The sequence below is a fragment of the Tachyglossus aculeatus genome, chromosome 2 (assembly GCF_015852505.1).
Source record: "Tachyglossus aculeatus isolate mTacAcu1 chromosome 2, mTacAcu1.pri, whole genome shotgun sequence".
NCBI classification, from domain to species: domain Eukaryota; kingdom Metazoa; phylum Chordata; class Mammalia; order Monotremata; family Tachyglossidae; genus Tachyglossus; species Tachyglossus aculeatus.
In genome coordinates this window covers 12,441,846-12,586,024 of record NC_052067.1, presented here as the reverse complement: position 1 = coordinate 12,586,024, position 144,179 = coordinate 12,441,846, and the positions used below count along the sequence as shown (strand labels likewise).

The following is a 144,179-nucleotide window of genomic DNA, read 5'->3' as shown; positions in this document are numbered from 1 at the left end:
ATTAATTTTTTTGTACATATTTATTCTATTTATTGTATTTTGTTAACATGTTTTGTTTTGTTCTCTGTCTCCTCCTTCTAGACTGTGAACCCACTGTTGGGTAGGGACCATCTCTATATGTTGCCAACTTGTACTTCCCAAGCGCTTAGTACAGTGCTCTGCACACAGTAAGTGCTCAATAAATACGATTGAATGAATGAATGATCCACACTCATTCTTTCTCACACTCCCTTAGTACAGTGCTAAAGGGCTTAGTGCCATTCTCTGTTCACAGTAAACACTCAATAAATACCACTGAACGTTTGATTAAATATACTCAGACCAAACTCAGTACATGCTCACTTTCCCCACTCACGTTCTAGTCCATATGCTCCTTCTTTCAATCTCAGCATCAGCCACAGCTGAATCCCTGGGGGTTTTGCCTGTAGATTCCACTAAGGCAGGGGATTTTGAAGACAAACTATGTTTTGGAGTCTCAACAGCAAGAAATGAAAGGCTTGGGGAGGGAAAGTTTGTGGTTGGGCTCATTTAATCAAATTTCAATTTTGAGACCCTTTTACAGGAGGGAGGGAAGTAAGGGGAGGATAGAGCAGATGAAAATAATCAAATCTTGTCTTGGCTTATTCCAACTTTTTGCAGAGAAGGAGCAGGGAAAGGGGAAAATGGATTTCGGTTCCCATGGTAGAGAAGGAGATTTGTGTTCTTCTATTCTTTATTTTTACCAGTGAATTTTAATGGGTGGATGAGTCCACTAATTTCTGTAGAGCACTTTGACAACAAAGTAACATTAATTTTTCTCTTCCAATTACATTTTTGGTCTGCAATGGGAGTCTGGTGGATTTTGGTAATTCTTAAGGAAAGTTAAAGTAACCCCTCTAGTAGGAAATCAAAGTCTTTTGCACCCACATTTCTTTTTTAAAAATTGTATTTTGTATGTTGCACCCAGAGATCTATTTTTTTAAAAATTGTATTTAAGTACTTACTATGTGCCAGACACTATACTAAGCACTGGACAATCAGGTTGGATACAGTCCATGTAATAATAATAATCATCATCATAATAATCATAATAATAATAACAATAGTAAGTGTGGTATTTGTTAAGCACTTACAATGAGGCAGGCACTGGGGTAGAAACAAGATAATCTGGTTGGACACAGTCCCTCCCCAACATAGGACTCAAGCACCTAGAACAGTGCTTTGCACATAGTAAGTGCTTAATAAATGCCATCATCATCATCATCATCATCATCAGATGAGGTAACAGAGAAGTTAAGTGACTTGCCTGAGGTCACCCAACAGACAAGTAGCAGAGTCAGGATTAAAGCCTAGGTCCTTCTGATTCCCAGGTCCATGATCTATCTACTAGGCCATGCTGTTTCTCAATATCCCACATGGGATACACAGTCTTAATCCCCATTTTGCAGATGAGGTAACTGAGGGACAGAGAAGCAAAGTGACTTGCCCAAGGTCACTCAGCAGGTAAGTGGTGGGCTGAAAATAGAATCTAGGTCATCTCACTCCCAGGCCCATGCTCTTTAAACTAGGCCACATGGCTTCTCAGTTCATTAATTCACCCAAAAGGATGCTTTGGGGGAATGGGCAGCGAGAGGCATGGATCTGAGAGATAATAATAATAATGATGGCATTTATTAAGCGCTTACTATGTACAAAGCACTGTTCTAAGCGCTGGGGAGGTTACAAGGTTATCAGGTTGTCCCACATGAGGCTCACAGTCTTAATCCCCATTTTACAAATGAGGTAACTGAGGCACAGAGAAGTGAAGTGACTTGCCCAAAGTCACACAGCTGACAATTGGCAGAGCTGGGATTTGAATCCATGACCTCTGACTCCAAAGCCATTGCTCTTTCCACTGAGCCACGCTGCTTCTCATTGGTGGTTGAGTGGAGATGATCACATCTGCCACCACTGACGATGATTGTATCTATTCAACCAATGGCATTTATTGAGCACTGACTGTGTTGTAGACCACTGTACTAAGTGCTTGGGGCATTATACCACAATATAGTTAGGAGACACGAGGACCTTGCAATTTATTAAGCATTTTCTACATGGCAAGACTTGTGCTAAACACTAGGATAGGTACAAGGCAATCTGATGGGGCATGTATCCACCTGAGTGCTTAGTACAGTGTCTTGAACATAAGCTCTGGCCACTACTTCTCAGCCTTTTTTGAAGGTTCTTCATTCTACTGTAAGTATCCCTCAAGGTTCAATTCTGGGTCCTCTTCTATTCTCCATCTATACCCATTCCCTTGGAGAACTCCCATGGCTTCAACTACTACCTTTATGCAGATAATTCTCAAATCTGCCTTTACGGGCTTGCCTTTTTTCCTTCTCTTCAGTCTCACATTACTACTACTACTAATAATAACAATAATGGCATTTGTTAAGCACTTACTATGTATCAGGCATTGTACTAAGCTTTGGATGCCAGCCTACTCTCTGTATCTTGATCTCATTCATTCATTCAATCTTATTTATTTAGCACTTACTGTTTGCAGAGCATTGTACTAAGCGCTTGGGAGACTGCAGTACAACAATAAACAGACACATTCCCTGTCCACAACAAACTTAGAGTCTAGAGGTGGGGAGATAGATATCAATACAAATAAATAAAATTACAGATATATACATACACGCTGTGGGGCTGGGAGCAGAGAAGAGCAAAGGGAGCAAGTCTGGGCAACACAGAAGGGAGTGGGAGTTGAGGAAAGGTGGGGTTTAGTTTGGGAAGGCCTCTTGGAGGAGATGTGTCTTCAATAAGGCTTTGAAGGGGGAGAGAATTATTGTCAGATTTGAGGAGGGAGGGCATTCCAGGCCAGAGACAGGACATGGGTTAGGATTCAGTGGTGAGATAGGAGAGACCAAAGCACAATGAGAAGGCTAGGACTAGAGGAGCAAAGTGTGCAGGCTGGGTTGCAGAAGGAGAGAAGTGAGGTGAGGTAGGAGGGGGCAAGGTGGTGGAGTGCTTTAAAGCCAATGGAGAGGAGTTTTTGTTTGATGCAGAGGTGGATGGGAAGCCACTGGAGTTTTTTGAGGAGCAAGGTGACATGCCCTAAATGTTTTTGTAGAAAATGATCTGAGCAGTGGAGTGAAGTATCGACTGGAATGGGGAGAGATAGCAGGGTGGGAGAACAGCAGGCTGATGCAGTAATCTAAGCAGGGTAGGATGAGTGGTTGTATAAACATGGTAGCAGTTTGGATGGGGAGAAAATGGTGAATTTTAGCTATGTTGTGATGGTGGGACCAACAGGATTTAGTGGTGGATTGAATATGTGCAGTCAAGGATAATGTCAAGGTTACAGGCTTGTGAGACAGGAGGGATAGTGGGGCCGTCTACAGTGATAGGAAAGATAGGAGAGGACAGCATTTGGGTGGGAAGATAAGGAGTTCTGTTACGGACATGTTAAGTTTGAGGTGACGGGAGGACATCCAAGTAGAGATGTCTTGAAGGCAGGAGAAGATGCAAAACTGGAGAGAGGGAAGGCGAACAAGGCTGGAAATGTAGATTTGGGTATCATCCACATAGAGGTGGTAGTTGAAGCCATGGGTGTGAATGAGTTCTCAAGGGAGTGGGTATAGATAGAGAATAGAAGGGGACCCAGAACTGAACCTTCAAGGATCCCCACAGTGAGGGGGTGAGAAGCAAAGGAGGAGCCCACGATGGAGCCTGAGAATGAAGGGCCAGAGAGATAAGAGGAGAACCAACTCCAACACCTTGGACATGTCCTCCCTTTGGCCTGGAACTCCATCCCCCTTCATATACAACAGACCTCTACTCTCCCTCTTCACCTTCAAAGCCTAATCAAAATTACATTTCTTCCAAAAGGCCTTCCCAATTAAGCCCCCATTTCCCCTACTCCTTCTCCCTTCTGCGTCACTTATGCACTTGGATTTGTACCCTTTAAGTATTTGATGGTCACCTCACCCTTTCTCACAGCAATTATGTACATAGCTATAATTTACTTGTGTCTGTCTCTCCCTCTAGACTGAAAGTTCCTTGTTGGCAGGAAACATGTCTACCAACTCTCTTGTACTGTACTCTTCCAAGTGTTTAGTACAGAGCTCTGCACATAGTAAGTGCTCAGTGAATACGATTGATTGAGCAATCCACCGTTAACTAGAAAAGAAGGAAAGAAATTCCACCTCTTCTTCACCCTAAGGATGCTGCTCATCCATGATAGTTACTGTGGAAATATTGGGACAGAGGTTTCTTTATTGCAAATGGTCACTACAATTGGTGAGCATAGAGATAGTTGGGAAATTTAAAATGCACATCTGGAAATACCCACAATTCTGTGGAAGTCTAAGTTTGCATCACAACTCTCTTCAGTTGCATAATGGTGTGGGAAACATCGGGCAGAATTTCTTCACTTCATCACAGGGGAAGTTCTACAACAGTTAGTCAAATGAGCATCCCAACTGCAATGAAAATATCAAGACCCAGTGGTTTAGTAATTTACCATCCTGGGAAATAGAAATGTGTATGGGTGAGTGTTTTAATAAAGAATAGGAATTTTTCCCAATTCTGTCATAACAATTATTTAAACTAAATTAACTACTCAAACACTCTACCCTGTGGAGAATTAACTTTAACAACAGCAATCACTTCAATCTTTCCCTTAAGAAAAAGAGATTTTCCTGTTTTGTTTTTATTCTCTCAGTAGGATGACAAGGAGGGGTGACTTCTGGGATGAGAGTTTTGGAATCTAAATAATGATACGTACAACTGAAAGTCAGAAGCACTAATTCACTCTACATTCTCTCTTTCTCTCACTCTCTCTCTTTCTTTCTCTTTCACCCTCTCCTACTACATATCCCTGTTGGTCACATTGTATACTTTGTTCCTCACTGTACCTACCTACTTCCTGCCACCTACCTAATAATAATGTTATTTAACAAGCATTCACTCTGTGGCCAGCACCATACTCAGTACTGAGGTAGGAACAAGATAATCAGTTGGACACAATCTCTACCCCACATGAGGCTCACAGTTTCAGTAGTAATAATAATAATAATGGCATTTATTAAGTGCTTACTATGTACAAAGCACTGTTCAGATTACAAAATGATCAGGTTGTCCCATGGGGGGCTCACAGTCTTAATCCCCATTTTAAAGATGAGGTAACTGAGGCCCAGAGAAGTTAAGTGACTCACCCAAAGTTACACAGCTGACAGTTGGCAGAGCTGGGATTTGAACCCATGACCTCTGACTCCAAAGCCCATGCTCTGTCCACTGAGCTACACTGCTTCTCTTTAGTAGGAAGAACGGGCAATCTATTCCACTTAGATGAGGAAACCAAAGCACAGAGAAGTGAAGGGACTTAACCATGGTCACACAGCAGGCAATTGGCAGAGCTGGGATCAGAACCCAGGTCCTCTGACTCCTAAGCTGTGCCCCTTCCAGTAGGCATCTCTGCTCTTGCTCAGTCCCTTCCCCCTGTCTGGAATTTCCTCCCCCTTCACATCTGACAGATCACTATTCTCTCTATTGACAAAGCCCTACTAAAATCACATCTCCTCTAGGAATTCTTCCCCAATTAATTCCTATATCTGCTAACTGACACTTCAGGACTGCCACATCCTAAACACTTTGGTACTCAACTTCCATCAGCAACCTCCCATCCCAAAGGATTCTGAATGAATCTTTCCACGATCGCTTCCTCCTACACAAAATTTAGTTTAATGTCTGTGTTCCCTGCTTGACTGTGAGCTTCTTGAAGGCAGGAATCAGATCTACTAATTCTATTGCACTCTCTCAAGCAGTTAGTTCAGTCCTCGGTACACACCAGGTACTTGATGATGATGGCATTTATTAAGCGCTTACTATATGCAAAGCACTGTTCTAAGCGCTGGGGAGGTTACAAGGTGATCAGGTTGTCCCACGGGGGGCTCACAATCTTAATCCCCATTTTACAGATGAGGAAACAGAGGCCCAGAGAAGTGAAGTGACTTGCCCAAAGTCACCCAGCTGACAAGTGGCGAAGCTGGGATTTGAACCCATGAACTCTGACTCCAAAGCCCGTGCTCTTTCCACTGAGCCACACTGCTTCTCTGGTACTTGAGAAAAAACTACTGATTAATTGAATGAGCTATACTGCTTCGAGGCTTCAGAGTTTGAATGAGGAAGGGACTTCAAGAATCAACCCTCAGGTGAGGAGACGGTGGTCACTGTGTCTTTAGGCCAGTCAGTCAGCTGTATTTATTGAGTGCTTACCATGTGCACAGCACTGTAATAAGAGCTTGGTAGAGTAAAATATAACAATAAACGGGCACATTCCCTGCCCACAACAAACTTTTAGTAGAGGGGGAGATAGACATTAGCATAAATAAATGAATTACAGCAGCATGGCATAGAGGAAAGAGCATGGGCCTGGGAATCAGAAGGTCAATCAATCAATCATATTTATTGAGCACTTACTGTGTGCAGAGCACTGTATTAAGCGCTTGGGAAGCACAAGTTGGCAACACATAGAGACGGTCCCTACCCAACAGTGGGCTCACAGTCTAGAAGGGGGAGACAGAGAACAAAACCAAACATATTAACAAAATAAAATAAATAGAATAGATATGTACAAATAAAATAAATAGAGTAATAAATATGTACAAACATATATACATATATACAGGTGCTGTGGGGAAGGGAAGGAGGTAAGGCAGACGGGATGGAGAGGGAGAGGAGGGGGAGAGGAAGGACGGGGCTCAGTCTGGGAAGGCCTCCTGTAGGAGGTGAGCTCTCAGTAGGGCCCTGAAGGGAGGAAGAGAGCTAGCTTGGCAGATGTGGGGAGGGAGGGCATTCCAGGCCAGGGGGATGACGTGGGCCAAGGGTTGACGGCGGGACAGGCGAGAACGAGGCACGGTGGGGAGATTAGCGGCAGAAGAGCGGAGGGTGTGGGCTGGGCTGGAGATGGAGAGAAGAGAGGTGAGGTAGGAGGGGGCGAGGTGATGGACAGTCTTGAAGCTGAGGGTGAGGAGTTTCTGCCTGATGCGTAGGTGGATTGGTAGCCACTGGAGATTTTTGAGGAGGGGAGTAACATGCCCAGAGTGTTTCTGGACAAAGACAATCCAGGCAGCGGCGTAAAGTATGGATTGAAATGGGGAGAGACAAGAGGATGGGAGATTGGAGAGGAGGCTGATACAGTAGTCCAGATGGGATAGGATGAGAGCTTGACCGAGCAGGGTAGCGGTTTGGATGGAGAGGAAAGGGCGGATCTTGGCAATGTTGCGGAGATGAGACCGGCAGGGTTTGCTGACAGCTTGGATGTGAGGGGTGAACGAGAGAGCGGAGTCGAGGATGACACCAAGGTTGCGGGCTGCAGCCTCGGCCATCCGCCCATAGAGTCCCAGGGCCAGGGCCACCAAGCCGGCAGCCAGGTGGCCAAGCGGGCTCCTGGAGTTCAGTTGCATGCTCCCCTGCCTCCTCCTCCTCTTTTTTCCTTTTTCTTCCTCCTTTTCTTCCTTCTCCTCCGGCTTAACACGGTCCCACAGCAGCCGGGCTCTTCTGCCTCCCAGCTGCCATGGTGTCGGGGATGAAAGAAGGTCATGGGTTCTAATTCCGGCTCTGCCACTGGTCTGGTATGTGACCATGGGCAAGTCACTTCACTTCTCTTTGCCTCAGTTACCTCATCTGTAAAATGGGGATTGAGATCCTGAGCCCACATGGGATAGGGACTGTGTCCAACTCGATTTGCTTGTATCTACCCCAGTGCTTAGTACAGTGTCTGGCACAAAGTAAGTGCTTAAATACCATCATTATGAGAAGCAGCATGACGTAGCTGATAGAGCATGGACCTCGGAGTCAGATGTTCATGGGTTCTATTCCTAGTTCTGCCACTTGTCTACTGTGTGACCTAAGGCAAGTCACTTCATTTCTCTGTGCCTCAGTTACCTCATCCGTAAAATGGGGCTTGAGACTGTGAGTCCCATGTGGAACAGGGACTGTGCCCAACCCAATTTGCTTGTATTCACCCCAGCACTTAGTACAGCGGAGAAGCAGCGTGGTTCAGTGGAAAGAGCCCGGGCTTTGTAGTCAGAGGTCATGGGTTCAAATTCCGGCTCTGCCACTTGTCAGCTGGGTGACTTTGGGCAAATCACTTCACTTCTCTGGGCCTCAGTTCCCTCATCTGTAAAATGGGGATTGCCTGTGAGCCCCATGTGGGACAACCTGATCACCTTGTATCCTCCCCAGCCCTTAGAACAGTGCTTTGCACATAGTAAATCCTTAATAAATGCCATTATTATTATTATTATTATTATTATTATTATTATTATTATTATTATTACAGTGCCTGGCACCAGTAAGAGCTTAACAAATACCACAATTATTATTATTGTTATTATCAGTGCTGTGGGGCTGGGAGGCAGGGATGAGTAAAGGGAGCAAGTCAGGGTGATGCAGAAGGGATTGGGGAAAGAAGAAAGGAGGGCTTAGGGAAGACCCCTTTAGGCCTGCTCAGCCGTGTTGGCCTTAGGGTCCTCTCACTGTAAGGCTAGTAGCTGGGTCTCAGTGGGAGTGGCCGTTAGGTCAAAGGGGAGGAACGGGGACCCTATTAATGGTAGGTAGAGTCTGTTTTTTTTAAGGTATTTGTTAAGAGCTTACTATGTGTCAGACATTGTGCTAAACACTGGGGTAGATATGAATTAATCTGGTGGACACAGTCCTGTCCCACATGGGGCTCACAGTCTAAATAGGAGAGAGAACAGGCATTGAATCCTCATTTTACAGAGGAGGAAACTGAGGAACGGAGAAGTGAAGTGACTTTTCCAAGGTCAACCAGAAGGCAACTAGCAGGGCTGGATTAGAACCCAGGTCCCCTGGCTCTCCAGGCCCATGTTTTTTCCACTAGGTCATGCTGCTCTTGGTCTCTGCTGACTGGTGGGTGAATTCCCAACTTTAGGGAAAGGCAGGGAAATTTCCTGGGGGACAAGATATTTCCTCACTTCCCCTGCTGTTTGTCATCATGAGCAGCATTTGTCCAGTGTCTACTTGGGAAGCCAAGCACTGTTCTAAGCACTGGGGCGGATACAAGCAAATCAGGTTGGACGCAGTCCCTGTCCCACACAGGGCTCACAGTCTCAAGTCCCATTTTGCGGATGAGGTAACTGAGGCCCAGAGAAGTCAAGTGACTTGCTCAAGGTCACACAGCAGACAAGTGGTGGAGCTGGGATTAGAACCCATGACCTTATGACTCCCAGTCTTATACTGTATCCGCTATGCTGTGGTCCCTGTCCTCACGGAGCTTGCTTTCTAGCTGGGGCATCAGATGCTACAATAAATTATAGGACAAAGAAAGGAAGACAGTATAAGGATATGTACACAAGTGTTGTGGGGTTGATGCATTTGGGTGAGCGCCCAAGTGTTGAGTGCTCTTTCTCAACACTGTACAGCCCTGGGCTCCATAGATACCAATGAATGATTGATTTGTGACTACACTGTAAGCTCGTTGTGGGCAGGGAACATGTCTACCAACTCTGTTATACTGTACTCTCCCAAGTGCTTAGTACAGTGTTCTGCAAACAGTAAGTGCTCAATAAATATGATTGACTGACTCTGCACACAATAAGCACTCAATAAATCCTATTGATTGATTAACTTGGAAGTGCCGAAGTAGGAGGTTAAGCAAGGAATCATTATTGTGATTATGAGGAGTGGGAAGACGTGTGCAAAGTACAATTTTTTAGTAAAATGATCTGGGTGGTGGAGTGGGTTTTGGGGGGATATAGGGAGGGATAATTTTCCTTGGTCTTTTCACATGTGGCCCACTCTGAGCCATTAGTGTGTCCAGTGCCCTGTACTGAGTATTTGGGAGAGTACAATACTTGGTATTGTACTTAGAGTACTCGGAAGAGAAGCAGCGTGGCTCAGTGGAAAGAGCGCAGGCTTGGGAGTCAGAAGTCATGGGTTCTAATCCTGGTTCCATCATATGTCTGCTGTGGGACCTTGGCAAGTCACTTAACTTCTCTGAGCCTCAGTTCCCTCATCTGTAAAATGGGGATTAAGACTGTGAGCCCCACGTGGGACAACCTGATCATCTTGTATCCCCCCAGTGCTTAGAACAGTGCTTTGCACATAGTAAGCGCTTAACAAATGCCATTATTATTATTATTATTATTATTATTATTATTATTATTATTACAATAGGGTTGGAAAACAAGTTATGTGTCCTCAAGGAGCTTAAAATCCAGTGGGAGAGACAGACATTAAAATACATTATAGTGTAAAAGGATATATATAGAGGTACTGTGGATATGGGATGAGCATCACAGTGCTTAAGGGTACAGACACAAGTGATAGGCAATAAGGAATGGAGAGAGAAAATGTGGGGGGGAGATGAGCGATTAGTCAGGGCAGGTTTCCTGGTGGAGTTGTGATTTTAGTAGGCAGGAAGGATGATGAGAATAAGGGATTGATGGTGAGAAAGAGGAACTAAAGGAATATTAAGGAGGTTGGTGTTAGAAGAGCCAAGTGATTGGGTTGGGTTGTAGAAGGAAATCAGCAAGGTTAGGTAGGAGGGAGAGAGCAGAATGAGTGCTTTAAAGTCAATGGTAATGAGTTTCTGTTTGATGCAGACGTAGATGGGTAATCACTGAAGGATTATGAGGAGTGGGAAGACGTGTGAAAAGTACAATTTTTTAGTAAAATGATCTGGACAGTGGAGTGGGTTTTGGAGGGATATAGGGAGGGACAATTTTCCTTGGTCTTTTCACATGTGGTCCCCTCTGAGATTGAGGGAAAATGCAAAAATTGCAATGCAGGTGGGAGAAAATTGGACCTGGTACTCTCCCAAATGCTTAATACAGGGTTTAGTAAGTGCACAATAAATACCACTGATTAAGTGGATCCAAGAGGCAGTAAGTAGAATGTGAGGCTGTTCCTGGAAGATTCTCATCTGCTGTATGTACTGGGGACCCTGTGGTGACTCAGGCTGCAGAGTGAGTCAGGGAGGAGCTGGAGTGTAAACGTATCATCACTATTTCTATGCCTATTTCCCCTTTTTTTAAAAAAGAAAAGTGGTATTAAGCACTTACTGTGTGCCTGGCACTGAACTAAGCTCTGGGATATATACAAACTAATCAGGTTGGACCCAATCCATGTCCCACATAGAACTCAGTCTTAATTCCCATTTTACAGATGAAGCAACTGAGGCCCAGAGAAGTTCTGACTTACCCAAAGTCACAGAGCAGACACGTGGTGGAGCCAGGATTAGAATGCAGGTCCTTCTGATTCCTAGGCCTGTTCAGCACAAACCATTACCACTAGCAACTCAGGGGCATGTGTTGCTGGTAGTAGGACATAACTTGCTCTTTTAAAAACTGGTACCTAAGGATAGCTTACGTGAATGGCTAGGGACCAGAAAAGGCACACCAATAGATTTCCATGAACAAAACATGCCATTTTGTAGGAAAGCCTCTCGTGATTGTAAATACATTCTCCTTATTAGCAGCATAGTGTCTGACTGAAAGGACAACTCTAACAAATGCCAATGAAAATAGAGGAATGAGGACAGAAAGTATCAGGAGACAAAAACAAATTAAACAAAATCCCAGTGCTGTTTATCTCCTCCGTGGGCTCCTCAGGTCCTGTTTAACTCTGGTGTGGAGAGTGGAAAAAATCTAAGGCAAGCGAGAGCATCTTCTGCTGAGTGACCTTGGTATAGTGCCTCAGTCTCCTTATCTGTAAAAAGAAAATGTTTTTATGGTATATTTTAAGTGATTACCATGTGCCAGGCACTGTATTAAGTCATGGGGTAGATAGAAGTTGATCATCTTGGACTCAGTCCCTGTCCCACACAGGACTCACAGTCTTAATTCCTGTTTTACAGATGAGGTAGCTGAGGCCCAGAGAAGTGAAGTGATTTGTCCAAGGTGCCACAGCAGACAGGCGGCACAGCCGGCACTAGAACCTAAGTCCTTTGGCCTCCCAGGCCCAAGCTCTATCCATTAGGCTGTGCTGCTTCTCTAACATGAGCTATCTGTTCTCCTTCCCAATTACTGAGTCTTACCTGATCCTCTTGCATCCAGCCCAGCACTTAGTACAGTGCTTGGTGCCTAGTAAACGCTGAACAAATGCCACCGTTGTCATTATTAGCAACGAATCTCTCTTGTTCCCTGCTTACTGTGCTCACAGACATTGATTCTCATTAGGAAAAATGACATGAGCCATTGGGGCCAAGGAGTTGAGTGGCAAAGCAGATGGTTGCTAATGATGACAATAGCTTCAGGCCATCTGCCACTCTTTGCGCTCCACGTGGCATTTTTAAATAGAACAGCTGATGTTTTACTTACATAAGGGTTGGGGCTCTATTTTTCTGATGCTTAAAGTGCTTGATACTAAATCAATACACCCCACCTGCTTAGGTGATCGTTTCTGTTCATGACCAGGTTAATTGCCTTAACTAATCTTCCGCAATGGATACTGTTTGGTTAAACCATTCGTAACTGACATTTACGGTTGGAAGAGGATTACTGCGATTGCAAACTAATTCCTAGAAAAATATGATTGTGATTAGGAGACCTTGTGCAAGAAGAGGGACTAAACAGCTGCATGGGAATTAATGGATCCATTTAGGTTTCACTTTAATTTTAACAATCCTGTTTATTTGAAAGGCCTGGCAGTAACTAAGGGTGTATTATTCAGTCATGTGGTGAAATACCACCCCATTTCTTTCCCCTTTCAGGAACTGGTGTTAATGTTTAGAAAACTGCAATTTAATCCCTGAATGGCTATCTCAACCTATAGAAGTAAGCCATTCCTTTGGTGGAGGGCCAGGAGGCCAGCTTCTGAGTTCAAGTCACTCCCTTGAGTGTGATAATGAGGCTAAGTCAGGCTGAAGGGAAGTGAAGAAAGAAATAAAAATAATAATAATTGTAGAATTTGTTGGAAACTTACTCTGTGCCAAGTTCTGTGCCAATCACTGGGGTTCAATATATTGAGCCCACTGTTGGGTAGGGACCATCTCTATATGTTGCCAACTTGTACTTCCCAAGCGCTTAGTATAGTACTCTGCACACGGTAAGTGCTCAATAAATACGATTGAATGAATACAATCAAATCAGACACCTGTCCCACATGGGACTCCCTGTCTAAGGTGCCAGAGGATAGCATGGCCTGGTGGAAAGAGCACAGATCTGGAGGACGCGGGTTCTAATCCCAGTTCTGCCACGTGTCTGCTGTGTGACCTCGGGCAAGTCACTTCACTTCCCTGGGCCTCAGTTACCTCATTTGTAAAATGGGGATTAAGAGTGTGAACCCTTTGTTGGACAGGGACTGTTTCTGACCTGATTACCTTGTATCTACCCCAGCACTTAGTGCTTGGCACATAGTAGTGCTTAACAAATACCACAATTATTATTATTATTAATAATAATTCCTACTTTACAGATGAGAAATTAAGTCACAGAGAAGTTAAATGACTTGTCCAAGATCATAAAACAGGGAGATAGTGGAACCAGGATTAGAATCCAGGTAAGGGCAGTGTTGGTACTTAGGGTCAACAGGAGTTAGCAATTTGGGCAGGGGTTCTTAGCAAGAGCAGTGCCTCAGTAGCCAAGCAGTAATGGGTACACAACCTAGGTGTGCATTGGGCAGGGAATGTGTGCTCTGCACACAGTAAATGCTCAATACATACAATTAAATGAATGAATAAATCACCTAAGGTATGCTTGATTGGATTACAGCCTTCCCTGAGCATACATGTTCATTCATTCAATCGTACTTTTTGAGCATTTACTGTGTGCAGAGCACTGTACTAAGCGCTTGGGAAGTACAAGTTGGCAACACATAGAGACGGTCCCTACCGAACAACAGGCTCACAGTCTAGAAGGGGGAGACAGATAACAAAACAAAACTTGTGGACAGGTGTCAAGTCGTCAGAACAAATAGAATTAAAGGTAGATGCACATCATTAACAAACTGAATAGAATAGTAAACATGTACAAATAAAATAAATAGCTGATCGTCCTCCACCCACTTGAAGTGGCTGATTTCAGGCATGCTCAAGTGTTGCACCCTCTGATTGGTTCCTGCAGGCAGGATCTGATTAATTGGAGGATCTTCCAATCTTTCGAAAGAGTGAAATCACAGTGGGACGCAGGGATTAAAAGACAGAATGTTTCCAAAAAATCTAAATCAGTATCAGTATCCTTCCCCGATCCTGATCCCATTGCCTCACGGTAGTCATCTTCTTTGGGTGTGGAGAGACACTACTACCACCACCACTGCACCCATGTGAGTGTCACAATCCCCCACGTTGTATCTCTAGCTGAAGCTCTAATGGATACTGGGAGTCAGAAGGACCTGGGTTCAAATTCTGGTTCTGCCACTCATCTGCTGTGCGACCTTGGGCAAGTTACTTCACTTTCCTGAGTCTCAGTTACCTCATCCATTAAACGGAGATTAAGACTAAGCCCAGTGTGGGACAGGGACTGGGTTCAACCCAATTACCTTGTATCTACCCCAGTGCTTAGTATAGTCCCTGTACAAAGTAAATGTTGAACAAATACCACAGTTATTATTATTAAGTAGGGGAAAGCTGACAGGGATGACCTTTGGGTGTCACTTATACTCTTTGCCTTGCCCTTGATTATGCCCCTGCTGCCCTTTCCATCCCTCTTTTTCCTTCATTGTCCTCTTCTTCCCCTCTTTTCCCCTTTCTTTCTCTCCTGTCTCCTCTCCATTTTTCTTCCTTCCCTTCCCAACCTCTTCCTCGTGAATCAGGTCTCCCCCTCTTCTTTCCTCCTTCTTCCTTCCTTTCATTCAATCATATTTATTGAGACTTACTGTGTGCAGAGCACTGTACTAACCGCTCGAGAGAGTATAACACAACAATAAACAGACACATTTCCTGACCACAGCAAACTTAGAGTCTAGATGGGGGGAGACAGACATCAGTACAAATTAATAAATTACAGATAGGTACATAAATGCTGTGGGGTTGGAAGAGTGGGGGGAGAACTGAGAAAGCAAGTCAGGTTGACACAGAAGGGAGTAGGACAAGAGGAAAGGAGGGACTCAGTCTGGGAAGGCCTCTTGGAGGAGATGTGCCTGGGAGTCAGAAGGTCATGGGTTCTAATCCCGTCTCTGCTACTTGCCTGTTGTGTTACCTTGGGCAAGTCACTTAACTTCTCTGTGCCTCAGTTTCCCCACAGCAAAATGGGCATTCAGTACCTGTTCTCCCTCCTACTTGACTGAGAGCCCCATGTAGGACAGGGACTGTAACAGGCCAGATTAATTTATATCTCCCCCACACTTAAAACAGTGCTTGACACATAGGAAGTGCTTAACAAATATGAAAAAAGGGCATTTCATCTCTTAAAGTATCTATTGTCTGAGAGCTGTTGATGACTATTCCAAGATGACTTTGTCCTCTGGGAAGAAGGAGAAGGGAAAGAGAAACTGTATGAGATGAGTGAAGAGAGACTTTCTCTTTCTGAGATTAGCCCCTAGTATCTATGCATCAGAAACTTGGAGGATGGGGAAATTTCTGTTAATCACTGCCCTTACATACTTTGTTTTCATAGCCTACTCTCATATCTAGAAAGGGTACCTTACTGTGCTTATGTTATAAAATTAGTCTGTGCAGAAACACTCAAATTCCTCAAAACAGACACAGAGTTCCTTCGAAGATCAAAATCCTTGCTCTCTGTAATCTTTATATCAGGGGAAACAATTTTTCCAAAATTTGAGCATATTTTGTTGGCTAGAATTATGAATTTTTTCAGTTTGTAGTGTATACGAGATTCCCAGTTCACTTTAAAAATCAAAACAAAAGGAGAAACATTCACCTGAGGCAGCCTCCGGGATGATTATGGACAAGAACACAAGAAATGAGCAATGCATTATTTGGTCAGAGCCAAGACCTTTCTAGCCCAGAATTCTGCCCCTGAAAATGACAACAGGACGGAACCAGTGTGGTCTAGTGGAAAGAGCATGGGCCTTAGAGTCACAGGACCTAGGCTGTTGTCTCGGCTTCTCCACTTGCCAGTTGTGTGACCTTGGGCAAGTACCTCAGTTTCCTCATCTATAAAGTGGGAATAAAATATCTGTTCTCCCTCCTCCTCAGACTGTCAACCTTACTTGGGGCAGGGACTGAGCCCGATCTGCTTATCAGCTTTAGTACATTGCTTGTCACATAATTAGCACAAAAATACCATGATTATTATTATTATTATTGCTCGAAGAAAATGTAAAACCATCAGTAGTATTGAGCACTTATTTTGTGCAAGACACTGCACTAAGTGCTCGTGAAATGGTAGTCTGCCTTTGCATCCATCCTAATAGTTAGTTTTATACAGCTGAACACTCCTAACTCTCCCTCTAAAATCTCATTGTAGACCTCCAATCCTATTATTACCACTTTCCTTTGTTTTGGAAAGAAAAAAAAAAAACTGGCAGTGAGAGCCTCTCTATGTGTGTGGAGATGTGGCTGGAAAGATCAACAATCCCTTCTACAGGAGTAGATCCTTGCCCCTCTAATGTGTTTACTTGTCAATCAATCAATCATTGATATTCATTAAGTGCTTACTGTGAGCAGAGCAATCTAGTAAGTGCTTTTTTTCCTATGGTATTTAAGTGCTTACTTTGTGCCAGGCACTGTACTAAGTGCTGCGGTGGATACAAGATAGGTTGGACCCAGTCCCTGTCCCACATGGGGTTCCCAGTCTTAATCCCTGTTTTATAGATGAGGCCCAGTGAAGTGAAGTGATTTGCCCAAGGTCGCACAGCAGTTAAGTGGCAGAATCGGGTTTAGAACCCAGATTCTTTTGACTCCCAGTCCTGTGCTTTCTATTCCAGGCCACGTGCTTGGGTGAGTACAGTACAAGAGAGTTGGTAGTCAATCCTTGCCCTGAAGAGATTATACTAGCCTTGTCTCTATTTTTGCACCTGCTTCTTGGTCTCTTCATAAAGAGCAATCCCCCTTCCTATGGCCCCCTGGCAGGCCAAGGTGGCTTTCACAATGCCCTTGCTCTGCTGCATCTGAAGGGTCCTCATCCTCCTTTGCCCCAGGAGCAGTTAGTACAGCAGCGCTTAGTACAGTGCCTGGCACATAGTAAGTGCTTAACAAATACCATCATCATCAGTTGGATAGGTAGGTGCAGCATGGCCTAGAGGCAAGAGCATGGACCTAGAAACTAGAGGGCCTGGGCTCTGTGACCTTAGGCAAGTCACTTAACTTGTCTGTGCCTCAGTTTCTGCATCTGAAAAATGGGAATTCATTATCTGTTCTCCCTCCTACTGAGACTGTGAATCCTATGTGGACAGGAATTGTGTCTGTCCTGATTAACTTGTACCTACTGAGTCCTTACAGCAGTGCTTTGTCACTTAACAAACACTACTACTACTACTAATTTTGGTATTTGCTAAGTGCTTACTATGTGCCGAGCACTGTTCTAAGCACTGGGGGAGATACAAGGTAATCAGGTTGTCTCACAGTTTTAATCCCCATTTTCCAGATGAGGTAACTGAGGCACAGAGAAGTGAAGTGACTTTCCCAAAGTCACACAGCTAAGTGGTGGAGCCAGAATTAGAACCCATTACCTCTGACTCCCAAGCCCGCGCTCTTTCCACCGAGTCATGCTGCTTCTCTGCTTCTACTACCCCCACCAACCAAAAAAAAAAAAAAGGATATAAGGAGCTGGCAGAAGCGGGTTTGGAGCAAGGTTGGAAAGGTAGGAGTGGAAAGCATATCTCTGCTGGTAATGATGTAGGGGTGGTATTTTTTAAGTGCTTACTGTGTCCCAGGCACTGTACCAAGCACTGGGGTGGATACAAGCAAATTGGGTTGGACACAGCCCCTGTTCCATATGGGGCTTACAGTCTCAATCCCCATTTTACAGATAAGGTAACTGAGGCCCAGAGAAGTGAAGTGACTTGCCCAAGATCACACAGCAGACATGTGCCAGGCCTGTGCTCTACCCACTATAGCATGCTGCTGATTCATTCATTCAATCGTATTTATTGAGTGCTTACTGTGTGCAGAGCACTGTGCTAAGCGCTTGGGAAGTACAAGTTGGTAACATATAGAGACGGTCCCTACCCAACAGTGTGCTCACAGTCTAGAAGGGGGAGACAGAGAACAAAACAAAACATATTAACAAAATAAAATAAATAGAATAAATATGTGCAAATAAAATAGAGTAACAAATATGTACAAACATATATATATTTACACAGGTGCTGTGGGGAGGGGAAGGAGGTAAGGCGAGGAGGGGATGGGGAGGGGGAGGAGGGGGAGAGGAAGGAGGGGGATCTTCCTGATCTTGCTGATTTTCCTGCATCTTTACAACTTACCCTTCTCTCAGCTGCCTTTCTTTATCTTCTCATCCTTTTTTTCCTTGCTTGAGGATTTCAGCAAAGGAAAGAAAGTAAAACTCCAGGCCTCCTTTAAGAACCTCTCCCTGACATCTCTGAAGTGTTCAATTTTTCTTCCTAAGTAGGGGCTGTCCCATCTCTTCAGTTCCTCATTTGTCAGCAGCAATCTTTCCTGACCCTCTCAATCCTAGGCTTCATCAACCTCATGGACGGGGCAGATTTCAGGGGCAAAGTGCCAAATGTCGCGCGTGTCTCTGCCTCAAGGCCACGGAGCCTCGGAGCCCAGTGGCAACGGTGAAGTCTGACAATGGGCACAACCGAAGGGGAAACTGGCTGTAGGTCTTCTGGTTCAGGACTTCTTTCGCACAAGATGACACCGAACGGCCATTAAGGGGGTTGAGGCGGGGACAGGGGGCTGAGAAATGCCCATTTCTTTGGGGAAGGCACACCACACCAGTCATCTTCTTGCTGTTAGACTGCTGATTGGGAAGACAAGTCTCTGGATTCGAGAGGGCTTTGGAGGAGCAGCTGAAATAAGAATAATAATCATGTTTATGGTATTCGTTAAGGGCTTACTATATGCCAAGCATTTTATTAAGTGTTGGGGTATATATAAGTTATTAAGATTGGACACAGTCCCTGTCCCATGTGGGGCTCACAGTCTCAGTAGAAGGAGTAGGATTTAATACCCATTTTACAGAAGAGGAAACTGAGACACAGAGAAATGAAGTGAATTGTCCAAAGTTACATGGCGGAGTAGGGATTAACCCAAGTCCTCCGACTTCCGGGTCCGTGCTCTTCCCACTACACCATACTGCTTCCCACTGAACACTACTACTAGTAGTAATGCTACTTATTGGGATAATGCACCATACTAAGGATGTGAGATAGCACAGGGGGTTTACACTCTAATGGAGCGGATGAGCAATAAATCCTAGGTGGAAATGTTGAAAGATTGGGGTTGTTTAACTCTGAGAAAGTGGAACTTCAGTTATGCTTCCAGGTATGAAAATTTTTCTCTGGGTACCAGAGAACCAGATAAAAGGAAATGAAAAGCAGCCTGGCCTAGTGGAAAGAGTAGGGTTTGAGAGTCAGAGGACCAGGGTTCTAATCCAAAGTCTGCCACTTGTTTGCTGTATGACTGTGGACAAGTCACTCAACTCTGCTGTGCCTCAGTCACCTCAACTGATAAATGGGAATTAAGTCTGTGAGTCCCATGTGGGAAATGGACTGTGTCCAGCTAGATTATCTTGTACCTATCCCAGCACTTAGAACAGTACATGGCACTTATTAAGTGCTTAACAAATACCATCTAAAATGAGGAGCAACATGGTCTAGTGGAAAGAGTCCAGGCCTGGGAATCAGAGGACCTGGGTACTAATCCCAGCATTATCACTTGCTTGCTGTGTGACCTTGAACAAGTGACTTAACTTCTCTGTCCCTCTGTTTCCTCATCTGCCAGATGGGAATTCAGTATCTGGTCTCCCTGTGACTTAGACTGTGAGGTCCATGTGGGACAGGGACTGTGTCCAACCTGGTTATTTTGCATCTACCCAAGTACTTAGAACAGTACATAGTAAGTGCTTAACAAATACAATGCTGATAATGATGATAATAATAATAATAGCCAAGAGATTTGGGTTCGGCATAAGGGAGACCTTAAAAACTTCCAGGGTGATGGAACTGGAACAGGATGTGAAGGTAGGCTGTGAAATATCCATCCCCGGAGATCTTTAAGACAGAGAAGCAGTATAGCCTAATGGAAAGACCTAGGAGTGAGAGGACCTGGGTTCTAATCCTGACTTTAGCACTTGTCAGCTGTGTGACCTTGGGCAAGCCTCTTTTCTTCTCTGTGCCTGAGTTACCTCATCTGTAAAATGAAGATTAAGATTCTCTATGTGAGACAGGGACTGTGTCCGAACTGATTATCTTGTGTCTACCCCAATGGTTAGTACAGTGTCTGGCACATATTCATTCATTCATTCAATCATATTTTTTGAGCACTTACTGTGTGCAGAGCACTGTACTAAGTGCTTGGGAGAGTACAATACAACAACATAGAAATTCTCTGCCTACAACGAGCTTACAGTCTAGAGTGGGGGAGACAGACCTTAATATAAAACATAAATGACAGATATGTACATAAGGGCTGTGGGGTTGGGTGAGGGGAAGAATAGAGGGAAAAAGTCAGGGGGATGCAGAACATTTTTATAATTTTATTTATTTGTATTGATGTCTGTCTTTCCCCACTTCCGACTGTAAACCTGTGGGCAGGGAATGTCACTGTTTATTGTCGTATTCTTCCAAATTCTTAGTACAGTGATCTGCATACAGGAAGCACTCAATAAATATGATTGAATGAATGAATGAATGACCGGGGTTGTAATCCCAGTTCAGCCACTTGTCTGCTGTGTGACCTAGGGCAAGTCATTTCACTTCTCTGTCTTTAGACTGTGAGCCCACTGTTGGGTAGGGACTGTCTCTATATGTTGCCAACTTGTACTTCCCAAGCGCTTAGTACAGTGCTCTGCACACAGTAAGCGCTCAATAAATATGATTGATTGATTGATTGATTGATTCTCTGTGCCCCAGTTTCCTCAACTGTAAAATCGGGATTAAAACTGTGAGCCCCATGTGGGACAGGGACTGTGTCCAAGCTGATTTGCGAGTATCCACCCCGGAACTCAGTATAGTGTTTGGCACATAGTAAGTGCTTAACAAATGTCATTATTATTATTATAAATTATCGGGGGACTCTGAGCCAGAGGATCTGGAATCTGTGATGAAACCACAACAAGCTGCCTTTTTAATAACAGTTTGTGACCCCGTGAACAACGACAAGGAAGAGATTTTGCAAACCACTGATGGGCTCTACCTGAGGCAGGTGGTTGTGAGCCTGTGTTGGACAGAGTATGGAGGGAGGAGGGGCTTTCTCTCCCTGTTCTACCCAGTAACAGGCCTGGACCAATCAATGATGGCCAAGTAGAGCCACAGCTGCCAAGCCTAAGGCAGATAAAAGGTGGTTGCTTTGACTGGTAAGGGGGCATGTAGAGAGAGGGGGTTATGTGGAGGCAACTTGGAGGCACACAGAGGGAGAAGAAGGAAGCTTGCTGAAAGCAGCAGAAGGTAGCAGCACTTGGAAGTGTAAAGAGGCAGCACTGGCAAAATGGGCTCCTTTGACCACAGACTGGTAATGGACCCTTGATTGAGTGGAGTACAGGTATGTGTTACTCCTTTGCACGTTGGTAAAACTAAGCAAAAATCTTTCCACATTAACCTTGGTGACCACAGATGTGGTTTGACTTCTACTAGGTGTCACCGAGGCTCTCCTTGTCCAGAAAAATCCTGGTTGGTATGAACCGGGGGCTCGCGACAGACCCTAATCCAGGTTCTGCCACTTAACTGCTGTGTGACCTTGGGCAAGTTACTTAACTTCTCTTTACCTCAGTTGCCTCCACTGTAAAATGGGGATTAAATCCTACTCCCCTCTACTTAGAAAGTGAGTGCCACATGCGCTAGATATTGCATTTGATCTGGTTAGCTTGCATTTACTCCAGTGCTTAGAACAGTGCTTGACACAAAGTGCTTAACAAATACCCTAAAAAACCCCCAAACAATCCTAACTACAGTTGTTTCTGAAATCATGTCAAGCTTTTGCTATAAACCTTGAAATTGGCCTCCTGAAATTCACTGGCTGTGGGCCTTATTGATTTGACCCAGAAATTACGCGGCTGATGTCCTTTATGCTTGAACTCGGTAAACTTTACGTGCAGAGAAATATTAGAAAGAAGAAACCACTCCCACTTTTCCGTCAGACAACATGCAAGACAAAAATGAAATATTTCAGCTAATGATGCCTGCATTTTGGCTTTCAAATAACTTATTAATATGATCTCCATTAAATTCAAAATTTTGGGACAAGAATTGCTATTCAAATGGATGGATATTGTTTGTGCTTAATGAGACAAACTAAGATGACAAGGCAATGGGTGATGGGAATTCATTACACGGGCTGTTAGCAATGCCCATTTCTGAGAGCAATTTAGTTTTGGATGGCTTACAAATGTCAGATTTCATTCTGCAGTTAGCGGGTTGAATTGAAGGGGACAACACAATTCACCAAAGGTTCTAGGATGATTTTTGTATGGCATCATATCCTGACAATCTGATAATATCACAAGCCATATCTTTGTGACACACACTCTCTAATTCTTCTTTCTCAATCTAAATTAATAATTCATACTGCATTATGACATCTCTAATGATAGGATAGTAATTCTCATGAATTGTTTTTCAATAGTGGAGCATATTTGGAGGACATTTTATTAACCAAAGTTTATGCTCGGTTCAACAACTATGTATTGGCAACTATTTTAATAGATTGGAAGCTGACATCCAAACTTGTGATGCAAGCCTTTCATTTAGTTTGATAATGGTGCATGGTTTTAGAAACATTTGTCTCCCCACCTTATTTTTTTTTCTTAGAAGTAATAGAAATTCTAGGAATCTAAAGCTATGCCAGAATGAGAAAAGCACTTTTTTTTTTTTTTTTTTTTGGTCTGGTTAGGGGAAGGGAGAGGTAAAATGCCATTCATTCTGTTTTATTCTTGCTTTAACGAGGATTTTCTGAAAGGAATTAGAATTTCTGGTGTTAATGATTAACAGGTATCCGATAAGGTGTCTCAGAAGGTTTATGACTAGTAGAGATGAAAGTGTGAGTAACACTGTTCACGCTACTAGTACTAGAATCAATTCCTCTCACAGGTTCTTGGACCAGAACAGAGTGCCAGCTCTCTGTTAACTATATCACTTCATTATTCTGTTATTCTCAGGTGCCTAGTAGAATCAGAAGGTCGTGGGTTCTAATCCCAGCTCTGTCACTAGTCTGCTCTGTGACCTTGGGCAAGTCACTTTGTTCTCTATACCTCAATTTCCTCATATGTAAAATGGAGATTAAGAATGTGAGCCCCAGGTGGGGCTATGTCTAACCCAATTTGCTTGTATCCACCCCAGTGCTTAATACAGTGCCTGGCACACAGTAAGCACTTAACAAATACCATAGTTATTATTATTGTTAGTAGTACACTATGCCATGCCAATCAATATTTGAGTGCTTACTATATGCTGAGCACTGTATTAAATTCTTGGGAGAGTACAATTAGAGAAGCAGCGTGGCGTAGTGAAAAGAGCCCAGGCTTGGGAGCCAGGGGTCGTGGGTTCTAATCCTGGCTCTGCCACTTATCAGCTGTGGGACTTTGGGCAAGTCATTTCACTTCTCTGTGCCTTTTGCCTCAACTGTAAAATGGGGATTAAGATTGTGAACCCCATGAGAGACATCCTGATAAACCTGTCTCCCCCAGCGCTTAGAACAGTGCTTGGCACATAGTAAGCGCTTAACAAATACCATCATTATTACAATACAACAGAGTTAGCAGACGTGTTCCCTGCCCACAATGTCCTTAAACTCTAGAGGAAGTGGGTTCTCAATAAATACTACTACTGCTGTTATATTACTAAAACTATTACTATAAATAATACTTCTACACAGCTGCTCCTACTTAGACTCTACTGCAACTACTTGGACTGGGATCCTGATGAGTGACAGGGACTCTGTCTCCAAACCTGATTATCTTGTATCTACCCAGAGCTTAGTACAGTGCTGGACACTTAGAGCTTAACAAGAACCATAACTATTGTTACTACAACAACAACAACTCCTTACTATACTTACTATGTGCCAAGCACTGTTCTAAGCGCTGGAGTAGATACAGAGTATTCATGTTGTCCCCATTTTACAATATGGCCTAGAGGAAAGAGCATGGGCCTGGGAATCAGAAGACTTGGGATCTAATTTCAACTCTGTCAGGTCCCTGTTGTATGACCTTGAACAAGTCACTTTACTTCTCTGTGCCTCAGTTACCTCATCTGCAAAAATAGGGATTCAATACATGCTTTTCCTTTTAGACGGTGAACCTTGTTTGAGACAAGGATTGTGTCTGATCTGATTATCTTGTGTCTTCCTCAGTGCTTGAAACATAGTAAGTGCTCAACAAATACCACAGTTACTACTATTACTACTTGGACCAAGGCTCATCTGTTGTTTCTGACAGGAATCTGATGGGAGACTCCATCATCATCACTTCTGCCAGAATGAATAATATCACCAGTTGTTCTTGGATTCGTTTTTAAAAATGCCCTACAACTGAAAAACAAGTCTCCAACCTTGAGTCACTCAATCCTCATATATACGCCAAGACTTAATTTCTCAAGGGCTTATATGTCAGATGCTTTGTTTCCAACTGAACACCTTGCCAAAGATTTTTTCCTAAAGATATGCAGAGAGGCAGCTTTTTGAATAAAAACAAGCAGGTTCAAGCGGTCAGACTGGAAACCAAGAATTTCTCCTCGGTGAACCTAATCCCACGTTCAGAGGAAAAAAGGATGTTTTTCCGTTTGACGAGTGCTTTCATCCTTGGTGTCACTAGGTTCTGTGAGGTGCTCTGTAGGTTTGTGGCATTTGAAAGCACTCCTACCTACCTCTGCAGCACTACTTTTTCCCCATTTTGAAGGGAGTGAAGAGTCACCACTGGAGGAGAGATACAGAAAAGGAGACATAAAACACTTATGAACTAACTTGCATTTGCTGGTGCACAACGCTGATCAAACATGTCCTTTAGAAGGATGGTAACAGAAGCAGCAATTTATTCCTTTTTTTTTGTCAAACCACAGACTCCTAACCCCTGCCCATCTGTTCCCTTTGTTGCTTCCTCCCATGCTCAAGTCCCCCAAAGCCCCAAACACAACTCTCCCCATCTTTTTTAAAGAAAGTAGTTCCTCCCGCCTGCCATTTCCAGTCTCGGATCTAGTTGGATCCATCCCAGCCCATGCAAAATGGATTCTTTAAGCCATGGGGGTGGGGGGTGGGATTGTGAGCAGGGATGTTGGCGGGGTGGTGGGAGAGAGAAGAGCAGGACAGTGTGATCTGGAAGAGAACCAGAAGAGATGAGATCTGGATGGGGCAAGGTATATGGAATGAGCTACAAAAAGGTGGGCAGGGCAGGTTTGAGCGTCTCAAGTTGGGGTGGGCATGTGGGGGGGCTGGTATGGGGAAAGGTTTGGAGCTTCAGGCAAAAGAAACATTGGGATAAAGGGGAGTCATGACTGGAAACCATTTAATGGGGGACAAGGCAAATGGGGTGGAAGAAAGGACAGGAGAGACCAGTGGAGAGGGTACTTGAAAAAAATAATTATGGAATTCACATATCTAGGCTCCATCACCTATGTAATCTCCTGGTTGCTTAGTTCAGTACTCCGCACATAAACGACACTCAATAAATACTATTGATTGTGACATGGTGGAAAGAGCAAGGGGCTGGGAGGCATGGGACCTTGCCCTAAGCCTCAGCTTCCTTATCTGTAAAATGGGGATAATATACATGTTCTGTCTCTCAGGCTGTGAGCCTTGTTGGACAGGGGATGTGTCCAATATAATTAACTTCCATCAACCTCAGTGATTAACAGTCTTTGGAACATAAAAAGGGCTCAATGAATACCTCTTCTATTATTATTTACCAATCTTACAGTGGGTGATCAGAAAGTCCTTGTTTAGTTGAACATATTAGTAACTTTCAAAGTGCATATGATAAACAGAAATGTTTTAAATGGCTTTTTAAAAGCATATCTCCTACAGAGGTCTCTTCTCACTGTTGCTACTGTCCTCAGTCCAGCTTATCCATAACACAAAACCTTCTTTTAAATCATTGCCATGCCCATAAATGTTTTTGACATAATTCTAATAATACTGTAAAAAGCATTCTTTTATGAACCATTTAGTTTTTTTGCATCAAATGTATGTAATAGTAATTACAATATTTATTAATCAATCAATGAATTGTATTTATTGAGCACTTACTGTGTGCAGAGCACTGTACTAAGTGCTTGGGAAGGACAAGTTGGCAACATACAGAGACAGTCCCTACCCAACAACGGGCTCACAGTCTAGAAGGGGGAGACAGAGAACAAAACATGTGGACAGGTGTCATCAGAATAAATAGAAGTAAAGCTACTTTATTGATATTGACAACTCTGGGTAGAAGAAACCACAACTTCAACTCCAGCCTTGACTAATTCAAGAGAGATTTGACTTTCAAATTTAATTCTAACTCATACTACAAATATACTTTGCTGGTTTAAGATATATAGAGGGAATATTTAGGGTTTATTTTCAATCACCTCAGTTTGGGTTCTAAAACATCATGTTTTTGAGCTCCACTGCAGAAGAAAAAATCATGACTTAGAGGATTTGTCTTGATTTTGCCATTTTACATCTTAAAAGATGGAAAGCACCATAATTTTGACTATTTTTACCTTGCACTTTGCTCTAAAACAATGTCCCAGTGCAAGAGTTTCCTAAATCAGCTCTCCAAGACAATGAAGCGCCATACATTTCTGTTCCCTTGTATATCAGGACATATGAAAAGCACCTAGTGCAATTTTTTTTTGGGGGGGTGGGGTTTCTCTCCTAGTCGATGAATAGAATAGCACTTAGAGTGCTTTGCACACAGAAAGTACTCAATAAATATGATTGACCTTTTTTTTTTTTTGATGCTCTGTCTTTCGGGGGCTGCTTCTACTCTCTCTCCACCCTACGCGTCATAAGCTGCAAAGTAAAAATCAAGCATTACTCTATAAGGTACAGCAAGCACCAAATAGAGCCGGATAAAACAGCTAAACAAGCAAGATAACTAGACAAAAGTCCAAACAATCCGGCAAAGATGAAATAAGGCGAGGAGTGTAAAAAGAAATATCTGCTAGGGAGATGGAGAGCCAGCTGAAAACTGCCCGACAGCAAGGAGAAAAAGAAGAGAATACTGAACACCAAAAGGACAAGCAAACATAAGAAAGAAGAAGAGAACGTGGGAAAAGAGACACAGCTCTAAAATGCAGGAGATGAAAAAGTCTTTCATTTGAACATACTTAGGGGGAAAGAAAATGGAACTGAAAGAAGGAAACCGAAATTAAGCAGACTGAAATTTAAAACGGGCAAATTACACGTGCTTCCGTATTAACTCCACTTCAATTACTACATTTAACTTCCAAAGTTTCGCTTTGTTCCTTCGGAAAGCGTCTCACCATTCAATTAAAAATTACGACCCTTGCAGGTGAAGCTGGATTTCTGCAAGTTCCTGCTGATGGGACACATTACATTAGTTGAGGTCGAGTCCTTATTTTTGTTAACACGCAGCTAACGTGGACTCATCTCCTTCCCTTCCCCACAGCACCTGTATATATGTATATATGTTTGTACATATTTATTACTCTATTTATTTATTTATTTTACTTCTACCTATCTATTCTATTTTATTTTGTTAGTATGTTTGGTTTTGTTCTCTGTCTCCCCCTTTTAGACTGTGAGCCCACTGTTGGGTAGGGACCGTCTCTATATGTTGCCAACTTGTACTTCCCAAGCGCTTAGTACAGTGCTCTGCACACAGTAAGCGCTCAATAAATACGATTGATTGATTGATTGATTGATTGACTGAATGAATGGTCATTTGGAGACTTTAATTAGAATCACAGGCAGAAAATGTCCCTAGTGTCTCAAAGTACTCAATCCACACCCATTCTGTTAGCCACCAACTTTTTGAAAATGGTGTTTGTGAAGCAGTTACCATGTGTAGAACACTTTTTCTGAATGCTGGAATAGTTATAAGAATAAAGTTTGATACAGTCCCTATCCCACATGGAACTCACAGTTTAAGTCAGAGGGAGGGGGATATAATCCCCATTTTACAGATGAAGAAAGTGAAACACAGAGAAGTGAAGTGACATGGCTCAGGTCACACAGCACACAAGTGGCGCAGCTGGGACTGGAGCCCAAATCCTCAGACTACCTACCCCAAGCTCTTTCCACTGTTCATTCATTCATTCAATAGTATTTATTGAGTGCTTACTGGGTGTAGAGCACTGTACTAAGCACTTGGGAAGTACACTAGGCCATGCGGCTTCTCAACCTTGTCGGTGAACACCACTGGAGGTGCCCAAGGCTCAAGCCAAGATGGGGTCCGAGGCATATATTCTTTCCATTCCGAGAACTGAATTAACAGGGAAAGCTATATTGCAATTTTGGTGGGGTTTTGTTTTTTTTTAAAGACAGTTTGATCCAACCTAAGAATTGGATCCTTGAGTCTGTATTCATGGATAAGAAACAAAACAAATAACATTACAAGACTATTTAAATCACATACACAGTGAAATGGTAGGGGATCCAAATGACCCAACTTGGGCAGCAATGATCAAATTGGGGTGGTCATAAATTATAGATAATAATAACAATAATAATTTTGGTATTTGTTAAGCACTTACTATGTGCAAAGCACTGTTTTAAGCGCTGGGGAGGATACAAAGTGATCAGGTTGTCCCACGTGGGGCTCACAATCTTAATCCCCATTTTACAGATGAGGTAACTGAGGCACAGAGAAGTTAAGTGATTTGACAAAGTCACACAGCTGGCAAAAGGCGGAGCTGGGATTCAAAGGACCAATTTAAAGGATATAGATTCGAAGGACCAAACTGGATCATTGCCTATCAACTGTCAGCACTGGCAAAAAGGGCCACAGGAAAGGTTAATTCTTACCATTCAATGGATGGCAACTATGAGATTAACTGGAGGTAAATGTGTTTGAAAATTTTTACAGTAAACTGACTACTGTTCTGCAGTGCTCTGACATTTAGTGATAGACCCTAACCGACATATGATGAAATCCAACTGAGGTTCAAGGGGGAAGAACTGCTGAAGGTCTATGGGCAGAATTCCCAGACAATCTGGGCTCTACCTTGGTGGGAGGCTTTTTGAGTGGGGGAGGAAGAAGAGCTTGGGATGGAACTTGTAGAGTGGTGATAATGAGGGGCCAAAGGAATAACTGAGGGTTGCATATGGAGCTCACAGCTGGGCAGCAGCTAAGAAGTAGGCTTAGGGCCGAGAGCTGCCTTTGGAGTACAGCCATGTACATATCTATGTACATGTACATACATCTGTGTACATTTCTATGTACATATTCTATTTATTCTGATGGTTTTGACACCTGTCTACATGTTTTATTGTATGTCTCCCCCTTCTAGATTGTGAGCCCATTGTTGGATAGGGACCGTCTCTATATGTTGCCAACTTGTACTTCCCAAGTGCTTAGTACAGTGCTCTGCACACAGTAAGCGCTCAATAAATATGACTGAATGAATGAATATCTTTAAACTCTATTGCTTTCCCTTACCTAAGAGTCTGTCTCTCCCCTACTAAATGGTAAGGTTTTGGAGGGCAATTATAGAACAGTGCTTGGCACATAGTAAGTACTTAATAAATACCATCAATATTATCAAGTCTGCTAACTCTACTGTACTCTCCCTATATCCTGGTATGGTGCCTGGCACAGAATAATTGCTTGATAAACGCTGTAGATTAACTGATTAAGTAGGTGTCAGATCCGGTGTCCACAACCCTGAGTTAAAGTGAGAGGGAAAGTCTGGCTCCCAGCAAGGGGGATGGATGTAAAGTTGATTGCATGTCTTAATCATTGCATTTAAGCATTTGCTATGTGCCAAGCACTGTACTAAGCACTGCATGGCTTAGTGGAGAAAGCACAGGCCTGAAAGTTGGAAGATCTGGGTTCCAATCCCTGCTCTGCCCCTTGCCTGCTGGGTGACCTGGGCAAGTCATTTAACTTCTCTGTGCTTCAGAATCCTCACCTGCAAAATGGGAATAAGATGCCTTAAGCGCTTAGTACAGTGCTCTGCACACAGTAAGTGCTCAATAAATACAATTGAATGAATACCTGTTTTCCCTCCCTCTTAAACTGTGAGCCCAGGACTGTGCCCAATCTACTTGTATTATTGTATTGTACTCTCCCAAATGCTTAATGCAGTGATTGGCACATAGTAAGCACTCAATAAATACCACTGATTGATCGATTAGTTATTTCAACCACTTTTCTGATTGTGAGTCCAGTCCGGGGCCAAGAATGTACAAGTTAGGCTGAATCAAATCTCTGAAGAAAATTCTTGAAAGGAGAGGATTTATGTCACAGATATACTTATCTGAGGGTGTGTGTGGTGGGAAGCGGGAGAAGTTAGGGAAGAAAGAAATGTGGAGAAGGGGCGGGGGGGGTCAATCAATTAATCAATAGCATTTCTTGAGCATTATGGGGTAGGGCAGATCACGGGAAAGAGGAGGAGGTGGGTCCTGAGGGTTGCCCCTTACTGCAGAGGTTTTCCAATCAATGGTATTTACTGAGTGCTTACTTTTATGATGAGCACTTGAACTAAGCTCTTGGGAGGGCAAGAAAGAATTAGCAGACAAGATCCCTGCCCTAAAGTTCTTTTCAGTCTGCGAGAACAAAGTGCTGTGGAAGTGTTCAGTGGAAAGAGGACTAAGATTTGGAAAATACCCTTTCTTCCTTGCATCCTATTTTTCCTCTTCTCTTTTTCTGAACACCCATCACCCATGCCCTCCATGTTCTCCCCAAGCCTCCACACTCTGTTTCACCCTTCCATATTTGGAATTCAGACTTTGAGTCATTTCTTTGGAACTGTGGAGGCTTTTGCCGGCTAATTTTCAAAATATTTCAGACAAGGAAGATGATTGAACCTTCTTCCTGGCCTCCAATTTATAGGGAAAAGAAGGTCGCTCTCAGTAGTGTGCCCTGCCACACACACTTGTTCAGTTACTATTCAGGGGTCAATGAACCAGCTTTGTTTTTCTCCTAGAGGCTTTGTCATTCCAGGGGAATATTCAGTGGAACTCAAAAGCTGAACTAATAGATTTTCACAAATGAGTTGAGGGCCAAAAATAAGTGAATGGTTTCAGTGAAACAAAACACATGTCATTACTATAACTACCGCTATAACTGATCAAACAGTGGTAGAAGATCTGCTGGTTGCCTGTTGGGTTACCTTGGGCAAGTCACTGCATTTTTCTGTGCCTCAGTCTCCTCAACTGTAAAATGGCAGATTCAATACTTGTTCCACTCCCTTCAGTGTGGGTTAAGAACTGTCCTGTCTGATCTACCTCAGAGCTCAGTATAATGCTTGGCGCATAGTAAGTGCTTAACAAATACCACAGTTATTATTATGAGAAAGAGACATTCCAGTCTAGAAAGTAATGCTTAGTGGAAAACTCCAAGTATCTCAAAAGAGGGACTGTTTAGGTCTGAGTGAATACTGCTATGAACATATGATAATAATAATGGTATTTATTAAGTGCTTACTATGTGCCAGGCACTGTATGACTCACAGCAGATCTGTTTGATAGGTGTCATAAGTGCTGGTTTTCGGCTGCTGGAGGCTTCTTGAACTGCCGAAAGAGCCTTACATTTGGTAGGTGCATTGGCTTTTAACAGGTCTTTTATTATTATTATATTATTATTACATTTAAGTGCTTATTATGAATCAAGTATATTCTGGGGTAGATACAAGTTCATCATCTTGGACACAGTCCCTGTCCTACATGGGGCTCACAATTTTGGTGTTTTAACCAAGACTTTGGATTTATTTGAACCGTCACAGCTACCAAAGGAAGCATTCCCAAACGGCAGCAATGTGGGTGGAATTTAAGAGAAACAAAATGTCATTCTAAGCCTGATTCACGCTCCATCCAGCCCAATATTGGGAAGAAAATATATCCATAGAGTTGCTATGAATCAGAAACGACTCGATGACATTTGATGACAGTGCCAGCAAGTGTCAACAAACATCTCTAAAGTTTGTCCTAATGGTCCCCTCTGAACTTCCATCCACCCAGTTTCCTGTAATAACAAATTCCACATGATTGACACCCACTGGATGGAAAAAAAACCTTCCTTTTGCTTGTTTTGAACGTTTGAAAGCCAAGCTTCAAAGTGTGCTTCCTGCTATTATGGAGTTTGAGATATGGAATTTGGTGAACAGTGATTCCGTGTTCACCCCCTCCACACTCTCTGTAGATTTCTGTAAACTTTCAGCCTGTGTCCTCCAAGCTTTGGTCCTTTCTGAACAAATAGTCTTAATCTTTTTGGCCTATATGTAGCTGGGACTGCCAGCTTCTGATCACTTTGGCTGATGCCTGTTTACTTGTATTGATGTCTGTCTCCTCCCCTCTAGACTGTGAGACTGTTGTGGGCAGGAATCATCTCTCTTTATTGCTGTATTGTACTTTCCAAGTGATTAGTACAGTGCTTTGCACATAGTAAGCAATAAATACATGATTGAACGGATGGCTGCCTCCATCATGATGGAAATCCTTCTCTAAATAGGGCCAACAACATTGTGCCTTCAATTAGTGGCCCAGCTGTAATTATGTTGGGTTGTGGTTTGTAGTCCCTTTACTGGGCCCATCATGTCCTGGATATATGATGGTGTGGGACTGAATATCCCAAGCAAGAATGTAATGGTGAGCCACTATTTTGCTTCTAGTTCTTGACTCCCAGTCAATTTTCTCCTGAAAAGGGTGGAGGAGGGGATGGAGGGCACTACTTTTTTTTTTTTTTTTTTTTACCCTGGCTTAAATAAGGGGAAAAAGCACCAATCTTGTTCTCATACCCTATTCTATAGGACTACTCAGATTTGGGCTAAATATCATCCATTGGCAATTTTTAGGCCTCCTGGATGATTGCATAGCATGACTCAAAACTGGACATGTCAGGAACAATTTAAACCCTGTAGTCATAACAAAGTAATAACAGTACCTCACCTGCCAAAATTTGTTGAAAAAAAAATGAAAAACCCAAAACCAGTTCCATGAATCCTGCATGATGATTCTTGTAGACTTTAACCTAACACACTGGCAAAGCCTACACTGCTTTGGGGAAGACTTGGGAAGTATTCACGCACCAGCTAAAATGAGGGCTAAACCATCAGCAACCTAAAAGCAATCATAGTATTTGTATCTGGTGTGAAGGAAGTCACTGCCACTAATTCAGATCAACATATTTATGTACGGATGTTTATATTTAGGAAGAAATCTAAATATAGGTCTCCACACTAAAAAAATAAACCAAAACATTTGCTCCGGTGAAATTTGGAGCACGGCTCTTGGCAGGGGTTAGGTTTCCAAACTTCACAGATCCATTTTCCAGTTTTTATCAAGCCAGATCTCTTGTTGGAGTTCAAGGAATTTGGTCTGAAAGCTACAGGTTGGTGAGAATATTGTGGCCTTTTTGATAATACCATTATTGGAAATACATCCTGATTGGGATGACTATTTGGGCTGATTTTGTAGAAAAGGCTTTATCTTCTTGAACAGAGAATGCTAACTTCATGAAACTGGCAAATGAATAAAACCTTTGGCTCACTACCAGCATCACAAGGGCATACTCCCTGGATAAAGCATAAATGCTACTAAGCCTAGAGAAATAGCCTGAAGGATCTAAAGGATTAGAAATTTGGGCAGAAACAAAGAGAAATTGATTTTGGAATAATACAAATTAATGGATTATGAGTTCCAGTTCTCCAAAAGAAAGCTACATGAATTTTTCTAGGCCATTTTATAATACAAAAAGAATTCACAGACAGGACTAGAAAATGACTTTCCCCACTACAGTGTAGTTTATAAATTCTGGATCCAAATACAGAATAAGGAAACTAGTTTTAATCTGTTTCAACCAGTGCTATGCATCCTGATGACAGTGAATAAATATTTTATAACTGACCAGCACAGCTCTTTTGATGCAGTACCCAGATTATTGAAGTCATTTGTGAGCTTCCAGTTCTAGAAAGATAGACAGTTGGAAAGCTTTCAGAGAATAATATCTTCAGTGACTCTGAAGGAGGAACTGTTATCAGAAAGAATACTGAATAGACAGAGCTTGGCAAAGGGATGACTAAGAGAGAAGAGAAAGATAGGAAAATATTGGATTCAGTAATTATCTGAAATCTGTCAACACCCTGGAGTGAGATGGATGATTTAGAATGACTAATTTAGAATGAGATTTAACTTTAGAATGACAACTATAAGCTCTTTTTGGGTAGATAATGTGTTTGTTATATTGTTGTGTTGTACTCCTCTAAGTGCTTAGTACAGTGCTCTGCTCACAGTAAACACTTAACAAATATGATTGATTAAAGATAGATTGTATCCTACTCTAGACTGTAAACTCGCTGTGAGTGGGGATTGTGTCTGTTTGCTGTCATACTGGACTCTCCCAAGCGCTTAGTATAATGCTCTGCACACAGTAAGAGCCCAATAAATATGATTGAATGAATGAAGTAATTAGGAGTAGATGAAGGGAAGAAAAAGGTCTAAGCTCAGATAAATAACTTCTATCCCACCCTATCTTCCATCCTCCAACTCTAAATTTCTTACTGCCTACACGTCGCCTGTTTGCTGTCTACCTGTCACTTATAATAATAATAATAATAATTGTGGTATTTAAGCGCTTACTATGTGCCAGGCACTGTACTTAGTGCTGGGGTGGATACAAGCAAATCGGGTTGGACACAGTCCCTGTCCCACGTGGGGCTCACAATCTCAATCTCCATTTTACAGATGAGGTATCTGAGGCCTAGAGAAGTTAAGTGATTTGTCCAAGGTTGCACAGCAGACAAGCGGCAGAACAGGATTAGAACCCATGATCATCGGTCACAAAAGGCCAACCGGCTTTGTCATCGTGCCAGGCTCTTCCCATTTACCTAATAAGGTGCATTCATGCATTCATTCTATCGTAAGCACTTGAGAGAGTATACAATAGCAATAAACAAACACATTCCTTGCCCACAACGAGCTTATAGTCTACTATTTGACAGTGCTGAGCTCAGAACCTTGAAGTGATATTTTCCATTTCCCCCAAATGAGAAATATGACTTCAAGGTATCTCCTCAACTTGAACAGGAGACTCCTAGTGTCAGTCCCAAAGAGGTGTCTCTATCCTCAAATAATAAACATCATCAATCGTATTTATTGGGCGCTTACTATGTGCAGAGCACTGTACTAAGCGCTTGGGAAGTACAAATTGGCAACATATAGAGACAGTCCCTACCCAACAGTGGGCTCACAGTCTAAAAGAAAGTCTAAAAATAAAGGCTGTTGTGGTCATTTGCTGTGGGCCAGCAGGGGCTGGGAGCTTTCCTAGGAGTTGCTTTCAGCTGGGGGCGGTGGATGTCTTCCTTAGCTCACTGTTACCCATGGATCTATGGTAGCTGGCAATGAGGTGCCCTAGCCTCCCCTGCAACTGGATAGGCAGGGTGTTTTTTGTTTTTTGTTCTAAGATGGTATTTGTTAAGCACTTACTATTTGTCAAACACTGCTCTAAGCACTGGAGTATTGTTAATCAGGTCAGACGTAGCTCCTGTCCCTCACAGGGCTCACAGTCAAAATAGGTGGGAGAACGGGTATTTCATCCCCGTGTCTACAGCTATAATTCTATTTATCTATTTTGAGCTTCAGTTACCTCATCTGTAAAATGGGGATTAAGACTGTGAGCCCCAACTGTAAGCCCCATGTAGGACAACTTGATCACCTTGTATCCCCCTCAGCGCTTAGAACAGTGCTTTGCACATAATAATAATTCATTTATTAATTCAATCATATTTATTGAGCGCTTACTGTGTGCAGAGCACTGTACTAAGAGCTTGGGAAGTACAAGTTGGCAACATATAGAGACGGTCCCTACCCAACATGGACTCACAGTCCAGAACTAGAAAAGCACTGTTCTAGCATAGTAAGTGCTTAACAAATGCCATCATTATTATTACTTTTGTGGTCTGTCTCCCCCCTCTAGACTGTGAGCCCGTTGTTGGGTAGGGACCGTCTCTATCTGTTGCCGAATTGTACTTTCCAAGTGCTTAGTACAGTGCTCCGCACACAGTAAGTGCTCAAGAAATACAAATCAATGACTCCAAGGCACAGAGAAGTTAAGTGACTTGCCCCCGGTCAAACAGTGGCAGGGCTGGGATTAGAATTCAGGTCCTCTGGCACCCAGGCCTGTGCTTTATCCACTAGGCCATACTGCTTCTTGAATTTCTATGTTTCCGGACAGTTTCAGGAGGCTGATGCCTCTGCTGTCCTTGTCCCACTGAGGGATGGCAAACCCTCAGAACACATTGGAGTAGTGCCTCCAAACAAAGCTGCAAAATTCTGCTTTTTGCTGTCTTCCTCGATGAAGAGTAATATACAGAGAAGCAGCGTGGTTTAGTGGAAAGAGCACGGGCTTGGGAGTCAGAGGTTAGGGGTTCTAATCTCAGCTCCACCCCTTATGATGATGATGATAATAATGATGGCATTTATTAAGCACTTACTATGTGCAAAGCACTGTTCTAAGCTCTGGGGAGGTTACAAGGTGATCAGGTTGTCCCACGGGGGGCTCACCGTCTTAATCCATTTTACAGATAAGGTACTGAGGCCCAGAGAAGTGAAGTGACTTGCCCAAAGTCACACAGCTGACAATTGGCAGAGCCGGGGTTTGAACTCATGACCTCTGACTCCAAAGCCCGTGCACTTTCCACAGAACCACGCTTGGGCAAGTCACTTAATTTCTCTGTGCCTCAGTTACCTCATCTGTAAAATGGGGATTAAAACTGTGAGCTCCACATGGGACAACCTGATTACCCTGGATCTACCCCAGCGCTTAGAACAGAGCTTGGAACATAGTAAGCACTTAAGAAATACCATTATTGTTATTATTATTATCATCAACATTCTGGAAGTATCCATATTTTCCAACAGGTGGCACTGGGGATCTTTCTGGGGCCCAAATCTGGCATGGCTTCCCAGTCTCAGTGAGAAGGATACAGGCTAGTTCTGATGGAGCTTGCAATCAATCAATCAATCAATCAATCGTATTAATTGAATGCACTGTGTGCAGAACACTGTACTAAGCGCTTGGGAAGTACAAGCTTGCATTTGGCACATTAGGTGTTCCTGCCTTGGCAGTAAATAGAGCACACTTTTTTGGGCATCTGCTTTCTCCATTTGTTCTGTTCCTTAGGTTAAAAGAAGCTCTTGATTAAAAAAAAAAAAAAAATTAAACATTTTTCCCATTAGCAAAAGTCTGGGCCAACTCATCCCCTGGATATTGAGAAGCAGCTTGGCTCAGTGGAAAGAGCCCGGTCTTGGGAGTCAGAGGTCATGGGTTCCAATCCCGCTATGCCTCATGGAGTGTGGCTCAATGGAAAGAGCCCAGGCTTGGGAGTCAGAGGTTGTGGGTTCAAACCCCAGCTCTGCCAATTGTCAGCTGTGTGACTTTGGGTAAGTCACTTCACTTCTCTGGGCCTCAGTTACCTCATCTGTAAAATGGGGATTAAGATGTACGCCCCACGTGGGACAGCCTGATAATCTTGTATCTACCCCAGCTCTTAGAACAGTGCTTTGCACATAGTAAGCACTTAACAAATAATAATAATAATGATGGCATTTATTAAGTGCTTACTATGTGCAAAGCATTGTTCTAAGCGCTGACAATTATTATGTCTGCTCTGTGACCTTGGGCAAGTCACTTAACTTCTCTGAGCCTGTTACCTCATCTGTAAAATGGGGATTAAAACCGTGAGCCCCACGTGGGACAACCTGATCACAATGTATCCCCCCCAGTGCTTAGAACAGTGCACATAGTAAGCACTTAACAAATGACATTATTATTATTATCTGGAGGGTGGAGGGGGTGGGGGGTGCTTTTCAGTGGGTCCATCGGACCCCATGGGATGGATAGAAACTGCAGAGTCCTTGTTAGCACTGGCAGGCAGCTCTCCTTGGGGTTACAAAGGACGATGATGCATTCGTATCTAGTGTTTGGGGGATTTTATTTCAGAACAATTAAAAAAAAAACTTGCATTAATTAAACGCTACGTCGTAGTCATTACAAGCTCTGTTAGAAAAATAAACATTTCACAGTAAACTACAGTGTCAACTCATTAATAAATACATCAAAATAGAAGTTAGTAGTCAACTGGAATTAATAAACAGGTATATGAAGCGAGTTATAGAAAACAAAATGTATTATTTACAGTTCCCTATGAATTAAGGTAACAATCTAATTTTACATATTATTTGAAACTAGAAGTGAACATATCAAGAAATGACATGCTTAATGAAAACCTGTTTCTTTTTCTACTACATCTTTTGGAGGCCAACTATTTGAATCCAAAAATAATACATTTGATATCTATAGAAAATTTCTGTTTATTCAAAGGCAGTACATGTTAAAAAGTGAAAATCACCAAAATGGAGGTTATGCTGTAGATAATTTTAAAACATTTCTTAAAAGATTCTTTACAAAGGCTTATTTCAAAAACGTATTTAAAGCAGTAGCAAGTAAATGTAAGAATGTTTTAAAGGCACATTTAATGTGCTTAAGAAAATTATGTATTTGTCTGTAGAAAATACCTGTGCAAACCTATTATTTTCTGATTAAATTTCCAACATTCAGTTTCCTTGAGGTATGTACCATCCATAGGGCTTTCGTAGAACTTCCACGGAAATTGCTCCAAGAGGAGTTTTGCTTCTACCGAGATGAAAAATTTCAGTCCTTGAAGGATGCAGAGTAGAATCCAGTGAAGGCCTGTCCAACTCAGCCTTCTTGTCTCCAGGCCCATGGCCATGGCTGCATTTGGGGTCAGGCCTATACGTAGCCTTGAAAATGGACACTTGGTGGTCTTATCTGTCCATCTAATGTGGTCTGGACTTCGGCAGCAATGAAAACAGCAACGAAGACTCTGTGGGGTGGGCAAATACCGATCTACGGGGTTGGGGAAGGGTCTCTGTTTTGAATTTAACACTCTCTGAGTTTACCTCAGACCAACCATGCCCGAAGGACTGTACCTTGTGGGGTTTTGGGCTGAGGCCAAACAAGAGAACAACGTGTCCAAGTCAGAGAACAACATATTAAAGTAGGGGTTTGTTTGGGAGGATGAGAAATGATGGGAACGGAAATTCGGTCTGTGGAGGTAAAACAGCAATGTTCGTTACTCTCAGCTAACCTTCCATTACAATATATGTGATATTTGTGGAATTCAAATTCTCTGAATTGAATGTTAGAACAAGATCATTACCTGGAATCCAGTTGAGGCAAAGATGGAGGAGGAGAAAGAGAGAAAGCCTAGGCACAAGGGCAGGATGCAAAAACAGGAACTTTGGAGACAAAGCTGAGTTTGTGGCACCACATCCATTTCCCAGTTAATACAATCAAGAGGATCACAGTTCAGAAATCCCCAGCTATGAAGTTGGAGTGCTGCATTTTTCCAGTTGTCTATTTCTCTTTAATAAAATGAGATGTCAAAGTGAAGTTGTCATAAAAAGGCTCATTAAAGTAGGAATTGCACCAGTGAAAATGTGCAATGAAACCTAGGGAATTCCCATTTTTGCCTATGACCTTTAGCCCAAAGGAACACCCTAAACATCTGCATAGATACAGTTAAGACATAATGACCTTGATCCTCCCACATTTTAGTAAATTCAGTTCCCTAAGTAGTGTAAAGTTGTCACATGTAGCAGGTGATACATGTGTTTGTGAAATCCCCCAGAAATTTTATGTGTTCTTCAAAGTATCGAAGAACCACCCTGATTACTTTGTGAGTGTATGTTATACTGCATGTATCATACAGATTTCTTTTAAAAAGCCAAAGTTTAAAAAGTTCTGCAGATTAAAAAAGTCATGGTTTTTGAAGAGCGTTACACCGTGTAAAACTCATGAAGTCATTCAAGGAAACAATTCATAAGTAGCAAATATGAGCAAGTAAAATATTAGGTAGAGACAAGTGACTATATATGCAAGAATGGTTGGCAATGTTGACTGGCTAGATTTCCCTCAAAATAATTTCATTGAAACTTCCATTGGGATCATTAAGCTGGTGGGGGATTTTTAACAGTTATGAAAGTGCATCACCCTGGCTGTTATTTGAACACATCTTTCTTTCAAGAGATGTGAGAAACTGCAAAAAGAAGACTCATGAAATCAGCAAGCGACACCTATTATTTCCACTTGCAAATGTCAGAATGTGCTGCAATCTGTCAAAGATGATTTATCAGTTTGACCCCCTTTAATAGTGTAGGGTGGGGGGCAGTCAGAGCAGAAGAGGGAAGGAAGATTGAATATGATGAAGGCAGAAATCTCCAGGATGAGATTTATCACTTTTCACTCCTCTAACAGATTTCACAGGTGGTTTGGTGCTTCCATGGTGCTGCTAAAAAGTACTCATCTTTTAGGTTTGTGAGTGCAGGTCATTTCTTGGTGTGTTATGCATAGGATGTCAAAAGTTGGATAGGTTCCAAACTGAGCCTGGTATGAAATACTGGGATCAGCTTTAAGCATGAGGCATCCTCCCAGATTTGCTTTGGAAAACATCTCCCCATGGACCTCCCGTCCTGCAAATCTAAGGCCCAGTATCCTAGTTTATCATTCCAGAAGACGAGCACATCTCCAATTAGGTAGTTGGGATGCAATTCAATTTTCCATAAAAACGTTGCAGCGTGGCCTAGTGGAAAGAGCCTGGTCTGGGAGTTGGAGGATCTGGGTTCCAATCTTGGCTCCCTCACTTGCCTGCTGGGTGAATTTGGGCAAGTCACCTGACTTCTTGTTGCTTCAGTTTAAATGGGGATTAAAATACCTGTTCTCCCTCCTACTGAGGCTATGAACCCCATGTGAGACAGGTACTGGGTTGGATCAGATAATTTTGTTTATCTCAGTGCGCAGTACAGTGCTTGGCACATACTAAGTGCTTAATAAATTCCACAGTTATTACTTATTATCTTCTGGATGACATTAATGTAAATCCAGGCATGCCTATGGAATATGCACCATGCCCCTGGAACTGTAGTGTAACTTGTTTAAAGGCAATAATTCTAATTGAAATGAAACACATAAAACCTGTTTGTAGTGTGTGTACCTGTGACACATTTGGAAAGTGTGGCAGGAAGTTTAAACACTTCCCCGATCCATAAACATTATATAATTCCTTTGACTATTATGTCCTTAATTTTCTATACAAAATGAAAGATTCACCATATTTTTTAGCAAAGTTATTTCTGATAGTATTAGTTGCAAATGGCCTTATGTTTTTTACCTAAATGCACTAATCCAATACTACCATTTTTCCCTATCTTGAAAAATGTCTAACTAGAAAAATAGATGGTCTTTTCTCATAAATCAGAACTATGACGAGAACAGTTCAAGTAAAGACTTAAAAATTAAAATGGTTACTCTAAGAATGATAGCTCTAAGTAAAAAAAAAAAAAGCATGCAACCACACAACATAAAACACAATTAATAAAATGGTCTTTTATAATCTAGTCAGAAGGCTGTTCTATGATTTTTTCAAAAAAAAGTTTAAGATTTGCTCAAAATCTGTAAGAAGCAAGCTTTGTGCTTACTTATTGAGCTAGGCATATTAAACTAGTATTAATGGAGTCATCCATCCTTGGCAAGTCTAATTTTTCCAATCTCCCTTTTCATCAGAGTGGTTTCCCACCTCTGTCCAGACTGTGTGGGCTCAGGTTGGTCACCAGAGTCCAGGTAGCTTGGTGGGGGTGGGAGACTATAGAAGGATATGGGAGATGAGGGTCCCAGGTCTCCCAGAAATAAAAAGCACAGTCCCCTTTCTCTCCACAAGCACAATTTTTTTTATGTATTTGTTAAGCGCTAACTTTGTGACATGCACTCTTCTAAGCGAGGCGCAGTCCCTGTTCCACATGGGGCTCACAATCTTAATCCCCATTTTTCAGCTGAGGTAACTGATGACCAGAGAAGTGAAGTGACTTGCCCAAGACAAGTGGTGGAGCTGGGATTAAGACCCAGTTCTTGTGACTCCCAGGAAACAATCCCCTCTGCAACAAGCCTCTAAAACAACCAACAACCAGTCGCCAGCATGGTGGATCTTAGGCAAGTAGGTTGACAACCCTGTTTTTTCAACACAGTTGTTGCCAACTGAAGAGCTCATCACTTGGCAATGTGGGGGCGTAAAACAGGCCAGCTTCTCACCCTTTCCCCATGAGTCCTGGGAAGTGGGAGAAGATGAAGATCCCTAGGGACAAAATGACTGAGAAAACTGTGTCTCTAGAAAGAACCAGTTTTCAGTGATGGAACCAGCAAGGAGCATGGCCTAGTGGTTAAAGCATGGTCCTGGAAGCCAGAAGGACATGAGCTCTAATCTTGACTCTGCCACTTGTCTGCTGTGTGACCTTGGGCAAGTCACTTCATTTCTCTGTGCCTTAGTTACCTCATCTGTAAAATGGGGATTAAAACTGTGAGCTCCATGTGGGACAGGGACTGTGTCCAACCCAATTATCTGCACAGTGCCTGGCACATAGTAAGCGATTAGCAAATACCATTTAAAAAAAGGAAGAGTAGTGACAGGGTCAGGAATAGGTTAAGGATGAAAGGGAATTTGGACAGAATCAATTTGGGGTTCAAATGGTCTATATTTGGCTGGGATTGCAGGCATGCAATAGGAGAGGGAACGGTGAAAGTCCCCTGTTTTGTAATTTGTTTTCCCCTATCAGCAATTTATTTTCTCTTATTTGTAATTTATTTAAATGTCTGTCTCTTCCTGTAAGCTTTAATCTCCTGTGAATAGAAATTGTATCTACCAATGTTTTGCAGTGCACTTTCCCAAGTGCTTAGCACAGTGATCTGCAGCTAGTAAGCAGTCAATGAATACAATTGATTTATTGATTGCATTGCCTGCGCAGGCTTGTTTTCCAGATAGATGTTGAGCTCCATTCTTTCAATCTCATTTATTGAGCACTTACTGTGTGCAGAGCACTGTACTAAGCGCTTGATGTTGGTGCTACGATTTTTGGTAGAGCACAGGGTGGGATTACACAGAGGACGAGGATCATCGGAGTTGACCTCAGCAAGATAACCAGAAAGACTGATTCTCCGTTGAAGAGGGTGTTAGTTCATGAACATGAAGGAGCCCAGGGCTCAGGTGGTTTGAGAGCATTTAGGCACCCTTGGCTTCCTGCTGCCCCACAGAGCCGAGCTCGCCGACACTTCCAAACTGGGGAGAGAGGCCTAACTCAGAGAAGCTGAACTGGTCGCAGAACTCCATCGCCTGCAGCTATTCAGAATCCAAGAAACTCACTCTTTTGGAGGGCCTTTCTCCTTTTCTCTCAGGCATTTTGGTCCATGCACATTGTGCGTGTATACATATTCTTGGAAAAACAGATCCAGAAATCCATAACCATTTTTTCATCGAGGTTAAATCTTTTTCCACAAGTGTTCCTCGGTGGTGCCTAAGGCCTTTGGCAGTTTCAGGGCACTTGTAACTCTGCTGTTTTTTGGGGATGTTTGAACGTTCAGTTTGTGCCTTGAATGATTAGGTACTTTGTGCATATTCCCAGAGATTCCAAATGACCTGCAAAGTTTCATTTCAGTTGCAAGTGAAATGGTGAATTCCATCCAGTTTTTCAGGTATGAAAACTTGTACTCCTAAGTCTGCTGAAAAGATACTCTTTTCTTCAGAGTATCTTTTAAAGGTCTGACGATTACCTTACCGTTTTTCTTTCAGAACATTTACCTTTTGTAAAGTACGCCTGTTAAAGACCATTCATTAAAAATCATGAACCAAAACCACAGTAGTAAACACAACCTTATTTGATCCAGTTTGCCGTGACCCTTATGAAACTCAATGTTATGCGTAGAGAAAGGTTTCCAAGGCAAAGCAAGAAAGAGCTGTGGACTTAGCATCCACTTGGTAGAAAAGACCGCAAGAATTGACAAGCTTAAAAAGAAATATCGCATACTGTGAGACTGACTGGATTCTACCCTTAAGAGCATAGAGCGGAGCTGAAGTTTTTCTCACAGTATTGCCCTTTCCCCCTGGTTTGAAAGAATGTTAGCTACCTGTAAAGTGAAATCAGTGCCATTCAGGTCTACATTCTATGCCGCAACTAAATAAGTTATATCTACATTACATTAAAGTGCTATGATGACACTAGTCTCAAACAGTAGTAGGACACAATTCCTTTCTAAGAGTTCAGCAGCTATGAGGATAAGCAGTCCCATTAAGAGGATGACTGACTATTTTCAGTTCATTGTCCAACCGGTGATTGGCTCAGATCGAGATCATTGAGCATCTTCGGTGACTTGCAAATGGAGAACTTTCAAGGGGAAAATGATGGGATTCAGTTTTGTTTTTATTTTCTCTCGCAAAGGTTCTCCATTAGAAGTTGCACTTGAAAGTTTCATGTGCATGTAACTTGGTGATGTTAATATGAATTTCTTCAGGCTTATCACGTTGATACGTTACTGTTCTTGGGCAAACAGTCGGCAGAAACATTTTTTCCTTGAAGGAGAAGATAGAGTTTAACAATTGAATGACTAAAATGTTAACCACATTCAATAGCATTTTTGAGAAGCAGATTGGCCAGCGTGGCTTAGTGGAAAGAGCACAGGCTTTGGAGTCAGAGGCCACGGGTTCTAATCCTGACTCCACCACTTGTCAGCTGGGGGACTTTGGGTAAGTCACTTAACTTCTCTGTGCCTCAGTTACCTCATCTGTAAAGTAGGGATTAAGACTGTGAACCCCACATGGGACAAACTGATTACCTTGTATCTTCCTTAGTGCTTAGAACAGTGCTTGGTACATAGTGAGCGCTTAACAAATATCATCATTATTAATATTATTAGTGGAACAAGCACAAGACAAGATTCTAATCCTGGATCAGCCACTCCCCTTTTGTCTGCCACTGGGAACATCTCTTACCTTTCCTGTGCCTCAGTTTCCTCATTGGTAAAATGAGGATTAAATGCCGGCTCTCCCTCCCCATTAGATTTTAGGCCCCAGGTGAGTCAGTGACTGTATCTAGTTTGATACTTTTGTGTCTACTGCAGAGTTTAGCACAGTTCTTGGCACAAAATAAACCTTAAACAAGTGCCACAATTATCATTATTATTATTATTTTTTCACTCAAATCATTACCTTCTTTTTTGTAGAAACTCGGTAATCTGCAGATTTAACTTTATTGCCATTCCACTGTAGAATGATCTGTCTGATGATAAGTATTTTAAGTAGCCCAACTATAAATGTAATTATGAAGATTATGAAAAATACTCTGAAGTAGCTTGGGCTAGAAAAACATTCTGTAAGGAAGTAAGCAGATTAAAGGGTAAAAAAAAACACCCTAAAATGTAGTTCATAAATGAAACATTCAGTTTTTACTTTAATTCCAGTACATAATATGACTAAATTTCCCACCCCTCAAGCAGTTCTAACACTTTGTTAAATAGTAAAAATGATTATTATTACAAAAATAAATGACATAGCCATATACAATGTATCATCCAAAAACGCTTTTTAAGTAGATTAACAAAAATATTGAGAAAATCTCCTTTCTCCATTAGTCCTCAATCACGTAAAACGTATATTCACTGTTAGAGATGATTGTCATAAAATATTCCCATCTCTAAGAGGACTAAAAGCACATTAGTTTATATATCTCCATTAAGAATTATTTGCATCTAACATAGAGAAGTAAAATTTGAGATAGTATAATGATGCATGTGAAAATTCCCTTGAAATCACTGTGACAGTTTATAAATATTAGATGTGATTCTTGAGGACCTGTGACTGTCTGATTTAGGATGTTTGCCAGTCACATTTCCTGTTATTTATCTTTCACTTTCTCTTCAGCCAAATGGGAATTTTGCTTAGAAGCAACAACAGAAACTTTTAGGGGGACAGGCAAGCTGCCTGTCACAAGGAAAACCATGTCAGCGAAGCCCAAATAGCTAACCTCAGAGGAGTCCTGTTTTGCAAATGATTTTTGGCTCTGATGCCAGGAACACTCCTTGTTTAAGAGGGAAACTCCTTTTTCTTTTTTTCTTTTTGGTATCTGTTAAGCACTTTGTGTCAAGCTCTGGGGTAGAATCAAGTTTTATCAGGCTAGACACAGTCCCTGTCCCACATGGGGCTCACACTCTAAGCAGGAGGGAGTAGGATTACATCCCCATTTTACAGCTGAGGAAACTGAGGCTCAGAGCAGTTAAGTGACTGTCCTAAAGTCACATAGCAGCTATTGGCAGAGTCAGGATTAGAACCCAGGTCCTCTGACTCCCGGGCCTGAGAAGCAGCGTGGCTCAGTGGAAAGAGCCCGGGCTTCGGAGTGGGGGGTCATGGGTTCAAATCCCGGCTCTGCCACTTGTCAGCTGTGTGACTTTGGGCAAGTCACTTCACTTCTCTGTGCCTCAGTTCCCCCATCTGTAAAACGGGGATTAAGACTGTGAGCCCCTCGTGGGATAACCTGATCTCCTGGTAACCTCCCCAATGCTTAGAACAGTACTTTGCACATAGTAAGCGCTTAATAAATGCCATTATTATTATTATTATTATTATTCCACTAGGCTACATTGTTTCTCTAAAGGCAAGTAGCAGTAATAAGAATTGTATTCACTTAGCTTCCACTTGGAAGATAAGGAGAATTACAGATCTGCTTTTATTTGCCCGGAGGAAACCAAGTGTGGGCTCACTTTGTGGAACCCATTGTATAGTCACAGGGCCTCCCTGTCACACCGACAGGAAAGTTTTACCCTATGACTGATGGACAACTACTCCATCAGCCAAAGCCTAGTCAAGAAAGAGATACCAGCTAACTCCTTTCCTGACCTGAAGCCCTGAAATGGAATTTAGCCCGGAAAGAGGAAGTTTCTCACTGTAGCCCTAATCCGAGGACTGGTGAGGTCTTTGCCTTGCTCCCTGGGATGAGGAGCAGGGAAGAGGATCCTTGCATTACCAGTAAGAGGCAGAAAACTCTGCCCTCAAGATATGGGCTGAGAAGCAGCAGCATAGTCTGGTGGATAGACCACAGAAGTGGGAATCAGAAGGACTTGAGTTCTAATACCTATTATGTCACTGTGGCCTTGGGCAAGCCAATTTACTTTCCCGTGTTTCAGTTCCCTCATCTGTAAAATGGACATTAAGACTGTGAGTCCCATGTAGGACAGGGACTGTGTACAGCCTAATTACCTTGTATCTACTCCAATGCTTAATACAGTGCCTGGCACATAGTAAATGCTTAACAAATACCATAGATGAGCCCACTGTTGGGTAGGGACTGTCTCTATATGTTGCCAACTTGTACTTCCCAAGCGCTTAGTACAGTGCTCTGCACACCGTAAGTGCTCAATAAATACGATTGATTGAGAGCATGGCATAGTGGATAGACCATGGGCCTGGGAGCCAGAAGGTCATGGGTTCTAATCCCAGCTCCGCCACTTGTTATCTGTGTGACCTTGGGCAAGTTACTTCACTTCTCTATGCTCCAGTTTCGTCTTCTGCAAAATGGGGATTGAGACTGTGAGTTCCATGGGGGAACACAGAGATTGTGTCCAATCTCATTAGCTTGTATCTACTTCAGCACTTAGTTCACTGCTTGGCACATAGTATTCATTCAATCGTATTTACTTACCAAATTCCACAGTTATTATTATGGCAGAGTCTGATACAGAACAACCCTTAAGTCTTGAGTATGCTGGCTCCTTAGCATATAAATGCCATGGAAATGAGTAATGATTCCACTCTATTAGGGGGTTTCTGGAGGGAAGGTGTTGTCTGGATGAGGGGTTTGGATGGGGGGCTTGGTACTGAGCTACTCCCATTCAGGGAGGAGGTCAGCCACTGATGAGGACAGAACTTGGTGCAGTGGTTGCATTGCTGTCTAACTCCCTGAGTTTCCAGAGCTGGTCCTGGTACAGCCTAAATCCTGCTGTTTGGATGGAGAGAGATGTGACCTACTTCCCCCCACAAGGGCTCTGTTCCTGTTGGCAGTGGCCCCAGTGGCTGGGTTGGGGGATGCCCCTTAAAAGAACAAAAACTTCCAGGAGGGCAGGTGGGCAGGGAATCTCTCCATTTATTGTGATACTGTACTCTCCCAAGTGCTTAATACAGAGCTCTGCACACAGTAAGCACTCAGCAAATATGGTTGAATGAATGAATGAATGAATGAATGATTCCAAGAACTCAGGGAATCAGGGCTGCTGCTGAGGATTTAAGATTGCAGAGCAACAGTCCCCCCTCTCTAGGCCTGCATCATTCTCACGGGATGACCCAAAGGGTCAGAGTTGGGGCATGCGTGGGGTTTGGAAACAATTAGAAAACAATATTGGAAGTTAGGAAAGTTAGGAAACAATAAGCTTGTGAGGGTGAGGGGCTGGCATTTACAGCCATAGTGATCCCTAGTGTCAACACAGCTCTGCCAATGAACTTGATCTACAGCTCCCCTGCTCCAATCCTGGCTCTGCCAATTGCTTGCTATGGGACCTTCAGAAGGTCACTCAACTATCTGTGTCTCAGTTTCCTCAACTTTAAACTGGGGATTCGATCCTCATTTTGAAAGTTATGGTTTATCCCTGACTGGGGCCTACTAGCTTTTCTATAGAATTAAAAATGCTCCACACAAGTCCCACTTTGAATTCAGAGGAAATAAGATTCATTCTAAACAAAATATGCACCTGCTGAATAGTGGTGGTTTAGGACCAGATTTGGGTCATTCAACACCTAGGTCACCAGTTGCTATACTGTTGTATTATACTCTCCCAAGTGCTTAGTACTGTGCCCTACACAAAGCACTCATAAAACAAAATTGATCGATTCTAAATTAAATTATGCTTGCCTGTCTTCCCCTGTGAGATCATAAGTTCCTTGAAGGCAAGGGCAGTGCCTAATAGAATGAATTAACTCCTCTTTGCCTCAATTTCTTCAAATGTAAAATCAGGATTAAAAACCTATTCTCCCTCCCCCATAGACTGAGAGATCCATGTGGGACAGGGAACATATTCAACATATCCAGGGAACATGTCCAATGATGATGGCATTTGTTAAGCGCTTACTATGTGCAAAGCACTGTTCTAAGCGCTGGGGAGGATACAAGGTGATCAGGTTGTCCCACGTGGGGCTCACAGTCTTAATCCCCATTTTACAGATGAGGTAACTGAGGCACAAAGAAGTTAAGTGACTTGCCCAAAGTCACACAGCTGACAATTGGCGGAGCTGGAATTTGAACCCATGACCTCTGACTCCCAAGCCTGTGCTCTTTCCATTGAGCAACGCTGCTTCTCTAATTATAATAATAATAATGATGAACAAATAATTGGGGCTAGATGGAAACATAAAGGATTTGGATTGGATAAAAGGATAGGAGAACATTTTGGCAGGATGGCTTAACTCAGGATACAGACAGAGCCCTTTTAGACTATGAGCCCCATGTGGGACAGGGACGGTCTGACTTGATTATTTTGGATTTATGCCAGTGTTTAGAATAGTGCTTGGCACATAGCAAGTGCTTAACAAATATAATAATAGTAATAATAATCATATGAGGGGGCCCAGGGATATGAAGAAAAGGGAAGTCATTTTAGGAAATCTGGCTGATTTACCTGCGGTTTGGTCCAAGTGCTGTACCATAGGAGCACATGAGGTTTTGCACGGGTCGCGTAGAGCCTGAGATCCATTGGGTGAGCGGTGGCAGTCGTCACAATCCCTGGGAGTGAAAATAGCAATAAATATATGTTAACGATGCTGGTAGTGCCACATGTTCCTCAAGAGACAAAGTCAGAGCTGTGTCTTGGGGTGATTATGTCCAGCTGTTAGAAAAACAGGAAGACAATTATTTGCAATTTAGGAGATAAGCAAATCTAATGCCAACATCATCTTTTAATGACTTTGAAAAATGCAGAGCTAAATAGAATAACAGGATGGATGCCATTATTTGGGGAATGATTACACCTCCATTCACAGGATCCCTTTTTCCTAATAAGAAAGACAAGGCCTAGTAACAAGAATGGAATGAAATACGATCTCCATAAAGACCCCCGCTAATTCAAAGAGGATAAATAATGGAAGAAGTCCTACACGAGCCAGACATTAAACCTATGCTGGAGATATACAGAGCTGTCACTAACGATGTTGAAGGAGAAACAGGATTGTTCCTGTTTCCACTGGCATATGCTCGGCTGTGCTGATGCTTTTTTTCTAATTCATGATCACCCGCACTCTCCCAGGGAGAGGACGCCAGAAATGTTGGTGGCCAAGCTGATTGCAGAATCACCGATCTCCTTTGACATCGAACCAACCACCAAAGCTGTGGCTCTAAACTTCTCTAGGTCCCCACTTAGTGTCCCTGGGCCCACAGGTGGCCTAGCAACAACCTGGTACCTTCCACTCACAGTGAGGGAAGCGGTGTAGGTGGCACCTTGCCCATACACCCAAAACCATTCTTAATCGTTAAGAATTATAATTATAATTATTAGTAAGAATAAGTTATTACAGATAATCCCACAACAGTTGCTGTATTGCTTGGAAGAACTTAAAGTCAACCAACTACTGAAGTTGCATAAAAACTGCACCTTCCCAGGCTCTAACAATAGTAACAGTAGTCATAAGTTTCCCAGCTGACCTACAAAAACCCTTTTCCCCTTCATTGCAGGGTGAAGAATAGGAGAATGTGAAAATCAACCATTTACCATCCATACTCTTTACCTCCAACAATTATTGGGCCAGTCAGAGTAAGTGGACTGAAATGAGTTGACTAGCTACAGCCAATCTTCACAGGATTCACTATCTAATGCTATCTAATATCTAATGCTATCTAATATCTAATAATAATAATCATCGTAGTATTTGTTCAGCACTTGGAGGTGACAAACAGTTTCCTAAGCGCTAGGGTAGATGCAAGATAATCAGGTCAGACAGAGCCCCTGTCCCACATGAGGCTCACAATCTAAGGGAGAGGCAGAACAGGTATTTAAACTCCCCTTTACAGATGAGGAAACCGAAGCCCAGAGAAGACAAATGACTTGCCCAAGGTTACACAATGGGCAAGTGGCAGAGCTCGGACAAGAACCCGGGTCCTCTGGCTCCTAGGCCTGTGCTCTTCCCACTAAGCTGTGCTGCTTCTGCTCCAGAGCAAACTTACCAAGTTGGTGGAAGACTCAAGATTCGTCAAGCGAGGGAACAATCTCAAACAGGCACCTCTGTCGGGTCTTGCAGACGTCCCTGAGGACTTAGAAAGGGCAATCTGGAGGTAAGGCAGACTGAGAGGGATGCACGCGCACGCACACCCACACACACAAACATGGGCAACGCACCTCTTCCCATCACAGGTGGGGCTGCAGGCCGGGCAGTGCTCACACAGGCGGCCGACGCTCCTGGGGTCCGTGCAAACGCACTTGCCACAAACGCAGGTTCCTCGTCCACTGCACGTCTGCCCCTGGGCGTTGACACAGTGCTTGGCTGACCCAGATGGGCACTGACAGCGATCCCCTTCCCAGCCACTGAAGCATCTGCACTTTCCAGCCTCACAGACGCCATTACCTGCCGCAGAGTAATCAGGACGTGTTGTGAGGCCAACCAGCCTTAGAACGATCCAAAAGACTCAGCGGGTTTCCTCCCTCTGAGGAAGAAACCCAGAACGTACGTAAGTACTTAAGAAGTGAAACGAATGGTATCACCATTCTTACTCACCCTTTACTACTATGTGTCTGACCAATTACAGATAACCCCACACTACTTGATGTATTTCTCAGAGGAACTTAAAGCCATTCAACAGCTGAAGTTGCACAAAGATGGCATATTCCCATGCTCTACTAATAGTAACAATAGTAATATAATCATAATGATGGTATTTAAGCGCTTACTATGTACAAAGCACTATTTTAAGCACTGGGGAGGTTGCAAAGTGATTGGGTTGTCCCACAGAGGGCTCACAGTCTTAATCCCCATTTTACAGATGATGTAACTGAGGGCCAGAGAAGTGAAGTGACTTGCCCAGAGTCACACAGCTGACAATTGGCAGAGCCAGGATTTGAACCCATTACCTCTGACTCCAAAGCCCGGGCTCTTTCCACTGAGCCACACTGCTTCTCACTCACTCTTTACTGCTATGTGTCTGACCAATTACAGATAACCCCACATTACTTGATGTATTTCTCAGAGGAACTTAAAGCCAATCAACAGCTGAAGTTGCACAAAGATGGCATCTTCCCATGCTCTAATAATAGTAACAATAGTAATATAATCATAATTACCATTATGGCATTGAATGAACAAGTTCTGTGTGCCAAAACACTGTGCTAAATCCTTGAAGAGGTACGAGATCTGATCAAGAGAACAGATATCCTAGTCTCAATTTACAGATTGGAAAACTGAGGCACAGAGAGGTTAAATAACTTGCCTATGATCACAGAGCCAGTTGGGTGACTGAGTTGGAACCTAACTTGGATCTCCTGTAAGTCATTAGGCCTGTGTTCCTGCTCTGCTCTCTGCTTGGCTACTAGGGGAAAACTGAAGTTGCCCTTGGTATTTCTGGTGAGAAATTTTGAAATCATAAAAAAATAACTACAAGATGTTCAAGTAATGCAAACTGCCTGGTGTGAAGTCACAAAAGCCAAGAAATTCAATGTCTGAGTTTCCACTTCGTCCTTTCTACTCCACCTCTTTTCTGCCCGGGTTACTGGAAGTCCTGGAATGAGTCTTCAGGAGAGTGAGCCAGTGTTATCTTGAGGGTACAAAATCAACCCTTTGGGATAGTTCAATCAGTGGTATTTATTGAGCACTTACTATGTGTAGAGCACTATACTAATCACTTGGGAGAGTTGGTAGACGTGATCCCTGACCAGCTGACCTGGATGATTCAGTGTGACTTCCAAATTGCCTAACTAGGAACTGGGAATAGCTTTGACACTGGAAAGATGTGACCCATTGTACAGTGACTTCCAGAGCCTTCCAAGGACTCTGTAGGAAGTTTTGGCCTTGGCTGACCTGTAAAGAGCTAGGAAAACTTCCACAGACTCTCTGAGAGGAAAGGGTGGGAGCCCTCCAAAGCCCTGGGATCATATCCAGTTCCTATCTGTGTACCCTTTCCCAATACTTCGCCCAGTCCTCTGCACATAGTGAGTGCTTCATAATTACTATTACTAGCAGTGCTTTGCACATAGTAAGCGCTTAACAAATACCATTATTATTATTATTATTATTATTACTGCTACTAATATTTCCCTCTCCATCATGGCTCAGTGGAAAGAGCACGGGCTTTAGAGTCAGAGGTCATGGGTTCCAATCCCTGCTCTGCCAATTGTCAGCTGTGTGACTTTAGGCAAGTCACTTAACTTCTCTGTGCCTCAGTTACCTCATCTGTAAAATGGGGATTAAGACTGTGAGCCCACCATGGGACAACTTAATCACCTTGTAACCTCCCCAGTGCTTAGAACAGTGCTTTGCACATAGTAAGCACTTAATAAATGCCATTATTATTATTATTATTATTATTATTATTATTATTATTACTAGCTTTCCCTCCTGGACCCTCCCAATTCTCAGCCTGAATTGGGTGAGCAATTTGGCGGCTTTTCTTCAGTCTCACTCCTAGTGGGGCAGCAAAAGTGACTTGTTGAACTGCCTACCTGAAGCATACGAATCCCTTAAATCCGAGTCAAAATTATTTGGGGCCAGAATTGCAGGCTAGAAACACAGGGGGAAAGATTCTAAACACTTAGGATAATCCCTCCACCCCCAAAATGTACATGTTGCTTCCCCTACTTATAGCTATTTTAGTGTCCGTCTCCCCGCTGGATTGTGAACTCCTTGAAATCAGGAATCATGTCTACTTGCTCTAGTGTACTCTCCCAAGAGCTTAGTAAAGTGCTCTGCACAGATTAAGCACTTAATAAATACCAGTGATTGATTAATGCCTGGCAGGGCGAGAGTCTGAAGGCTGGGAGACCAGAGAGAAGAATGTTATCAGAGTTCAGAAAAGAGGGGATCAGCACTAACTTGGATGAGTGATAAAAACAGAATTTAATTACTGTGTGTATGTGTATAGGAGGGTAAGTGGGGGTTGCTGGGAGGTGAGGGGGTCAAAGAGACAAACATGAACTATTAACCATATGATTCAGCCTTCAGAAAGGATTATGATGATCCCTTTGTGAATACTTTAATATCTGTCTCCCTCTCTAGGCTGTAAGCTTCTTGTGGGGAGGGAATGTGCTTACCAACTCTGTTGTATTGTACTCTCCCAAGTGCTTTGTACAGTCAATCAACTGCATTAATTGAGCACATATAATATCCAGAGCACTGTACTGAGAGCTTGAGAGAGTACGGCAGAATTAGCAGACATGTTCCCTGCCCATAATGAGTTTACAGTCTAGAGGGAGGCACAGACATTAATATGAATAAATAAGTAATTTATAATGTATAACAAAGATAGGTACATCAGTGCTGTGGGGTTGGGGGTGGGCAAATAGCAAGTGTAAAAAGGTCACACATTGGAGTGCACAGATGATGCAGAAGGCACAGTGAGCTGGGGTAACTAGAGTTTAATTGGAGAAGGCCTCTTGGAGAATGACATCAACTGAATGGGTATACAGCAATCAGCATGGTGTAATGGTTAGCGCACAGGCCTCGGAGTCAGAAGGTCATGGATTCTAATCCCAACTCTGCCACTTGTCTGCTGTATGACCTTGGGCAAGTCACCTTCTTCTCTGTGAATCAGTTACCTCATCTGCAAAGTGGGGGTTAAAACTATGAGCCCCATGCGGGACAGGGACTGTGTCCAACCCAATTGCTTGTCCATCCCAGTGCTTAGTACAGTCCCTGCCACATAGTAAGCCCTTAATAAATGCCACAATTATTTTTTGCCAAATTGTACTTTCCAAGCGCTTAGTGCGGTGTGGCATATTGTACTTTCCAAGCGCTTAGTAGTGTAGTCAGTGCTCTGCACACAATAAGCACTCAGTAAATATGAATGAATGAACAGTACTTGGCATATAGTAAACACTTAACAAATACCATCATCATTATTATCATTATTACAGTGCTCTGCACAGAGTAAGCACTCAATAAATATGATTGAATGAATGAATGAATAATGCACACAGTAAGTGTTCCATGAATGTCACTGATTCACCGAATGGGTACACAGTGGGGAAGAATTTGGGGAATGGCAAGCAGTTTGAATTGGCTAAATAATCCAATCTGAGGGGCTTTGTTGACAGTGACAGATGCAAGACTGGAGGGGAAGGAGAAAGGCCAGCTAAGGAGAAATATGAGAATCATTAGCCAGCATATGGTACAAGAATTTATCCTATTGTGCATTGATTACTGTATCAGCCTTCTTGCTGACCTCCTTGCCTCCTGTCTCTCCCCACTCCAGTTCATACTTCATTTTGCTTCACGGATCATTTTTCTACATAAACGTTCAGGCCATGTTTCCCCACTCCTCAAGAAACTCCAGTGGTTGCCCATCCACCTCCGCATCAATAGAAACTCCTTACCATTGGCTCTAAAGCACTCAATCACTTTTCCCCCTCCTGCCTCACTTTGCTACAACCTACTACCTACAACCTACTATCATAACCCAGACCGTACACTTCACACTTCTAATACCAATCTTCTCACTGTACCTCAATCTCGTCTATCTCACCATCGACCTCTCGCCTGCCTCTGTCCTGGAACGCCCTCCCACTTCATATCTGACAGTTACTCCTCCCACCTTCAGAACCTTATTAAAGATACATCTCCTCCCAGAGATCTTCCCTAACTAAGCCCTCCTTTCCCCTTCTTCCACTCCCTTCTTCATCGCCCTGACTTGGTCCCTTTATCATCCCCTCAAGACTTATGTACATATCTGTAATTTTATTTGTTTAAAGTAATATCTGTCTCCCCCTCTAGACCGTAACCTTGTTGTGGTCGGAGAATGTGTCTGTTACATTATTAATTTGTACTCTCCCAAGTGCTTTGTACAGTGTTCTGCATGCAGTAAACGCTCAACAAATATGACTGACTGACTGACCACAGGAAACCATGAGAGTGGATGAACGCTCCAAGTGAGCCAGCACAGAGGAGAGTTTAAGATTGCAGACACCCAGAGGGACAGCCTCACTGGATTCAAGTGGGAAGAGGGAAAGTCTTCCGACAGCCAGAGACAGAAGGAGACTGCTAGGGATAGGCTGTGCAGGGATGTGGATGAGGTGATTCTCCCATCAGAACATCAGCCACTGCTTTGCTCATAGATACCTTCCAAGGGAGCTGGAAAGTTGTGCCCTGGGGGTGGGGGAGGTGGTAAGGAGGAGGCCTAATGGGTAAGCTCTTGAGGAGACATTCTTTAAGCTTTCATTCATTCTGTCATTCACTCAATCATATTTATTGAGCCCTTACTGTGTGCAGAGCACTGTTCTAAGTGCTTGGGAGAATACAATAGAACAATAACCAGACACATTCCCTGCCCACAACGAGCTCACAGCCTAGATGGGAGGAGAGACAGACATTAATATAAATAAATTACAGATACGTATGTAAGTGTTGTGGGGCTGGGAGGGGAGATGAACAAAGGGAGAAAGGATAATGCAGAAGGGAGTGGGAGAAGAGGAAAGGGGGACTTAGTCAAGGCTCTTGAAGGAGATGTGCCCTCAGTAATGCTTTGAAGTGAGGGAGACTAATTGTTGAGGAGGGGGGTTGTTCCAGGCCAGATGTAGGATGGGGGTAAGTGGTCAGCGGTGAGATAGATGAGACTGAGGCACAGAAAGAATGTTAGCACTAGTACAGTGCTCTGCACACAGTAAGCCCTTAATAAATACGATTGAATAAATATGATTGAATGAATTAGAGGTGTGAAGTGTGAGAGCTGGGTTGTAGTAGAATGAATTTGGGATGAACTTGATTGCAACAGATAGATCAGAAGCAGGCAGAGGGAACCTTCCTCTGCCTTCTGCTATTTGAGAGCAAATGTTTAAATCCCCCAGAGCTTTGAGAAGCACCGTGGTCCAGCTGGAAAGACTGGAGTCAGGGGATATAAAGTCTAATTCTAGCTCTGCCACTTGCCTGCTGGGGGACCTTAGACAAGTCACTTATTGTCTTGGTTCCTCAGTTTTCTTGAATCTAAAAGGGATTCAATACCTGTTTTCCTTCCCCCTAAGACTGTGGGCCCTGTGTGAGATTGGGACTATGTCTGACCTAATTATCATCTGTCTACCTCAGTGCTTGGTATACAGTGCTTGGCATATAGTGCTGAAGAAATACCACAGTTACTGTCATTGGTGGAGAAAATGGGGCCCTTTTTCATTTAGCTTTTAGATAAAACAAAATATTATGAAACATAAGCAAAATGAATGAAATGGAATAGTAGAGGTGCCTTTACATTTTAGAACTCACCAGCGCAGAGATTTCCATGGTGATATGGGCAAGAAAAGTCATCCATTTCACAGTATTTCCCATGTATTTTTCCCAGTTTAGTTTTGTGACATAAACATTTTCCACATAAGCAAACTCCTCGACCACTGCAAGGAGGTTGATCCTGGTGTACTCTGCAACTCTCAGGAGAAGACTGATCTTCATCTGAACCACAGTTCGTGTCTTCACAATGAGAGCTTTGACAGCCCAGAAAAGCTTCCTCTACACAATTTCCTTTGTGTCTTCTGTTGTCATGACACTGGCAGGTACAATTATTATATATATTAACTACAGTGGTTTCATTGAAACCAATCGGCTTGATGACCGCATAGCTTCTCTTTCCAGCTACTTCGCAACCCTCCATTGCCACAGTTATATTGAAAACCACCTGAGGAAATAAAATTTGAGGAGGTTCTAATTATTTTTCTTTTCTTCAGCTGCACTCTGCCATTTTGTAATAATCACATGTACCATCTATATGACATTTATATCAGTTAATTTTATGCAGCTGTTTTCTTTTAATCCAAACTGGCAGAGCCCTTCTCTGGGCACACTGCTTTTCTGGTTGATATAGAAAGTAAAACTGCTCATTGGGTACTGAAGGCTCAGACTGCAGTTTTCCATCCCTCAATCAACTCAGAATGAAAATATTCATAAAGGGCTTACAATGGGCAAAGCATTGTTTTAAGTATTGGGGAGAATAAATCAGACACAGTCCCTGTGAAACACTGAATTCAGCCCATCAGGGGTTCGCAATCTGAAAAGCTCAGGGGACAAAGTGTGAAAGAGTGAGAGAGAAAACCATCAAAAATACTTATTGAGCCCTATCTCTGTGCAGAGCACTGTTCTCAGCATTTAGGAGAGTATGATAAAATTACATCGTAGACTGTAAGCTCATTGTGGAGAGAGAACACATCTACCAACTTTGTTGTATTTTAATCTCCCAGTGTGCTTAGTACTTTGCACATAGTAAGCACTCAATAAATACCATTGAATTAGTAGACATGATCTCTGCCCTCAGTGAGCTTAAAATTTAGCGGGGAAGAAAGAGACATTAAAATAAGCTAAAACAAAATGACGATTATGAAATACAGTTCATCACTGTCCGGAGGGGAGTATACTTGTTCAACTCGGCTCCTCACAGCTCCTGGATGGGCTGAATTACCACAACCTTTCTGCTGTTCTTGCTACTGGAGAGCATCTGTTGCCCTCTCTCCTTTTTTGTCAGAGGGTGGGGGTGGTGTGGCAGACCCCAGAACTTCTGGTTATAATAGTGGTATCTCAGGCCACATGGGACCCCCTGGGTTTATCCATAGGGTTGGTGAAACAATACTTTCTAATATGTTTGCCCGGGTTGGGAACCTGAGGTATTTTTGATGATGAATATTTCGTTTCCTGGAAACCCCTGAGCTCTGTGGCACCTGAGGGGTAATGTGCTATTGTCAGGTTTCAACAGCTTGAACTCACCTAAGGTGACAGAACAGAATGTCTATTATGAAGGACAATTTCAGCCAGCAAACATGGGTGATTGCTTCCACCTGATTAAAAATGACTTGCTTGTGATAACCAATAGTAGTCATTCAGCACCTGTTGTGTGCAGAGCACTCTACTAAGCACAGTGGCGTGGCACACTGAGAAGCAGCACGATACACTGGATAGAGCACAGGCCTAGGAGCCAAGAGGTCATGGGTTCTAATCCTGGCTCTGCCACTTGTCTGCTGTGTGACCTTGGGCAAGTCACTTCACTTCTCTGTGCCTCAATTACCTCATCTAGAAAATTGGGATCGAGACTGAGAGTCCCATGTGGGACAGGGACTGTGTGTCACCCGATTTGCATGTATTTACCCCAACGCTTAGAATAGTGCCTGGCACGTAGTAAGCACTTAACAAATACCACAATTATTCATTGTAATCATTACTATTATTATTACAAGAGATGAAGAAGACATAATCCCTGCCCACAAGGAGCTTATACTCGGGCAGTCATTGGTTCCATTCCTATTACCCAGAGGCCCCAAATCAGGGCAGAACTTCCAATTTCACACATTATAAGGAGGTACTCAATGGCCACTCGTGTTTCAAATGAAATGACTCCTTTCAAATGACAGGTTTCCTGTCAAAATTCTAAATATGCTCGACTGAGTTGCTAAACTTATTTTGCCTCAGGCTAGCTGGGTGGATATAGTATCTTATGAAGCTAAGGAGAGAAACAAAGCTTCTGCTAAAATGCTAAGCCTCCAAACCAACTCTGGCTTCCCATCAAATTATCCAGGGTTTTTCTAATTAAACAAAAGTTAAAGTGTCATTTCAACAAGCCACTGATAAAACTTGGGATCTCACCTTCTCCCCTCTGTCTTTCCCTTCCAACCCCCCCACCCATCTTCAGTAATTCTAACTGACACCCTGACTCTTGTATCAGCCCAGGAATATGGATTTTGCCTGTTGTACATTGCTCTCCTTGGCATAGTTTGGCCATTCTCTACTGTCAATCTTTTCTTCCTTTTGATATTACATGAAGGGCTGACTTTTTCTTGGATCAGTTGGCTCACTAAGAGAACATTTCAGTGACTTTAGCAAGTCTGAAAGTCGAGGATATTTTTTGAGGGACTGGGATCTATTACAATGAAAACAACATACTTTTGGCAATCTTCTATGTTGGCCCAGACATATTATGATTAATAAAATGGTATTATAAAGCTATGTATATTTACTTTTCTGGGAACCTGTGTATTTTAAAATCAGTAAAGCTTGATAATTGCATTTAAAGATATAATTTTTGTATTTGTATCCTAAGGATTGACAGACATTTAGGACACAATAATGTTTGCTCTATAGGATGCTGCCAACATTAATAATAGAGTACAACTAAAAAGTTTATATAATGAAAGAGGGCATATGATTTTTAGAGAGAGTGAATACTGCTTGTACTATTTGGTTAAAAGAAGAAGAGAACAATTTAACAAAGGAAAGTAATCATGTAAGAAATAAGGAAAATGAATTTTCAAAACAAAATTTTCAACAAAATTTTAAAAGGAGAATTGATACAGAAGAGGCCAGCTTCAGAAGAGGCTAGTAGCTAAGTTTCAGGAGTTGCCCTGTTTCAGTGTAAGCTTTCTGTGGATGGAGGCATGTCACTTCTAAATTCGGTACTTTCCAAGAGCTTATTAGAGTGTATTTTTTATGGTATTTGCTATTAAATAATAACAATGATGGCATAATAATAATGATGGCAGTGCAAAGCACTGTTCAAAGTGCTGAGATAGATACAAGTTAATCAGGTTGGACACAGTTCCTGTCCCACACTGGGCTCACAGTCTTAATCCCATTTTACAGATGAGGTAACTGAGGTGCAGAGAGTGAAGTGACCTGCCCAAGGTTGCACAGCGGACAAGTGGAGGAGTCAGGATTAAAACCCAGGTCCTTCTGTCTTCCAGGCCTGTGCTCTATTCACTAGGCTATGCTGCTTCCAGTCAGTGCTCATTAAATTTTATTTATATTACTACTTCTACAATCTCTCAATCAGTAGTATTTACTAAATGCTTACTGTAGCTGGATTGATATGGTATTGTATGAAGCTAGGGAGAGAAACAAAGCTTCTGCTACAACACTGAGCCCCCAAACCAACTTCGGCTTCTGATCAAAGTCTCCAGGGTTTTTTTTTAATTGAACGAAAGTTAAAGTGTCACTTCAACAAGCAGCGGATAAAACTCTGGATCTCACCTTCTCCCCTCTAAAGCTCTCCCTTCCAAACTACGCACTTGGGAGGGTACAATAGAGTTGATAGACACCATACTTGCCCACAAGGAGCTTATGCTTATGTAAAACAGAGAAATGAAATTCCAACCAATTACTTTCTCTTCTTTTTTAAGAAAAAAATAGATATTGTTGGATAAATGTATATAGTTGGTCTTTTAAAGAGGCCCCCAGAGAATGAAGAAATAATAGCCACATAAAATCAGAAAAAAAGTACTAGTTTATTTATAAAATTTTCTTTTAAAACCTGATAAACAATTCTAGGTTTACTCTCTAGAATGCTTAGGAGGGACTTATATAGAAAAAAGGTCAATTTTGGTTATTAGCTGTAATAAAGCCAAAAGGACTAGGTACTCAACTTCTGGAAATGCCTTCTGTGGCATTTTAAAGCAATACTTCTATCTATTCCTAAGAAGATAGACTGCCTAGAAAGAAAGACCAGATTTATGTTAGCTTGTATGTCTTAGTAGCCATAATTATACAAGCATATTATGCTGAATAAAGCCCTCTATATGCCATCCATAGACTGTTCCATGCTTGGTCATGTGGATTGAATGATTTTGCTGTGATTTTCTCTGTGGTAGCCTGCCTGTACTTTTTAGTCTTTCTTCTTCCTCCAATCTGACAATTTCCTCATTTTTAAATTTCCATTCTGGAGCCATTTTCCCTATTTATCTAATCTAACATTAGACGTTATTTAATTGGCTCTATGAAGTTTCCTTTTGTACTCTCTCTAGATGAGTTCTTTGTCTCCTTCTTCACCTATACCTATCTCATTCTTTCTGCACAGCCACCTGCTATAGCCCTAATAATCATCAGGACATAAACCATTCGATAAGGACAATGCAAATGGATTAGTCACATGCTTCGCATGGGGCTTTTAGCCTTCTAGACACTTAAACTTCCTTCGACTTGCATTATGCTCGTGTGAAAAATTAATACAGTAGTAGGGTATCAGTTTTGCCAAGTATTGACCAGGAGATGTGGCATTCTATTCATGATTAGATGACAATTTGAAGTCAAAGCTCTCATTTGATAGCTGTGCCCTGGGACTTTATAACTCAAGAGATTGAAATATCAGCCTAAGGGAAGATTCAGAATAAAATCCTCCACTGATAGCTCAAACAGTACACGGAGTTCCTGGAGGGAAATCTACCCATCAAATCATTTCAATTGTTCTGTAAATTTAATTTACTTTGTGGAAAAATATCACAATTGATTTTTTTGAAGTAAGAAAAAAAATCCCACATACTTCATCATTGCTTGACACATTTCTGCACCCTTCCATGCCTGTGCTTCTTGTACCGTCAGGACAGATGGCTGCAACAGTAAAATGGAGACCAGGAATCTGATGGTCTACCTGCACTTTTACTTCTGAAATGAGTTTCTGTAAAGGAAATATCTGTAGTTATGAAACCTAGAACTATCACAGACTAATAAAACTTCCACATTATATGGTGTTTCAGTGATCCTATTCTATCCTCACAATACCCTTGTGAGGTAAGGAGAGTCAGGTATTGCTATTATTCCTCTGAGAGATGAAGAAACAGGGCACAAGGAGGCTAAGTGACTTGCCCAAGGTCAGTCAGCAGGTCATTGACAGGGTTGGGACTAGAATCCAGGTCTTCTGACACCCAATCCCGTGCTCTTTCCATCAGACCATGAGTAAGAGCGTAGAATATTCAAGGTCTACAAAATACTTGACTACATGGTTCAGCTGACTGAAGAAAGCTTGTTTGTCTGGATAAAAGAATGAATAAGGACATTGTTTTCTACATAATGATCCAATTATACTTCAAACACATAAGAATGACCAAGAGATCCTGAAGAAAGGGATTAGCATATGCACATACAAGTTGCCAGCTCTTTTCACATATTTTTGCGCCTGTGTATTATGCTCATTTAAAATGTGTTTCAATGAGTCTATGTTTTCCAAAAATGGGCATTGTTTTAATGACAATGCTTTCCTTTAGTAATACAGTTGAAAAGAGACTGTGTGAGCACATAGATCATCATCCAGGGCAAGATGTTCCAAGCTCCCCTGACGGCCGAAAATCTGGAACACACTTCTGACACTCCGCAGCTGCTTAGCCGAGAATTTCGGTTTCACAAGCTTTGGGTGATCATAAATACTTCTGGCCTTGACTGCTTCTGCTTCGGCAGGGTTCTCTTTCATTTTTCAGGCCCTTTCTCCCCAGCAAAACCTGCCAGTGGCATAAAGACTCTTCTGCCAGGCAGCGAGATTGGAAATTGCCAGGATTCAATAAAGCAACCGCACCTGCCATTCGATCTCTTCCTTGCCACAAAGCAGGGCTTCTGATCAGGCAGAAAGCAGCCTTACAAAGGAAATGCTTTGCTTGTGCCATGTTTCTGTGCATTCCAATTAATCCAAGCTCATCTGGATACCACAATCACTATGACCTTGCACAATTTGGAAAGTAGTCCAATTCTTTGACCGAAAACGCAAACTAGCAAAGGGAGTAATTGGAAGAGGAATGGAGGCTTCTTGGGCAGGAGAATGCAAGGGACGGGTGGAGAAAGTAGGAAAGCACCGGAAAATTTTCCAAGGAAAACACGGTCAGCTAAGGAACCTTTCGGTTCCTCTCTTACCAGCATGCTTTCCAATTAGGGACCTTCTTAAAAGAATGTGGGGGCTTCACTTTAGAAACACTATTCAGTAATAATGAAAGGGTTTTGCTGATAAAGTTGATAGCAATACATTCCCCAAATCACAGAACTGTGGTTGGCTTCACAGAAAATGGAATCATAGACTCTTTCGGAGAAGTCTCCTAGGATTCATTGGACTGATGTCTCAGTACTGATTTGATGGGAAAGAATCCTAATATTCTTGGTCTGCTCTTCTGCCTACTAACATGAGCTGGGTTTGCCACAGCTTTAACAGGAGAACATGGAGAGAAACCTTCCCACTGAAGCCTTCGCCTTCATCTTTAGAAAACGGGCCCCAGTTTGGCCACCAAGGCATATTAAATTTACTTATACATTGTCAATGGGAAGGATGTTTTAGTACATTCAGATACTTCCCCGGAAGGCACTCAACAGATACTGCTGATGATGATCATTGCAGTGGTTGCTCAATAAATGCTATTGTTACATTCAATGGTATTTAAATGTGTCTGTTTACTGCTCTCCCAAGTGCTCATTACAGGGTTCCACACACAGTAAGCACTCAGTAAATATGATTGCATGAATGAATGAATTCGATCAATCAGATTTGTGGAGCGCTTCCAGTGAGCAGAGCACTGCACTAAGCACTTAGGAGAGTATCATTAGGTCAATCAATTGTATTTATTGAACATTTACAACGTGCAGAGCACTATATTAAGCACATAGGAGAGCACAATGCAACAGAATTAGCAGGAATGTTCCCTGCCCTTAACAAACTTTCAGCCCAGAGGGGGAGGCAGACATTAATATGAATAAATAAGTAATTTATAATATATAATTTAAAGATATGTCTGTAAGTGCTGAGGGGTTGGGGATGGGGAGAATGGCAACTGTCTAGAGATCACAGATCCATGAGCATAGATGATGCAGAGGGAAGAGCTAGCGGGGGAAGAGATGGCATAAATTGGGAAGGCTTCTTGGAGAAGATGTGACCTTAACAATGCTTTGAAGGTGGAGAGAGTGATGTTCTGGCCTATATGGAGTGGAGGGAGCTCCAGGCAAGGAGGAGGTCATGGGGGAAAGAGGTCAGTGGTGAAATAGATGAGACTGGGGCACAGCAAGTAAGTTAGTGCTAGAGGGTTGGAGGGTGCAGGCTGGTCTGTGATAGGAGACTAGTGAGGTGAAGTGGGTTGGGGAAAGCCAAGGGTAAGGAGTACAATATAAGTGTCGGTAGACCTGTTCTCTAACCACAAGGAGCTTTATTGAGCAGTTACTGTAGCAGAGCACTGTACTACATAATTGGTAGAGTACAATTCAACCGAGCTGGGAAACAGATTCCCAGCCCACTGTCTGTTTTTTTGTAAATTTCCTCTAGACTGTAAGTTCCTCATGGGCGGGGAATATGTCTCCCAACTCTGTCATATTCTCCCAGGCTCTTAGACCAGTGTGCCGCAAACAGCAGGTGCCCAATAAATGTGATTAATTGAATAGTAATAACTGCTAAGCACATACTCTGTACCAAGCACTGAATTCATTGTTGGAGTAGACACAAAATAATCAGGTCAGACATTCCCTGGCCCCCACAGGAATCGTGGCTTAAGGAGGAGGGCGAACAGGTACTGAATCCCGATTTTACAGATGAGGAAACTAAAGCCCAGAAAAGTTAAGTGATTTGCCCAAAGTCACACACAAAAAAGGCAGGAGTCAGTCAGGTCCTGCTCTGAGGACCCCTAAAGATAATCTGGGTTTCAGCAGGATTATACCTTTATCCCTCGGTCTCCCCCTCTGGCTGAATGGAGACAAATGCAGGAGGGCAGGGAGTTGAGGGATCCCAGGAAATGTAGTCAGAGATGGGAGCTAAAAGCTCCTATGAGGGGTGTTAGAGGGGGATCTTATCAGAACCTGGAATGGCTTGGAGAGGGAAGTGAGCCAAACGCTCATATAAATTTAGTATAAAAAACTCCACCTTGCCCAAGTAATTTAGTTATTTTGGTGTGTGATAGATGATGGTCTTATTTCTAGGTTTGCAGAGGTCAGGCAGGATTCATTCATTCATTCAATCGTATTTATTGAGTGCTTACTGTGTGCAGAGCACTGTACTAAGCGCTTGGGAAGTACAAGTTGGCAACATATAGAGACGGTCCCTACCCAACAGCGGGCTCACAGTCTAGAATGGCCTAAGGGTTTAGGCTGGGGTGACTGTCTGGGCGGAAGCTTGTTACCAACCTCACAGTGACCTCCAAAGTATTTTCCTTTTCTCCGTCCTGTGCTACTATTTGCATTATGCTCCCATACTACATTGTGGTTTTGTTCCAGTTATTCCTTATGAATCACAAATGTCCCCATTTCTGGTAAAGGCAATGGATTGTACAAGCATGGGTGACACATTCACCCATGTGTCAATGGGTGAATTGACACAGACCACTACATGACAAGACTGTGGGACTTAATCAACCACCGGAAATTGTTTCACTCAATACGGCGGGGGAATACTTCAAACCAAAAACACCCTTCAGGCACATACCTGGTAGGCGTCCACCACCAAGTCATTGAGGTTTGCGGCTTTTGATTCTATTTGTCTGGCAGTTGTGCCAGGCAGCAAACTCAGAAGATCCTAGAAAAGCAGCCACAATTTAGAAGTGATAATTGTATTAATAATAATGGTATTTATTACTATGTGCTAGGCACTGCACTAAGTTTTGGGGTGGATACAAGAAAATCAGGTTGGACACTGTCCCTGTCCCACATAATAATAATAATAATTAAGGTATTTTTAATCACTTACTATGTGTCAAGCACTGTTCTAAGCACTGGGGTAGATACAAGGTAATCAGGTTGGACACAGTCCCTGTCCCACATGGGGTTTGGAGTCTTAATCCCCATTTTACAGATGAGGCAATTGAGGCACAGAGAAGTTAAGTGACTTGCCCAAGGTCACACAGCAGACAAATGGCAGAGCTGGGATTAGAACCCAGGTCCTTCTGACTCTCAGGCCAGTGCTCTTTCCAGTAGGCCTTGCTGCTTCTCACTGTGTCCTAGCTAGCTAGGTTTGTGCCTTACTCCTAAAGGTCAGTACTTGCTCTACCAACCCCCCAGTAATTCATATGGTCAAAGACACAGAACTCACCAGTCTTTCTGAAACAGACATTTTGTGTCATGGAATAACAGGGGAAAACGTGGGGAACCGAATGGCAGCTTTTAGGGGAAAGGGACGAGAGGAGGAAACAGTTACATCACTGTAAGTTCCCACTTCCCCACAATATCACACTGACTGGATGCAGTGTTTCTCAAGGGATATTTATTAATTCTAGGCACTTTTCTCTATCCAAAGTCATCTTCTCACTGAATCTTGCTCTTGACTCTCTCACCTCCCTTCTTTTATTCATGCAGTTCTCCACCATCCTAAAACTCCCTCCTCCTCAAATTGGTCAGAACACAGGTCTCTCTGTCTTCTAAGGCATCCTAAAATCCCATCTCTTTCAGGAAGCCTTTATTATTATTACTACTACTAACAATAATTTTTAAAGCACCTACTATGTGCCAAAAACTCTTCTAAGCACTGGGGTAGATACAATATAATCTGGTTGGAGACAGTCCTTGTCCCAGGTAGGGCTCACAATAAAGGGGGAGGGGGCAAGGGAATTTCATTCACATTTTACAGATGAGAGAAGTTAAGTGATTTGCCCTAGATTACACAGTAGGCAGATGGAGGACCTGGGATTAAAACCCAGATACTCTGATTCCCAAGCTTTCCCTCTTTCCACTAGGCCACATTGCTTCCTGATTAATTCCCAACAACTCAGTCATGTCAACCCAATCCCAACCCTTAAGACTTTTACATTTTATTCTTACCTACATGTATGTTTTTATTGATTTGTAATGTTTATTCAATTATTGATTGAAATATTTATGCTTACAGATATTTCCATGTCCTTCCTACTGCTCTCACTATTTGTAAATGATTTTTGTCTATTTTTTTGGTCTCCTCTTTTAGACTGTAAAGTTTCCAGAGGGCAGTAAATATGAGTCTTGCTTTGCTTCCTTTCTGCCAAGTACATGATATAGCTTGTAGCACTTATTAGGCCCTCCATCACTACCATTGATGGATTTATTGAAAGACCAGCCTGCCAAAAACGTTGGGTTAAGCGTTGCAACATTCAGGAATAATTTCAAATGGTTTTCAATGTAATGGTATTCTTTTGGGTTTGTGGCTGTGAGAAATGGTGTTCACTTTATGGGATGAAAAGTTGGCTGAATTAAACAATCAATCAGGGATATTAATTGAGCATTTTTCTGTGTGCAGAGCCGTGTATTAAGTGCTTAAGAGAGTACAGTGCAACAGAATTGGTAGATATGTTCCTTGCCCACAAGGAGCTTACAGTGTAGAGAATGACCTTGCAGTCTAGAGGCTGATTCAATTCAACTGTGGCTCCAGGACAGTCCCAGATTTCAAAACAACAGGCCACCCCATCTGGAAAAGGTTCTCCGAGTCCCTCACAAAAGCCAGATCTAACAATGAATGGTAGCATGCATAAATTTACTTAGTGTGTACTTGGGAGAGTGCAATACAGTAGAGTTGGAGGATAAGATCCCTGCCCAAAAGGAGCTTACAGTCTATGAGGGGAGACAAACATTTAAATGAAATACAGATAAACTCAACCCACCCTCAGCCCCACAGCACTTATATGCAGTGCTAGGCACTTAGTACAGTGCTCTGCACACAGTAAGCGCTCAATAAATACGATTGAATGAATATCCATAAATTGTTTATTTCTATTAATGTCTGACTCCCCCTCTAGACTGATGGTTTTGACACCCATCTACATGTTTTGTTTTGTTGTCTATCTCCTCCTTGTAGACTGTGAGCCCGTTGTTGGGTAGGGACCGTCTCTATGTGTCGCCAACTTGTACTTCCCAAGTGCTTAGTACGGTGCTCTGCACACAGTAAGCGCTCAATAAATACGATTGAATGAATGAATGAATGAGGGGAATGTGTATACCAATTCTGTGGCACTGTACTCTCACAAGTGTTTAGTACCATGCTCCACACACAGTAAGCACTCAATAAATACCATTGATTGATTGACTGATAGGGGGAATGGCAGAGTGTAAGGATGTGTTCATAAGTGTTGTGGGGCTGAGGGTGGGGTGAATGTCAACATTCAATGCCTGAGTGATTTGTTTTTCACACTTAAAATTCACAGCTATGGAGAAAGAACTGCTTGCATATAGTTTAGGAGAAAGTAAATTGAAAGAATGATGCCCTTCTGGAATCACACCTCCTTCAGAAAGCCTTCCCTGATTAGTCTCTCATCTCCACACCCTGTTTCCCCCTCTACTGCCACTTCAGCATCACCTAAACATTTGGGGACCTAAATCCCCTCCCCACCTCATAGTCAGGCATATTGGCTTTATACTCTAATGCTTCCCCCTACCTATAGTTTATTTTTGTGTCTGTCTCCCCTCCACTAGATTGTATACTCCGTGAGTGCAGGCAGCATGTCCATTAACTCTTTTATGTTCTCCCAAGCACTTAGTACAGTGCTCTGCACAGAGTAAGTGCTCCGTGAATACTACCAATTGTACCTACTTAATAGTGCAGGGGTGTTGAACAAGGAGGGTTATGTGTGCTTTTTGATGACAACTGACAAGAAAAACCAGCTTACTGTATTTGGGTGACTCATGAACTCATGAGCAAATGCACAATACTTGCATTGTGTGTGTTGCTGTTTTCCAGGGGATTGAACTTGCCTTTGTATTTGGCTTTCAATGCTCCTACAATCAGTCTTACTTTTTCAGCGTTTATTGTATGCAGGGCACTGTACTAAGTGCTTGGGAAAGTACAACATAACAATCTAACAGACACATTCCCTGCCCACAACAAGGGGGAGATAGACATTAATATAAATAAATACATTACAGATAGGTACAAAAGCCCTGAGTGGCAGGGTGGTGAATAAAAGGAGCAAGTCAGGGTGATGCAGAAGAGAGTGGGAATGGAGAAAATGAGGGCTTAGTCAGAGAAGGCCTATTGAAGATGATGTGTCTTCAAAAAGGGTTTGAAGATGAGGAGTGGAATTGTCTGTCAGATATGAAGAGGGAGGGCATTCCAGGCCAGAGGCAAGATGTGGGTGAGAGGTCAATGGCAAGATAGATGAGAATGAGTTATAGTGAGTAGGTTGGTTTTAGAGAAGCAAAGTGTGTGGGCTGGGTTGCAGTAAGGGAGTAGAGAGGTGAGATAGGAGTGGGTAAGTTTATTGAGTGCTTTAAAGGTGATAATAAGGAGTTTCTGTTTTACGCGGAGGTGGATGGGCAACCACTGAAGGTCCTTGAAGAATGGGGAAACTTGGACCGAATGTTTTTGTAGAAAAATGATCTAGGCAGTATAGTGAAGTTTGGAATGGAGTGGGGAGACAGGAGCCAGGGAGGTCAGTGAGGAGGCTGATACAGTAATCGAGGTGGGATAGGATAAGTAAGTGCTTGGATTAATACGGCAGAGGTTTGGATGGTGAGGAAAGGATGGATTTTAACAATGTTGTGAAGGTCGAACCAACAGGATTTAGTGATAAATTAATTATGTGGCTTGAATGAGAGAGAGGTATTAAGGACAACGCTAGGGTTAATGGCTTTTGAGACAGGAAGAATGGTGGTGCCATTTGCAGTGATGGGAAAGTCAAGGAGAGGACAGGGTTTGGGTAAGAAGATAAGGAGTTCTGTTTTGGACATGTTAATAGTAATAATAATAATGGCACTTATTAAGCGCTTACTATGTGCAAAGCACTGTTCTAAGCACTGGGGAGGTTACAAGGTGAACAGGTTGTCCCACACGGGGCTCACAGTCTTAATCCCCATTTTACAGATGAGGTAACCGAGGCACAGAGAAGTTAAGTGACTTGCCCAAAGTCACACAGCTGACAAGTGGCGGAGCCGGGATTTGAATCTATGACCTCTGACTCCAAAGCCCGTGCTCTTTCCATTGAGCCACGCTGCTTCTCTTAAGTTTGAGGTGATTGCAGGACATCCAAGTAGGGATGTCTTGAAAGCAGGAGAAAATGTGAGGCTGCAGAGAGAGAAAGAGATCAGGGCTGAAGATGTAGATTTAGGAATCTTAGTTGGAGTCATGGAAGCGAATGAGTTCTCCAAGGGAGTGGGTGTGGATGGAGACTAGAAGGGGAGACAGAACTGAACCTTGAGGGACCCTCCACAGTTAGGGGGTGGGAGACAGAGGAGGAGCCCACGAATGTCCCAAGGCATCAAAGCAGCATGCATGATTCCATAACTTTATCCCTGAATGGGAGCACAAAGGGAGTTGATAGAAGGGGCTGGGATGCATCTCTGTGTTTCCCACTGATAAACTGGTTTGTAAATACTGATTTGTTAATTTCCCCAAAAGAAAGCAGTTGGAAGTAGTGGAAAGAGCATAGGTCTGGGAATCAGAGGATCTAGGTTCCAATCCTGTCTGTGTCACTTGCCTGCTTTGTGACCTTAGATAAGTCACTTAACAGCTCTCTGCCTCAGTTTCCTCATCTGTAAAATGGCAATTAAATCCCAGTTCTCCCTCCCTATAAGTGTGTGAACCCCAATTTGGGTCAGGGAGCATTTTCAATCCTATCTTATATATAAAATTACTGTCATTATAAAATGACTTCAGGTTAAGAAGAAAAAGTATACATCATATATTCAAATTTTTCATTTAACATACCTTGTACCAATCAAACTGATTTCCTTGAACTGCAAAAATGACATTGATGTTATTATCTATTAATTTTTCAGCAAGTTGCCCTAGGGACGGGTGTTCCTGTAAAACAAACCAAAATGAAGCAAAGGAAGGACTTGAATTTAATAGATTAATTACATGTTTAACACTTTTTCCTGAAAAAAAGGACAATTCACTCTATGGTAATTTACATTAAAATTATTTTAATGTTATTCTAGATATTTAAACTACCTCCTTTTTAAAAAAAGTAACTTTATTGATTTAGTTTCTGCCTTGTGTGAATGCCACAGAGACAATCTCTCAAGCGCAAAGCCCAAGACGGTAAGAACAATTCTAGCTCACTAAGTTTTGGGAGTGCCACCTAGCACACTATTTCATATAAAGGAGTCCAAGCAATTGCTGTTATGGGTTGCTAATTTTTAATCAGTCACTCACTACATCGATCAGTACTGCTTAGTGGGTGCCTATCATGTCCATAACATTGTGTATTAAGAGCTTAGAAAAACCCAAAAGGGATATCAATCAATCCTATTTACTAAACGCCTACTGAGTGCCGAGCACTGGACTGTGCACTTAGGAGAGTATAATAGAGTTAATCAAATGCATTTATTGAGCACCTACTGGTTGAGGAGCAAGCACTTGGAAGAGTACAATCGAGTTAATCAATGGTATTTATTAACATCTATTGGATATGCTAGACTGTGAGCCCACTCTTCTAGACTGTGAGCCCACTGTTGGGTAGGGACCATCTCTATATGTTGCCAAATTGTACTTCCCAAGCGCTTAGTGCAGTGCTCTGCACACAGTAAGCTCTCAATAAATACGATTGAATGAATGAATGAATGAATGAATATGCAGCACTGTATTAAGTGTTTGGGAGAGTACAATTAGTGATAGCAAATATGATCCCTGCTCGCAAGGAGCTTACAGTATTGTTAGAAGAGCGACACTAAATAAATTACGTGCCGGAGGAAGCAATAGAATATAAAGATATGTACAAAAGATGACATGACAGCTCTCTTGCTCCTATCTTACCTTGCTGATCTCTTAATAATAATAAATAATGATGGTATTTGTTAGGTACTTACTATGTGCCAAGCACTGGGGTAGATACAAGGTAATCAGATTGGACATAGTCTCTGTCCCGTGTGGGGCTCACAGTCTTGATCCCCATTTTAAAAATGAGGTAACTGAGGCACAGAGGAGTTAAGTAACTTGCCTGCAGACACACAGGAGACAAGCGACAGAGCTGGGATTAGAACCCACATCCTCTGACTCAGAAGCCTGTGCTCTTGCCATTATGCCAGGCTGCAATTCAAGCTACACCCTGTCTTCCTCTAGCAGCACCAAACTACTCTCTGTACCTCAGTGTTGTCTATCTCACTGCCGACCCCTTACCCATGTTCTCCTTGGGCCTGGAGTTCCTTCCCTTTTCACATCCTACATTCCACCACTCTCTCCACCTTCAAAACCCTCCTAAATCATATCTCCTCCAAGAGGCCTTCCCTGAATAAGCCCTCATTTTCCTTACCCCCCCACTCTCTACAGCGCCTATGTACTTGTACTTGATGGCATGAAATAGGACAGTCCAGGGGAAAGAGCACAGCCTGAGAGTCAGAAAACCTGAGTTCTTTCTGCCTCAATTCTCTCATCTGCAAAATGGGGATTCAATACCTATTCTCCGTTTTACTTAGCCTGTGAGCCCCATGTAGAATCTGATTTTTTCGGATCTACCCCAGTGCTTAGTACAGTGCTTGGCACGTAGTAAGTGGTTAATAAATACCACAATTATTATTATTGCACCTTAACAACTTTGATGCTTACCCCAGTTCCACAGTGCAAATCTACCCTCTACTATTTTCCCTATCTGTAATTTATTTTCATGTTGGACTCCCCCCGCAGACTGCAAACTCCTGTGGGCAGTGGAATCTCATCTACCAACTCTATCATATCATACTTTTCCAAGGGTTTAGGGGAGATGTACCTGAGTCAATGTTCAAGTGATAGTACATGTATGGTATGTGGCAGAATATTGCAGGAAATTATTTGTACACAAGTGCTTAGGTGGCACAGAAGAGTGGAATTAGCTGTTGAGGCACTTAGGCAGCTGACAGTTAATCTGATAAATGCAGTAATTTTATCAGAGAAGACCTGGACAAGCTGCTGCATTTGGAGTTTTCCTCTCTTCTTGAACCTGGGCCTTAGGACAGAAGTATGGACTCCTCCAAGGGTACTAATGGGATTTATTAAGCATTTTTTGTGGACAGAGCACTGTAGACAGATCCCTAAGGCACAAGCAAACAGTACTTCCCATGTTCCCATTTTTCCAGTTACTTCTGTGATGTTATTTGAGGCCCTACTGAGAGCTAGCAATGTTCTACACACAATCAATAAATACCACTGATCAATCAATCCATGCCCTCAAGGACCTGAAACTTTAGAAGGAGAGCCAGACAGTGAAATAATTTACAGATTGGCAGAAGAAGGAAAAGGGGACACATACATGAGTTGATGTTCAAGTGATAGGACACATATGGTATGTGGCACAATATTGCAGGAGGTTATGTGTACACAAGTGCTTAGGTGACACAGAAGAGTGGGCTGTTGGGGCACTTAGGCAACTGACAGTTAATCTGATAATCCCAATAATTTTACCAGAGAAGTTTCAGATGTGACTCAGCTCAACAATGCTTCATAGTTATTGTGGTCTCAATTTGAGGGTTCTAGTGCCTAAAAAGCCTTCAGGTTTTCTTCAAATCAATCAATCAATCAATTGTATTTATTGAGCACTTACTTTGTGCAGAGCACTGTACTAAGCGCTTGGGAAGTACAAGTTGGCAACATATAGAGACAGTCCCTACTCAACAGTGGGCTCACAGTCTAAAAGGGGGAGACAGAGAACAAAATCAAACATACTAACAAAATAAAATAAATAGAATAGATATGTACAAGTAAAATAAATACAGTAATAAATATGTACAAACATATATACATATATACAGGTGCTGTGGGGAAGGGAAGGAGGTAAGATGGGGGATGGAGAGGGGGAGAGGAAGGAAGGGGCTCCGTCTGGGAAGGCCTCCTGGAGGAGGTGAGCTCTCAGTAGGGCCTCAAATAACATCATAGAAGTAACTGGGAAAATGGGAACATGGGAAGTACTGTTTGCTTGTGCCTTAGGGATCTGTCTACAGTGCTCTGTCCACAAAAAATGCTTAATAAATCCCATTAGTACCCTTGGAGGAGTCCATACTTCTGTCCTAAGGCCCAGGTTCAAGAAGAGAGGAAGAAAACTCCAAATGCAGCAGCTTGTCCAGGTCTTCTCTGATAAAATTACTGCATTTATCAGATTAACTGTCAGCTGCCTAAGTGCCTCAACAGCTAATTCCACTCTTCTGTGCCACCTAAGCACTTGTGTACAAATAATTTCCTGCAATATTCTGCCACATACCATACATGTACTATCACTTGAACATTGACTCAGGTACATCTCCCCTCCTTTTCATTTTGGCTTGGGGTTCTGTAGGTACAGTGCCTGGAAATCTGTGTGGCAGTAGTATTTACTTCTCTGCTTGGTATATTTTTTTAAAAGTAATGATTTACTTGTAGTATTTGTTAAATGCTTACTATGTGTCATGCACTGTACTAAGTACATGGGACTCACAGTCTGAGTAAGAGAGAATACAGGTATTGAATCCCCATTTTCTCAGATGAGGAAATTGAGGCACAGAGAAGTTAAGTGACTCACCCAAGGTCACACAACTAGTAAGTGGTGGAGCCAGGATTAGAACTCAGGTTCTCTGACACCCAGGCTTCATTAGGCCCCACTGCTGCTAAGCAGTAAGAATCCTGCTTTGGTTCTATTTGTGTGTCATTGTGTCTGGAGTGCAAGTCTAAAAATATTTCCAGAGCATTTTGCTTCCAACTTAAATCCCTCTTCCTCCAATATGGCTGGTTTTTTTCTGGTAACGCAAACCCACTAATGGTCCCTCTGGAACGTCTGGGAAGAAAACTGGATTTACTTATGTTCACGTTTTGTTAGAGAGGAAATTAAGTGCTTCGGAAATATGTGTTTTCCCTTTGGGGGCACAAAGAGGAGACGAGCTCCACAGGCCCAGGACCTTTTTTGACATTGAAGGTCCCAGAGAAATTTGTGAAATTTGCATTTGTTTTTCTTTAAAATACGTTGTTATCCATTTAAATATAAGCTCCTTGTTTCACAGGAAGCATCATGACCTAGTGAAAAGATCACGGGCCTAGAAGTCTGAGGACCTAGGTGTTAATCCTGACTCTTCCTCTTGCCCACTGTATGACCTTGGTCAAGTAGCTTAAGTTTTCTGTGCCTCAGTTTTCTCATTTGTAAAATGGGGATTCAATGTCTGTTCTCCCAACTACTTGGACAATGAGACCTGTATTTAACCTAATTATTCTGTACCTATTCCAGTGCTTGGCACATATAACGAATACCACTATTATTATTGATTCTGTCCCCTGTAAAAGGCCCCCTGTTATGAAGCTAATAATGATGATAATAATAATAATAACAAAAATAATAATGGTATTTGTTGAGCAATCACTATTTGCCAAGCACTGTACTAAGAACTGGGGTGGATACAAGATAATCAGGTCCCATATGGGGCTCACAGGCTAGAGAGGAAGGGAAACAGGCATTGAATCCCCATTTTGCAGATGAGAGAACTGAGTCACAGAGGTTGCCCCAGGTCATACAGCAGGTGCTGCAGAATTAGAATTCAGGTCCTCTAACTTCCAGGTCTATATTCTGATGCTAAAGGCTAAGTGCGAAGATCTTGAGAGACTCTGCATGGTGCCGAACAAGCAAAATGGCCCAATAATAATAAAAATAATGAATAATTATGGTATTTGTTAAGCGCTTACTATGTGCAAGGTAATCAGGTTGTCCCACGTGGGACTCACAGTCTCAGTCCCCATTTTGCACATGAGCTAACTGAGGCCCAGAGAAGTGAAGTGACTTGCCCAAAGTCACACAGCAGACAAGTGGCGGAGTGACAAGTGGCCCCCAGGCCCTTGCTCTATCTACTATGCTCCCTTATGCCATGAGAAATAAGGTTGATACCACATAAGTTCCTTTCACTAAGCAACTCCAATTTCATAGCTTATTTGTGGTCCTAGAACACAGTCAGACCACCAACATCGAAGCACACCTCATCCCATTCTACTTTTACCTGGATAGGATACTCAAACAATCACTTTATGTGAGGTGAAAGGAGGGACACTGGAAATGGGATGGATAAAAGAAAAGCTTCAAAGATCCTGTGAAGATCTTGTTTGAGGTGCCCTAGAAGCAGACAGTTGGGAGACAGAAGCAGAAGACAGATCATTTAAGCATACAGCAAAAAGAAATGGGATGACTGCCTGGACACACAGGCTTTGGGGTGGACACCAAGGAGTTGGTAGATATGTTCCCTGCTGACAGTGATTTTGCAGTCTAGATGGGGAGGCAGACGTTAATATAAATAAATGACAGATATGTATGGAAGTGTTGTAGGGCTGAGGGAGGTAAGAATAAAAGGCGCAAACCCAACTGCAAGAGTAGCATAGAAGGTGGTGGAAGAAAAGGAAATGATGGATTACTTAGAGAAGGCTTCATGGCGGAGATGTGATTTTAATAAGGTTTTGAAGGAGTGGAGAGTGATTATCTGTCAGATATGAAGTGGGAGGGCATTCCAGTACTCTCTCTCAAGTGCTTAGTACATTGCACTGCACACAGTAAGTGCTTAATAAATAAGATTGATTGTGAGTCATGCATCAATCTTCTTAACAACGCTTAAGCAATGAATGGTGTCATCTTCAAATGAGACAAACTATACACTCTGTAGCTGTACACATATGTATGTATACCCAAATTTGGGAGCACTTTTCTGTTGCTTGAACAGGAGAATTAACACTAATCATGAGTGTAAACATTATTTACCCTTGCACAGGAGGTAAAGCCCTAGTCTCCTTTCAAGCATGAGGAACAGCAGGACCTAGTGGAAAGAGAATGGGCCTGGGCGTCAGAGGACCTAGGTTCTAATTCTGCCTCTGTCAATGGCCTGCTCTGTGACCTTGGGCAAGTCACTTAATTTACCTGTGCCTCAGTTTCCTCAACTGTAAAATGGGGATTCAATATCTGTTCTCCCTGCTACTTGGACTGGGAGCCCCATGCAGGACAGGGACTGCGACTAACCTGCTTATCTTGTATCTAGCCCTGCACATTGAACAATGCTTGACACATACTAAGTGCTAAACAAATAAAATAATAACAACAATAATAATAATAGCAATAACAATAATCTCAGCATGAATATAAACTCCATCTGCATTATTTGTTTTAATTTTCACCATGTCTCTATTGCAGGAGACCTGTTGATGAAATGAAAAAAATTTTGCTCAGTACCATGTGATTCAAGTCCAAGCTTCCCTCAGTCTTTTCCTCTCCTTCTCCCATCACATACCAGTTCCATTTTCTTTATGGCCAAATTTTACCAGACTGTGAGCCCACTGTTGGGTAGGGACTGTCTCTATATGTTGCCAACTTGTACTTCCCAAGTGCTTATTACAGTGCTCTGCACACAGTAAGAGCTCAATAAATACAACTGAATGAATGAATGAATGGATTTTGGTTAATGCTAATTTGTTTTGGCAATTGCACACGGTCAAAGGCTTAAATACATTAGTTTCACTTTTGCCCTAACCATGGTTGTGTCTATCTACTTCAAACAGGTATTTACAAACCCTTAAAACTGAGTTCTTTTTTTGAGCAGAACAACTTGTTTTTTAAAAACTAGGCTACCAAGTTATGTAAAGACCCATCGGTCTTCAGTTTAGACACATTTTTGCAGGAATAAAGTCTTTTAAGTGGTTTAAATGCCTTTTGCAAAAAGAAGCTTAGAAAGTATTACCAGACTTAAGAGTTTACTTGCCGAGATCAATCCTGGAGCTAAATTTAAGGCCAAAGTTATATCCTTCTGAAACCCAAGATTGAAATGACAATATTAATCTATATTTAACTATTATAGCAACAGTGGGGATTGCTCTAACACCAGAAAGAACATTATACAGTCCTGGCCTCTGTGACTTCTGCCAGGAGTGATTTGATTTGTGACTGCATTTTACAGCTCCACAGTGACCTCCGTTGCTTTATAAATGTCTCATTGGCTTCAGCCATTATCTTATTTTACAGAGAAAATGGAGGAGAACTGTAACTGTGTCCTTGATTGCCCTGACATAGAAATTTAAGAGTGGATGTAGCCATTGTCTAAACACACACCTATGAAAACACTGAGTTTTTCATTTTTGTAGGTGAAACTACTGACAATAAGAGGTTGGGAAGCAGCGTGGTCTAGGGAAAGATCATGGGATTGGGAGGCAGAGGACCTGAATTCTAATCCTGACTCTGCCGCGTGTCTGCTGGGTGACCTTGGGCAAGTCACTTCACTTCTCTGTACCTCAGCTACTTCACCTGTAAAATGGGGATTAAGACTGTGAGCCCCATGTGGGACATGGACTGTGTCCAATCTGATTAGCTTGGATCTACATTAGCACTCAGTACACTGCCTGGAACATAGTAAGTGCTTAACAAATGCCATAAACACAGTGAAATCCTGCCTATGTGCATGAGAAGCAGCATGGCGTAGTGGATAGAGCACGGGCCTATCCAACTCAGTTTGCTTTTATCTACTCCTGCACTTAGTACAGTGCCTGTCACATAGTAAACGCTAAACAAATACCATCATCATCATTATTATTATGAGTGTGGCCAAAAAGACTGATGGGGGAATGAGCCTTCCTCTCATGTTTTTGGCCTATTCAGGTACTGTCCATTTTTCTACTACTCTGTAATTTCCTTGAGGGCAAGGATCCTGTCTACCAGTCAAGCCATCAATCAATCAGTCATATTTATTGAGCACTTAAGATGTGCAGAGCGCTGTACTAAGCACTTGGGAGAGTACAGTATGACAGAATTAGCTGACATGTTCCCTGCCCATAGCAAGTCTACACGGGGAGACAGACATTAATATGAATTGCAACTCTAATAATATAATACCATATTATTACTATAATAATTATATTATTATTATGGTATTTGTTAAGTGAGCTTAGAACAGTGCTTTGCACATAGTAAGTGCTTAATAAAAGCCATAATTATTATTATTATTACTATGTGTCAGGCACTGTAATAAGTGCTGAGGTGGACAAATCGGGTTGGACACAGTCCCTATCCTATATAGTGCTCACAGTCGCTGTCCCCATTTTCCAGATGAAATAACTGAGACCCAGAGAAGTGAAGTGACTTACCCAAGGTCATGCGGCAGACAAGTGGCAGAGCCAAGATTAGAACCCACGACCCTCTGATTCCCAGGCCCATGCTCTATCCACTATGCCAAGGGCTCAGTACAGTGTTCCGCACAAGGCTTGGGGCGGCTTCTTGTGAGTCCGACCTACACAAAGTGGTCGGGAAGGGCAACCCGTCTCCTCGTTACTTCTTGCTAGGTCAGGCTATTTCCTGCTGTGATCCTGCAACACTTCTCTAGACTGTAAACTCGTTATGGGCAGGGAATGTGTCTGCTCATTGTTGCATTGTTCTTTCCCAAGCGTTTAATACAGGGCTCTGCACACCATAAGCTCTCAATAAATACAATTTATGAGTCCACTCCTGGGTCTCATATTGCACTTCATTCTGTCTTTAAATCGTACGTTCTGTTCTCCTGGTTCCCGTGTGCCCCTTTTAATTTTCTGGACAGCAACTGCTTAGGTGTCCTGTTCTCCACACAAGCCTTCACCAATAGACCCGTCCTGTTATCAGCCATGCTTCAGTGCTCGTTTTGGGCAGTTAATTAAGGAAAAATTAATTAATAGGAAAAGCAGCGTAGCCTTGTGGAAAAAGCCCAGGTCTAGGTCAGAGGACTTGTGTTCATCCCCGCTCTCAGCCCCACAGCACTTATGCACATATCTGTCATTTATAATATCTGTCTCCTCCTCTAGACTATAAGCTCACTCTGGGCAGGAAATATGTCTGTTTATTGTTGTATTGTACTCTTCCAAGTGCTTAATACAGTGGTCCACACACAGTAAGCAGTCAATAAATAAGACTGACTGATGATAATTGACTGACTTGAGTACTAAATTTCAGCTTTGCCATTTACCTGCTGGGTGACCTTGGGTAAGTTACTTAACTTCTCTGTGCCTCAATTCCCTCATCTGCAAAATAGGGATTCAATACCTGTTGTACCTCCTACTTAGACCGCGCTCCTCATGTGGGACCTGATTATCTTGTATCTACCTTGTTGGGTAGGGACCGTCTCTATATGTTGCCAACTTGTACTTCCCAAGCGCTTAGTACAGAGCTCTGCACACAGTAAGTACTCAATAAATACGATCGATTACCTCACCCTGTGTACAGTGCTTGGCACATAATAAGTGCTTAGGAAATAGCAAAATAGCACACTGTTCTAAGCGCTGGGGTAGATTCAAGGTTATTAGATTGGACACAGTCCCTGTCCCTTAAGGGACTCACAGTCTAGGTAGAAGAGAGTAGGAGTTAATCTCCATTTTACAGATGAGGATCCTCAGGCTCAGAAATGTTAAGTGACTTCCCCAAGGCCACACAGCAGGCAAGTGAGAAGCAGCATGGCTCAGTGGAAAGAGCATGGGCTTTGGAGTCAGAAGTCATGGGTTCGAATCCAGGCTCTGCCACATGTCTGCTGTGTGACTTTGGGCAAGTCATTAACTTCTCGGAGCCTCAGTTACCTCATCTGTAAAATGGGGATGAAGACTGTGAGCCCCACATGGGACAACCTGATCACCTTCTATCCCCCCAGCGCATAGAACAGTGCTTTGCACATAGTAAGCGCTTAACAAATGCCATCATTATTATTAAGTGACAGTGCTGGGATTAAAATTCACGTTCTCTGACTCTCAGGCCTGTGCTCCTTCCACTAGGTCACGCTGCTTCTCTATTTTGCTCAAACATTTGACGTTAAGTATGATAGTCAGTGTAAAGTCTATCAACTCATTGCAAAAAAAGTACGATTGGGTAAATCTAGCTGTACTCCATGTTAAAAACAGCAACCTATTTTAGTTAGGCTTTTGATTCTACAAAATCTAACCACACTGTGCCAAGCATTTTCCCCCTTAATTTTTAAACCCATGAAAATTTTAAAGGAAATTTAATCCATATGTTTCTAATCATTTACTCGTAACTCATCATAACATTGTGCCTAAAGAAATATCTAATAGGCAAGTAGTCTTCAGGGCTGTATTTGGTTTTTTAAAATCTTAGAAGCAGAAGCCCTATTAAGCAAGGGCACATATATTCAAATACTAGAAAATTCTACTTTGATGAGATCTTGTAAATGGCCAGGGTTGGGTTTCAAAGCCTGGCCAATGTATTCTCCAAACCCGTGGAAATTTCCCCAGCGAAAGGAGAAGTTTCAAGAGAAAATTCCAAATCCAGTCAAGCAGATTTTCTCTTTCAATACAAATTTATAGCAGATGTTTAATTAAGTCACTGTTGACAACAGTATAGAAGGGATTAATTGTCCTGACTGGAGCCCTTTCTCCTTCCTTCATAAAGCTTCTTGCATTTTATCTTTCTGTCATCCCTTTCACTAGGCCGGCAAAACTACCCCCATCTCAGCGAGCTGTCCAGTTCCAGTGAACTCACTGCTGCTCCAAATGAAACTCCCCCTCTACCTAACCTAATCCAGATTGCTCTCCTGAACTTGGAAAATAATGAACAGAAATAAGAGGCTCTTGGAGGGCAACAGGGAGGAGGCAAGGGAATGCAGTGACAACACATTATTCTTCTTCCCTCACGCTTTCTTGGAGACCTATTCGATGTAAATTTACAAATCAGAAAGGAGCAGGAGGAGGGCACCATGGTTCATCAGAGGCAATTTCTGCCCAAGATGTAGGAGAAGGACTAGAATTAAAGTAATGCAATGGGCTTTGGAGACCAGAGAAAACTGCCAGGAAAGTATCCACTTTCATTCAACTGCATTTTTTGAGAGCTTACTGCGTGCTAAGCACTGTACTAAGCACTGGGGAAAAGGAGTCAAGTTGCCATCGTAACAAAGGCCACCTTTTTAATAATAATTATGGTATTTGTTAAGTGCTTACTATGTGCCAGGAACTGTTCTAAGCACTGGGATAGATACAAGGTAATCAGGTTGTCTCACCTGGGGCTCACAATCTTAATCCCCATTTTACAGATGAGGTAACTGAGGCACAGAGAAGTTAAGTGGCTTACCCAAGGTCACTCAGCAGAGGAGTGACAGAGCTGGGATTAGAACCCATGTCCTCTGACTCCCAAGCCCGGGCTCTCTCCACTAAGCCATTTTTTCCCAGAAGATTTTGAATGATGAATATATGATTGTTAATTAATATTGGATTCTGAAATTAATCAATAAAAATACAAAGCATCTCAAAAAAGGATGAACCCAGGTTCACCCTTAGGGTTATTTTATGGTGTTGTAAAATTCATTTTTTCAATTGTTACTGGTGACTGGGATCTGCTTGGTTACTGCATTTTAAACATGTACAAATAGTGGTTTCTTATTTGTAAATTATGATGTATATAATAGAGATCTCCCATTTTTTAACTTATGGTAGCCAAATCCTCTGGTTTATTTCTTCCTACATAGCAAAGCAGACATCCAGAAAACTGGCATGGTATTAAGTGGCCTGGGATTCCACTTAACACCACTCATTCCCTCCTCCAGAGTCAGAGAACTCCGTCCGTGTATTCAGCAGAAAAATCTGGCATATGGAGTTAAGAAAAAGCCTTTTATATCATCCAAGCCATTATCTGAATATTTAATTAATATAAAAAAGAGGACTACATATGAACTGATACTTAATTTAATATTATTATAATCCAGCAAGACAACAACAAGCTAATGAAGTGGTCAATTCATTTTAGGCCTTATTACATCTCTCAAGAGATACCCATTGCTGATCCGCAGAGAGAGATTTTAGCTCAGTTCTGGCCTGGGTATCAGGAGACCTGACTTCTAATCCCGGCTCTATAACTTTCATTCATTCAATCATATTTATTTAGTGCTTACTGTGTGCAGAGCACTGTACTAAATGCTTGGGAGAGTAAAACATGACAATAAACAGACACAATCCCTGCCCACAACATGCTAATAGTCTTGGGGGAATAATTGTGGTATTTGTTAAGCACTTACTATGTGCCAGGCACTGTACTATATACCGGGGTGGATACAAGCAAATCAGGTTGGACGCAGTCCCTGTCCCATGTGGGGCTCACATTCTCAATCCCCATTTTACAGATGAGGTACCTGAGGCACAGAGAAGTGAAGCGACTTGTCCAGGGTCACACAGCAACAAGTGGTGGAGCTGGGATTAGCTGCTGTGTGACCATGGGCAAGTCACTTCACTTCTCTGTGCCTCAGTTTCTTCATCTGTACAAAGGGGATTAGATACCTAATATCCCTCTCCCTTAGATGTGAGTCCCATGTGGGTCAGGGACTGTGTCTGATGTGCCCATGATGTATCTACCCAAGGTTATTACAATGCTTGGCATATAGTAAGCACTTAAATACCACAATTATGGTTGTTATTAGCTCAGAACACATATAGGGCTGTATCCATAGTGTTATAGCCATAGGCCCCAGTGTTAGGCTGCAGTCCGTTCCTTCCAAGCCAAGCTGAGAAGCAGTATGGCTTAGGGGACAGATCACGGTCCTGGAAGTCAGAAGGACATGGGTTCTAATCCCGGCTCTGCCTCTTGGCTGCTGTGTGACCTTGGGCAAGTTACTAAACTTCTCTGTGCTTTAGTTCCCTTGTCTGTAAAATGGGGATTTATACTGTGAGCCCCATGAGGGATGGGGACGGTGTCCAACTGATTAACTCGTAACTACTCCAGCACTTATAACCGTGCTTCGCATATAGTAAGTGCTTTAACAAGCACCATAATTGTCATTATTATTATTATCCTTCTACCCTGAAACTCCCCCTCTTCTTCCCTGTTTCCCAAGCCCCTCCCCTACAATTCCCCTCACTGAAGAGCAGTGATGGAGGCAGCCCCACCAGGTTCTTCAAAGTCCAGTCCATTCCGGGAACGCATCTGACATGCCTGCCCCACAGAACCCAGCCAAAAGTAGGCTGAGCCGTGGGCCTCTGAGGCAGGATGAGAAGCAACAATGTTAAAAAGACTGGGCTGACCTTGCTACCCTGCTGGGAAACAAGGGGGCAGTTCACATTTGAAAAACTGAAAGAAGAGCCTAGAAGTTGAAACTCTGTCCATCTCTATCTGATGTAATAGCTTGGTAGCACAGTAAGTATTAAAGGTATATACATATCTGTATATATGTATATATGGTTGTACATATTTATTACTCTATTTATTTATTTATTTTACTTGTACATATCTATCCTATTTATTTTATTTTGTTGGTATGTTTGGTTTTGTTCTCTGTCTCCCCCTTTTAGACTGTGAGCCCACTGTTGGGTAGGGACTGTCTCTATGTGTTGCCAATTTGTACTTCCCAAGCGCTTAGTACAGTGCTCTGCACATAGTAAGTGCTCAATAAATACGATTGATGATGATGATGATAATAATGATGATAAAGGGGAGAATAAAATGACTGTCTGGCCATAGGCAGGCTGGCTTTTTCGTTTGTATCCACTAGAATGCTAGCGAAGTCCTGATGAGTGTGGAAAGCTTGAAAGGCCTCCAGTATAAGTGCTATGGTTGAACTAAAGTCATGTAAAATAATAATAATTGTGGTATATGTTAAGCACTTACGCACTATACTAAGCGTTGGGGTGGATACAAGCCTGTTGTGGGCAGGAATTGTCTCTCTTTATTGTCATATTGTACTTTCCAAGTGCTTAGTACAGTGCTCTGCACACAGTAAGCGCTCAATAAATATGATTGAATGAATGAATGAAGAAATGAATGAATGAAGCAAATTGGGTTGGACACAGTCCCTGTCCCACATGGGGCTCACAGTCTTCATCCCCATTTTACAGATTCATTCATTCATTCAATCGTACAGACGAGGTAACTGAGACCCTGAGAAGTGAAGCGACTTGCCCAAAGCCACCCAACAGACAAGTGGCAGAGCCAGGACTAGGACCCATGACCTTCTAACTCTCAGATCCATGCTCTTAACACTATGCCATGCTGCTTCCCTATGAAGAGGCTGCTGACGGGGTGTTCAGAAAGACCTAAATTACACTGGCTATAATTTTCGTGACAAGCATGTGCCAACTCTGAAAGATGAACGGTCTTGGGGCTCGGCACCTGAAGATATGAGTGATGCCTTGTCCTCCCTCAAGGAAGTGCTCACTGGCTTCAAAACAAAGCTCTATCCCACAGTCCAACTTTGAGGAATGTTGAGAAAAATGAGCAGTCTTGTTCAAACTGCTATTTACTCCTCACAACGGGGCCCACCATTTTTCCTCTCCTCCTCCCCACCCCGCCACCCTACCTCCTTCCCCTCCCCACAACACTTGTATGTATTTGTTCAGATTTATTACTCTATTCATTTTATTTGTACATATTTACTATTCTATTCATTTTGTTAATAATGTGCATATAGCTATATAATTCTATTTGTTCTGATGATTTTGACACTTGTCTACATGTTTTGTTGTCTGTCTCCCCTTTCTAGACTGCGAGCCCATTGTTGGGTAGGGACCGTCTCTATATGTTGCCGACTTGTACTTCCCAAGTGCTTAGTACAGTGCTCTGCGGACAGTAAGCGCTCAATCAATATGATTGAATGAATGAATGATGACAAGCAGGCTTCTTTTCATCTTTGGGGATTAAATGGAGACTGGATGGGTCAGCCCAAAATGAGCCGTCTGAATGGCGATGGTGTTTTCACTTGTTACATAATGAATATATTTCTTTCTGGGCACTGCCCCCTGGAGCACTTAGGAATATATCTTTAAATTCTGTTTTTTTCACCTTGCTGTAATTAAAAGTCCTCACTACGTGACAAGCGCTGTACTAAACGTTAAGTTAAACACAATATAATCAGATCAAACACAGCTCCTGCCCCAGATGGGGCTCACAGCCTACAGGAGCTAATTCATTTTAATGTCCACCTCTCCCATTGGATCAAGTAGGAGCTCAATGAATACTATTAATTGATTTATTTTACCTTGTTCCTCCTCAATTGAAGACACATGATAAATGCACCATTGGTCTTTTCACAGATTGCCAATGAACCCATGAATCAATGGAACTTACTGTTTATTGTGTGCTAAAGACCTACAGACCTAGTGCTAAAAAAGCAGTGTAGCCTAGTGGAAAGCGCTCAGGCTTGGGAGTCAGAGGATCTGAGTTCTAACCTATTCTCTGCTACTTTTCTGTGTGACCTTGGTTACAGTGCTTAATGCAGTGCTCTGCACACAGTAACCACTCAATAAATACCTTTCTTTGATTGATGGATTCTCTGTGCTTCACTATCCTCATCTGTAAAATGGGGTAGGGATTGTCTCTATCTGTTGCCGAATTGTACTTTCCAAGCACTTACTATAGTGCTCTGCACACAATAAGTGCTCATTAATACGATTCAGTGAATGGGGATTGGATCCTATTCCAACTTGATTACCTTGTAACTACCTCAGCACTTAGTTCAGTGCTTGGAACATCGTAGGCACTTTACAAGTATTGTTGTTATTATTACTACAGTAGAGTAAACAGACCTGACCTCGGCCCTCAAGGAATTTATAATCTAGCTGAGGAGAGAGACGGTAAAATAAATTATAGGTAGGAGATATAAACAGAAATGCTGTGGGGGAGAGAGGAAGGCTGAGAACCTTAATTAAGTGCTTTGGTAATATAAACTCGAGTGATGCAATAGGGAGGGAAAATAGGATGGAGAGATGAGAGTTTAGTCAAAGGAGGCTTCCTGGAGAAGATGTAATTTAGTAGGGCTTTGAAGATGGATGGGATGAGTGGTGGTCTATCAGACATGAAGATTTTGTTCTGCTCTGACTACTATTAAAAATAATAATAACAATAATAATAATAATAAGCACTGTTCTAAGAACTGGGGGCTATACAAGGTAATCAGATTGTCCCACGTGGGGCTCACAGTCTTAATTCCCATTTTACAGATGAGGTAATTGAGGCACAGAGAAGTTAAGTGACTTGCCCAAGTCACACAGCTGATAAGTGGTGGAGCCAGGATTAGATCTCACAACCTCTGACTCTTAACCCGGGTTCTTGCCGCTAGGCCATGCTGCTTCTCCCTAAGCCATGCTACTTCTCCTGGTTTATTAGGGGTACACCAGGCAATTAGGCAGCAATGCCTAGTAGAAAGGGCATGCATGGGTCTGGGATCCAAAGGATCTGGGTTCTAATCCTGTCTCCATCACTTGCCTGCTGTGTGACCTTGGGCAAGTCACTTAACTTCTCTGTATCTCAGTTAACTCATCTGTAAAATGGGTTCGAGGCTGAAGTGTGTCTGAACTGATTATCTTGTATTTGCCCTAGGGCTTAGTGCAGTGCCTGGCATACAGTAAGTGCTTAACAAACACCATTAACCCCCCCAAACCCCAATAAAAAGCAAAATATTTTATTAATAAACATTATAACATTTTTCTTTCCTCACCTTGTTCCCGGGGCCTACTATTCATTGGATTCAAGTGGGCACAAAGACAGCTAAGTTAGACATTTGTTTTTTGAGTGTTCAACTCGAGGGTTAGATGGATCAGTATTGGTACATTACCATGCTGGTTGATTTGATGTATACATTATCTTTCAGGTGGCATTTTCCATCATTGGGCACTACGATTCCAGCCAATTTGCTATCTAGGGCAAGATGAGACGTCTGATCCGTCATCACAAGTAGCAATCTTTTAGCTTCTTTCCTCCAACCTATATGGCTCTAGAGCAAAGAGAAGGGTGACCTGGTAAGTGGTTTCTTGTGGGCAATACAGTCCTGAGCTCTAACCCTGGTACCAACAAATTGATGTCAGCACAGCATCTTCAAGTTTGAAGGACGGGCAGATCTGCATAATTAACTATGTGACAAGTCAATACCACACTGTTTTAAATCTCAGATTTGAAAAGTATTTTATTAGGATTGAGTACAACAAAATTGACCCCTCTCAGGATCACACCTGGAGAGTTTCCAGTATTCTACCAGTCTTGGCTACGGGAGGGAGAGTCGAAAAGAGGCATACCCATTGCATTCCTAGCTTGGGCAGTGGTTTGCAAGTGGAAGGCAATCTGATCCAAGTGGAAACTCACCTGTGCTGGGCAGCGGCAGTAGCAGCACGGGAGAGAATCCAGGGTGGAGACTTAAGATTGCTGCATGGAAGAAGGCAATGGTAAACCACTTCCATATTTTTACCAAGAAAACTCTATGGATATACAAAACTCTAGAGATATACTATCAGAACGATAGCAGATGGAGGTGGGGCGTTCTGGGAGAGATGTGTCCATTGAGTCTCTATGGGTTGGAGATGACTTGACAGCATAAGAAGACAACAAAATGGAGCTTTTGGCATTCTGTAAAATGGGGTTGGGAAATGCTGGTACAGAAAGAGGAGGGACTGGTTTTATTGAAAAATAGAGGTGGAGCCAAATACCCAGTGATGTGTATGGGGGATTTGATAGATTATCTTCCCCCCTCCTCTACCTCCATTTTTCATAAGTGTGAATTGTTGAGGAATTGCTTGGGGAAAGGAAGTATAATCACATAATTCATTACAAAGCCAAGAGTACACCAACTTGGCCTCATATAACTTCCTGGAACTAACCAGCCCTTAAAAGTGAGAGTTTATTTTGTTTCATTTTCACTCTTTGAATCAGTAAAAAAATGCACTTCTAAAAACAGCCCTCCACTGAAGCATTCCATTTAACCAACTCTGTTACACTGTACTCTCCCAAGCACTTAGTACAGTGCTGTGCAAACAGTAAGCACTCATTATTGATTGAGTGATATCAGTTCAGAACACTGTGCTAAAACCTTCTTACCTGGCACACAGCTGCTTGCAGCATGGCATCAAAACCACCCTCTGGGGTATCAATATTTCCAGAGATCTTTTGTTTGTTCACTGCCTTCTCAAACTCTGTTACGTTCTCCGTAAGGGGCAGGACATGAATGTATCCATGAGGCGGCATGCAGTCTAAATCATACTGACTGTGACAGAAAACATTAATTTAAATAATATAATGATGATGATGAGAATAATAATAGTTTGCATTGAGAGCTTACCAGGTGCCAAGCACTATGCTAAACACTGGGATAGATACAAGAGAATTAGGTCAGACACAGTCCTTGTCTGATGTGGGACTCGGTGACTAAATAAGGAGAGCAGTTATTGAATCCTCATTTTATAGGTGAGGAAATTGAAGCACAGAGAAGTTAAATGATTTACCCAACGTCACAGAGTAGGCAAGTGACACAGTGAGATTAGAACCCAGGTCCTCTGACTCCTAGATCCCTTCTCTTTCTTTTAAAGCACTCTGATACTAACAATAAACTGTTGCTATTTATTTGTGAGGTGGTAACACATTTCCTCCAGGCAAACTATTTATAAATGTCTCTACTTGAATTAATGTGACTAGAAGTTCGATATTACTGAATATCATTCCTAAAATGTAGGATTAAAAAGAGTGAAATATTTGAAACCACAGCATAAATTGCTACACCTAAGTTTCTCACCAGTCACATGGTAAATTCTCAGAAAAAAGGCTTAATCTAATAATGCAAAGTAAGAGAATATTTTTTAATGAAAATTTAATGAAGTCTTTTTAATGAACCTTTAGACTATTAGCTCCCTGAGGACAGTGTTCATGTCTTCTAACTATTGTCTCTTTCAAGTGCTTAGTACAGGGTTCTGTGCTCAATAAATACTACTAACTGATCATTTTTATTTTTGGCCTGATTTTGATTTCTGGATTCTTTGATGATTTCAGTTTTAGGTGATTCGGCAGTATTTTTAAGTTAGGCAATCTGCTCTTGGAGCATTGGGCTAATGCGGATTAGAGGGACAACTACTCTTGAAGCCTCCCGATTCTCTTTCTGCCACATAGAATCAGGAACCTTCTTTGCGCTCAATGTCAGAGGTTGCACATTTCTATTTGTTGAAGCAAAATTTTGGCAGAGAGGAGGAAATGGCTATGGAAAGAGCAGGCAAGTTCCTTTAGGACAAAAGTAGAAGCAGAAGGAAGGACACAATGTCGAATTTCCATTTAATAATTTAGGGGGCTGGCAGACAAATCTTTAGAGCTCAGCAAATGGAATTATTACCATGTCAAGTCAATGGATTCCCCTTTTCAATCCAGTGATTTTCAATCCTTATTTTTATCCTCAAGACTGTTGTTGTGGGCAGGGAATGGGCCTACTAACTCTACTGTATTGGACTCTCCCAAGTGCTCAGTACAGTGCTAGCATATAGTAAGCACTCAGTAAATATCACTTATGGGCTCATTTTCAGAGAAAACACAGATTGTATTTGGCATCCCTTCCAAATCACTATTAGACCCTCTAAAATAACCAGAATCAAGACATTCGATTAAAAAAAAATCCAAACCTAAAATCCAACCCAGAGGTGATAGGATCAAGCATCTTTGCAAACTTGCTAAACTCTTAACTTTGTAAATAGATTGTCTTCAACAGTGAAACTGCAGGACTCTTAATCAGACCTAAAAATCCCCATATGAAAATGCCCTTTTTTTGGTTACATCTTCACCATTTATGATCCTCCAGAACTTACCTGCATTGATTTCGAATTCTCCCTGGGTGAATGCTGATATAAGGTGAAACAGTTTTATCCACGTATGATCCAAATCCAAGTCGAAAATCATGGGTAAAGTCCGCCATTTTTTGAGATAAATCATTTCCAACTGAATTTAGTTTTTCAATATTATTGTGCATAGATGCTGAGACATCCACCAAATAATAAAGGTCAACAGGATACTTCTTTAGAGGACGAATTCTCAGCATAAAGCTGGCTTCAGCGCCTAGTTTAAAGAAGAAAAATATTTTCAGCCACCTTTCTTTTTGGATGTCTGATACTTTGTTGGTGAAAGTTTGGGGGTAAGTTCAGTGTTCATAGGCAAAGCCAGTTATGTAGTATTCAAACAGAAAATGGGAGAATTTCTTCTGGTTTTTAAGGTATAGGTTAAAAACTTATCCTACTTATACTTTAATTACTAGTTCTGCCACATCCATTTTCTACAGTGCCAGATGAAACACAAGGACAATAAAGGCACTGTGTTGTGATGGACACAAAAACAGTCAGTAATTGTAGTTTTGCCTCTTGATCAATAGAAAATGCATCAACTTATTTTTACCAACAAAACAGTCTTCCATAGGAACACTGTTTATTTCCTTTAATATGTGTACTTATGAACAGAGGAAATTTTCCCTCAGAATATGGATCCAAAGGAGTACCACTAGCCAATGGGGGGAAAAAAGCAGACAGGCTACCTCTCAGGGTAGCCTGAGAGCTAAACAAGCTAATCAGGAGAGTGCAAATCCATCCCAAGAAAGGAAAGCAAAACCAATCCAGTGTCAAACATAAATCTTTGATATTCCTACACCACATTTGCTTTCTTCCATAAAGAACCAAACAATTTTCAATGAATGTGGTTGCTATTATCTCTGATTTCAATCAAACTTCTGCTACAAATCTACAGAATTAGCTACACTGTGGCTAACACGACTTTAAAGCTGGAACATCCCAGGAGAGACACTGTCCATGGGGAACTACTATGTAACATTTTTTTTTCTTGATTCATCGCCACTTTAATCTTCAATAACCCCGAGTAACGCAAGCATGTGACTGTCTAGATCAGAGACTATCAGTTGTTTTAAGAGGAAAGAAGACAATCTAGATGTACAAACGTCCACCCATGGGTTGAACTCTGAACTCATTTTCATTTGTGAAGTGACTGAGTCAATATTTAATGGACTTAGAGGGAAAGTCTAGCACAATTAAGACATTGCATTAAGACATTGCATTCCTTTGACTTCTTAAAAACAAGTTAATTATAGACATTTGTGTAGGGTGTTTTTGGTGCTGAAGGGTTGGGATTACTGATTACTTAATTACCTCTCCTGATATCTTTCTTTCTATCAGTAACAGAAAGTGAACTCAATCCTTTACTACAGTGGGAAACAGTTAAAAGACAGGGGAGATGACCCAGGGTTTTTCTGACCAAGTTGTGCGCTTCTGTGATTTTCTTTTGACTTCTGCTTCTGTATTACAACCAAAACTTACTATTTTCAATGTATAGGAGTTATTTACTCTACCTCTCTCTCTTCTCTCTCTCTTCTTCTATCTGTATCTACATCTAAATATAGATATAGCTTGATGATATAGCTATAAATAGATGGATAGCTAGATAAATATATCTTCCTTCATCTTTCTTTCCTCCTCTGGAATCAGTTCCAAGCCTCTTCAGAAACCAATCCTAGGAAATCCCAGCATGAACCCCTGAACATGAGAGGATGTGAAAGAGGCAGTTTGCATCAATCAACCCATCAGTCAATATGTGGTACTTAATGAGCACCTTCTGTGTGCAGAAAACTGTACTAAGTGCTTGGAAGAGTAAAATAGAGGTAGATGTCATGATTTCTTTCCACAAGGGGGGACAGACGCTAATTTATGAACAGAAGGGAAAGGTAGAGTGGATGTGTAGATGAGTAAGTGCCTGAAGAGGTGATGTTCCTTGACTTCCATTCATCTGGATCTCCCATCTGGCCCTGTGGGGCTCCTTATTTCCTGTGAGCATGTAATAAGCCTCTCAGAGGCAGAACCACCTGGGCAGTCTGGGGCGAGGGGGGTTGGGGGGTGCGGCCCACCTGGGTATTGCCTTCCCCCTCCTCACCGGTGTCCAGCTGGGCTGTTTTTTGGCAGAAAGCTGGGAGCTCTACAGGGACACCCTCCCGACAGGCCATATGAGCTTTTGACTCGATCAATCTATCCATCAATCGTATTTATTGAGCACTTTCAGTATGCAGAGCACCGTACTAAGTGCATAGGAGAGCACAGCACAACAATATGACACATTCCTTGCCCACAACGAGCTTATAGTCAATGGTATTTTTTGACTGTTTACTGGGTGCAGAGCAATGTTTTAAGCTCTTGGGAAAGTACAGTAGAGTAGGTAGACCCAAAAGGAACTGACTAGCAGGGAGCTTACCCTGGACCAACTGGGCCCGAGGCCAGCAATCATTGAGAGATTTGGGCTTCTAGCCTGATCAAATACTGAATTTTCTCATTCATTCATTCATTCATTCATTCATTCATTCAATTATATTTATTTAGAACTAACTGTGTGCTGAACACTATACTAAGCACTTGGGAAAGTACAATACAACAATAGAAAGTGACGTTCCCTGCCCACAACAAGCTCACAATATAGGGAGACTACAGTACAATAGAATTGGTAGACTCAATCCCTGCTCCCTAGAAGTTTACAATCTAGAGGGAAAGAAAGAGGTTAAATTACAGATGGGTATGTTCAAAAGTGCAGTGGGGCTGCCTTTTGTCTAATTTGCTCCCCCTTTACAATGTAATTGGAGTAGCACTTATTAAGCACACACTTGATGCAGTGCACTGTGCTAGGAGCTTGGGAAGGACAGAATAATCAATCAATCAGTCAAACAATGATATTTATTGAGTGCTTACTGTGTGCGGAGCAATGTGCTAAGTGCTTGGGAATGTACAGTACAAGAGTGTTGGTAGACATATTCTTTGCCCACAACAAATTTACAGTCTAGAATAAGAAATGGTTCTGTTCCTCGCCTACCCAGAGCTTATACATTAGCTTCTGGAGGGCAGGGAACGGCTATCTTATTCCTGTAGCAAAATTTCCCAAACATCTAGTACATTGCCTTATACTTGGCGATGGTGTTTCCCAACAGAAACAATGGATGAGCCTCTAATGCCGAACTTTCCACTGTACCTCGATCACATCTATCTTACCACCGAACTCTCATCCACGTTCAGCTTCCACCTGGAATGCCCTCCCTCTTCTGATCCAACTGACAATTTCACTCCCCACTTTCAAAACCTTTTATTGAAGGCACATCTCCTCCAAGAGGCCTTCCCTGACTAAGCCCTCTTTTCCTTTTCTCCCACTCCTTTCTGTGCCTCAGTAAGCTCCCTTTATTCATGCCCCTCCCAGCCCCAAAGCAATTAAGTACATATCTTTAATTTTAATTATTTATATTAATGCCTGCCTCACCCCTCCAGACTGTAAGCTCAATTTGGGCAGGGAATGTCTCTGTTATATTGTTATAATGTACTTTCCCAAGTGCTCAGTATAGTGCTCGGAACTCAGTAAACACTCAATAAAAATAATTGACTTACTGAGTGAGTCTCAGTCCTGAGGCTTGTAAGACTAAACTGATCTGGAGGAATTGGTTATAATACTAGGCACAGGGCCACTAGCTAACAAATCAGATAATGTTGACTTGGGTTTACCCCCTAGCCTCCTCCAACTTAATGATTTATCTTGGTTAAAAACAAACAAACAAAAACCACTTCATGTTATGTTTTCTCCTTGGAGTCACACTGCATAATAAATTTTAGATGTTCACTTCCAAAAAACATTGTTCTCATAGGCATTAAAATAGGCTTAAAGAAACAATCTATTATGGGCAAAAATGAACGGTGCTTAAGGGTAGTGGGAATAGATAAATCTGTATCCACTGTTGTTCAAAGAGTTAGATTTCTTGCCATTGTAGCATTAAATGCTTTAAGATAAAACCAATTCAAAGGAGGCATTACAGTCAATATTTCTTATCTATGATTTAAGTTCTTCCAATATATGAATATTTACTGACCACCTACTGGATGCAGAGCTCTCTATTAAGTATTAAGAGTGCCACAGAGTTAAAAACAAACAAAAAACAATTCCTGCCCTCAAGGAATCTACAACTTCAAAATTGAGTAAGAAAACCATTTTGAGAAATATTTAAACGTGAAATGAGAAAGAGCGAGGCCAGTGGAAAGAGCACAGCCCTGGGAGTCAGAGGATCTGGGTTCTAATCCCAGTTCTACCACTTGTCTGCTGAGTGACCTTGGGTAAGGCACTTAATTTCTCTGTGCCTCAGTCACCTCACCTGGAAAATGGGGATTAAACCCTCCTCCCTCCAGTTTAGACTGTGAGCCGCATGGGGGAAAGGAACTGTGTCCAACCTGATTAACTTTTATTTACCTAAGTGCTTAGAACAGTGCTTAATACATAGTAAATGCTTAACAATCACCATTAAAGTTAAGTGTAATTAAACCATTTTGGGTAAGCAAAAACAGCTTTTAAGGTGAGAAACATATATGTGCTTTTAGGTTTTATATTGCTGGGTAAATGAATTTATGAGGACCAGTGATCTTCAGAATGCATTAGCATTCTGGGAGGTGGATTCTGGAATATTAAATAAGAAAGAAGATTAAAATCAGCCATTAATTCACAACTTGGTGCAGCTGTACAATCTAAACATGTTTCAGCTATTGGCTCTTTCGAAGTGTTTATAATATCCAGTTTCATTCATGATGCACCATTGAAGAGAATCATATGGAAAGTGATTTGAATGATCCTAGAATGAGTACAAGAATAGTAGTTTAGATTAGCAAACCTGGACGCAGCTGGATTGCAACTTCCCCGGGTGTCACTTGAGTATTAGTGTCCTGTCCATTAGGAATGGTTACACGGACCAAAGGATATTCTATAAAATCTGAACTGCAGCCTTTGCTTAGTAAATTGAAAACGATGTCACAGCGTTCACTCTTCATTGCTCCTGCCCCAAAATCCTGTTTAAAAGAAGCAAAAGCACTGACAATTTTAGAGCATATAAAAGCTGCAGCATCTCCCCAGGAAATCAAACAGTGAGCGTTTCGAATAAAGAAAATGCTGTCATAAGTGCACAAACTGTGGGATAGCCCATCAAATACACATGTTTCTAATAAGTACAAGGGTAAACATGTTTTAAATAGAATTTAAATTAAATTTATGAAATTATATTAGCTGCTTTAAAAAAACCAGGAGATTAAAGAGCATAGTTATAAAAAAGCTGTCACTGAAAGAAGAATATGCACAAAGGACCTGAAGAGCTGTCCATGGATAACTGAAAATGGGTCACGTTGTTTTATTCCTTTTTGAGATATGTCTGAAAGTAGAGTCTCAGTGGACTAGAAGGATAACTGGATATGTCCATGAGAAGGAAGAGCATCCTCTCTGTCAATTGACTCAAGGGGGAGATGATTCCTTTCTGACCATCGAATTGAAAGAGAGGGCAGGGCGGCCCCAGGAAACCTGCTTCCCCTAGACAAGGAACGTGTCCAGTTATTGTTGTATTGTACTCTCCCAAACACTTAGTACAGTGTGCTGCCCATGTAAGTATTCAGTAAATAGAATTAAATGAATTGAAAGAATGAATTTGCCCTCTAGTCTTCTGATATTTATTTATTTATTTATAAATAAATTTATAAATTTATTTATTTATAATTTATAAATAAATAACAAATACATTTATTTGTAAATTTATTTATTTATTTTATTTTGTTAGTATGTTTGGTTTTGTCTCCCCCTTTTAGACTGTGAGCCCACTGTTGGGTAGGGACTGTCTCTATATGTTGCCAATTTGTACTTCCCAAGCGCTTAGTCCAGTGCTCTGCACACAGTAAGCGCTCAATAAATACGATTGATGATGATGATGATGATGATATTTGTTAAGCACTTACTATTGTGCCAGGCACTGTACTAACCACTGGGGTACTTGTTGTGGATTCTAATCCCTGCTCCACCACTTGTCTGCTGTATGACCTGGGGCAAGTCACTTAACTTCTTTGAGCCTCAGTTACCTCAACTGTAAAATCGAGATTGAGACTGTGAGCATCACGTGAGATAGGGACTACATCCGACCCGATTTGCTTGTATCCACCCCAGAGCTTAGTACAGTGCCTGGCACGTAGTAAGCACTTAACAAATACCACAATTATTATAATTATTACTAAACTCATGCACTCAGTGTATGTAATGGCTCTGCCTGGGCAGCCTCAGCTGTAGGACTGGAGGGAGAGAGAAGAGGTGGGGAGGAAAAGGAGGGGAGAGTTTGGTTGTTGGTTCCCTGGAGGAATGGAAGGCAAGAATTGGGTTCAGCAGGTTGTTTGGAATAGCATCCTGGGTGTCCAGGAATCAGCCTTTTTTTTACCAGGGTTTTGGTAGAAAGTGCTCCAATTCATTCGCATAATACTCTTCCTTTCCAGATCCTCTTGGACTAGTTGCCCTAGAGGAATTATCATTCCTTTAGGAAGCAGAAAATTCTAGTGGAAAGAGCATGGGATCAGAAGTCAGGAAAGCCTGCTCCACCACTTGTCTGCTGTGTGACCTTGGGAAAGTCACTCAACTTCCCTGAGCCCCCGTTTCCTCATCTGTAAAATTTGGATAATTTTCTCCCTTCCTCTTAAACTTTAAGTCCCATGTGGGACAGGGACTGTGTCTAATTTGCTTATATTTTATCCACCTCAGTGTTTATCAGAGTACCTGCCACAGAATACCATATTCATTTTTACACAAATCCTTTTCTCCCTATCAAATCCTTCCCTGCCCTTCCCAAATCCCATGTCTTGCACCCACACCCACAGTCTGCCTTAGTTCCACTTGAAAACATGCAGCTTTGCATGGTCTCTGCCTCCTGGACCACACAAGCACTAGCTTCTTACATCCACCGCAGTTCTCCTAGGTAGGGGTCACAGGAAGCACACAAAATTCCCGAACTAATAATAGCAGTAACTGTTATATTTGTTAAGCATTTACATTGTGTCCATCATTGTACTAAGCACTGAGTAGACACATTTAATCCGACTGGGTGATGTCCTGTCTCATGAGGGCTCAGAGTCTTATGAGGGAGGAAAAACATGGTATTTATCCCCAATTTTACAGATGAGGAAACTGAGGGCCACAGAAGTTAAGTGACTTGCTCAAGGTCACACAGCAGGCAAGTGGTAGAATCGGGATTAGAACCCAGGTTCCCTGATTCCCAGCCCCATATTGCTTCATTAGAAGGTGGGGGAGAAATTAAAGAAATGAAGTTTCCTTCTTATTCTCCATTCTAGAATCAGGCCTTGCTCATCACCCTTTCTCTACCTCATCTTGGCCACTTTGCCTGGCCAGGTCAAAGCAAAGGCTCAAGCAATCATCCAGTAAATCTGATCTACAAGGATCTCTGTGATCCAACATTATATATCTAATGATCAATCCCCACAATATCATAAGCATCGGCAATATCAGTAGCATTTATTGAGCACTCACTGGGTGCAGGGTATTGTAGTAAGCACTTGGGGAAAAATGAAAAAAAAAAAAGACTCAATCCCTACTCTCAAGAGGCCTGTAGTCTAACAGAAGAAACAACATCCACTCCAAAATGTAAAATAGATAAAAGAGTGAAAGAATCGATGCAAATAATGGACACGGTGAATAAACAGAGATGTACTTGAGTGCTCTGATGGTGGATGGAGTGGTATGATCAGGGAGGTGGGGAGATTAGTCAGAGAATGACTCATTGGGTAGCTGAGTGAGGAGGGTATCCAAGTAGTGGGGACAATATGAATAGTGGGTAGGAGTCAGAAGAGAAAGGTCCATTTGGAAAGTCATCTTGGGCAGTGCAAACAGCACAGGCTGGAGTGGAGCAGGAGAAAAGAGCAGGCAGGTAAGATTGAGTCCATAGATGAAGACACTTGAAGTGATGTAACCGATTGTCTTTGGCTCTCAAAGAATAGAGTTGATCAGTTGCTTTGAAGGAGTGGGACAGGGACTATTGACGAGGTGGTTATCAACATAAATTTACCAGTCTAAATGGAAGGTAGCTTCTTGCCAGTGGCGGGTATGGAAGGAGGTGGACAAGAAGGGTGAGGAGAAAGGAAGGGGTGCAAGCTCTCTTTCAATCCTAGGAAATCTGGAAAACCACAGGCATCCACAGACAGATCAACAGACCAGCTTTAAATGAAGATAAATCCCTTCTAAAATGACTATAATCTCAGGATGAATCTCGCTTGCTCTAAAAAGAAATGCAATCAATATACTTTGGTGTTTTTCATTCTCAGAGATCCTTTTTTTCTAAAATTGGCAGTGGGAGTCCATTATGAATTGAAATGGAAATGTAACGAAACAAACCTGAAAAAATCACAAGGGCTTAGTCGCCTATTGAAAAAGCAATTTTGCCAAATGAAAAATAGATCACAGTAGGCAAGGCAATACTCTGTTTTTGAATGTGTGATTTTTTTTTCCTCTTATTTTTCCAACTGAATGATCTAATTAGCTGTCGTCTTCTCTACACGGATGTTTACAATAGATTAAAAATAGAGCTTAGAATAAGTATGAGAGTTAGTAAATAAATGGCAACCTTTTTCCTATTTCCTCACCAAGTACTTCAAATTTCAAAAAGCTGTAGCAGACATCCCTCAAGTAATGACATGCTCAGGATCCAACAAATCTAGGCCTTTGTTTTTTTCAATGAAGAGTGAAAAATCAGGGCTGAGAAAGTGGGTGAGCCTATGTGTAATTAGCAAACACAGCAGAGGAAGCAGAAAGGCTTTGAGAAGACAAGCGAACAAACACGAAAGCCAAAGGCAACACATAGGAAGAGGCAAGAAACACCTTCATGGAGGCTGTGTCGGTTGACCGGTAAACCAAGCCAATCTTCATTAAACCTTCAGCAATCTGATGTCATTTTAATTTCATCTCTCCTGTCTTTACTTCTCGCTGAACCGTAGCAATATTGGTGAAAGATTCAGAGTCTTATTCCCTTGGTTTCCACTGAGTCTCTAAGCTAGACTGAAAGCTCCTTGTAGGCAGGAAATGTGTCTACTGACTCTGTTGTATTGAACTTGTACATATTTATTATTCTATTTATTTTGTTAATGATGTACATTTAGCTTTAATTCTATTTGTTCTGATGACTCGTGTATTGAACTTGTACACATTTACTATTCTATTTGTTTCGTTAATGATGTGCATTTAGCTGTAATTCTATTTGTTCTGATAACTTGACACCTGTCCACATGTTTTGTTTTGTTGTCTGTCTCCCCCTTCTAGACTGTAAGCCCGTTGTTGGGTAGGGACCATCTCTATATGCTGCCAACTTGTACTTCCCAAGTGCTTAGTACAGTGCTCTGCACACAGTAAGCGCTCAATAAATACGACTGAATGAATGAATGAATGAACTCTCCCAAGTGCATACTACCAGTGCTGTGCACACAATAAACACTTAATAAGCATTATTGATAGATTGAGTTTTCACAAGTTTCTCAGCAGAACTCAACAAATCTAACTGTGTCTTCAAGGAACAAATCAGCTCTCTCCTGGAAAGACTTTTTAAAAAACTTTCTTATGCTATTTGTTAGGCGCTTGCTATGTGCCAGGCACTGTACTAAGAGAAGCAGCATGGCTCGGTGGAAAGAGCAAGGGTTTGGGAGTCAGAGGTCATGGGTTCTAATCCCAGCTCTGCCACTTGTCAGCTGTGTGACTTTGGGCAAGTCATTTAACTTCTCTGAGCCTCAGTTACCTCATCTGTAAAATGGGGACTGTGAGCCTCACGTGGGAAAACCTGATCACCTTGTATGCCCCCAGCACTTAGAACAGTGCATTGCACATAGTAAGCGCTTAACAAATGCCATTATTATTATTATTATTGTTGTTGTTATTACTAAGTGTTGGGGTAGATTCAAGCTAATCAGGTTGGACACAGTCCCTGTCCCATATGGAGCTCACAGGCTCAATCCCCTTTCTACACATGAGGTAACAAAGGTCCAGAAAAGGTAAGTTACCTGCCCAAGGTCACACAGCAGGCAAGTGGCAGAGCTGGGATTAGAACTCAGGTCCTTCTAACAGGCCCAGGCCTGTGCTCTATCCACTAACCCATACTGCTTATCTAAAACTCTAAAATAAAGCAAAGTCCTGAACCCTGCTGCTTCTTAATGGAGTAAATAGAAGCAGCTTCATATTCAAACAAGAAGCAGATTAATGTCCAGTTTTTTGTCATAATTTATCTAGATGAGCTGAAAGCCATTTCTTTGATATTCTACAAGCCTGTTTTTAATTTCCCTGTGAGCTCACATCCCCTGCCTACCACCCGACAAACTTGAGATCTGTCTAATCATATCTTTCCCTCCAGTTCCCACCCCCCTCTTAAGAAAAGATGTTGCAAAACTTGAAACATGTTTGTGCATTTGTTTACACTCAGAATTTATTATTTTGCAGTACTTAGACTCTTTGTTCAAAGATGTTCTCTGATATCATGTTTCAAGTTTCAAGGTAACCGAGACTGACTATTGAATCGATCTTGTACCCTGGCGCCCTATAGTGTGCATAACTATCTTGGTCTTTGTGCCTTTTTCTCCCCCACTCAGTTTCATCCAATCATTTCCTCTCTTGCCGCCAATTCTCCCTGCCCTTCAAGTTTATGAGCAGAGGTTGCATGGGGGTTATGGGGACTTAAAAGAGCGATTGGATGGAAGAGATCCAAGAAAAAGTTCTCCCCAGTAGAACCGGGTGGATTAGCCACTGATCTGAGCTCCAGAGGGAAGAACTGGAACTTTCCCCTACAGAGAGCAGTCTGTTGGTGTGCCTACTAACTCTATTGGACTTTCCTATATCCTTAGTTCAGTGCTCTGCACATCGTAGGTGCTCAATAAACATCACTGACTGATGTGGGGATTGCTCAGAGCACCATGGTGGGCTCTGGCATGGGACTCCATTTTGGTGGAGAGCGAAAATAATAATACTCTGTGGTATTTGTTATGTGCTAGCTATGTGCCAAGCACTGGTGTAGATACTAAATAATCAAATCCCATGTGGTGTTCACATTCTAAGTAGGAGGGAGAACACGTATTGAATCCCTATTTTGCAGATGGGAGAACTGAAGCATTGAGAAGTGACTTGCCCAATGTCACACAGCAGGTAAGTGGCAGAGCCAGGATTAGAACCCAGGTCCTCTGAGTCCCAGGCCTTTGTTGTTTCCACTAGGCCACGCTGTTTCCCTACACATGTTTGCTTGGGTCAATGGCTTGCCAGGGGTTTGTTTTGTCGGGCCCAGTCCTTGGGGCAAAAGCAGCTGTTTCCATTGCAAAAATCTTCTCCAAAATTCACATAGCCAGTGTAGACTTGGGCATTGTTTGTGAGGAATGTCTCGAGAAACATTGAGGTTGTACTACTGTAGGGTCCCTCTAGACTGTAAGCTCCTTGTGGGCAGGAAATGTGTCCATTTACTGTTGTATTCTCCCAAGGACTTAGTACAGTGTTCTGCATATAGTAAGTGTTTAATAAATACAATCGGCTGACTGATCCTTACAGGTCCACTAGTACTACCCAATCCCTGGGGAACGTTTTTTACTCAACTCACCTAACAGTGGCGAATACTTGCTACATATTAAGTGCCCTCCCTGGAGCTGAAGCATAGTTAACATTTACATAGCCAGTTTACAGATTAGCATTTAAAGATCTTTAAGGCCCTTTAAGGCCTAAAAGACTTGATCAGGCAACTGTCCAGATAAGTCATCGGAAATTATTGAGTGGAAAACTTGTAATTACATTTAGTTTAGAACTAACTGCTCTTTGGCAAAGCACAAAAATCATGATTCTTTTCAAAAGAGTAACCGTTTCTGTAAAATATTTGGTTCTACCATTTGTACCCTTTCAAAATAACTCACAGGACTGAGTTTCAGGTGTCAAAAAAGACAGGCATCAGTTTTTCCACAAGTGAAAAAGGAAATGATGTCTTATGACATTAAAATACATTAAGATGAGCCCTTAAACAAAAACAGGTCAAAAAACAACAAAGTATCATGTTGACATCTAATAAGCATGAACTGAAAATGATTCAACCTAGATTTCTAAATGGGTAAAAGAAATGACTCAAAGTGCTTTGTGCCAAAGTCTGTTGAACTCTCAAAATTTGCCATTTATGTCTGCCAATCCAGGTCATAGAGCATACGGAAAGCATACAAAAGTTTGCCCCTTACTTTAAAAGTACTCTAAATTTCCAAATAAAAAGGTGACTATTCTTCATGAAGTCGGCTATGCCACATTCAAGATTAAATCCCAAGAACTGAACATTTTTCCGGCCTGTATCTCCTTCTGGGGAAGGCAACAGGGGCAGAGAACTAGGGCCATGGGTGAAGTCTGACGAAAAGAGAGAGTGTAGAATAGACTTCAACTGTGAAGAAAAGAAAAACCAAACCTACCTCTTGTGAGCACCATGCGCACTCTGGTCCTAGAGCAAGACACCTGGAACACGTTCCTGCATTTGATGAGACACATCTATTTTCTTCTGCAACAGAATATTAACCCAGTTATTATTTTTGTTAATAATCAATAGTAGGATAACAACAGCAGCATTTGTTGAGCATTTATTATGCGATAAAGCACTGAACTAAGCACTAGGGAAGAGACAAGATAATCTGGCTATGCTCAGTTTCCCGATCCATAATGGGGCTTATAGTTTAATAGGAAGGGGGAACAGGTACTTCATCTCCATTTTACAGTTGAGGAAACGGAGGCACAGAGAAGTTAGGTGACTTGCCCAAGGTCACATAGCAGAAAAATAGCAGCGTGGGATTGGAACTCAGGTCCCCTGACTCCCAAAACGTGCTCTTTCCTCTAGGCTGGGGTCAAATTCTAGTTCTGAAATATATCATGAGAAAATCAAAATTAAAATGACAACAAAACATTCTGGGAAAATAAAGCTTCGGCTGCTAGGGTGCTAGGATGAAATCAAATTGGATTTGGAGGATTCACAGGCAATAAGGAATGGCAAATAAGATTCAATCAACCATATTTCCCGAGTTCTTACTGTGTGCAGAGCACTGTGCTACGTGATTGGGAGAGCACAATAGGGCAGAGCTGGTAAAAAAAAACATTCCCTGCCCATAAGGAGCTCACAGTCTAGAGGGAGAGACAAACGTTAAATTACAGATATAGACCTAAGTGCTGAAGGTGAGGTTGATAAAGTGTGCAAATCCAAGTGCAAGAGCATCACAGAAAAGAGACAGAGTAAGGGAGATGAGGGATTAGTTGGGTTAAAGTTTAGGGTCCAGATTGCTTCCAACAAAAGGTTGAGGAAAGCAAGGCAGAAAATATGTTTGTTTTTGCTGTGGTCACAAGTTATTACTTTGTTGCAGGAAGAAGTGAGTTTAACTTTCTGGATTCCTCCCAGGGGATCTCACTGTGTGGTGAAATGGTGAGTGAACAAAACTGTGGCTCTCTATCCATTTCGAATTTCACTGTGTTTTATAAACAGCCACTTGAAAACACACACTTTATGTTCCTCTGCCTAAGAGCTGTGGGAAAGCAGCCTGGACTAATGGAGAGAGCAGATGACTGGGAGTCAGGAGACTTGGGTACTTTGGTTCCATGAAGGAACTGTGACTTTATGGACAGCAATCCATAAAGCAGTGCTTTCAACTGGTGAAATATACGATCCAATAAGTTCACGCGGGGGCCGATTATTTAGCAGTCCTTTGTACCTTAGCAAAGCACATCTTTAATCGTATACCCAGTTCTATTCCCAGCTCTGCCACTTGCCTGCTGTGAGACCTTGAGCAAGTCATTTAACTTCTCTGGGCCTACACTTCCCCGTCTAAAATGGGAGAAGATACCTGTTCTCTCTCCCTCCTACACTGTGAGCCCACTCTGGATGGGTCTGATTGGTTTCTCTTTTGTCTACTCCAGCATTTAGTACAGGGCTTAGTATAGAGTAAATGCTTAATAAATACCATCATAATAATAATTTTTTGTTTGGACTTTGCTCCCTCCGACCACACGAAATAACTACCCCTTGAAGCTCAGTCCCTTCTGAATTAGTCAATCAATCAATGGAACTTATTGAGCATTTACTGTGTACAGAGCTCTGTATTAAGTGCTTGGGAAAATACAATATTCGTTCATTCAATTGTATTTATTGAGCGCTTACTGTGTGCAGAGCACTGTACTAAGCGCTTGGGAAGTACAAGTTGACAACATATAGAAACGGTCCCTACCCAACAGCAGACTCACAGTCTAGAAGACAATGCGACAGAGTTGGTAGATGCATTCCCTGACCACAATGGTCTTACATTTTGCAGGGGAAGATGGCCATTAATATGAAAAATTATTTATAATACATAATTTATAGAAACAAACATAAATGCTGTGGGGCTGAGGGTGGAGCAAATACCAAATGCCAAAAGGTCACAGATCCAAGTGCATAGGTGACACAGAAGGGAGAGGGAGTTGGGGAAAAGAGGGCTTAATCAGAGAAAGCCTCTTGGAGGAGACATGACAGCGAGTCACTTCTCTGTGCCTCAGTTACCTCATCTGTAAAATGGGGATTGATTGTGAGCCCCAAGTGGGACAACCTAATCACCTTGTGTCCACCCCAGGATTTAGAACAGTGCTTGGTACATAGTAAGCGCTTAACAAATACCATTATTATTTTTGTTATTATTATTAATAATAAGGTTTTGAAGGAGAGCTGAGTGGTGGGATGTGGTCTATCCACATCCACCATTCTAAAACACTTAAAGTGGGGTATAAGCCGCCTTTCAGAGTTGTTGTGTAGTGACCCTCTCTATATGTTGCCAACTTGTACTTCCCAAGTGCTTAGTACAGTGCTCTGCACACAGTAAGCGCTCAATAAATATGATTGAATGAGTGAATGAATTACCTTTAATTGGGGGCTGTGTTTTGGGGGGGTGGAGGAAGGACAAAAGCTGCCATTTCAGTGACCCTCCACCCCCTTCTCCCCAGCTCCAAGCTCTCATATCTGGTGGCTCCCAAATTCCTGACCATTATCTCTGGATGACGAGAGATATCAATAAATACGATTGAATGAATGCTATGGATCTAATTTCATTCATTCATTCTTATTGAGCACTTACAGTGTGCAGAGCACTGTACTAAGCTCCTGGGACAGTACAATATAACAATAAACAAAAGCATTCCCTGACTACAGTCTGAGCTTGCCCTTTTCTGAACTCTTTCTAGCAGGTCCTGGAGTACCCTCCTAACTCCTCTATGTCGTCTCTCTCCTAAAACCTGGAAGAATCCAGGGATGAAATGAAAGTCTGTCCCCTGAGGCTTGGAAACTTCTACGCCATCTATTGAATTGGCCCCAACACACACCCTAGTTTCTAGGGCTTAAAACATCCCCGGGACCATGGGTGTTCTGGTAACATCTTTAAAACTGTTTCCAGAGGGCGGATTTGATTTTCTGGGCATGCCCAATTTGGTTGTCAGCTCTTGGAAGTGAGTAGAACCTCTGGTTTTGCTTCCAGACAAGAATCAATTCAGGCCTAGAATTCAAGCCTCTGTGGGAATCTAACTTGGCCCTTTCCATAATCCCAGGCTTCCCCACTGCGCTACAGCCTTGATTCAAATAACCAGACTAGACTTCAATAATATAGCAATAATCCTGCACACTTCCATGGATGAAGAGGAAGCTGAAGAATGAACGTTATTCTCAACAGTGTGACCTGGTGGTTAGAGCACAGGACTGGGAGTTAGAAGGACCTGGGTTCTACTTCTGGCTCTGCCATTTGTCTGCATTTGTGTACTTGGGCAGGTCACTTAACTTCTCTCTGCCTCAGTTACCTCATCTATAAAATGGGGATTAAGACTGTGAGCCCCATGTGGGACATGGACTGTGTCCAACTTGATTAGCTTGTATCCACCCCAGTGCTTAGTACAGTGCCTGGCACATAGTAAGTGTTTAACAAGTACTTCAAAAACCGCAAAACAAAACAAACACATATGCTTTAGGCATCAGCAATTCAAATGTCAATTAAAATTGCAATCACATAGGGAAAAGGGCTGAAGAATACACTTTTTTTCTCGTCAGCTCGACTCTGACCTAGATTAATCAAGACTCAAGTCCAGATCAGACAACTAGGTCCACAATCTGTGTGAGTCACCAAAAAACTTTACAAATGACACAGAACAGCATACTGATTGGGCTCCTGTTTCATGTCTTAGTTTTCTTCCAGTGTCATCCAGATCCTTTGGACAAACCTGCCCCCGTGAACCGCTCCACTAGAAGGGGTCTGTTTGGCACCAGTGACCTATCATTCTTTGAGGAATTGTCCCCAGAACTCAGAGTGGAAGTTACTCAGAAACTGCTCTCCTGCTAGAGAATGGCCCTAATTTGGATGTGGATATGTCTTATGGCTCCTCAGTATTCACAAGAGACTATAAATTTGTACTCCATGGGAACTGTGTCAGACGCTGTCGCTGGAAAGTATCACAGTTCAACCTTCCAGAAGACAAGCTAGATACGTCCTCCAGAGCCTCTAGTGTGAACAATTTTAAGTGTGGTTTTTTTTTTTATGACAAACTGAAAAAAATAGTTCATCACTGCAAATTGGGTCATAGGACCATTCATCCATAACTTTGTATATTTCTCAATGGACCCATTCTATTCCATTACCCTAGAGGCTAGTTACATCATGTACTAGCTAGAAGCCCTAATTACATATCCCGATGACCCCAGTGGAGGTGGCCGGAATTTTTCATGATTTTGGAACTCAAACATAAGGATACTTTGTTTATATTTTTCTGATTTTTCATTGGTCCTATTCTTTTTATTTTAAATGGTATTTGTTAAGCGCTAAACTATGTGCCAGGCACTGTTCTGAGTGCTGGGGTAGATATGAGATAATCAGGTTGAACATGGTCCCTATCCCATTTGGGGCTCACAGCCTTAATCCCCATTTTACAGAAATAATAATCATCATAATAACTGTGGTATTTGTGAAGTACTCACTCTGTGCCAGACACTGTACTAAGCACTGGGGTGGATACAAGCAAATCGACTCGCTCACAGTCCCTGTCCCATATGGGGCTCACAGTTTCAATACGGATGAGGTAACTGAGTACCAGAGAAGTGAAATGACTCATGGAGGTCACACAGAAGGCAAGTGGCAGAGCTGGGAGCAGAACCCAGGTCCTCTGACACCCAGGCCTGTAGTCTATCCACTGGGTGATCTGCTTCAGCTGATTCTCTTCTCCTAAAGTATATCACCCCCACTGCCAAACCAGAGCCATCCTAGCATCTAAGGGAAGATCACTCTTAGTTTGAACTGTATAAGAAAAAATAAACAACTAAAAATTTAGCTACCTTAATCTTGCTCAAAATTACATTACCCTAAATATATGCCTTTTTAAATTATTTCCAACATGTGCAAACTTCCCTCTGGTTAGTCTTGATGTGTGTTTGTTTGTTCTAAATTCCACCCATAAAATATAGATCATTTGTTTAAACTCTATGTCCACTTGCAGTTATTTCTTTTCCAGAATCCAATTCTTATTACATAGGCAAAACGACCTCTCATAACTCTGCCAAGAAGTATAAAACACATCACTCATTCAGCAGGATTAATTGCAACAAGAAACTCTACATTAAAAAATATTCACTCTCATGCTTTTCTTAAGGTAATGCAGTCCAGGACTATTATTTGGAATAGATTTTGTTCAAAGAGGTAGGAGGAAGGGCATCAGGAAGAAAGCAGAAGGCAAACGTTTACTTTGGGATTTCCCCATATGTTCCCATATCTGCTTTGGAAATTCGAGTCTTCCTTTTCAGTTGAAAAAATCTTCTTGGAGATGATTCTTCAGCCTCAGAAGTAGTATTTTCCTGGCCAAAAGTCAGTAAAAGGCAATTGAAAAGCTAGGAGTGGATGTCTTGAATAAGATGGAAAAATAAACCTGAAATGTATTTAGTAATTAGAGTCTGGCTTGAGCATTGTTAAGACTCTTACTCAGAGTGATTGGCAAGCATTGTTGAAAGAGTTTCTTGTGCTTCATTATCTTCAGATACCCATATTATCCACCAGTTATTTACACTTACTATGAAAAACTAACTTGGATAATTAAACTGTAAAACAAACAAACAAATGAACAAAAACAAACAAAAAACCCATCCTTGGGCAGGGTACTGGTAGTGAACTAGAGCGTTTTTGAGTGGCCTCCTCATGGTCGAGGGATTTTTCAACTTTATTCAGATGAACTGAATAAATCATTAAAAATAATGGAAAAGCTTGATGATTTACTTATAAAAATGTCAAAAATAGCTTGTGGTAATGTGATCTAACTTTTGATGAGAGTCCGTTTTCATGATGAGATTCAAAATATTTCTTTGTAATCAAGGAATTAAAAGAAAAAAGCCCCTTTACCTACCATTTTTCCCATTTTGAAATAATGAAAGTCTAATTGAAGCAAGCAAAGCTTTAGAAAGGGCCTGGGTATGGTTAAATGAATGTAGATTCCTAAAGGCACATTAGAAAGTATTATTTACTAAAACAAGGTTTCAAACCGCTTAATAACTTTTTTAAGTGATGCCAAACTGAGGCAGATGGATGGGCTGTCCAGTCTGCCTCTGTCAGTAGCACCAAAGAAAGCGTTGGAGGATTCGTTCTTCAAAAATGTCACTAGAACATTGATGATTTCAATCTAAATAAGAAGTTCAGAATGGGGTTCATAACCATCCGATGGTTGCAGAGTGGGCATCAGTAAGATGAGGAAAAGAAAGCGTAGTTATCTGTATTTTGGGAGTGTGGGCACAGTTCCATGGGGAGAAGAGTTTGGTAACTTTTTTCTAAATTTTAATTCTTGAGAATGTTGGTAGGTCCATTTGATTGGAATGAACAAGTGAAAAGGGTACGGGACTTTGGAGTCAAATCCCAGTTCCTCTTCTGACCTGCTGTATGATCTTGAAAAAGTTGCTTAACTTCTCTAGGTCTCGGTTTCTTCATTTGTAAAATGGGGATGAACCTCATGTGGGGTATCTAATCTGTATCTAATCCCAGCTCTGACAATATCTACTGTGTGAACTTGGGCAAGTCACTTCACTTCTCTGTGCCTTAATTATCTCATCTGAAAAATGGGGATGGATACTGTGAGCCCCATGTGGGACAGAGACTGTGTCATAATAATCAACCCCCAGGTCAGAAAAGTGTCTTTTTTCTCTCCTTCCTTTTGGACTATATACTACTTAAGGAAGGAATAAAAACACCTTCATTTTTTCCTTCTCTTCATAAAATGGAGAAACAGAGAAATTGATACCCTTTAGCAGAAGCACATAAGAGGAGGAGAAGGAAAAGGTGAAGGCAGAGGAGGAGGTGGTACAAAGATGATGACAATAAATGGAGTGGGAAGAGATGAAGGTAAACCAGGGGTGCCTCCAATCAGTCAATGGTATTTAGTGAGTACTGACTATGTGTAGAACATTCATTCAATCGTGTTTATTGAGTGCTTACTGTGTGCAGAGCACTGTACTAAATGCTTGGGAAAGTATAATACAACAGAGTTGGTAGATCCTAACCCTGCCCACAAGAAGCTGACAGCCTAAAGGAGGAGACTTCCATCAGGGAAGGAGTTGAAACAGGGAACCAGAAAGAGGGGAAACACTGAACAAAAAACAATCATACTTACTGGTTTGCAGGGTATTGTATTAAGACCTTGGCAGAATACAATATATCAGAGTTGCTAGACATGTTCCCAGCCCTCAGGGAGCATACAGGCTAGAGGGAGTAACAGTGAGGAACAGTGATAGTAACAATGTCCCATCCCTACTTAGGGCACTTCCCGCTTTAGGATCAAAAGAGGTGCCAGAGGAGAAGGATTTGAGCCTGCAAGATGAAGCATATCCATGAATATTTGGTGATCTGAAATACACTTTCCAAATCTGATCTTGAGTGGGCCTCACAGCCTTTCTTTTTTAAAGTTGAGTTCCTTTTCCCTTGGGAAACTTCACTGCATGTTGAACTGTTCTGTCTCAGATTGAATGGTATTATCCCCTATGATGTGATGGATTGGAGCTAGCAGGAGAAGGGCAGACAGGTCAGTGTGGCACAAAGCAATTAGAAACAGGGTGGCCAGTTTAAAACAGATTCTACAGGGAGATGGGGACACTAAGACACAAAAAATACCCCCAGGAATCGTGGGCTGCAAGTGAAAGAGCAGCAAGTTGCAATTTTTACATGTAAATGAAGAAGAAGGTGTGAGCGTGGGAGGCCGTGGTTCCATTGACCTTACGCCCACACCCTCCCATTAAAATCTCACTGTCAGATTCGTTAACCAAAACACACACACACACACACACACACACACACACACACACACACACACAGAGAGTCATTCCACTCTTGCTCTCTTACTATTCAAATATAAAACTGAACTGGGCTCCAAAGATAATATATAATCTCGCCTGCTTTTATAAAACTGAGCCATTACACAGCGAGGGAAGATATAGAACGATAGGAGCACTAGGAAAACAAGATTAAATTGCTTTTAAGAATAATACCTGTCGAATCACATTGATTTTGCAATACACTGTGGCTTAAGGAAATACTACATTCCATGTCAATTTTCCTGAAACTGACATGCCAATTCTTCTTGCCCATTTAGCTACAAACTTCTATGAGTGCTTGGATCTCTTGGTTTAGCAACCCTGTATATAATTGGAAGCTATTTGCCAGTGATAAATAGTTTTATAAGAGAGAGGGGGTGAAGGCACTTAATGTCAATCAATCAATTGTATTTAATAAGAGTTTACTTGGTGCAGACCACTGTACTAAGTGTTTGGGAAAGTCTGATACACTGGTAGACATAATACCTGCCCTCAAAGAGCTTACGGTTAACATACCATGGAGAAAGGGAGGCTGAGAGGAGAGGGAGGGAGAAAAAGGGAGAGTTGCACTCCGTACAACTGGGTCAGGAACCTGGTAGTTACAGTTTGGAGGTCAAATGATCAGATGGGGACAACTCCTCAGGAGTTTGATTTGCTTCCTTTGCTACCAATAGGCTGCTAAAACCTAATAATGATCAACATCATTATTATTATAATAATAGTGATAGTGGCATTCATTAAGTTCTTACTATTTGTAAAGCACTGTACTAAGCGCTGGAGATGGCACAAGTTAATCAGGTCAGATACACACAGTCCCTGTCCCTCGTAGGGTTCATGGCCTAAGCAGGAGGGAGAATAGGACACTTTCTCCTAGTCCACATGCTGTGCTTATGGGAAAACAGGTGGAGGCCGAAAGGCCTGTGGCAGGCAGCTCTGGGACTCTGACATCCTGCTGACCTCCAAGTCCTGGGATTTTGGAACCAGCTCTTTAACCAATTCTTACCAAGAGTGGAAGAGCAATCTCTTTAAGCCCCTCTTAAGGAAAAAAAGCTAGTACAACTGCATTTGCCTAGCTTGGAAAAGCAATATTGGTCATGTGCTTTGTATTTTGTTTGAACTGGACCTTTTCCATACATTCCAACTGAACTGTTTATGAGCCACACTCCCTTCTTTCGAAGCAAAAATATTCACCGGTTTCCCGCTCTGCTTCTCCAAATAGTGTTATTCATCTAACACATTTCACTAGAGTTCCAACTGCTCTTCCTATTTTCCTTTCCAACTCTTGGCAGGTATGCATTTCCTTTTTTTAATTGACAGACTGTGTTGCTCACACCCAAGTGTCATGGCGAGAGAAATTAACGTGCCTCATCTTTAGACTGGACTTACTTCATTTGGTCCTGATGTTATATCACAAAAATATTTTGGATTAGAAGAGATAAACAATATTGTATTAGAGATCTTATTCTACATGGAAAAAGAAATCAAAATACCAAAATGATTTTCAGTTTCACTTCGAGCCCCTTAATTAATGTAGTGGTTGAGAAGAGTTGCGTTATTCATATTGGAGTAGGAAACATGAAGGTCAAGTGTACTCATACCCATAATTGAATATGACATTTCAGGGTTAGTTATATCTATCAAGACCGAAATAAGTGGAAATGAGTGGTGAGTGAAGGAGAGCAACTGAGAATGAGATTAGAAAGGAAGGATCATCAGTAACTAGAGAGAGATTCAATTGTATTTATTAATCAGTCCTATTATTAGTTCCTTTCAGGCCGCAAAATGCAGTGACTCACAGAATCATGGCCAGAATTCATCCTGGCTGTGCTCTTAGACTGGGTGACCTTTTCCATTGTAATTTGAAGGCAATTTCATTCTTTCACTCCAGCAGATGGGGAAGAGGGACCATTTCCAGATGCGGAATGGGTATTTTTGATACTTGACGCCGAACACTATGGCCCCAACAAAACCATCCAAAGCTTTTGTTCCTAATTCATGGCATGTCTAGTTTCAGGAGGGAGGGTCACTGATTTGATGTCTTTCCTCAGGCCCGTGCATCAGAACACTGATTTTCACCAACCTAGGAAGACTTCAAGTGGACTTGAAGTTCTGAGTTGTGGAGCTAGTGTCAGGAGATTAAAGAATATAAATAGATGTTTAGAGTTTCCCCCTAATTGTCTTTCTCTTAATTAACTGCTTAATTAGCTATTGCATAATTGAAATATACTGGTGAGATCCTGAACCCATAATTGCCCTGCACTGGGAACAAGACTTGTCTAATAGGCCGTAAGTTCCTAAAGGGTAGGAAAGGTGCTTATTGACTTTGTTTTACTGCACTCTCCCAAGAACTAGAGTGCTCTGCACAAGGCTCAACAAATATTACTGATTAGTGATGGTCAACATAGACAACTTTTACTCATCTAAAGTGCTAGAGCTCAGCAAAGGCACTCTGCTTTGATCACTTCAGCCATAGGTAAACTCGTACATCCACTTTGCAACTGTTCATTCGCTGAACCCATGGGAACATGACTGACAGCTTTTTAGAGTGTGTGAGCACAATCCTGAGTGCTTTCTGAGTGCAGCGTCCTTTACTAAGCATTTAGGAGAGCAATAGTACAGAGTTGGTGGACTCATTCCCTGCCGATAAGGAACTTAAAGTCCAGCCAACTAAAACGAGCTTCGGTTCCTCTGCCTGGGTTCTCAGGCTCCGCAGTCTCTGTGACTGGAAGTTAGTGATATTTGCTTCCGGCCCCTCAAGAAAACTGGAGTAGTGTTTGATTTCTTTAACCTCATCCTCCTAGGAGAGAAGTCTGTTTACTTGCTTGCTTTAGCTAACTGCTGGATCTCTTTAATGGGAAGGGATTGTTTGCTGTTGGAGTTTGACTACCCTCATGTGGTTTTCATTTACCATTTGTCTGTTCCTGACAGGATGAGTGCGGAGTATCACTTTAGTAAGAATCATAATAATAATAATGGTATTTGCTAAGTGCTTACTATGTGCCAGGCACATGGTTCGAAAAACACTGACATAGATCATGTCCAAAACTTGACTAAACATGTCAAAATTGAACTCCTTAGCTGCCCACCCAAACTCTGTCCTCTCCCTGTCTTTCCCATCCCTGTAGACAATACCACTATTCTCCCTGTCCCACAAGCCTGTAACCTTGGTGTTGTCCTCAACTCATTCCTCTCATTCCATCCACATATTCAATCCGTCACCAAATCCTGTCAATTCTACCTTCACAATGTTGCTGAAATCTGCCCTTCCCTCTCCATCCAAACTGCTACCATGCTGATCCAAACATTCATCCTATCCCGCCTTGATTACCGCAACTGCCTCCTTGCTGACCTCCTGGCCTCCTGTCTCTCCCCAATCCAATCCACACTTCACACTACTGTACAGATCATTTTTCAACAAAGACTGTGAGCTCGTTATGGGTAGGGATCATCTCTATTGCTGTATTGTACTTTCCCAAGCACGTAGTACCGTACTCCACACACAGTAAGCACTAAATAAATATGATTGATTGATTGAATGAATGAATAAAAACGTTCAGTCTATGACTCTCTACTCCTCAAGAACGTTCAATGGCTACCCATACAGCTCTGCATCAAATAGAAACTTCATACCATTGGCTTTAAAGCACTCAATCAGCTTGGGCCATCCTACCTCCCCTCACTGATCTCCTATTATAGCCAGCCCACCCTCTCCACTCCTCTAGCACTAACTCACTGTGCCCCAATCTCATCTATCTCCCCACTTTCCCATGTCTTCCCCAGAGCCTGGAGCCCCCTTCCCTTCCACATATGCCAGATCACCACTCTCTCCACCTTCAAAGAATTCTTTAGGTCACATCTGCTCCAAGAGGTCTTCCCGACTAAGCCCCCCTTTCCCCAGCTCACTCTCCCTTCAACATTGTTTATGCACTTGAATCTGTGACCTTTGGAAACTTGATATTTGTCCCACCCCCAACCCCGCAGCACAGATCTTTAAATTATGCATAAACTACCTATTTATTCATATTAATGTCTGTCTCTCCCTCTAGACTGTAAGTTCTCTATGGGCAGGGAAAGTGCCTGCTAATTCCATTGTATTGTGCTCTCCCAAGTGCTTAGTACTCTGCACTTGATAAATACTATTGATTGATTGATTGATCGAATGTGGCCAAGAGGGTGCAGGTACAGTTGGTACAACCAGTGTTTGGAACAGAATGCTGTTGGGAAATTAGGGACTACTCTTCCAACAATACGCACTTATCTGGATAGAACACGGTGCAGTGTTGGTAGAAATTGTCATGTACATGGGTCCCATTATGGTGTGCATACTACATGAGTTTTCCCTAAAGCAAGGTTCTTCAAGAAAGTAACCTTCACTTGGTAGGAGAACTGGCTACATTTTAAATAATAATAATAATAATGGTATTTGTTAAGCGCTTACTATGTGCCAAGTACTGAATTAAGTGCTAGGGTGGATAGAAGCAAATCGGGTTCGACACAGTCCCTGTTCCACACAGGGCTCACAGTCTCGATCCCCATTTTACAGATGAGAGAACTGAGGCACAGAGAAGTAAAATGACTTGAGTTGAAGGAGTACAGGCTAGGGAGTCAGAGGTTGTGTGTTCTAATCCCAGCTCCACCACTTGTCAGCTGCTTGACTTTGGGCAAGTCACTTAACTTCTCCGTACCTCAGGTATCTCATCTGTAAAATGAGGATCAAGAACTGTGAGCCCCACGGGGTCAACCTGATGACCTTGTATCTACCCCAGCACTTCGAACAGTGCTTGGCACATAGTAAGTGCTTAACAAATACCATCATTGTTATTATTATTATGTTTCTAATGTGCATTAATGAAGACCATGAGGAATGATGGTCATCTAGACTCTCCTCAACAGTTTAGAGACCTTACAGTACTCTAGATTATAAATTTGCCAACTCTATTATAGTATACTCTCCTGAGGACTCAGTACAGTGCTCTGCACACAGTAAGTGCTCAGTAAAGATGATTGCTTGAATGATTGAAATAACACCCCTAACCTGAAGTGCAGACAGTCATGCTAGAATGAAAGCTCCTTGAGGAGAGCGATCACGTCGGTTGACAGTATTGTACTCCCCCAAGTTCATAGTACAGTTCTCAGCACACTGTCAGCATACAATACTTTGCTCGATTGATTTGAAAATCAAACTTTGATTTCAACATCCGCTAGAATGAACTTTCCCAATGCACTCAATAAATACCATTAATTGATTGATTGATGGATAGTGGCTGTGTCTCTGCTTTCTGTCGAACAATCCAAATGTTTAACACAGTGTCTTGCATCTAATTGATGTTCAATAGAAGCCATTACTATGACTTCAGGACAAACATTTCCAGCGAAGATCTTGCTAGAAAGAGTGCAACAAAACTAACGATTTACTTGTCCATGAAGGTAGTCAGATGTTTTGGCAAACATTTCCTCAGAACACACGGGTGGCCCATTGCCACTCGATCTTTTTTACACTACCAGGTTTGGTGGACAGACATAAAATTGCCTGTGTGGTTAGGATGCTTGAGATATGACTTTTTGGGGAAAATATAACACAGTTCAGAGTAAGGTCCAGCACCCTCGTGTTTGATAGTTTAACACCTACTGGCCTTCTTCAACCCAGTATTCCCAGCCTAAAGTAACATTTTCTGGAGCTCAAAGTGGACAGGATGATTTCACAGGGAGAGGATATCAGAGGGCTGGGGAAATGGCTCTATCACAAGCAGAAAAGCAGAAAGACAGAGAGAGAGGAGAAAGAGCAAGGGACAGAAATAAACAAATAAAAACCCCCAAGAAGAACAGAAGGCAGTGTGGTCTAATGGAGGGGGCTTGGGATATGGGAATCTGAGAATATGGGTTCTAATCTCAGCTCTGCCACCTGCCTGTCATGTGATCTTGGGCAAATCACTTGACTTCTCTTTGTCTCAGTTCATCCGTAAGATGGGGATCAAGACTGTGAGCCCCTTGTGGGGACAACCTGTGTGGGGTTGGACATGGCCCAATCTTATTATCTTGGGTCTACCCCAGCACTTAGTCACAATTGCCTGGCACGTAGTAAGCACTAAACGAATACCATAAATATATGCCACAACTTGCATTTGTGGACTAGACTCTGTGGGTTGCTAAAACAGGTCCTATGACCCAGAAGGAAATGTGCCAACCAGTTCCTCTGTTCTTTGTTATGATTCTGAGGCTGGAAAGGGCTAGGGGATTTGTGGCAGGTGGCCCAAATGACCTGCAGGGTTTCCAGGTGGTGTTTCCCTCCAGAATAACCAGAAGTGGATCATTTTTCTACAAAAAAAACATTCGGTGTGTGTTTCCCGACTCCTCAAGAACCTCCAGGAGTTGCCCATCCACCTCCACATCAAATGGAAACTCCTTACCATTGTCTTCAAAGCACTCAATCACCTAACCCCCTCCTACCTCACCTCGCTGCTTTCCTATTACAATCCATTCCACACACTTTGCTCCTCTAATGCCAACCTACTCGCTGTACTTCGATCTCATCTATCTTGCTGGTGACCTCTCGCTCACGTCCCCCTCTTCCTGGAACACCCTCCCTCTTCACATCCACCGGATGACCACTCTCCCCACCTTCCAAACCTACTGAAGGCACATCTCCACCAAGAGGACTTCCCTGGCTAAGCCCTCATTTCCTTCTCCCACTCTCTTCTGCACTTCCCTTGCACCTGGATTTGCTCCCTTTATTCACCCCTCACTCAGCCCCACAGCAATTACATACATATCTGTAATGTATTTATTTATGTCAGTGTCTGTTGCACCCTCTAGACTGTAAGCTTGTTGTAGGCCAGAAATGTGTCTACCAACTCTGTTATATTGCTATAGTGTACTCTCCCAAGCACTTAGTACGGTATTGAGAAGCAGCATGGCTCAGTGGAAAGAGTATGAGCTTTGGAGTAAGAGGTCATGGGTTCAAATCCAGGTTCCTTCAACTGTAAGCTGTGTGACTTTGGGCAAGTCACTTAACTTCTCTGTGCCTTAGTTACCTCATCTGTAAAATGGGGATTAAAACTGTGAGCCCCCTGTGGGACAACCTGATCACCTTGTAACCTCCCCAGTGCTTAGAACAGTGCTTGGCACATACTAAGTGCTTAACAAATACCATTATTATTATTATTACTACTCCACACACAGTAAGTGCTCAATAAACATGATTGATTGATTGATGATTGGCAGCTGACTTCTGGGTTCCTGGTAGGGCCTCTGCTTCTGCAGTTGCCAACTTCTTAAGACCTCCATCTTGAGACTCTCTAGCAGAAAATCCTCTTTGAAGTCCTTTATAAGGATTGTAGGGGATCAGGAGGGGCTGAATGGTTCAGACAATTAGATGAATATTTCCTGATGAATAGAAGGTCCATTGTCTCTCAGGATAAGCAGCTGTGTCTCAGGCAGGGATAGATCCAACCATGACTTATTGGCTAAAGCTCCAACATTAGTAACTCAATCTAAGTCTGATTATGTCGGTTCAAGTAGGACTTTAAAAGGACAGAACACGTTTAGGCAGATTCTTTGGAGGGAATAGACTAGGAGCCTCTTTGCTTAAATCCTAACAGCATATAGCCCATACTACCACCATCACTCAAAATTCATAGAGAACAAACAATATGAAGGCTGCTTCACCAGAAAATAAAAGTTTAGTACCAAGAATTAGCCAGCTATTAGCAAGAAGCAGTGTTGCCTAGAGGATAGAGCTAATCCTGGCTATGTCGTTTGTCCGCTGTGTGACATTATCACTTAACTTTTCTGCGCACTAGTTCTCTTATTTGTAAAATACGGATTGAATACCTGTGCTTCCTCCTACTTAGACACTCCCATGTAGGACTTGATTATCTTCTATCCACCCCAATGCTTACCTACTACAGTGCTCGGCACTCAGTAATTGTTTAACAAATTATATTATTATTATTACTATTTTCCACATTCCTTTTGGGCCTGCCCACCTCACAGACTAGACAAAATGGTTTTTGGGTCAGAATCCTTCTCCACTGATGGCAGATCCCCAGCAGACAGAGCCAAGACTGGAACCCAGGTGTCCTGATTTCCAGAACTGGGTTCTTTCTACTGGACCAAGAGCAGAGCTGTCTTCTAAATAGTGTAAGTAGGTCATGCCATTCAAGAGATGGACTGGAGGCAGTTTCATGCTTCTCAGGTTGAGTCTCAGATAAAGGTCAGCACATGGGCCCTGTAAATAGAAAACCACTATTCTAAATGTTCAGGAACAGTTTTTCACTTTCCAGTTTTTCTCCCTCGGAAGAGGCTCATTCAGAGAGGCCAGTGTAGAGAAACTCCTCAAATAACTTTTTCTTTTAAATTCCTCCTTCTAAGATTTTCACTTTAAAACATCAGCAAAAGCAAAGCTCCAAGAATAATTCATAGAGTTCTTGGGTGTACTAAGTCCTAAACGGAAAAGAGCCAGTGAGAAAGAAACCAGCAGGTTGATCTGGTTACTTACACAAATGAAATGACAAAAGACCCCCTGGCTTTGAAGTCTTTTTTTTTTTTCTTCTGAAGTAAGAATCTATCTCCTATTTTCTTTAAAGATGTGAGAATCCCAAATTCTTTCTTTGGCCTTTTAGAGGAAGAACATAAGGAGTTAAATGGTCACTCCTCCCAATCAGGTGTAAAGTGCTCAACCAGTTCTTTCTCCCATATTTATTTTCATTCATCTCCCACTACAGTCCAGCCCTCAAGTTTTGCCCACTATCCCTCCCTCTCACCTCATCTCATCGCCATTGACCTCTTGCTTCTGCCCTCCCTCTTGCCTGGAATGCCTCCGTTTTCACATCTAACAGACCATCACTCTGCTCATCTCCAAAACCCTGCTAAAATCATTATTTTCCCCAGGAATCCTTCCCTAATTAATCTCTCATTCTCCCACTCGATTTCCCTCCCTATTGCATCATCTAGATCTGTGAGGTGGTAGTCCCTATTCCCCACCATTTATGGACACTGCTTTATACCAGCTTGCTTCTCCCTACCTGTAATTTACTTTTATACCTGAGTCCCCTGCTAGACTATAAACTCCTTGAAAGTAGTGATCCTGTCTAAGACTGTGGACTGCAAGCTCACTATTGTACTGTCCTCTAGCCTGTAAACTCGCTGGGGCCAGGAACTGTATCTGCTTATGGTTATATTGTACTCTCCCAAGTTCTTAGTACAGTGCTCTGCACACAGTAAGTACTCAATAAATATGATTGAATGACTACTCCCCTGAGTGCTTAATACAGTGCTCTGTTTACGGTAAGGGTTCAATAAATTCCAGTGAATGATTCATCTACTTACACTCCTTTACTCTCCCAAGAGGAAGCCCTCAATAGCCACTATTGATGAAAGGAGGAGGCATATACATCAGAGGTGACAAACTGGAAGGACAGTCAGAGATCTAGTGCTCAGGAAGGAAGCTGTGCGAGTAGTGCTATCATTTATCAGTACTGACATCCTCCTCTCCCAGAACACACTCCAGCCGGGTCACACCAGCAAGTCTCGGTCACCTTTAATACTTAAATCAGAAAATCTGGGTCCCTTAACCTACTTTGGTCCTAACCATACAGATATTTTAAGCAAAAGCATCCGTAAAAAAATTTTGCCTAAATTTTCCAGGGAACTGTTAGGTTCTGCCTCAGTAAGCGGAGACTTGAGCCCATCTTCCAGACAACTCACAAACCACCCTCCCTTGTTCCACATTCTTTTCTTTTCCATGCTTCCATTATGGAAGCAGCATTGTCTAATGGATAGAGCACAGTCCTGGGAATCACAAGAACCTGGTTCTAATCCCGGCTCTACTACTTGTCTGCTGTGTGACCTTGGGCGTTTCACTTTACATCTCTGTGCTTCAGTTACCTCATCTGGAAAGTGGAGATTGAAACTGTGAGCCCCATGTGGGCCACGGACTGTGTCCAACCTGATTAGCTTGTATCCACCTCAGTGATTAGTACAGTTGCAGGCATGAAGAAAATGTTTAACAAACTCCATAAAAAAAAACCCCAACAAAAAATGAAAAAAAATTATCCTTCATCTGGCATTACTTTAGAAGTTATGAAAAAGCTTTGGCAAGGAAGAGAGATGATCATAGTACTAGAGAGGGGATGGAATCAGTAGAGGGATGCTAGTTGATTTAGTGGGTATAAATTATTCTGCCAGGATGACATGCTTATTAATTACCATATTTTTCTTCAGGAGATAATAAAGTCTGTAACAACATTATTGGTGTTAAATCCTAGCTACTTTGCACAATGAAAAGATTTACAATTCAGAACTTAATTGTGATTTTAAATCTGTGTTCAAAAAGAATTTGTATTGAAAATAGTTTGATTTCACTTTCTTTAAACTGTTTCTCTGTATCGTGAATCAAATGCAAATCAAAATTTAAGCAGTATTTCAATTCCTGACACTTGACTCACAAAACAACAGCATACAAATATTTGGGGAAATGATAAATCAGCGTTAGTTTCTTAATGTGGGAAACAGAACCTCTTACTGAATACTAACCCAAATTATCATTTTAGACTGACAAGGTGTGCCCTGCTGTTTTAAGGGGAGAGTTGCACCAACAAAATCCCTTCGGCTGGCTGGCAAATGGGTTTTACGAGTATACTTAATGAAGTGTGAGGTTGAAGAGAATAGTACTTGGCCTGGACTTCCCCCAGAGTTAGGTTTCAAGTTAGTGTGGTAAAGATAAAACTTTCCAGTGTGAAAGCCAAGGCAGATTTGTGACAGTTTTCTATAGATTTTAGTTGAAATACGTTTGGGTGGGTCAATTATCCAGGTAATTGTTCTAGTCTCCATTTCACTTTAGTGTGTAGAGCTGGTCAGGGCTTGAAGTACCACACTTGTTCCCGGCACTGAGACTATTTCTAAGGCAGGTGAGTTAGGCACTATGCCTTATCTTCAACATTCTGGAGCTTCAGCATATTTTTGTTTCAGGTCATGAAGACAGATTGAACAGAAAAGTCATATTTCTGGTTCATATAATATGGTACGGTTTCTTTCCCATCACTGTAGACAACTGTAGGTAATAATAATAATAGTGGCATTCGTTAAGCGCTTACTAGGTCCCGAGCACTGTTCTAAGCGCTGGGGTAGAGATAAAGTAAACAGGTTGTCCCAAGTGGGGCTCACAGTCTTAATCCCCATTTACAGATGAGGTAAATGAGGCACAGAGAAGTTAAGTGACTTGCCCAAAGTCACACAGCTGACAAGTGGCAGAGCCGGGATTAGAACCCACGACCTCTGACTCCCAAGCCCATGCTCTGTCCATTGAGCCACGCTGCACTTTCCTCCCTGTCTCCCCAGCCCATAACCTTGGGGTTATCCTTGGTTCATTCTCTCTCCCATTCAACCCAAATATTTTATCTGTCACCAAATCCTGTCAGTTCTACCTTCGCAACATTGCTAAAATCCACCCTTTCCTCTCTAGCCAAACTACTATGCCTATCCATACCCTTATCACATCCTCCCTTGTCTACTACATACAGCACACTCCTTGCTCACCTCCCTGCCTCCTATCTCTCCCCATTCTAGTCCATTTCCAGATCATTTTTCTAAAAAAAGTTCAGTCCGCATTTTCCCACTTCTCCAGAACCTCCCGGAAGTCCACATTTTCCCACTCCTCCAGAACTTCCCGTGATTTCCCATCGACATCAAACAGAAATTTCTTACTATAGGTATTAAAATACTCAATCATCTCATCCCCTTCTACCTTTCCTTGCTGATTTCCTACCACTATCAAGTCCGCACACTTCGCTCCCCTAACACCAACCTATTCACTGTACTTTGGTTTCATCTACCTTGCTGCCAACACCTCGCCCGTGTACTCTCTCTGTCTTGGAACTCCTTCCCCCTTCATATAAGACAGACTGCCACTCTTCTCCCCAACCCCCTATCTCCCCCATCCAAGCCCTCATTTTCCCCACTCCCTTTCCCTTCTGCATCACCTCTGTACTTGGATCTGTACCCTTTAAACACTTGATATTTACCACACCCTCAGCCCCAAAGTATTTGTGTACCTTGCCATAATTTAATATCTGTCTCCCTCTCTAAATGGTATGCTTCTTGTAGGAAGGGAACCTGTCTACCAACTCTGTTGTAACGTACTCTCCCAAGCGCCGAGTACAGTGTTCTTCACACAACAAGCACTCAAGAAATACCACTGATTGCATTATATACTTGATACCGCTACTGTCAATGTTCTCTGAGAATTTAGTTTGGATGCAGCAGGACTTTAAAAGGATATGACTGATTAAATGCTATTGTTTATGATTTTGGTTCTATACTGACTATCATTTTATAACTATATAATAATAATAATGATGGCATTTGTTAAGTGCTTACTATGTGCAAAGCACTGTTCTAAATGCTGACTCGATTGCAATTACAAGTACAATGGAGCACATTCATGTTTATTAAAATATCCCCTCTGTAAAATCAAATGGCAACTGGGTGGGAAATCTATCATGTTCCGATTGGCAAATAAATGTGACTGTAAAGTAATGTGTTGGAAGAGCAAATCCCCCTTCCAGTGGGCATGCGTGTACCAAAGGAGAAAATACTACCCTCAAAAAGAGAAGCAGCATGCCCTGATGGAAGGAATACGGGCCTGGGAGTTGGGAACCGGGTTCTAATCCTGTCTCTGCCTCTTGTCTGCTGTGTGAACTTGCACACAGTCATTTAGCTTCTCTGTGCCTAAATCTCTTCATCTATAATACCTTTCGTCTCTCCCCTCTGGACTGTGAGCCCTGGGAGGAACAGCAATGGTGTTTGATCTGACTTTTATCAGCCCCAATGCTTAGTACAACTCTTGCACTTTGTAAGCACTTACCAAATGCCATGGTTACTATTATTAGATCCAGAGATGCCTATTTGCTAGAGGGGTTTTAATGATGATGTTTTTCAGGTTTATAGCTTTTGCACTTAGAAAAAATACACCCTGTATCTGAGTGTTGAAATTAGAAGAATCTAAGCTACGCGGAAAATCTACCAAGTACGACATGGTTACCTATCATCAGATAAATGATAACAAATGTCAAAATTTTCTGTTCTGAGTTTCACTCATTTCAAAATCAAAAGATGAGCCCCCAAATATCAACAGCATTAGAAGTAAGTCTAATGGATGCATTTACATTATGGGGTAATCTCACTGAGTTAAATAGTAGCCAATTTTATTTACAACTATTTAGTGAGGCTAAGCTGATGTTTCCATTATAAATCCTACTTTATGACTTGGACATTTTAATTAGCTTCAGGCAGAAACTTGGCATGCAAATTCAAAGCGTGGGAGTCGATTTTATTCTACAAAACGGCTACAATTAGTTAACTCTTTTTCTAGATCTAGAAGTCAAAAATGTTTTTACTGGAGTTAAGGACCCCGGACCACCTAATAAATGTAAGTTAAGGTCAAAGGACAAGAAGTAGCATGCCCACAATCTTTGCACTGACATAGATAACAGCACAATCTAATTTTTTGAGAGTTCATAATTATCCCCACGATGTTTTTGGAACTTTTTTTTTTTTACAAACTAAGTAGTCAGAACTGAGATGGCAGAGTTCCACAAACTCGTGGAGACTTAGTAGGTGAGTTTTAGGTCTAGAATAATATAGCTCAACCAACCAGCGGTACTTACTGAGCATTTACTGTGTCACTGTACTAAGCGCTCAGGAGAGTACCATAGAACATATTCAACTTTTGCATTCTTATTTCACTGTATCACTTGACTACTTGAAGTTTAACAATGCAACTCAGGGCATCCAGCTTCTGTACAATGAGAAGCAGCATGGCTCAGTGGAGAAGAGCATGGGATTTGGAGTCAAAGGTCATGGGTGTTCAAACCCCGGCTCCGCCAATTGTCAGCTGTGTGACTTTGGGCAAGTCACTTCACTTCTCTGGTCCTCAGTTACCTCATCTGTAAAATGGGGATTGAGACTGTGAGCCCCACGTGGGACAACCTGATCACCTTGTAACCTCCCCAGCACTTAGAACAGTGCTTTGCACATAGTAAGCGCTTAATAAAGGCCATCATCATTATTATTATTATTACAATGCTTCCTTCTTTTTTTTTTTTTTGCAAACTCCAAGGTAAAAGCCCAGCATCTACTTTTAAACAATCATGCACAAACCTGGAGTCAAACTCACTGCCCTTGGAACAATTCATGGGTCCAAGTCGGTTGCTATTATTGTTATTATTAATCGTATTTATTGAGCTCTTACTGTGTGCAAAGCACTGTACTAAGCGCTTGGGAGAGTACACTACAATATCAAACGCAACTCGCTGCCCATAACGAGCTCACAGGCTGGAGTCCAAGGTTTTTTCTCCCTGCCAACCCAGCGGGTCTCTCGGCCCCTATTGTTTGTTATTAAAGCGGGTGACATAGATTCTGCACGGACTCGGTCCCCAAGGGGGGAGAGTGGAATCCTTAATTCCTTTGCAGGCCTTCTGTCGCCAGCGTAATGTGAGGTCCTCCCGCCCCTCTTATAGAGCCCTAATTCGGGGCTTCCAGGAACCGTCTCCGGCCGGCAGCGGGGAGATTCATTCAATTCAGTTTAATTGAGAGTTTAACTGTGTGCACTGAGCGCAGGGCACGGTACTGAGCGCAGGCCACTGTACTGAGCGCTCGGCAAGTACAATTCAGCAATAAAGAGAGAGGATGCTCGGGGCCGGGAGATCTTCCAGGGAAGAACCTGCTGCGCCGGGATGGGGGTCCCGGAATTGGGGGTGGCTGGGGGGGCTGGGGGAAGGACCAGACGGTCCAGCTGATCCAGGCTGGGGGTCGAGGCGTTTTTTTGGGGGTCCCTGCCCCCGCTGCCCTCCCCGCTTGGCTGGGCATAGTCAGCCTCCTCCGCCCTCCTCCCCCTCCGGACCTGAGCCCTGGCCAACCGAAGGGGTCAACTCACCGCAGTGGGCCAGGCCCCAGAGGACGGACAGCAGGCAGGCCACCCCGAGGAGCGGGGCCCGACCGCTCCGGCCTCTCTGCGGCCAGGAGATCCCGGCGGTCAGTACAGCCAGCAGGGCCAGCAGGGCCAGCAGGGCCGGGGGCGCGCTACACATAGTGCAGCGCTGGAGACCTCTGGCCGGTGCCCGCTGCCCTGGTCGTCCGCTGTCCGGGAGTCGCTGGGCGCTGCCCTCTTGGGGGTCGCTCCTTGTTGCCCTGACTGTCCTGTGTCCGGGGGTCGCTCCTTGTTGCTCTGACTGCCCGGTGATCTCTGGGTGCTGCCCTGTCTAGCCGGTGTCCGCTGGACGCTGCCCTCTCTGTCCGCTGTCCGGGAGTCGCTGGCAGCTTCCCGGACTGGCCGGTGGCCGGAGGTCTCTGCGCGCTGCCCTGTCTGTCCGGTGGCCGGGGGTCTCTGGGTGCTGCCCTGTCTGTCCGGTGTCCGGGGGTCTCTCCTTGTTGCCCTGACTGTCCTGTGTCCGGGGGTCTCTGCGCACTGCCCTGACTGTCTGCTGTCCGGGGGTCGCTCCTTGTTGCCCTGACTGTCCGGTGTCCGGGGGTCGCCCCTCGCTGCCCTTTCGGTCCGGTGTCCGGGGGTCGCCCCTCGCTGCCCTCGCGGTCCGGTGTCCGGTGGTGGCTCCTTGTTGCCCTGACTGTCCGGTGTCCGGGGGTCGCCCCTCGCGGTCCGGTGTCCGGGGGTGGCTCCTTGTTGCCCTGACTGTCCGGTGTCCGGGGGTCACTCCTTGTTGCCCTGACTGTCCGGTGTCCGGGGGTGGCTCCTCTCTGCCCTGACCGTCCAGAGCCCGGGCGGGGGTCGCTCCTTGTTGCCCTGACTATCCTGTGTCCGGGGGTCTCTGCGTCCTGTCCTGACTGTCCGGTGTCCGGGGGTGGCTCCTCTCTGCCCTGACCGTCCAGAGCCCGGGGGTCGCTCCTTGTTGCCCTGACTATCCTGTGTCCGGGGGTCTCTGCGTACTGTCCTCACTGTCCGGTGTCCGGGGGTCGCTCCTCTCTGCCCTGACTGTCCAGAGCCCGGGGGTCGCTCCTTGTTGCCCTGACTGTCCGGTGTCCGAGGGTCGCTCCTCTCTGCCCTGACTGTCCAGAGCCCGGGGGTCGCTCCTTGTTGCCCTGACTGTCCGGTGTCCGGGGGTCGCTCCTCTCTGCCCTGACTGTCCAGAGCCCGGGGGTCGCTCCTTGTTGCCCTGACTGTCCGGTGTCCGGGGGTCGCTCCTCTCTGCCCTGACTGTCCAGAGCCTGGGGGTCGCTCCTTGTTGCCCTGACTGTCCGGTGTCCGAGGGTCGCTCCTCTCTGCCCTGACTGTCCAGAGCCTGGGGGTCGCTCCTTGTTGCCCTGACTGTCCGGTGTCCGGGGGCGCTCCTCGCTGCCCTGACTGTCCAGAGCCCGGGGGTCGCTCCTTGTTGCCCTGACTGTCCTGTGTCCGGGGGTCTCTGCGTACTGTCCTGACTGCCCGGTGTCCAGGGGTCTCTGCGTCCTGTCCTGACTGTCCGGTGTCCGGGGGTGGCTCCTTGTTGCCCTGACGGTCCGGTGCCCGGGGGTGGCTCCTCTCTGACCCGAATGTCCGGAGCCCGGGGGGCGCTGCCCTGTGTGGCCGGTGTCCGGACGACGCCCGGGCTCCGGGGCCTCAGCGGAGCGTTGTGCGCAGCCCCGCTCGGGGGTCCGGAGCCTCGGCGGAGCGTTGTGCGCAGCCCCGCTCGGGGGTCCGGAGCCTGGGCGGAGCGTTGTGCGCAGCCCCGCTCGGGGGCCCGGCGTGGCCTGGCCGGCCGGACAAAGGGGCGGCCCGGCTCGGCCGGGGGGCGGGCCGGGGGCGGGCACCGGCCGGGCACCGGACCCGGACGGGCCGGGAGGGGCGAGCGGCTCAGGACAAAGCCCTTTTGTGGGCCCGGAGAAGGCGGGCTCCGGCCCCGGAGCCCTCCTCCTCCTCCTCCCCATCCCCCCCGCCTCACCTCCTTCCCCTCCCCACAGCACCTGTATATATGTTTGCACGGATTTATTGCTCTATTGATTTGATTTGTACACGTTTATTCCATTTATTTTATTTTGTTAATGTTTTGTTCTCCCCCTTCTAGACTGTGAGCCCGCTGTTGATAAGGATGGCATTTGTTAAGCGCTTACTATGTGCCAAGCACTGCTGTAAGCGCTGGGAAGGATACAAGGTGATCAGGTTGTCCCACTTGGGGCTCACAGTCTTCATCCCCATTTTGCAGATGCGGTAACTGAGGCCCGGAAAAGTTAAGTGACTTGCCCAAAGTCACCCAGCTGACAATTGGCGGAGCCGGGATTTGAACCCATGACCTCTGACTCCAAAGCTCGGGCTCTTTCCAATGAGCCACGCTGCTTCTCTCTGCTTCACTGTTCACTGTTCACGCTGCTTCACTGTTGGGTAGGGACCGTCTCTATACGTTAAGCGCTCAATAAATACGATTGAAGAAATGAATGAATGAATGAATGGAGGGATGATGATGGTATTTGTTAAACGCTTACTATGTGCTAAGCACTGTTCTAAGCGCTGGCACTGTTCTAAGCGCTGGGCACTGTTCTAATAATAATGGCATTTATTAAACGCCTACTATGTGCGAAGCACTGTTCTAAGTGCTGGCACTGTTCTAAGCGCCGGGCACTGTTCTAATAATAATAATGGCATTTATTAAACGCTTACTATGTGCGAAGCACTGTTCTAAGCACTGGCACTGTTCTAAGCGCTGGGCACTGTTCTAATAATAATAATGACATTTATTAAGCGCTTACTATGTGCAAAGCACTGTTCTAAGCGCTGGGGAGGTTACCAGGTGATCAGGTTGTTCCACGGGGGGCTCACAATCTTAATCCCCATTTTACAGATGAGGTAACCGAGGCCCAGAGAAGTGAAGTGACTTGCCCAAAGTCTCGCAGCTGACAATTGGCGGAGCCGGGATTCGAACCCATGACCTCTGACTCCAAAGCCCGGGCTCTTTCCACTGAGCCACGCTGCGCCAGGATGGACGAGGGTCGGAGGGAGGGAGCCGAGGGATGCGGAGGCGCTTAGCCCGGTGCTCCGCACAGAGTAAGCGCTCAGTAAATACGATGGAATGAAAAAAGGGCCGGCTGGAGCAGCGCCGACTGGAGCTGGGCTCCCCGCCCTGCCCCTCCTCTCTCCTCCCGATCCGGTCCGATTCTCCCGGTCCGGTTCTCCCGGTCCGGTCCGGTCCGGTCCGGGCCACCCCGTAGGGGCCTCCCCCGGGCCCCGGGCCCGCAGGACCGGCCCTGGGGGGGCTGGGGGAGGGGACTCCAGGGGCCTCCGGGCCACATGGAGCCGCCCAGATGGTGGTTGCTAGGAGACCGGAGCAGGTTCCACGCTTCTGCAGGAGGAGGAGGAGGAGCAGGAGGAGGGGGAGGAGCAGGAGGGGGAGGAGGAGCAGGAGGAGGGGGAGGAGCAGGAGGAGCAAGAGGAGGAGGAGAAGGAGGGCCAGGAGAGGGAGGACCTCCTCTAGACTGTGAGCCCGTTGGGGGGCAGGGATGATCTCTCTTTATTGCTGTATTTCACTTTCCAAGCGCTTAGTGCAGTGGTCTGCACAAAGTAAGCGATCAATAAATACGATTAAAGGAGTGAATGAGTGAATGAATGGAGCAGGAGCAGGAGGAGGAGGAGGAGGAGGACGGGGGTGGAGGATGGAGGAAGAGGGAGGAGGATTAGGAGGATCAGGAGGAGGAGGGGGAGGAGGAGGAGGAGAAAAGAGAAGAAGGAGGAGAGGAGAAGGAGGATGGGGTGGGGGATGGAGGAAGAGGGAGGAGGATTAGGAGGACCGGGAGGAGGAGAAGGAGGAGGAGGAAGAGAAAAAAGAGGAGGAGGAGGAGGACGGGGGTGGAGGATGGAGGAAGAGGGAGGAGGATTAGGAGGACCGGGAGGAGGAGGGGAAGGAGGAGGAGGAGGAGGGCCAGAAGGAGGAGGACGAGGACGAGGAGGATTAGGAGGAGGAGGAGGGCCAGATGGAGGAGGAGGAGGACGAGGAGGATTAGGAGGAGGGCCAGAAGGAGGAGGAGGAGGAGGATCTCCTTTAGGCTGTGAGCCCGTTGGGGGCAGGGATGATCTCTCTTTATTGCTGTATTTCACTTTCCAAGCGCTTAGTGCAGTGGTCTGCACGCAGTAAGCGCTCAATAAATACGATTGGATGAGTGAATGAATGAATGAAAGGAGCGGACGGAGGAGAAGGGGGAGGAGAAGGAGAAGGAGAAAAAAGCGGAGGAGGAGGAGGAGGAGGACGGGGGAGGGTGGAGGAAGAGGGAGGGGGATTAGGAGGACCGGGAGGAGGAGGAGGAGGAGGGCCAGAAGGAGGAGGAGGAGGGCCGGGAGGAGGAGGAGGATCTCCTCTAGACTGTGAGCCCGTTGGGAGCAGGGATGATCTCTCTTTATGGCTGTATTGTACTTTCCAGGCGCTTAGTGCAGTGGTCCGCACGCCGTAAGCGCTCAATAAATACGATTGAAGGAGTGAATGAATGAAAGGAGCAGGAGGAGAAAAAGGAGGAGGAGGGGCGAGGGGGAGGAGAAGGAGGAGGAGGAGGAGGAGAAAGAGGAGGAGAGGGGGGAGGAGAGGAGGGAGGAGGGTTAGGAGGATCAGAAGGAGGAGGGAAGAGAACGAGGCGGAGGAGGAGGGTGGAGGAAGGACGGCGGCGGCAGAGGGAGGGGGGCGGTCGCGGGTGTCGTGGGCGGGACATTAGTGGAGCATGAAGTCAGCGGTGGCGGCGGCGGTGGCAGCGGGCTCGGCCTCCTAAAGCCCCTCTCTGTCTGTTTGCTCACCAACCTTTCTTCTTCTCTTTTGTCCACTCGGGTCGTTCCTCGTCACTGCCTTGGGTCGGAGGGGCCGCCGAGCCCCCCAGCCACTTCCCAGCCCCCCCTCTCAGCCCCCCTCCCAACTCCCCTCCCAGACCTCTCCAAGCCTCCTCCCAGCCCCCCCCACCTAGCCCTCACTCAGCCCCCCTCCCAGCCCCTCTTCCAGCCCCTCACTCTCCAGTCCCCTTCCCATCCCCTTCCTAGCCCTTTACCAGGACTCCTTCCAGCCCCCCTCCAGCCCCCTTCCCAGCCCCTCCCAGCCCCCTCCCAGGCTCTCCCCAGACCCCCACCTAGCCCTCCACGCAGCCCTCCACCCAGCCCCCCTTCCAGCCCCTCTCCCAGCCCCTCTCCCAGTCCCTCACTCAACTCCCTCCCAGCCCCCTTCCCATCCCCCTCCCAGCCCCCCTCCAGCCCCCTTCCCAGCCTCTTCCCAGCCCTTTCCCAGCCCCCAGCCCACTCGGCTGGGAGACGGCTGTGCCCCAAGGGGCAGCTGGAGCGCGACCTCTTCTCCCTCCCTCCCTCTGTCCATCCCTCCGTCCGTTCATCCCGCTGTCCGTCCGTTCATGCTTCTTAGAGAAGCAGCATGGCTTAGTGGAAAGAGCCCGGGCTTGGGAGACAGAGGTCGTGGGTTCTAATTCCGGCTCCACCACTTGTCAGCTGTGTGACTTTGGGGAGGTGACTTCACTTCCCTGGGCCTCAGTTACCTGATTTGGAAAATGGGGATGAAGACTGTGAGCTCCACGTGGGACAATCCAATTAACTTGTATCTTCCCCAGCGCTTAGAACAGTGCTTGGCACATAGTAAGCGCTTAACAAATACCAAAATTATTATTGTTTTCCCGCTGTCCGTCCATCCGTCGCCCCCCGCCCCACGGTGCAGACAGACCCACTGGCCTGGCTTGGCTGCTGTAGCTGCAAGTAGAGAGGCAGCATGGCTCAGTGGAAAGCGCCCGGGCTTTGGAGTCAGAGGTCGTGGGTTCTAATCCTGGCTCCGCCACCTGTCTGCCCTGTGACTTTGTGCGTCACAATTTCTCTGTGCCTCAGTTACCTCATCTGTAAAATGTGGATTAAGACTGTGAGCCCCACTTGGGACAACCTGATTACTTTGTCTCTACCCCAGCGCTTAGAACAGTGCTTGGCACGTAGTAAGCGCTTAACAAATACCATCAGTATCCAGCGTTTAGAACAGTGCTTGGCACATAGTGAGTGCTTAATAAATGTCATCATTATTGCCCTCCGGCGCTCAGCGTCTGCTGAGGTGCCTTGTGTGGGGCTGCACAGAGACAGAGACAGACACAGAGACAGAGACAGACAGAGAGACCTCCGATCCCCTCCCAGACCCTCACAGACTCGGGAGACAGTGGCCCGGGGGAACTGGGGGGATGCAATTCGTGAAGCGTTCCATATTTTTACACATCCGCCAAGCTAGCTCTCTTCCTCCCTTCAAAGCCCTACTGAGAACTCACCTCCTTCAAGAGGCCTTCCCAGACTGAACCCCTTTTTTCCTCTCCTCCTCCCCATCGCTCCCCACCCTGCCTCCTTCCCCTCCCCACAGCACCTGTATATATGTTTGTACAGATCTATTACTCTGTTTATTTTACTTGTACATATTTACTATTCCATTTATTTTGTTCATGATGTGCATTTAGCTTTAATTCTATTTTTTCTGACAACTTGACACCTGTCCACATGTTTTGTTTTGTTGTCTGCCTCCCCCTTCTAGACTGTGAGCCTGTTGTTGGCTAGGGACCATCTCTATATGTTGCCAATTTGTACTTCCCAAGCACTTAGTACAGTGCTCTGCACTCAGTAAGTGCTCAATATATATGATTGAATGAATGAATGCAAGGGAGGGGGCACTCCCAACGGTGGGGGGTGGGGAAGGGGGGAGATGTTGGGGAGGGGTCAATCACCCCGGTGGTGGTGTGGGGGGGGGATAATAATGATGGTATTTGTTAAGCACTTACTATGTGCCAAGCACTGTTTGAAGTACTAGGGCAGATACGAGGTAATAATAATAATGATAATAATGGTATTTGTTAAGCACTTACTATATGTCAAGCAATGTTCTAAGCGCTGGGGTAGATACAAGGTAATAATAATGGTATTTGTTAAGCGCTTACTGTGTGTCAAGCACTGTTCTAAGTGCTGGGGCAGATACAAGGTAATAATAATAATGGTATTTGTTAAGCGCTTACTATATGCCAAGCAATGTTCTAAGCGCTGGGATAGATACAAGGTAATTATAATTGTATTTGTTAAGCGCTTACTATGTGCCAAGCACTGTTCTAAGTGCTGGGTCGGATACAAGGTAATAATAATAATAATGATAATGGTATTTGTTAAGCACTTACTATGTGCCAAGCACTGTTCTAAGTGCTGGGGCAGATACAGCCTAATAATAATAATGATAATAATGGTATTTGTTAAGTACTTACTATGTGGCAAGCACTGTTCTAAGTGCTGGGGTAAATACAAGGTAATTGGGTTGTCCAACGTGGGGCTCACAGTCTTTATCCCCATTATACGGATGAGGTAACTGAGGCACAGAGAAGTTAAGTGGTTTGCCCACGATCATACTGCAGACAAGTAGCAGAGCCGAGTTGTCCAACGCTCAGTCTTAATCCCCATTTTCTAGATGAGGTAACTGAGGCCTAGAGAAGTGAAGTAACTTGCCCAAGGTCACACAGCAAGGAAGCAAGGGATGGGGCGTTCACAACAGTGGGTTGCGGGGGATGCAAGGAAAGGGGGCGCTCACAACAGTGGGGGAGATGCTGGGGAGAAGGCGCTCACAACAGTGGCGAGCAGGGGGGAATGCAAGGGAGGGGGCTCTCACCCTGAAAGGAACGAGCCTTGGGGTCCCGGGGGTGGGTTCCCGAGGGGTGGGGGGAACTCGGGGAATCAAGTCTCTGGCTGACCCAAGGTGACCCCTCTCCAGCTGTCCGGCGAAGAAGGGTAAGGGGCAGCCCGTCTCCCCATCCCACTCTGCCTCGTTCTCTTTGGCTTGTAATAATAATGGTAGTATTTGTTAATCAATCGTATGTATTTATTGAGTGCTTACTGTGTGCAGAGCACTGTACTAAGCGCTTGGGAAGTACAAGTTGGCAACATATAGAGACAGTCCCTACCCAACGGTGGGCTCACAGTCTAGAAGAGAAAAAAAAAAACCCAACATCTGTCTCCAGGGGAGACTGCGACCTGAACGCAGCGCCTTAGACCGCTCGGCCATCCTATTAAGGGCTTACAATGTGCCAAGCACTGTTCTAAGCGCTGGGGTAGATACAAGTAATCAGGTTGTCCCACATGGGGCTCACAGTCTTCATCCCCATCTTCCCCCCATCTTACCTCCTCCCCCCATCTTACCTCCTTCCCTTCCCCACAGCACCTGTATATATGTATATATGTTTGTACATATTTATTACTCTATTTATTTATTTATTTATTTTACTTGTACATATCTATTCTATTTATTTTATTTTGTTAATATGTTTGGTTTTGTTCTCTGTCTCCCCCTTTTAGACTGTGAGCCCACTGTTGGGTAGGGACTGTCTCTACGTGTTGCCAACTTGTACTTCCCAAGCGCTTAGTACAGTGCTCTGCACACAGTAAGCACTCAATAAATACGATTGATGATGATGATGATGATCCCCATTTTACAGATGAGGGAACTGAGGCACAGAGAAGTGACTTGCCCAAGGTCACACAGCAGACAAGTGGCAGAGTCGGGATTAGAGTAGGGCCATTGGAGATGAGCACATACAGTAATAATGGTGGTATCTGTTAGGCGCTTCCTTTGCACCAAGCACTGGGGTAGATACAAGATAATCAGGTCCCACAGGGGGCTCACAGTCTAAGTCGGAGGGAGAACAGGTACTGAATCCCCATTTTGCAAATGAAGGAACTGAAGCACAGCCAGGTGAAGTGACTTGCCCAAGGTCGTGCAGTAGACAAGTGGTGAACCCAGGTCCTCCGACTCTCAGGCCCAAGCTCTTTCCACTAAGCCACGCTGTTTCTTATGGAGAGGCTCATGGATGAAAAGCTTTAAAGATAGTTTTCAAATGTTGGTGTGATGGTTTAGTAGAGAGGATGTATGTGACCTTAAGCAATCCGCTACCTCTTTGTGCCTCAAGGGAGAGGAAAGTCCCGGCCTCTTAATGAACAGCCCTTTCAGTGGAAACCTCCCCATGTTGGGTGAGCACATACCATAATAATAATAACGATAATAATAATAATAGCACCTGCTCTAGTCTGCCCCCCGCCTCCAAACTGTGAGTTCATAATGGGCAGGGAATGTGTCTGTTTATTGCGGTACTTTCCCAAGCACTTAGTAATAATAATAATAATAATAATGGCATTTATTAAGTGCTTACTATGTGCAAAGCACTGTTCTAAGTGCAGGGGAGGTTACAAGGTGATCAGGTTGTCCCACGGGAGGCTCACAATCTTAATCCCCATTTTACAGATGAGGGAACTGAGGCACGGAGAACTTTAAGTGCCTTGCCCAAAGTCACAAAGCTGACAATTGGCGGAGCCAGGATTTGTACCCCTGACCTCTGATTCCAAAGGCCGTGCTCTTTTCACTGAGCCACACTAATTCCCTCCCTATGCTTAGCACAGTACTGTGCTCACAGTAAGCACTTAATAAATACGAATGAGTGAATACACATGGCCCGTCCCAAACCCGGTTGGGAAATCCACATGCCTGCTTCATTTCTTGTCTCCTGCACACCGTACTGCAACACCCAGTGTCCTTCTTCTTTGGCTTTGCTGGGGCATGCACTTTCCATCAGGATCCCAAAATAGCCCTAATATCATTCTTATTTTTCCTTCTCAGACCCAAGACTCAAATCAGTCCTCTTTTATTGGGTGATGAAGCCGGATAAGGAGAGAGAGAGAGTCTCTGTAGGCGTACATGCAAATCTTGATTGATCTGGTTCCTAAAAAGCCATGGGATGATGATAATAATGATAATGATGATGATGATGATACTAAGAGCAATTACAATAATAGTTGCGGGATTTGTTAAGTACTTGCCATGTGCTAAGCACGTAGTACGATAGAATTAGATACAATGCAATCAGATCAGTCAGTACCTCTCCCAGAGGAGGCTCACAGTCCAAAGGAGGAGACAGAATAGGCATTTAATCCCCATTTTACAAATGAGAAAATGGAGGCACAAAGAAGTTGAATGATCTGCCCAAGGCCATTCAGCAGGCAAATGTTTAAGTAGGTATAAGAATACTAGATTTCACATACACACACATACCATGTATACACACCTCAAGAGGGAAGAAGTATAGGGCCCTTAGATATTTGTTGAGGCTGGATTCATTCATTCATTCATTCATTCAATCATATTTATTGAGTGCTTACTGTGTGCAGAGTGCTTGGTACTGTGTACTAAGCGCTTGGGACGTACCAGTTGGCAACAAATAAAGACGGTCCCTACCCAACAACGGTCTCACAGTCTAGAAATGGGAGACAGACAACAAAACAAAATATATTAACAAAATAAAATAAATAGAATAGTAAATATGTACATGTGAGTTAAAATAAACCAGGAGGAGAAAAGCTGTATTAATTGTGATCCCTGGGGCAGGCGTGACCCAGCTTAATTTTGGTGAAACCGATGTATTACAGTTCAGTCAGATAAGGTGTTCACCATTTCGTGCTGCGTTTCTGTATGGTGTCTTATTCCTCTATGACCTCCTCAAGCAGCTGGGTTCCAAAGGAGAACAAAGTGAACTTCGTGATTCTGTTCCAGTTACATTTGTAAACTCCTTTGGGATAAAAACAACATTATGTTGTTCGGGTTTGCATGTGAAACTCGATCTTCAAATCTGAAGAACCATCACTAGAGAAGTTCAACACCCTCACCAGGGTTCCCTTAAGAAGTTAAACAATAAGATGATGTTAAAGTCTCCAGATGGAGAGTCCAAGACAGAGGTTAAATGACTTGCCTCTGGGAATTATGGCAATGGATAGAAAAAAATTATTCACGGAGGAATTATTCCAATAGTCTCCATTTTGGCAGTTAGGAACCATTTGGTTTATCTAGAAAACTTTTGAGGTGAGCTCTGTAAATCGGTGGAAAAACAAGATTACAACTTCCAGTTTTAGGTCATCAATTACTAGAGTCCATCCCTCTTCCAGTAAAGTCTGTCTGTGTTGAAAGATATTTTCTTTCCATCAGAGATTTGGCAAAGCTCTAACTGTCCCGGAAAGGTTTTGGAAAATTAAGTTTGGATTCATTTTGCTTGCTGGATGCTTTCTCACATTGAAAAATAGTCTTTAATCTACTTTTATAATGGAAAGTGAGAAAGAAAGGGGGGGAGAAACGGGAGAGAAAAGTGGAAAAAAAGTGAGAGATGTGGAAAAATGAATCCCACGGGTAACGTGCAAATTGTCTGTCAGCTTTTTGTTCCAGTTTTCACCCCTATCAGCAAATGCTGGTAATTCAACCCAACTGGATTTAGGTGTATTTTTCTTCCTTTCTCTTACCCTTCATCCTGGTAATAACAATAACAATAGTCATCGTAATAATGATAATGGCACTTGTAAAGCGCTATGTGCCAAGTACTGCACTAAGCATTAGGATAGGTACAGGGGGTTCACAGTCTAAGGTGTGGAAACACCGGTCCCTCTCTAACTCACAGGGACGTTGTGAGTGCAAAATAGGATTAAGACATCATAGCAAGTCAAAGTATTTGTTTTAAAAGTGTCATCTAACTGTCCTGCAGGAGGAAAGATGCCACTAAAATATTCAAAATGGATCCAGGCAGTGGATAATGATAAATAATAGTAATGGTATTTGTTAAGCGCTTACTGTGTGCCAAGCACTGTTCTAAGTGCTGGGGTAATCAGGTAATTAGGTTGTCCCACATGGGGCTCACAGTCTTAAAGCCCATTTTACAGATGGGGTAACTGAGACACAGAGAAGTTAAGTGACTTTCTCAAAGTCACACAGCTGACAAATGGCGGAGCCGGGATTAGAACCCACAATCTCTGACTCCCAAGCCTGTGCTATTTCTGGTGGCTTCCAGTCCAAAAGGCTTGGGGACCCCTAGGCCCAGTGCAAACCCCCTGAACTCTGCCTAACTGTGCTATTGGAGTTTCAGATTTAAAAATGCCAAAAGACAGGTAGACAGAAGAAGAAAGATAAGCCAGAAGGAATGTGTAATCCACAAACACTATAATCAGTTCCTGAAAACCGGGGGAAGACTGTATCTTCTCTGAAAAGAAAACAAGCTAGATATAGGAAAAATTAGCTGATGTCATAGAGGCATTATGAAATTGCAGGCATTTTCTTTTCCTCCTTGTGGATTAGAAAGACTCAGTGGGTTTTGAAAAGGCAGTTTCTATCTGTGATTTAGATTCTGGTCGACTCAGTGGGTTTAGGGGGTCAGGGAGTGTTTGAACCCTTAAGTACCTCGGTACTCAGCCCAACCCCAAAATACTGACATGGATATTCTTATGCTCTACTATTTTCTCTATCCCTAACCTTAGTGTATCTCTCCCTCTGCAGACTGTAAGCTCCTTGTGGGCAGGAATCAAATTTACCAACTCTGTTGTATGTTACATTTCCTGGCAGCTGCTACAGTGCCCTGCACGCAGTAAATGCTCAGTAAGTGCCATTGACGGATTGATTGATTAAAACTCTCATTGTGACTATGAATTCTAAAGTTTCCCCCCAAAAGTGGTCCTGAAACAATGGAAATGAGTTTAAGTAGAGCGCCTCTAAATCTTTGGAGGGAATAGCTGAATGGGGAGAGGGAGCACTAAGTAGAATAAACTTGTGGGCAGGGAATGTATCTTTTCTTGATGTAATAATAATGATAGCATTTATTAAGCACTTACTATGTGCAAAGCACTGTCCTAAGCACTGGGGAGCTTACAAGGTGATCAGGCTGTCCCACAGGGGGCTTACAGTCTTAATCCCCATTTTACAGATGAGGTAACTGAGGCACAGAGAAGTTTAGTGACTTGCCCAAAGTCACATAGCTGACAATTGGAGGAGCCAGTATTTGAACCCATGACCTCTTACTCCAAAGCCCGTGCTCTTTCCACTGAGCCACGCTGCTTCTCTAGCCCCAAGTGCTTAGTACAGTGCTCTGCACAGAGTAAGTGCTCAGTAAATATGATTGAATGAATAAGTAGCATGTCAGGGTTGAAACAATGAGATTTAGAATGTCTTCAAAAATATTTCAAAAGGAATGTACAGTAGTGTGTTACAGCAATAGCACTGGTCTGCAGGTACTGAAAAGTCTTGGAATACCTAAGGCTTGCTGCACATACCCTTTATTCTTATTAGATTTACAGATTTCTTTTATTAGTAAAACCTGAAGGTTTTATACAAACTAACAGAAACTAAGAAATTAGGAAAGCCGAATGGCATAATGGAAAGAAACTGGGCCTGGGAGTAAGAAGACCCGGCTTCTGATCCCGGCTCGGAAACTTGCCTGCTGTGCTACCTAGAATAAGTCTCTCGACTTCTCTGTGCCTCAGTTCCCTCATCTGTAAAGTGGTACTTCAATAGCTGTTCTCTTTCCTACTTAGACGGCGAGCTCCAATTGGGACAGGGACTGTGTCTAACCTGATTATCTTGTATCTACCCCAGCACTTAGTACAATGCTTGATATATAGTAGGAACACTTGTCATATACCATTCATTCATTGATTCATTCAATCGTATTTATTGAGCGCTTACTGTGTGCAGAGCACTGTACTAAGTGCTTGGGAAGTAAAAGTTGGCAACATATAGAGACGGTCCCTACCCAACAACGGGCTCACAGTCTAGAAGGGGGAGACAGACAACAAAACAAAACATATTAACAACAAAAAATAAATAGAATAGTAAATATGTACAAGTAAAATATATAGAGTAATAAATCTGTACAAGCATATATACAGGTGCTGTGGGGAGGGGAAGGAGGTAGGGCGGGTGGGATGGGGATGGCGAGAGGAAGAAGGGGGCTCAGTCTGGGAGGAGGGGGCTCAGCATTATTAAGAAAATAAACAGGCAATAAATACCATTGATAGATTTATATAGAAGCTCATGAACTTAGCATCCTTATTATATTTTAGTCTCACATATCTTTGGCAGTCTAAACTGTTGAACTGTGACAAAAAATTGACCTGCAATCTTTTTAGACTGAAGTCATCTTATCACGTTTCGTCCTGTGTCCGAATGAAAGCTCTGCAAAACCGTAGAGGAGACAGATGTGAGACCCAGTGAATGATTTGAATTGAAATTCAAATTTGTTTAAAATGCAGCTGTTTTATATCTGCTATTTGGAAGGATAAACAAAACCGTAATGTACTTTTAATGCTTTGTGTCTTCCTGCGCAGAACTGTAATGTACAGAATTCTAAGCAGTTCAGATTCTGCTGCTATTCCTCCCCAGATCGAGGTTTAAGCGGACAATCTAGAGACAATATTTCACCACTGAGAAACTTCATCTGCTGAACCACTGTGGTATGTGGAAAGTTCTGTCCATAATTCAGCAGTTAAGGACTTTTCTGAATCTCAGTAACAAAGCCTAAGGATGAGGAACCTACCCTTACTATTTTCTCAGGCTCAAGTTGTCTCTGGAGAGTGAGGTCACTATGGAATTCAAATTATTCTAATCAAATTCACATGCAATTTTTACAGTTGGCCAACAGCCATTCCTCTCCCTCCCTCACCCCAAAGTGGCTACACATTTCACCTTGAAAAATAAGCATGACGTTTCATCACTGCACAGGAACTATTTGCAACATTCCTCCTCAGTTTGAGCCCTTCAAACCTTAAGACTTGGAAGGCACTTGCTTCTGTCTCCCCCCCAGACTGTAATGTAAGCTCCTTATGGGCAGGGAACATGTCAGTTAATTGTATTGTACTCTCCCAGGCACTTAGTACAGTGCTCTGCACATAATAAGCCCTCAATAAGCACCAGTGATTGCTTCTTTTTACGAGCAATTGTGTCACTTAAATTGTTACCTGGCTGGAGCCACCGTAAATTACTGAAAGTATAAAAAGAATATCAGCTAAAGATCATTGGAAGTTCCCTCAACAGAATTCACCAGCATTTCTCCTGTGAGGTATCAAAAGCACCAATTGCTTCCCCACGAAAGTTATTCCAGGTATGCAGTACTATTTCTCCAGGGATAGTGACTAATCTCACCAAATTACAGAGAAAAAAACTGAGGCACAGTAGGGAATGATGTGGGGGTGGGGGGAGTGGAGCAGAGGTCACCTTAGAGTTACGGAGAAACTCTGAAAGCCAACACTCTATCAGTCAATCAATGAGTGATATTTATTGATCACTTACTGTGTGCAGAGCACTGTACCAAGTGCTAGGAAGAGAACAATTTGACAGACTTAATAATTGTGGAATTTATTAAGTGCTTACTATATGCCAGACTCTTTACTAAACCCTGGGGTGAATACAAGAAAATCGGGTTGGACACAGTCCCTGTCCCCGCATGGGGTTCACTCTCCTAAAAATAATAATAATAATGATGGCATTTATTAAGCGCTTACTATGTGCAAAGCACTGTTCTAAGCGCTGGGGAGGTTACAAGGTGATGAGGTGGTCCCACATGGGGCTCACAGTGTTCATCCCCATTTTCCAGATGAGGGAACTGAGGCCCAGAGAAGTGACTTGTCCAAAGTCCCACAGCTGACAAGTGGAGGAGCCGGGATTTGAACCCATGACCTCTGACTCCAAAGCCCGGGCTCTTCCCACTGAGCCACCCTGCTATATATGATAGCATATATAGCTAGCTGTACAAACTAAGAATTTTTTGTTGCTTAACAAATGTTTGCAGAATAGTTGTAATTCCAAGATATAATACAAACACAGCTCTGTTGGCCTAAAGAGTTAACTATACAGGCCACACACCTGAAAAATATATGTAAATGTTCCTTTCTGATTTCTTACCAATCAGCCTATTTCCTGAAGCATAATATTTGATTATATTTACTTTCCCTGGCATTCAAAAACTAGAATTGCATTAATTGGTTTTATCTCCCAGTATTTTAACTGTGCATTCTCAGAGCAGTCAATAGACCAAATTATGTACCAGAGAAAGGCTTTTCTTTTGTTTCAAATTTTCCAGATACTGAATTTCAGAAAGTATTCAAAAGAAATACTGCATGAGAATAACAGCAATAAAATCAATTCACTGCTTTGAAAAAATGTCCAAATGCTGAAAATGCTAATCCTCATTTTACAGATGAGGTTACTGAGGCAAGAGAAGTGAAGTGACTTGCCCAGGGTCACAGAGTGGGTAGACACATTCCCTGCCCCCTAGGAGCTTACAGTCTAGAGGTGGAGACAGACAACCAAATAAATTATAGGTAAGGACATTTCTAGACTGTGAGCCAGTTGTCAGGTAGGGATCATCTCTATATGTTGCCGATTTGTACTTCCCAAGCGCTTAGTACAGTGCTCTGCACACAGTAAGCACTCAATAAATACTATTGAATAAATGAATGAATGAATGAATGTCCTGGCATCTGACTCTCACCTATGGAACCACCCTACAAGGGATGTACAGAGGCTAGAGAAGCAGTGTGGCTCAATGGAAAAAGCGCGGGCTTGGGAGTCGGAAGTCATAGGTTCTAATCCCAGCACTGCCACTTATCAGCTGTGTGACTTTGGGCGAGTCACTTAACTTCTCTGTGCCTCAGTTACCTCATCTGGAAAATAGGGATTAAGACTGTGAGCCCCATGTGGGACAACCTGATTACCTTGTATCTTCCCCAGTGCTTAGAACAGTGCTTGGCACATAGTAAGTGCTTAACAAATACCAAAATCATTATTATTATTGTCAAGGCAACCATCTGGTGGCATAATATCGCTACTATGCTGTATCCACATTAGCCACAAATGAGACTGTGTGAAAGTCTTTTGGGTACATGCCCCCCTGTGATAGATCCTTGCCCACTTTCTCTTTCTTTGAGCGCTTAAGCCACGCGGGAACAATACCAAAGAAGCAGTGTGGCCAAATGGAGAGCGCAAAACCTGGGAGTCAGAGGACCTAGCTTTTAATTCCGACTCCCCCACTTCTCTGCTACATGTGAACTTGGGCAAGTCACTTAACTTCTCTGTGTCTCAGATTCCTCATCCGTGAAAATGGGGATTCATTCATTCATTCATTCAATCATATTTATTGAGCGCTTACTGTGTGCAGAGCACTGTACTAAGCACTTGGGAAGTACAAGTCGGCAACATATACAGACGGTCCCTACCCAACAACGGGCTCACTGTCTAGAAGGGGAAGACAGACAACAAAACAAAACATGTAGACAGGTGTCAAAATCGTCAGAATGAATAGAATTAAAGCTATATGCACATCATTAACAAAATAAATAGAATAGTAAACATGTATAAGTAAAATAAATAGAATAAGAAATCTGTACCAACATATATACAGGTGTTGTGGGGAGGGGAAGGAGGTAGGGTGGGGGGGATGGGAAGGAGAAGAGGAAAAAGGGGTCTCAGTCTGGGAAGGCCTCCTGGAGGAAGTGAGCTCTCAGTAGGGCTTTGAAGGGAGGAAGAGAGCTAGCTTGGTGGATGTGTGGACGGAGGGCATTCCAGGCCAGGGGAAGGATGTGGGCCGGGGGTCGACGGCGAGACAGGCGAGAATGAGGCACAGTGAGGAGGTGAGAGGCAAAGGAGGGGAGGGTGCGGGCTGGGCTGTAGAAGGAGAGAAGAGAGGTGAGGTAGGAGTGGGCGAGGTGA

General features: G+C 43.1%; 1 protein-coding gene across 2 annotated transcripts; it reads right to left on the bottom strand.

The window, feature by feature from the left end:
* Positions 1-43,012: 43,012 nt before the first annotated feature.
* Positions 43,013-127,303, bottom strand: ITGB8 (integrin subunit beta 8). Of its 2 annotated transcripts, XM_038770129.1 has the most exons (14): positions 126,596-127,303; positions 103,748-103,833; positions 96,145-96,319; positions 91,274-91,520; positions 89,529-89,694; positions 88,276-88,434; positions 71,528-71,623; positions 66,350-66,439; positions 62,453-62,587; positions 57,430-57,835; positions 51,372-51,597; positions 49,662-49,765; positions 45,211-45,371; positions 43,013-44,574 (listed from the first exon to the last, which is right to left on the bottom strand). In XM_038770129.1, the coding sequence occupies exons 1-14, from the start codon at positions 126,747-126,749 to the stop codon at positions 44,452-44,454; spliced, it is 2,328 nt and encodes a 775-aa protein (XP_038626057.1). In that variant the 5' UTR covers positions 126,750-127,303; the 3' UTR covers positions 43,013-44,451. The 2 variants fall into 2 exon arrangements, with proteins under 2 accessions (XP_038626057.1, XP_038626059.1); XM_038770131.1 differs by lacking the exon at positions 62,453-62,587.
* Positions 127,304-144,179: the final 16,876 nt, after the last annotated feature.

What these genes read in the sequence shown, in the direction of transcription:
- ITGB8 (XM_038770129.1), bottom strand. Translation starts at nt 126,749, where the DNA reads ATGTGTAGCGCGCCCCCGGCCCTGCTGGCCCTGCTGGCCCTGCTGGCT. An exon ending in AGAATTCGAAATCAATGCAG is followed by an intron (nt 89,695 to 91,273) that starts GTAAGTTCTGGA and finishes TTTCTGTCACAG; the next exon opens with TCAGTATGATTTAGACTGCA. An exon ending in GAGTTTCTACAAAAAAGAAG is followed by an intron (nt 44,575 to 45,210) that starts GTAATGATTTGA and finishes TTCTCCTTCAAG; the next exon opens with GAAAAAATGTTTCTGCCGAC.